Source organism: Phyllobates terribilis, unplaced genomic scaffold (genome assembly GCF_046119375.1).
Source record: "Phyllobates terribilis strain yellow unplaced genomic scaffold, ASM4611937v1 Scaffold_3__8_contigs__length_932513732, whole genome shotgun sequence".
NCBI lineage: Eukaryota > Metazoa > Chordata > Amphibia > Anura > Dendrobatidae > Phyllobates > Phyllobates terribilis.
Genome location: NW_027362763.1, coordinates 3,025,855 through 3,155,876, shown reverse-complemented (window position 1 = coordinate 3,155,876; position 130,022 = coordinate 3,025,855). Strand labels below are relative to the sequence as shown.

The 130,022-nt window shown below is 39.6% G+C and overlaps 65 non-coding genes across 65 annotated transcripts; all 65 read right to left on the bottom strand.

The window, feature by feature from the left end:
- Positions 1-16,136: 16,136 nt before the first annotated feature.
- On the bottom strand, positions 16,137-16,208 carry TRNAG-CCC (transfer RNA glycine (anticodon CCC)). The gene has a single exon. It is a non-coding gene; the product is annotated as a tRNA-Gly (tRNA).
- Positions 16,209-20,403: 4,195 nt separating this feature from the next.
- Positions 20,404-20,475, bottom strand: TRNAG-UCC (transfer RNA glycine (anticodon UCC)). The gene has a single exon. It is a non-coding gene; the product is annotated as a tRNA-Gly (tRNA).
- A 2,938-nt stretch (positions 20,476-23,413) lies between these two features.
- TRNAG-CCC (transfer RNA glycine (anticodon CCC)) lies at positions 23,414-23,485 on the bottom strand. Its single transcript has one exon. It is a non-coding gene; the product is annotated as a tRNA-Gly (tRNA).
- Positions 23,486-26,085: 2,600 nt separating this feature from the next.
- TRNAG-CCC (transfer RNA glycine (anticodon CCC)) lies at positions 26,086-26,157 on the bottom strand. Its single transcript has one exon. It is a non-coding gene; the product is annotated as a tRNA-Gly (tRNA).
- Positions 26,158-27,337: 1,180 nt separating this feature from the next.
- On the bottom strand, positions 27,338-27,409 carry TRNAG-CCC (transfer RNA glycine (anticodon CCC)). The gene has a single exon. It is a non-coding gene; the product is annotated as a tRNA-Gly (tRNA).
- Positions 27,410-31,432: 4,023 nt separating this feature from the next.
- TRNAG-UCC (transfer RNA glycine (anticodon UCC)) lies at positions 31,433-31,504 on the bottom strand. Its single transcript has one exon. It is a non-coding gene; the product is annotated as a tRNA-Gly (tRNA).
- Positions 31,505-32,852: 1,348 nt separating this feature from the next.
- TRNAG-UCC (transfer RNA glycine (anticodon UCC)) lies at positions 32,853-32,924 on the bottom strand. Its single transcript has one exon. It is a non-coding gene; the product is annotated as a tRNA-Gly (tRNA).
- A 1,347-nt stretch (positions 32,925-34,271) lies between these two features.
- Positions 34,272-34,343, bottom strand: TRNAG-UCC (transfer RNA glycine (anticodon UCC)). Its single transcript has one exon. It is a non-coding gene; the product is annotated as a tRNA-Gly (tRNA).
- Positions 34,344-34,439: 96 nt separating this feature from the next.
- On the bottom strand, positions 34,440-34,511 carry TRNAG-CCC (transfer RNA glycine (anticodon CCC)). Its single transcript has one exon. It is a non-coding gene; the product is annotated as a tRNA-Gly (tRNA).
- A 4,038-nt stretch (positions 34,512-38,549) lies between these two features.
- On the bottom strand, positions 38,550-38,621 carry TRNAG-UCC (transfer RNA glycine (anticodon UCC)). The gene has a single exon. It is a non-coding gene; the product is annotated as a tRNA-Gly (tRNA).
- A 1,517-nt stretch (positions 38,622-40,138) lies between these two features.
- On the bottom strand, positions 40,139-40,210 carry TRNAG-CCC (transfer RNA glycine (anticodon CCC)). Its single transcript has one exon. It is a non-coding gene; the product is annotated as a tRNA-Gly (tRNA).
- Positions 40,211-63,581: 23,371 nt separating this feature from the next.
- TRNAG-CCC (transfer RNA glycine (anticodon CCC)) lies at positions 63,582-63,653 on the bottom strand. Its single transcript has one exon. It is a non-coding gene; the product is annotated as a tRNA-Gly (tRNA).
- Positions 63,654-65,004: 1,351 nt separating this feature from the next.
- On the bottom strand, positions 65,005-65,076 carry TRNAS-ACU (transfer RNA serine (anticodon ACU)). The gene has a single exon. It is a non-coding gene; the product is annotated as a tRNA-Ser (tRNA).
- A 1,349-nt stretch (positions 65,077-66,425) lies between these two features.
- On the bottom strand, positions 66,426-66,497 carry TRNAG-CCC (transfer RNA glycine (anticodon CCC)). The gene has a single exon. It is a non-coding gene; the product is annotated as a tRNA-Gly (tRNA).
- A 1,183-nt stretch (positions 66,498-67,680) lies between these two features.
- On the bottom strand, positions 67,681-67,752 carry TRNAG-UCC (transfer RNA glycine (anticodon UCC)). The gene has a single exon. It is a non-coding gene; the product is annotated as a tRNA-Gly (tRNA).
- Positions 67,753-69,103: 1,351 nt separating this feature from the next.
- Positions 69,104-69,175, bottom strand: TRNAG-UCC (transfer RNA glycine (anticodon UCC)). The gene has a single exon. It is a non-coding gene; the product is annotated as a tRNA-Gly (tRNA).
- Positions 69,176-70,525: 1,350 nt separating this feature from the next.
- Positions 70,526-70,597, bottom strand: TRNAG-UCC (transfer RNA glycine (anticodon UCC)). The gene has a single exon. It is a non-coding gene; the product is annotated as a tRNA-Gly (tRNA).
- Positions 70,598-73,371: 2,774 nt separating this feature from the next.
- On the bottom strand, positions 73,372-73,443 carry TRNAG-UCC (transfer RNA glycine (anticodon UCC)). The gene has a single exon. It is a non-coding gene; the product is annotated as a tRNA-Gly (tRNA).
- Positions 73,444-73,539: 96 nt separating this feature from the next.
- On the bottom strand, positions 73,540-73,611 carry TRNAG-CCC (transfer RNA glycine (anticodon CCC)). Its single transcript has one exon. It is a non-coding gene; the product is annotated as a tRNA-Gly (tRNA).
- A 1,183-nt stretch (positions 73,612-74,794) lies between these two features.
- Positions 74,795-74,866, bottom strand: TRNAG-UCC (transfer RNA glycine (anticodon UCC)). Its single transcript has one exon. It is a non-coding gene; the product is annotated as a tRNA-Gly (tRNA).
- A 1,349-nt stretch (positions 74,867-76,215) lies between these two features.
- TRNAG-UCC (transfer RNA glycine (anticodon UCC)) lies at positions 76,216-76,287 on the bottom strand. The gene has a single exon. It is a non-coding gene; the product is annotated as a tRNA-Gly (tRNA).
- Positions 76,288-76,383: 96 nt separating this feature from the next.
- On the bottom strand, positions 76,384-76,455 carry TRNAG-CCC (transfer RNA glycine (anticodon CCC)). The gene has a single exon. It is a non-coding gene; the product is annotated as a tRNA-Gly (tRNA).
- Positions 76,456-77,806: 1,351 nt separating this feature from the next.
- TRNAG-CCC (transfer RNA glycine (anticodon CCC)) lies at positions 77,807-77,878 on the bottom strand. Its single transcript has one exon. It is a non-coding gene; the product is annotated as a tRNA-Gly (tRNA).
- A 1,351-nt stretch (positions 77,879-79,229) lies between these two features.
- TRNAG-CCC (transfer RNA glycine (anticodon CCC)) lies at positions 79,230-79,301 on the bottom strand. Its single transcript has one exon. It is a non-coding gene; the product is annotated as a tRNA-Gly (tRNA).
- Positions 79,302-80,484: 1,183 nt separating this feature from the next.
- On the bottom strand, positions 80,485-80,556 carry TRNAG-UCC (transfer RNA glycine (anticodon UCC)). The gene has a single exon. It is a non-coding gene; the product is annotated as a tRNA-Gly (tRNA).
- A 96-nt stretch (positions 80,557-80,652) lies between these two features.
- On the bottom strand, positions 80,653-80,724 carry TRNAG-CCC (transfer RNA glycine (anticodon CCC)). Its single transcript has one exon. It is a non-coding gene; the product is annotated as a tRNA-Gly (tRNA).
- An 840-nt stretch (positions 80,725-81,564) lies between these two features.
- TRNAR-UCU (transfer RNA arginine (anticodon UCU)) lies at positions 81,565-81,636 on the bottom strand. The gene has a single exon. It is a non-coding gene; the product is annotated as a tRNA-Arg (tRNA).
- Positions 81,637-81,907: 271 nt separating this feature from the next.
- Positions 81,908-81,979, bottom strand: TRNAG-UCC (transfer RNA glycine (anticodon UCC)). The gene has a single exon. It is a non-coding gene; the product is annotated as a tRNA-Gly (tRNA).
- A 96-nt stretch (positions 81,980-82,075) lies between these two features.
- Positions 82,076-82,147, bottom strand: TRNAG-CCC (transfer RNA glycine (anticodon CCC)). Its single transcript has one exon. It is a non-coding gene; the product is annotated as a tRNA-Gly (tRNA).
- Positions 82,148-83,329: 1,182 nt separating this feature from the next.
- TRNAG-UCC (transfer RNA glycine (anticodon UCC)) lies at positions 83,330-83,401 on the bottom strand. The gene has a single exon. It is a non-coding gene; the product is annotated as a tRNA-Gly (tRNA).
- Positions 83,402-83,497: 96 nt separating this feature from the next.
- Positions 83,498-83,569, bottom strand: TRNAG-CCC (transfer RNA glycine (anticodon CCC)). The gene has a single exon. It is a non-coding gene; the product is annotated as a tRNA-Gly (tRNA).
- Positions 83,570-84,751: 1,182 nt separating this feature from the next.
- TRNAG-UCC (transfer RNA glycine (anticodon UCC)) lies at positions 84,752-84,823 on the bottom strand. The gene has a single exon. It is a non-coding gene; the product is annotated as a tRNA-Gly (tRNA).
- Positions 84,824-84,919: 96 nt separating this feature from the next.
- TRNAG-CCC (transfer RNA glycine (anticodon CCC)) lies at positions 84,920-84,991 on the bottom strand. Its single transcript has one exon. It is a non-coding gene; the product is annotated as a tRNA-Gly (tRNA).
- Positions 84,992-86,144: 1,153 nt separating this feature from the next.
- TRNAG-UCC (transfer RNA glycine (anticodon UCC)) lies at positions 86,145-86,216 on the bottom strand. Its single transcript has one exon. It is a non-coding gene; the product is annotated as a tRNA-Gly (tRNA).
- A 96-nt stretch (positions 86,217-86,312) lies between these two features.
- On the bottom strand, positions 86,313-86,384 carry TRNAG-CCC (transfer RNA glycine (anticodon CCC)). The gene has a single exon. It is a non-coding gene; the product is annotated as a tRNA-Gly (tRNA).
- Positions 86,385-87,736: 1,352 nt separating this feature from the next.
- Positions 87,737-87,808, bottom strand: TRNAG-CCC (transfer RNA glycine (anticodon CCC)). The gene has a single exon. It is a non-coding gene; the product is annotated as a tRNA-Gly (tRNA).
- A 1,183-nt stretch (positions 87,809-88,991) lies between these two features.
- TRNAG-UCC (transfer RNA glycine (anticodon UCC)) lies at positions 88,992-89,063 on the bottom strand. Its single transcript has one exon. It is a non-coding gene; the product is annotated as a tRNA-Gly (tRNA).
- A 96-nt stretch (positions 89,064-89,159) lies between these two features.
- TRNAG-CCC (transfer RNA glycine (anticodon CCC)) lies at positions 89,160-89,231 on the bottom strand. Its single transcript has one exon. It is a non-coding gene; the product is annotated as a tRNA-Gly (tRNA).
- Positions 89,232-90,582: 1,351 nt separating this feature from the next.
- TRNAG-CCC (transfer RNA glycine (anticodon CCC)) lies at positions 90,583-90,654 on the bottom strand. The gene has a single exon. It is a non-coding gene; the product is annotated as a tRNA-Gly (tRNA).
- Positions 90,655-91,494: 840 nt separating this feature from the next.
- Positions 91,495-91,566, bottom strand: TRNAG-UCC (transfer RNA glycine (anticodon UCC)). Its single transcript has one exon. It is a non-coding gene; the product is annotated as a tRNA-Gly (tRNA).
- A 4,194-nt stretch (positions 91,567-95,760) lies between these two features.
- Positions 95,761-95,832, bottom strand: TRNAR-UCU (transfer RNA arginine (anticodon UCU)). Its single transcript has one exon. It is a non-coding gene; the product is annotated as a tRNA-Arg (tRNA).
- Positions 95,833-96,840: 1,008 nt separating this feature from the next.
- Positions 96,841-96,912, bottom strand: TRNAG-UCC (transfer RNA glycine (anticodon UCC)). The gene has a single exon. It is a non-coding gene; the product is annotated as a tRNA-Gly (tRNA).
- A 1,106-nt stretch (positions 96,913-98,018) lies between these two features.
- TRNAA-UGC (transfer RNA alanine (anticodon UGC)) lies at positions 98,019-98,090 on the bottom strand. The gene has a single exon. It is a non-coding gene; the product is annotated as a tRNA-Ala (tRNA).
- Positions 98,091-99,606: 1,516 nt separating this feature from the next.
- Positions 99,607-99,678, bottom strand: TRNAG-CCC (transfer RNA glycine (anticodon CCC)). Its single transcript has one exon. It is a non-coding gene; the product is annotated as a tRNA-Gly (tRNA).
- A 1,348-nt stretch (positions 99,679-101,026) lies between these two features.
- On the bottom strand, positions 101,027-101,098 carry TRNAG-CCC (transfer RNA glycine (anticodon CCC)). Its single transcript has one exon. It is a non-coding gene; the product is annotated as a tRNA-Gly (tRNA).
- A 2,772-nt stretch (positions 101,099-103,870) lies between these two features.
- Positions 103,871-103,942, bottom strand: TRNAR-CCU (transfer RNA arginine (anticodon CCU)). The gene has a single exon. It is a non-coding gene; the product is annotated as a tRNA-Arg (tRNA).
- A 1,349-nt stretch (positions 103,943-105,291) lies between these two features.
- Positions 105,292-105,363, bottom strand: TRNAG-CCC (transfer RNA glycine (anticodon CCC)). The gene has a single exon. It is a non-coding gene; the product is annotated as a tRNA-Gly (tRNA).
- Positions 105,364-106,536: 1,173 nt separating this feature from the next.
- Positions 106,537-106,608, bottom strand: TRNAG-UCC (transfer RNA glycine (anticodon UCC)). Its single transcript has one exon. It is a non-coding gene; the product is annotated as a tRNA-Gly (tRNA).
- A 606-nt stretch (positions 106,609-107,214) lies between these two features.
- On the bottom strand, positions 107,215-107,286 carry TRNAG-CCC (transfer RNA glycine (anticodon CCC)). The gene has a single exon. It is a non-coding gene; the product is annotated as a tRNA-Gly (tRNA).
- Positions 107,287-108,469: 1,183 nt separating this feature from the next.
- Positions 108,470-108,541, bottom strand: TRNAG-UCC (transfer RNA glycine (anticodon UCC)). Its single transcript has one exon. It is a non-coding gene; the product is annotated as a tRNA-Gly (tRNA).
- A 1,518-nt stretch (positions 108,542-110,059) lies between these two features.
- On the bottom strand, positions 110,060-110,131 carry TRNAG-CCC (transfer RNA glycine (anticodon CCC)). The gene has a single exon. It is a non-coding gene; the product is annotated as a tRNA-Gly (tRNA).
- Positions 110,132-111,314: 1,183 nt separating this feature from the next.
- On the bottom strand, positions 111,315-111,386 carry TRNAG-UCC (transfer RNA glycine (anticodon UCC)). The gene has a single exon. It is a non-coding gene; the product is annotated as a tRNA-Gly (tRNA).
- Positions 111,387-111,482: 96 nt separating this feature from the next.
- TRNAG-CCC (transfer RNA glycine (anticodon CCC)) lies at positions 111,483-111,554 on the bottom strand. The gene has a single exon. It is a non-coding gene; the product is annotated as a tRNA-Gly (tRNA).
- A 1,181-nt stretch (positions 111,555-112,735) lies between these two features.
- TRNAG-UCC (transfer RNA glycine (anticodon UCC)) lies at positions 112,736-112,807 on the bottom strand. The gene has a single exon. It is a non-coding gene; the product is annotated as a tRNA-Gly (tRNA).
- A 96-nt stretch (positions 112,808-112,903) lies between these two features.
- TRNAG-CCC (transfer RNA glycine (anticodon CCC)) lies at positions 112,904-112,975 on the bottom strand. Its single transcript has one exon. It is a non-coding gene; the product is annotated as a tRNA-Gly (tRNA).
- Positions 112,976-114,159: 1,184 nt separating this feature from the next.
- Positions 114,160-114,231, bottom strand: TRNAG-UCC (transfer RNA glycine (anticodon UCC)). Its single transcript has one exon. It is a non-coding gene; the product is annotated as a tRNA-Gly (tRNA).
- Positions 114,232-114,327: 96 nt separating this feature from the next.
- Positions 114,328-114,399, bottom strand: TRNAG-CCC (transfer RNA glycine (anticodon CCC)). Its single transcript has one exon. It is a non-coding gene; the product is annotated as a tRNA-Gly (tRNA).
- Positions 114,400-115,238: 839 nt separating this feature from the next.
- On the bottom strand, positions 115,239-115,310 carry TRNAV-UAC (transfer RNA valine (anticodon UAC)). The gene has a single exon. It is a non-coding gene; the product is annotated as a tRNA-Val (tRNA).
- A 271-nt stretch (positions 115,311-115,581) lies between these two features.
- Positions 115,582-115,653, bottom strand: TRNAG-UCC (transfer RNA glycine (anticodon UCC)). Its single transcript has one exon. It is a non-coding gene; the product is annotated as a tRNA-Gly (tRNA).
- A 96-nt stretch (positions 115,654-115,749) lies between these two features.
- TRNAG-CCC (transfer RNA glycine (anticodon CCC)) lies at positions 115,750-115,821 on the bottom strand. The gene has a single exon. It is a non-coding gene; the product is annotated as a tRNA-Gly (tRNA).
- Positions 115,822-116,834: 1,013 nt separating this feature from the next.
- Positions 116,835-116,906, bottom strand: TRNAG-CCC (transfer RNA glycine (anticodon CCC)). The gene has a single exon. It is a non-coding gene; the product is annotated as a tRNA-Gly (tRNA).
- Positions 116,907-118,255: 1,349 nt separating this feature from the next.
- Positions 118,256-118,327, bottom strand: TRNAG-CCC (transfer RNA glycine (anticodon CCC)). Its single transcript has one exon. It is a non-coding gene; the product is annotated as a tRNA-Gly (tRNA).
- Positions 118,328-119,509: 1,182 nt separating this feature from the next.
- TRNAG-UCC (transfer RNA glycine (anticodon UCC)) lies at positions 119,510-119,581 on the bottom strand. The gene has a single exon. It is a non-coding gene; the product is annotated as a tRNA-Gly (tRNA).
- A 96-nt stretch (positions 119,582-119,677) lies between these two features.
- TRNAG-CCC (transfer RNA glycine (anticodon CCC)) lies at positions 119,678-119,749 on the bottom strand. Its single transcript has one exon. It is a non-coding gene; the product is annotated as a tRNA-Gly (tRNA).
- Positions 119,750-121,103: 1,354 nt separating this feature from the next.
- TRNAG-CCC (transfer RNA glycine (anticodon CCC)) lies at positions 121,104-121,175 on the bottom strand. Its single transcript has one exon. It is a non-coding gene; the product is annotated as a tRNA-Gly (tRNA).
- Positions 121,176-130,022: the final 8,847 nt, after the last annotated feature.

The following is a 130,022-nucleotide window of genomic DNA, read 5'->3' as shown; positions in this document are numbered from 1 at the left end:
CCATTGCATACTTAGTCATTTTTTCAATAAGGATGGTGTGAGATACTTTGTCAAATGCTTTGCTGAAGTCAAGATATACTATATCTACAGCATTTCCCTGATCCACCCAGTCAGTGATTCTGTCATAGAAGGAAATTAAGTTAGTCTGACATGACTTGTTAGTTACAAACCCATGCTGACTCTGGTTAATCACTTCATTCTTATCCATGTACTTACATACATGTTGTTTAATAATTTGTTCAAAGATCTTTCCTGGTACAGAAGTCAGACTCACCGGCCTATAGTTCCCTGGGTCCACCTTCTTCCCCTTTTTGAAGATAGGAACAACATTTGCTCTTCTCCAGTCTTCTGGGACTTCTCCTGTTCTCCAAGAATTTTCAAAGATTATGGAGAGTGGTTCTAAAATTTCTTCTACGATCTCCTTCAGTACTCTGGGGTGTAATTCATCTGGACCTGGAGACTTGAACTCATTTATGTTAGCTAAATATTCCCTCACAATCTTTCGGTTTACAGATAACTTGGATTCCTCTATTCCTTTAAAAGGACAGTGAAGATCAGTTGATGTTACATTTTCTTTCTGAGAGAAAACAGATGCAAAATAGGAATTAAAAAGTTCGGCCTTCTCAACATCCTCTCTTACCATTTCTCCATTTTCATCCTGTAAAAATCCTATAGCATCTTTGACTTTTCTTTTACTTTTGACATACCCCCAAAATCCTTTTTTATTGCTTTTGACATCTCTTGCAAGCCTTAATTCATTGTCAGCTTTAGCTAACCTGATACGTGCCCTACAGGATCTGCAGACTGCATTATAATCTTCTTTAGATATGCCTCCCTCTTTCCATTTAATAAACATTTCTTTCTTTCTTTTTAGCATGTGTTTAAGTTCTGTGTTCATCCATCCTGGTTTCCTTAAATGCTTCCCATTCTTCCTACTTTTCGGGATTGTTAACGATTGTGCTTTGAGAATCTCATTTTTAAAAATTTCCCATCCTTCCTGGACATTTTTGTCCTTAAGGACATCCAGCCATTGGATCCCTCCTATTCTCTTTCTGAGTCTCTTAAAATCTGCCTTTCTAAAATCTAACCTTGAAGTTTGAGTCTTCACATGTCTTCCTCCTCTAGTTATCCAAAATTCTATAATAGCATGATCGCTGCCTCCTAGGGTCCCAGCCACCTTTACCTCCTCAACCATTTCCTCCCTGTTTATAAGGATTAGATCCAAAGTAGCAGATCCCCTTGTTTTCTCCCCTACCTTTTGGAAGATAAAGTTGTCAGCAAGAGAGGATAAGAATTTGCTTGACCTGTTAGTTTTACTTGAGAGAGATTCCCAACAAATGTCTGGATAGTTGAAATCTCCCATGACCACTACGTCATATTTTTTGGAGAACTTGGTCATTTGATACATAAAGAGTTCATCCATATCTTCAGCTTGCCCAGGTGGCCTGTAGTAAATGCCTACAATAGTGTCCTTTCCGTTGTTCTCTCCTTGTATTCTTACCCAAACAGTTTCCACAGAACTCCCAGTCTCTGAAGCTTCAATCTCTGTGCAGATATACGCTTTTCTAACATACAATGCAACACCTCCTCCTCGTTTATCAAGTCTGTTTCTTGCAAATAAGTTGTATCCTTTTAGCCTTTTATTCCAATCATGTGTATCGTCCCACCAAGTTTCAGTGATTCCAATGACATCATATTCCTTTTCCTGCATTAGTAGTTCCAATTCTCCTTGTTTGTTGCCCATGCTTTGTGCATTTGTATAAAAACATTTTAGTTTGTGATTGGTTTCTCTTCCTCCCATATTTTTATTATTTAAATTGTTTTGTCTTTGTTCTTCTTTTCCACTTCCAGTAGCAGAGATCTCAATAGTATTTGTCAGCTGTATGGCTTTTTCTGGCCTTTTGCTTCCCTTCCCACATTGTTCTAGTTTAAAGCTCTTCTGATGAGTGTAGCAAGGCGACTTCCAAATACATGTTTTCCAGTCTTCGTAAGGTGCACCCCATCTCTAGCAAGTAGTCCATCGTATAGGTAATTCATTCCGTGATCCAGAAATCCAAATCCTTGTTGACGGCACCATCGACGTAGCCAGTTGTTCACCTGTAGAATCTTATTCCACCTCATTGTTCCATGGCCATCCACTGGGAGGATGGATGAGAAGACCACCTGCGCTCCCAATTCTTTCACTTTCTTGCCTAAGTCTTCAAAGTCACTGCAGATGGTTTCCAGGTCCTTTCTTGCGGTGTCATTTGTCCCCACATGTATTAGCAGGAATGGGTAGTGATCTGTAGGTCTGAAGAGTCTTGATATCCTGTCAGACACATCTTTAATTTTTGCTCCTGGAAGACAGCACATTTCTCTTGAGGTTATGTCTGGTCTGCAGATAGCGGCCTCTGTTCCTCTTAACAGGGAATCCCCCATAACCACCACTCTCCGTTTTTTCTTCACAACATTCTTCGTTCTCCATCCAGGAGTATTCTGAGGGCTTACAAGGTTATTCATTGCTGGCAAAGTCTTATTTTGCTGTATTTCTTCATGGTTCTCCTGCGTGAGAGCCTGGTACTGGTTCCTGAGCAGTATGGGTGCTGACTGCCTCTCGATCCTCCTGCTTCTGTGGGTCACATGCTTCCATTCCTCTGTTTCGTCAGGTGCAGTTCGAATTTCTTCTCTTTCTGAATCATGAAGAGATAATTCTGCTCTGTCTAAGAACTCTTCACCTTCCTTAATGATTTTCAAGGTAGTTAACCTCTCTTCTAGATTTCGCAACTTTTCCTCCAACAGGGACACAAGCTTGCATTTCTGGCATGTGAAATTTGGCTTTTCCACTGGCAAGTCTGTGAACATGTAGCAGGATATGCAGCTCACCAAATGGCTCCTGGACTCTTCCATGTTCTTATTGTTAATGTTCTGAAAACAGTGAAAAAAGCTTAAAAAAAAAAGCTTCAAAATGCGGTTTACTGATGTCCTCTTTTCAGCTCCAACAGCCAAAATCCAGTGTTCTTTGAGCTCTCGGAGACTCTTCACTTACCCCAAAATGCAGTGGGAATATGCAAATTATCTCCTCAGGACTCCTCCCCTGGACTCTCATCAGTTAGATGAGACAGTTGAAAAAAAGCTAAGAAATATTCTCTTCAATTTTTTTCTCATTTTCGTGGTTGCTAAACTCTAAGAAGAAAGAAGAGCCTGAGACTTAACACGAAAAATTAAAACAGACTAAAAGCATCACCAAATGTGAAAAACAATTCATGAGTTGGCTGAGAATCAAACTCTGGTCAACTACTTGGAAAGCAGCTATGCTCACCACTATACCACCAACACTTACAGAAGCCATGCTTTTTCCTCACATTTTCTGCACTAACAATACGAAATTATTAGTAAAAAGTAAGACGTGCCAGGAAAAAAACCCCACATAAGTATTGCATTGACCAGGAATCAATCGCAGGTCAACTGCTTGGAAGGCAGGTTTGCTCACCACTATACCAAAAATGCTTAAGGTACCCAGCATTTTTTTCACATTTTCTGCACTAACCCTACAAAATTGTTAGTAAAAAGTATGACGTGCCTGAAAAAAAAAAACACCGATGTTTTGTATTGGCCGGGAATTGAACCCGGGTGAACTGCTTGGAAGGCAGCTATGCTCACCACTATACCACCAATGCTTACAGGGTCAGCTTTTTTTTTTTACATTTTCTGTACTAACATTACAAAATAGTTGATAAAATGTATGATATGCCAGAAATAAAACTACCTAAGTATTGCATTGGCTGGAAATCGAACCTGGGTCAACTGCTCGGGAAGCAGCTTTGCTCACCACTATACCACCAATACATGAACCCACTTGACTGGTTTAGGATTTTGGCTGTTAAATCTGCTAAAGTTTTACTTAAAAAAGGAGGACTGAATATGTCTTGAAAGAGCCAATTACTAAAAAGTTTAAAAACAAGGCAAAGCATTGTCCAAAACTCAAAGATGAATTCTTGTGAATCAGCTATGTAACTTTTCCACCAATTCTTACATTTCTCTCAATTATTTTCACTTTTTTGCCAATAAGGTAACTAAACTCTTACCAAGAAAGAAAGTACACTATGAGCCTTAGCTCCAACAGATTACAAAGAGACTACAGCAGCACCAAATTCCCCCTAAAGACCTCTGCCATTTTTGGCATTTTAAACACTAACTCTAAAGACAGAGGAGTTTTTGGAATTAGTTATGTAGCTTTTCCACCTCTACCTACAAATTCTCTCAATTACCTTTGCTTTCTGCCCACTAAGGTAGCTAAAGTGTTACCAAGAAAGAAATAAAAGCATAAGCCTTAGCACAGAAAGTGAAAAAGATTCCAAACACCACCAAATGCAAAAAAACAATGAGTTCTTCAAGAATTAAACTATGGCCTATTGTTTTAAAAGCAACTGCACCCACCAGCATAACACCAATGCCAACCCTGACATTGCTTTCATATTGGAGACTAACCCTACAAAGTGTTTAATCAACAACTGAAGAGTAGTGTTGAGCCACCCCCGTAGTGTTCGAGTTCGGTTCGGTTCGTCGAACACCCGTGTGTTCATCGAACTGTTCGTCGAACACCTTCGAACACCGTTAAAACCAATGGCAGGCAAACAAAAACACATAGAAACACATAGAAAACACCTTAAAAGGTGTCCAAAAGCTGACAAACTGCTCAGAAGACATAACTAACACATGGAAAAGTGACAAGTACATATAGTCATGCGAAAATAAAAGAGGTGGAGGAGTAAAAGGAGGGGGAGACACAGATATAGGCATGTCATGCCCTTCTAAAATCCAAAAAGTGAGAAGCCGACACGGCCAGTCCGCTCCTGCCCGTGCCACCTCGTGTCGCCGGGTTTGTGCCAGAGCCGCGGTGAACCCTGACGGCCAGCCCCCCTCTCCCAATACTGGTGCCTGTCCGCTGGTGGGTCGAGCGAGCCCCCCTGTGGTGGAGGCAGCTCTAAGCTTTTTAATTTAAATTGTCTCTCTAATTTGAATGAATACACTTTAAATCCATTTACAAGGATCTATTGGAGGGCAAGTCTCATGCCAGCAGCCGCGTAATTCCAGCTCCAGTAGCGTCCACTAAAGCTGCTGCAGTTCAAAAGCTATTATAAGGATCGAGCTCGGCTGTCCACCGCAAGGCATCCTACTGCCAGTCCCAGCCCCTATGCCTTGGGGTGCATCCTGATGCTCTTCACTGAGTATCCCGTGGTCCCGAAGCATTTCCTTTGAAAAAATTAAGTGTCCAAACTACAGGTGGTGTAGCTTGCTTAACAGCCGGGATAATCCGCTGACTAGCAGACACTGCTACTAGGCACAAAGTATTTCCTGGGCTAGATGCAGTTAAAAATTTGTAATTAGATACTCTCGTTGGATGCTGAGAAAGCATTCCATAGAGTCTCCTGGCACGCCATATATGATTCTCTTAAAAGCTTGGGGTAGGGGTCTAGGGGACCCTTTTATAGCCAAAATCACGGCCCTGTATCACAATACGTCACCTAGGCTGAAGATAAATGGAACTGTAGCACCCTGAGGGCTCGGTTGCTACAGAGGTATTGCACCTCACCCAGAGGTGTGATATCTCACTCTCAGGTAAGGATGGAGTGTGGGTCAGGACCCGACACCTGCATGCATTACACCACATTGCCGTGGGGCAGGGTGACCAATATGCCCCTGAGATGGGCACGACAGTCCCTGTCCCTGGCTGGAGTGGGGGGAGGGAACACTGAGGAAGGGGAACCCTGTAGTGCAGGAGCAGGGAGGAAGCAGTTCCTGGGTGCATTGAGAAGGGAGTATAAAAGGTGAGCACCATCTTAGTTCAGTGCAGAGAAGTCTGAGCAGAAGTGGCAGGGAGCAGGGGCTCTGCATGAGCTCTGCTCCGGAGGCGGGCCTAGTAACAGAGGCCCAGGCCTGGAAGAGGGAGAAGGAAGGAAGAGGAGCGGAGAAGGCTCCAGGAACGAGGAATGAAGGGATCCCAGGGGTGCGGACGGGCGAGTCGCCACCGCACGCCCGAATCCACCTGCGTGGAGGGGTCAGGCCAAAGGGGGAGACTGGTCCCCGAACTAGTGGAGGCAGGAAACTACCCTCAGCTAGAAACCGGAGGCTCTGACATTTTATGTGGCACAGCCCCTCGCTACACCCGCTAGGAAGGCACCACATAGGGTCAGGGAAACTGGCGCCAAGTTTACCAAGAGGAGGCCCGAGGCAGCCGGACAGAAGTGTTGGTAAGAAAGGCCAGACAAAGGACACACAAAGGGGGTCCTGTGAAGCGCTCCAAAGTTTTCTGGGAGTTGTCTGAGCCCCTCACCTGGTGAGCACAGTACGACGTGGGCAGCCGTTACCTGCAGACGTGGTCTGGATAATAAGAACTGTGAGTAAAGGCCCTGAACTGCATCACTGACTCCGTGTCGTTACTGCTGCTGCCCTGCACCATCACCCCCATCCTCCGCATACACTGCCCTGAGGCTCTACTCCTCCCGTGGGGAGTTATGCTACGCTCTGCTGCACCCACAACACCAGCCTCAGCGGTCTGCCCTGTAGCGGCAGTTCACTCTGACCGCAATCCACGGGTGGCGTAGTCGGACATTTAAACATCAAAACCACATAAATAGTTCCGCCACTGGTTTGACCAACCTGAGCCACGGAACCGGGTCGCCGCCACGAAGACTACAACCACCAGCATTCACCAAAAAGGGTCCGGCTTCGGGTGTCCCAAGGCCCAGGGGGTGCATCAGAACATTTTCATCACCTTTCACAATCACCAATGGGACAAGGCAGGGATGTCCTCTGTCCCCTCTCTTATACATCCTAGTGACGGAGCACCTGCTCTCATCAATTCGCCATAACCCCAATATTAGGTGGATTGAGGTGGGAGGCACCGAGTACAAGTGCTCTCTATTTGCTGATGATGTCCTAGTATATATCACTCAATCACATATATCCATCCATGCTGTTATGGCTGAAATAGATCACTTTGTTACATGGTCAAATTTTAAAATCAATGCAGCGAAGTCTGAGGCCCTCGATGTTTCCCTCCCCAAATCCATATAGGATTCCATCCAGTCCAACTTTCCCTTTGCCTGGCCCTCACAGGGTATCAAATACTTAGGAATTCCTATTCATAGAGACCTCTCCCATCTATGTTATCTTAATTTTGGGCCCTTTATTGAACAACTCCATACAGACCACGGTTGGCAAGTTAGAACTGTAAGATTCACTACGTGAACCACTGGTGTTTTGTGGAAAAGCACATGTACACTGTGTTCCAAATTATTATGCAAAAAGTGTTTAGGAGTGATAAGGGAAGAATTTGTTTGTTTGTCAGTTAAACTCATTGATGGTGATGTGTGTCAGGGCTCTTTATATCACTGTAAGCAATTGCAGACACCTGTGCTAATTAGTTTGGCAGGTGTGTCCAATGAAAGGCAAGACTACTTAAGAAGGCTCTCTCACATTATTAAGCAGCCTACATTTTCTGCCAAAATGGGAAAGAAAAAGGATGTGTCGGCTGCTGAGAAGCAACAAATTGTGGAGTGTTTAGGTCAAGGCATGACTACAATCAACATTGTGCGATGATCAGGATGAAGTGTCTTGGCAATCAAGAAGTATGTAGCTGATTCACAGTACACACGTGTGCGTGCTGATAAGGGCAAATTGAGGACTCTTTCCTACAGGCAATTACGTCAGGTTGAAAGAGCAGCGGCAAAAAAGCCTTGTCATAGCAGCAGACAAGCTTTTGAAGCTGCTTGTGCCTCCAACGTCCCCCGAACAACAAGATGCAGGGTCCTTCAGAGGTTTGCAGCTGTGCATACGCCATCCTGTCGACCTCCTCTATCCACTTCACACAAGCAGAAACGGCTCCAGTGGGCCAAACATTACATGAAGACTGATTTCAAAACTGTTTTGTTCACGGATGAGTGCCGTGCAGCGCTCGATGGTCCAGATGGATGGAGTGGAGGATGGCTGGTTGATGGACACCCCACGCAAACACGGCTACAGCGCCAACAAGGAGGAGGTGGAGTAATGTTTTGGGCTAGAATCATAGGGAGAGAGATTGTCGGCCCCTTTAGGATCCCTGAAGGCGCTAAAGATGAACTCCATAATGTATGTGGATTTTCTCAAACAGCACTTCCTGCCATGGTTCAAGAAGAAGAACCGTGTATTTCACAGCAAGATCATTTTTCTGCATGATAATGCACCATCTCATGCTGCACATAAAACATCTGCATCTCTGGCTGATATGGGCATAAAAGGGGACAAACTTATGGTGTGACCCCCATGCTCCCCTGACCTCTACCCCATTCAGAACCTTTGTAGCATCATTAAAAGGAGTGTCTATGATGGCGGGAGGCAGTTCACATCTAAGCAACAGCTCTGGGAGGGTATTCTGTCCTCATGCAAAACAATTGAAGCAGAAACCATCCAAAACCTGACAAATTCAATGGACGAGAGAGTTCAGAAGCTCCTTTCGAACAAGGGGTCCTATGTGAAAATGTAACATCACCTAGAATAAAGTTTTGAGTTGAAAACTGTTTGATTTCAGTTTCTAACAACCTGCTAATGCTTATAATTTCAAAAATGACCATTTTTTTGGTCTTTATTAAAATGAAAAGGTTGATCGAAAAGTGTGGGGGATCTAAGAGTGTGGCAACCCAGTAGTCATGATTACTTCGAATTCTGACAATATGAGGGTCATGCTGCAGGTAGTGCAGCAAGAAGGCACTTATGTGTCTTGCGCATCTCGGAGCCCCAAAATTATTTTCCGGGCTAGATGCAGCTAAAAATTATTATTAATTTTAAATCTGGTGAAGCTTTAGTATAGATGGCCTAATAGGATCAGTGCTGCACACTGCTACAAAGCCCAAATTATTTTCCAGCCAAGATACAGATAAACATGATTAGTAATTTGAAAGCTTAAAACCGTTGGTAGGGTGATTTTAACCAATCATCAAGCTTTTACTCTCCCCAGGATGACACAGGGGTAGAAAAGTCATTTCGGATCCATGATTTGTTCATCTTTATGAACGTGAGTCTGTCTACATTATCAGTGGAGAGCCGCGTGCGCTTATCTGTCAGCACACCACCAGCAGCGCTGAACACACGTTCAGACAGAACGCTGGCTGCGGGGCATGACAAGATCTCCAAGGCGTAAGTGGCTAGCTCCGGCCATTTATCCAGATTGGAAGCCCAAAAATAGCAAGGGTCCAGTGACACAGTCGTGGCTTCAATGTTTACTTGGAGATACTCCTGTACCATCGTCTCTAGGCATTGACTATGTGTCAGACTTCTTGTCTCCTGTGGCCTTGCAAAGGATGGGTTAAAAAAGTGGTGAAATGATTCCGCAAAATTGATGTTACCAGCAGATACTGTGGTTCTGTTACGGTTTGAGTGCTGAACACTTGACGGTCCCACGGTTGGCAAGTTGGAACTGTGAGATTCACTACGTGCACCACTGGTATTTTGTGGAAAAGCACATGTAAGATTCTGCAACAGTCTCTGCTGATACTCCTGCATGCGTGCATCCCTTTCTATGGCAGGAATAATTTCTGCAAATTTACTTTTGTACCGGGGATCTAACAGTGTGGCAACCCAGTAGTCAGGATTATTTCTAATTCTCACAATTCGAGGGTCATGTTGCAGGTAGTGCAGCAAGAAGGCACTCATGTGTGTTGCGCATCCAGGAGCACCAAGTCCCTGTTGTGTTGGTGGCGAGGTAACAATCATGCTTCCTTCCTCTGTCCTCTCCCCCCAACCTCGCACAACAAAAATGTGATCAAGGTCTCCCTCATCTGATGAGTCTTCCATCAGTTCGTCCTCCACTTCTTCCTGGGCTGCTGCACCTTCCTCACTAGTTTGGCTGCTACCATGCGCCCTGGTAAAACCATCTCCCCCACCCTCACATGCCTGCCGCCTTAGTGCTGCCGACCGTCTGGACCTTGCAGATGTTAGCCCTTCCGCATACAACTCCTCCTTCTCTATTTCCTCCACCTCCTCTTGTGCCACCACCTGACTCCGAATTCTGTTTAACATGTGCTCCAGCATGTAAATCACCGGAATAGTCATGCTGATAATGGCATCGTCAGCACTAAACATCTTCGTCGCCATTTCAAAACTGTGCAGAAGGGTGCATAGGTCCCTGATCTGAGACCACTCCTCCAGCGTGATTTGCCCCACCTCTGGAACTCGTTTGCCCAGGCTATACGTCAGAACGTATTGCACCAGGGCTTGTCGGTGCTGCCACAGTCGCTGCAACATGTGCAGAGTTGAATTCCACCGGGTAGGCACATCGCATTTTAGCCAGTGAAGTGGCAGGCCCAACGACTTCTGTAGAGATGTAAGTCGCTGAGCTGCGGGATGCGAACGGCGAAAGTGAGCACACAGCGACCGTGCCCTCTGCAGAAGGCCATCTAGTCTGGGATAGTGGGCTAAAAATTGCTGGACAACCAGGTTCAACACGTGAGCCATACAAGGCACGTGTGTGACATTGCCCCGGCGAAGGGCCGCACCCAGGTTTGCAGCACTGTCGCACACGGCTTTCCCTGGTTTCAGGTCCAGTGGAGACAACCATTCATGAAATTGGTTCTCCAGAGCTGACCACAACTCCTCAGCTGTGTGACTCACATTTCCCAGACATTTCAATGTAAAAACCGCCTGATGACGTTGAGCCTTACTGCCAGCATAGTAAGGAGGTGTGCAGGATCCCTTCTGCGCAGTTAGAAAGCTTGTGGCATGACCAGACAGGCTTTGGGTGCAGGTGGAAGACCGAGAGGAGGTTGAGGAGGCAGAAGCAGTGGAGAAACTTTGACATAAAGAGGATTGACGCACAACTCGTGGGGACGGCAAGACTTGGACAGCAGCCCCTTGTCCTGCTGTCACCATAGTTACCCAGTGCCCAGTCAGCGACATGTAACGCCCCTGTCCATGCCTACTCGTCCAAGTGTCTGTGGTGAAATGCACCCTGTCACACACAGAGTTTCTCAAAGAAGCGGTGATGTTGTGTGCGACATGCTGGTGGAGCGCAGGCACACCTTTCTTTGAGAAGTAGTGCTGACTGGGCATCTGGTACTGGGGCACTGCGACGGACATAAGGTCTCGAAAATCCTCTGTGTCCACCAGGCGGAAAGGCAGCATTTCTGTAGCCAAGAGCTTGCAGATGGTGAAATTCAACCTCTTAGCTTTCTCATGGCTAGGAGGAAATGGTCTTTTACTTGTCCACATCTGAGGGACCGAGGGCTGGCTATTGTGCTTAGACGGGGTTGATAAGGGTGTCCCCGGCAAACTGCCGGTCTGTGAGGAAGATGCAGGCGGACATGTTAGGTTGCCTTGATCCAAAGGTGGTGCTATCGATGTCGGACAGCGCTCAACACCAGCTGGTGTTACCGCCTCCAAAGAAAATGATGACCTGCCAATCACGCTGGCTGTTGCGGGTAAAGAGGTGGCAGGTGTGCGCCCCAAAACAGGTGTGACTGCTGTCACCCCAGTCACAGAGGATGAAGAGGCCGCGGATGCACAAGATATGGCAGACGGTGGTTGGCCCGGCCGGCTAGGCCGCATTGTAGCACACTGAGCTTCCCACTGCAACTTATGCTTCATGTCCATGTGCCGGTTCATGCATGAAGTACTCAAACTATGTATTTTTTGGCCTCTACTTAGCTTTTGCTGACAAATGTTACAGATAACATGAGTTGGGTCATCTTTATCGATCTGAAAAAATGCCCAGGCTATGCAAGGCTTAGCACCCATGCGACCTGAAGAGCCACCACGACTTGTGGTGAGAGGCAGAGTTGTGTTTGAGGATGCAGTTGTTGACGTGCTTCCAGTACTACGTCTCTGTCCAGAAAGGCGCAACCTGACCTCGTCGTCACTAGCATCTTCCTCCACCTCCTCTGCTGACCTCATCTCTTGGCTGACTGTGGGTTGACAGTAAGTGGGATCTCCAACCTCATCATCATCACCCTGTGCGTTATCACACCCGTCGTCCTCAGAGCCAACCTGTTCCTGCCCTGACAAAAAACTAAAGTTGTCGCTCCAATCAGGTATTTGAGTCTTATCATCGTCTTCCTCATTGTCTCCACCAACAGGAGTTACAGTTTGGGAATGAGGGTCTACATTATGGTCAGAACCTTCTGCGTCTGGTCCTGGATCCGACTCATAAAGATTCTGGGCATCAGTGCAGATCATTTCCTCGTCTGGATTCACAGAAGCGCTGGAGTCAACCTCTGATTCCCAGGCTATAGTATGAGTAAACAGCTCTGCAGACTCAACCATCTGTTCTACCTCATACTCAGACGGGCAGCTGGAGATTTGGGAGCTGTGAGGAAGCAAGTGCGATTGGGGTGACACCTTTGAGGACTGGAGTATTTGTGATGTTGAAGTTGATGTGGAGGAGAGCCCACTTAAAGGAGCACTTGATATCCGTTGAAGCACCTGCTGTTTTTGTGCCTCATCTGGAATTTGTAGCAATTGGCGTGGCCGTAAGAAAGGGATCTTATCACATTGTCCGCTAAAAGAAGTAGACATTTTAGTTTGGCTGGAAGATGGTCTTTCTTCTGCAGATGTTACTGTTGCTTTAACACCTACCCCACGGACACAACCTTTTTTCCCCTTCCCAACACGCCTATTCCCCTTTCCACCAGCAGCAGGCCTTTTTCCACTCATTTTGGTGGTTAACTAATTAACAACTCTGGAGTTGTTTGCACAAAAAAACAATGGATGGGAACCGAGCAGAGCTGAGTGGCCAAACTGTGGTATTAGGCCAAAACTATTGGCTGGGTTAGATGCAGAAAAAAATTATATTCAATTTGCAACCTGATGGAGGTCAGTATAGATGGACTAATAGAGAAAGTCCCACACACTGCTAGAAGGCCAAATATTTTTTCAGAGCTAGATGCAGATAAAAATTATTTTTAAATTGCAACCTGATGGAGGTCAGTATAGATGGACTAATAGAGAAAGTCCCACACACAGCTAGAAGCCCAATATTTTTTCAGAGGTAGATGCAGAAAAAAATTATTTTTAATTTGCAACCTGATGGAGGTCAGTATAGATGGACTAATAGAGAAAGTCCCACACACAGCTAGAAGCCCAATATTTTTTCAGAGGTAGATGCAGAAAAAAATATATTCAGTTTGCAACCTGATGGAGGTCTGTATAGATGGATTAATAGAACAAGCCCCCCACACACAGCTAGAAGCCCAATATTTTTTCAGAGGTAGATGCAGAAAAAAATATATTCAGTTTGCAACCTGATGGAGGTCTGTATAGATGGATTAATAGAACAAGTCCCACACACAGCTAGAAGCCCAATATTTTTCAGAGGTAGATGCAGAAAGAAATATATTCAGTTTGAAACCTGATGGAGGTCTGTATAGATGGATTAATAGAACAAGTCCCACACACAGCTAGAAGCCTAATATTTTTTCAGAGGTAGATGCAGAAAAAAATATATTCAGTTTGCAACCTGATGGAGGTCAGTATAGATGGACTAATACAACAAGTCCCACACACAGCTAGAAGCCCAATATTTTTTCAGAGGTAGATGCAGAAAAAAATATATTCAGTTTGCAACCTGATGGAGGTCTGTATAGATGGATTAATAGAACAAGTCCCACACACAGCTAGAAGCCCAATATTTTTCAGAGGTAGATGCAGAAAAAAATATATTCAGTTTGCAACCTGATGGAGGTCTGTATAGATGGATTAATGGAACAAGTCCCACACACAGCTAGAAGCCCAATATTTTTTCAGAGGTAGATGCAGAAAAAAATATATTCAGTTTGCAAACTGATGGAGGTCTGTATAGATGGATTAATAGAACAAGTCCCACACACAGCTAGAAGCCCAATATTTTTTCAGAGGTAGATGCAGAAAAAAATATATTCAGTTTGCAACCTGATGGAGGTCAGTATAGATGGACTAATACAACAAGTACCACAGACAGCTAGAAGCCCAATATTTTTTCAGAGGTAGATGCAGAAAAAAATATATTCAGTTTGCAACCTGATGGAGGTCTGTATAGATGGATTAATAGAACAAGTCCCACACACAGCTAGAAGCCCAATATTTTTTCAGAGGTAGATGCAGAAAAAAATATATTCAGTTTGCAACCTGATGGAGGTCTGTATAGATGGATTAATAGAACAAGTCCCACACACAGCTAGAAGCCCAATATTTTTTCAGAGGTAGATGCAGAAAAAAATATATTCAGTTTGCAACCTGATGGAGGTCTGTATAGATGGATTAATAGAACAAGTCCCACACACAGCTAGAAGCCCAATATTTTTTCAGAGGTAGATGCAGAAAAAAATATATTCAGTTTGCAACCTGATGGAGGTCTGTATAGATGGATTAATAGAACAAGTCCCACACACAGCTAGAAGCCCAATATTTTTTCAGAGGTAGATGAAGAAAAAAATATATGCAGTTTGCAAACTGATGGAGGTCAGTATAGATGGACTAATACAACAAGTCCCACACACAGCTAGAAGCCCAATATTTTTTCAGAGCTAGATGCAGAAAAAAATTATATTCAATTTGCAACCTGATGGAGGTCAGTATAGATGGACTAATAGAATGATGCTATGCCCAAAATATTTTACTTCACTAGGTGCAGTAAAAAAATTGGTATTCTATACACAGGTGGTATATCTTGCAACATAGATAGGCTACTCCACTGACTAACACACTCTGCAATAGGCCAAAAAGGATTAGCTTTGCTAGATTCAGCCAAATGCTGTGAAAAAAACTTGCACAGCACTGGCACAGACCTGCCTGGCAAAAACTGATAAGAACTGATGTAACCTAGTCCTGAAAAGGACTCCAATTACAATTAGTCTTTACTCCCACAATCTATCTATTTAAGAGCACAGACCTGCCTGATAAAAGTCGTAGGAAATGCTGTAACCTAGTCCTTAAAAGGACTGCAATCACAACTATTCCCTACTCCCAAGCTATCTGTAGATTTGTGCGAAAATTGGATTGAAATTAACTGCTGCAGCAGTGAGAAAATGGTGGCGACGGGGAAAATGGCTTGGTCTTATAGGGCAAGGACATGTGACATACACTGCCAATGACACATGCCCTTGCTTGTGTGAAAAAAAGCACTTCGCTCCGTGTGTGCGCTGCTGATGGGCTGACAGATTGCGCCTCCCCACTGCAAATGCGGGAAAGAGAAAAAAAAATGGAGATCTTCATTGTTCCTGCAGAGATCCATCCCCTGCCCCTCCCCCCACCCCGCTGTACACTCAAACTGCGTATTAACATTAATTTTCATCATTACTGAGAAAAAATCCAGTTATGATTTTGGTGCACGAACAGTTATCGAACATAACCTCGAACAGCCGAATTTTTCTCAAATTGTTCGTGTTCGCCGAACGGCTCGAACACCGCCCAAAACAGCTCGAATTTGAGATTGGCGAACAGTTCGAGTAGAACAACGCTCATCTCTACTGAAGAGCAGAAGATCAGTTAGATGAGACAGTTGAAAAAAATCTAAGAAATATTCTCTTCAATTTTTTTCTCATTTTCATGGTTGCTAAACTCTAAGAAGAAAGAAGAGCCTGAGACTTAACACGAAAAATTAAAACAGACTAAAAGCATCACCAAATGTGAAAAACAATTCATGCCTTGGCCAGGAATCGAACCCGGGTCAACTACTTGGAAGGCAGCAATTCTCACCACTATACCACCAACACTTACAGAATCCATGTTTTTTTCTTACATTTTCTGCACTAACAATACGAAATTATTAGTAAAAAGTAAGACGTGCCAGGAAAAAAAAACCCGCATAAGTATTGCATTAACCAGGAATCAATCGCAGGTCAACTGCTTGGAAGGCAGGTTTGCTCACCACTATACCAAAAATGCTTAAGGTACCCAGCATTTTTTTCACATTTTCTGCACTAACCCTTCAAAATTGTTAGTAAAAATTATGACGTGCCTGAAAAAAAAACACACCTATGTTTTGCATTGGCCTGGAATCAAACCCGGGTCAACTGCTTGGAAGGCAGCTATGCTCACCACTATACCACCAATGCTTACAGGATAAGCTTTTTTTTTTACATTTTCTGCACTAACATTACAAAATAGTTTGCAAAATGTATGATATGCCAGAAATAAAACTACATAAGTATTGCATTGGCTGGGAATCGAACCCGGGTCAACTGCTTGGGAAGCAGCTATGCTCACCACTATACCACCAATGCATGAACCAACTTGACTGGTTTGGGATTATGGCTGTTAAACCTGCTAAAGTTTTACTTAAAAAAAGGAGGACTGAATATGTCTTGAAAGAGCCAATTACTAAAAAGTTTAAAAACAAGGCAAAGCATTGTCCAAAACTCAAAGATGAATTCTTGTGAATCAGCTATGGAGCTTTTCCGCCAATTCTTACAATTCTCTCAATTATTTTCACTTTTTTGCCAATAAGGTAACTAAACTCTTACCAAGAAAGAAAGTACACTATGAGCCTTAGCTCAAACAGATTACAAAGAGTCAACAGCAGCACGAAATTCCCCCTAAAGACCTCTGCCATTTTTGGCATTTTTAACACTAACGCTAAAGACAGAGGAGTTTTTGCAATTAGTTATGTAGCTTTTCCACCTCTGCCTACAAATTCTCTCAATTAGCTTTGCTTTTCGCCAACTAAGGTAGCTAAAGTGTTACCAAGAAAGAAATAAAAGCATAAGCCTTAGCACAGAAAGTGAAAAAGAGTCCAAACACCACCAAATGCAAAAAAACAATGAGTTCTTCAAGAATTAAACTATGGCCTATTGTTTTAAAAGCAACTACACCCACCAGCATAACACCAATGAAAACCCTTACATTGCTTAAATATTGGAGACTAACCCTACAAAGTATTTAATCAACAACTGAAGAGCAGAAGATCAGTTAGATGAGACAGTTGAAAAAAATCTAAGAAATATTCTCTTCAATTTTTTTCTCATTTTCGTGGTTGCTAAACTCTAAGAAGAAAGAAGAGCCTGAGACTTAACACGAAAAATCAAAACAGACTAAAAGCATCACCAAATGTGAAAAACATTTCATGAATTGGCTGAGAATCGAACTCTGGTCAACTACTTGGAAGGCAGCGATTCTCACCACTATATCACCAACACTTACAGAAGCCATGTTTTTTTCTTACATTTTCTGCACTAACAATATGAAATTATCAGAAAAAAGTAAGACGTGCCAGGAAAAAAAAACCCACATAAGTATTGCATTGACCAGGAATCAAACGCAGGTCAACTGCTTGGAAGGCAGGTTTGCTCACCACTATACCAAAAATGCTTAAGGTACCCAGCATTTTTTTCACATTTTCTGCACTAACCCTACAAAATTGTTAGTAAAAAGTATGACATGCCTGAAAAAAAAAAACACCGATGTTTTGTATTGCCCGGGAATTGAACACAGGTCAACTGCTTGGAAGGCAGCTATGCTCACCACTATACCACCAATGCTTACAGGGTCAGCTTTTTTTTTTTACATTTTCTGCACTAACATTACAAAATAGTTTGTAAAATGTATGATATGCCAGAAATAAAACTACATAAGTATTGCATTGGCTGGAAATCGAAACCGGGTCAACTGCTTGGGAAGCAGCTATGCTCACCACTATACCACCAATGAATGAACCCACTTGACTGATTTGGGATTTTGGCTGTTAAATCTGCTAAAGTTTTACTTAAAAAAGGAGGACTGAATATGTCTTGAAAGAGCCAATTACTAAAAAGTTTAAAAACAAGGCAAAGCATTGTCCAAAACTCAAAGATGAATTCTTGTGAATCAGCTATGGAGCTTTTCACCAATTCTTACAATTCTCTCAATTATTTTCACTTTTTTGCCAATAAGGTAACTAAACTCTTACCAAGAAAGAAAGTACACTATGAGCCTTAGCTCAAAAAGATTACAAAGAGTCAGCACCAGCACCAAATTACCCCTAAAGACCTCTGCCATTTTTGGCATTTTTAACACTAACTCTAAAGACAGAGGAGTTTTTGGAATCAGTTATGTAGCTTTTCCACCTCTGCCTACAAATTCTCTCAATTAGCTTTGCTTTTTGCCAACTAAGGTAGCTAAAGTGTTACCAAGAAAGAAATAAAAGCATAAGCCTTAGCACAGAAAGTGAAAAAGAGTCCAAACACCACCAAATGCATAAAAACAATGAGTTCTTCAAGAATTAAACTATGGCCTATTGTTTTAAAAGCAACTACACCCACCAGCATAACACCAATGCCAACCCTGACATTGCTTTCATATTGGAGACTAACCCTACAAAGTGTTTAATCAACAACTGAAGAGCAGAAGATCAGTTAGATGAGACAGTTGAAAAAAATCTAAGAAATATTCTCTTCAATTTTTTTCTCATTTTCGTGGTTGCTAAACTCTAAGAAGAAAGAAGAGCATGAGCCTTAACACAAAAAATTAAAACAGACTAAAAGCATCACCAAATGTGAAAAACAATTCATGCGTTGGCCAGGAATCGAACACGGCTTAACTGCTTGGAAGGCAGCTATGCTCACCACTATACCACCAACACTTACAGAAGCCATGTTTTTTTCTTACATTTTCTGCACTAACAATACAAAATTATTAGTAAAAAGTAAGACGTGCCAGGAAAAAAAACCCCACATAAGTATTGCATTGACCAAGAATCAATCGCAGGTCAACTGCTTGGAAGGCAGGTTTGCTCACCACTATACCAAAAATGCTTAAGGTACCCAGCATTTTTTTCACATTTTCTGCACTAACCCTACAAAATTGTTAGTAAAAAGTATGACGTGCCTGAATAAAAAACACACCCATGTTTTGCATTGGCCAGGAATCAAACCCAGGTCAACTGCTTGGAAGGCAGCTATGCTCACCACTATACCACCAATGCTTACAGGATCAGCTTTTTTTTTTTACATTTTCTGCACTAACAATACAAAATAGTTTGTAAAATGTATGATATGCCAGAAATAAAACTACATAAGTATTGCATTGACCGGGAATTGAACCCGGGTCAACTGCTTGGAAGGCAGCTATGCTCACCACTATACCACCAAGGCTTACAAGGTCAGCTTTTTTTTTACATTTTCTGCACTAACATTACAAAATAGTTTGTAAAATTTATGATAAGCCAGAAATAAAACTACATAAGTATTGCATTGGCCAGGAATCAAACCCGAGTCAACTGCTTGGGAAGCAGCTATGCTCACCACTATACCACCAATGCATGAACCAACTTGACTGGTTTGGGATTATGGCTGTTAAAACTGCTAAAGTTTTACTTAAAAAAAGGAGGACTGAATATGTCTTGAAAGAGCCAATTACTAAAAAGTTTAAAAACAAGGCAAAGCATTGTCCAAAACTCAAAGATGAATTCTTGTGAATCAGCTATGGAGCTTTTCCACCAATTCTTACAATTCTCTCAATTATTTTCACTTTTTTGCCAATAAGGTAACTAAACTCTTACCAAGAAAGAAAGTACACTATGAGCCTTAGCTCAAAAATATTACAAAGAGTCAGCACCAGCACCAAATTACCCCTAAAGACCTCTGCCATTTTTGGCATTTTTAACACTAACTCTAAAGACAGAGGAGTTTTTGGAATCAGTTATGTAGCTTTTCCACCTCTGCCTACAAATTCTCTCAATTAGCTTTGCTTTTTGCCAACTAAGGTAGCTAAAGTGTTACCAAGAAAGAAATAAAAGCATAAGCCTTAGCACAGAAAGTGAAAAAGAGTCCAAACACCACCAAATGCAAAAAAAACAATGAGTTCTTCAAGAATTAAACTATGGCCTATTGTTTTAAAAGCAACTACACCCACCAGCATAACACCAATGCCAACCCTGACATTGCTTTCATATTGGAGACTAACCCTACAAAGTGTTTAATCAACAACTGAAGAGCAGAAGATCAGTTAGATGAGACAGTTGGAAAAAAAGCTAAGAAATATTCTCTTCAATTTTTTTCTCATTTTCGTGGTTGCTAAACTCTAAGAAGAAAGAAGAGCCTGAGACTTAACACGAAAAATTCAAACAGTCTAAAAGCATCACCAAATGTGAAAAACAATTCATGCGTTGGCTGAGAATCGAACTCGGGTCAAATACTTGGAAGGCAGCGTTTCTCACCACTATACCACCAACACTTACAGAAGCCATGTTTTTTTCTTACATTTTCTGCACTAACAATACGAAATTATTAGTAAAAAGTAAGACGTGCCAGGAAAAAAAAACCCACATAAGTATTGCATTGACAAGGAATCAATCGCAGGTCAACTGCTTGGAAGGCAGGTTTGCTCACCACTATACCAAAAATGCTTAAGGTACCCAGCATTTTTTTCACATTTTCTGCACTAACCCTACAAAATTGTTAGTAAAAAGTATGATGTGCCTGAAAAAAAAAAACACCGATGTTTTGTATTGGCCGGGAATTGAACCCGGGTCAACTGCTTGGAAGGCAGCTATGCTCACCACTATACCACCAATGCTTACAAGGTCAGCTTTTTTTTTTACATTTTCTGCACTAACATTACAAAATAGTTTGTAAAATGTATGATATGCCAGAAATAAAACTACATAAGTATTGCATTGGCTGGAAATAGAACCCGGGTCAACTGCTTGGGAAGCAGCTATGCTCACCACTATACCACCAATGCATGAACCCACTTGACTGGTTTGTGATTTTGGCTGTTAAATCTGCTAAAGTTTTACTTAAAAAAGGAGGACTGAATATGTCTTGAAAGAGCCAATTACTAAAAAGTTTAAAAACAAGGCAAAGCATTGTCCAAAACTCAAAGATGAATTCTTGTGAATCAGCTATGGAGCTTTCCCGCCAATTCTTACAATTCTCTCAATTATTTTCACTTTTTTGCCAATAAGGTAACTAAACTCTTACCAAGAAAGAAAGTACACTATGAGCCTTAGCTCAAACAGATTACAAAGAGTCAACAGCAACACCAAATTCCCCCTAAAGACCTCTGCCATTTTTGGCATTTTTAACACTAACTCTAAAGACAGAGGAGTTTTTGGAATTAGTTATGTAGCTTTTCCACCTCTGCCTACAAATTCTCTCAATTAGCTTTGCTTTCTGCCCACTAAGGTAGCTAAAGTGTTACCAAGAAAGAAATAAAAGCATAAGCCTTAGCACAGAAAGTGAAAAAGATTCCAAACACCACCAAATGCAAAAAAACAATGAGTTCTTCAAGAATTAAACTATGGCCTATTGTTTTAAAAGCAACTACACCCACCAGCATAACACCAATGTCAACCCTGACATTGCTTTCGTATTGGAGACTAACCCTACAAAGTGTTTAATCAACAACTGAAGAGCAGAAGATCAGTTAGATGAGACAGTTGAAAAAAATCTAAGAAATATTCTCTTCAATTTTTTTCTCATTTTCGTGGTTGCTAAACTCTAAGAAGAAAGAAGAGCATGAGCCTTAACACGAAAAATTAAAACAGACTAAAAGCATCACCAAATGTGAAAAACAATTCATGCTTTGGCCAGGAATCGAACCCAGGTCAACTGCTTGGAAGGCAGCTATGCTCACGACTATACCACCAACACTTACAGAAGCAATGTTTTTTTCTTACATTTTCTGCACTAACAATACGAAATTATTAGTAAAAAGTAAGACGTGCTAGGAAAAAAAAACCCACATAAGTATTGCATTGACAAGGAATCAATCTCAGGTCAACTGCTTGGAAGGCAGGTTTGCTCACCACTATACCAAAAATGCTTAAGGTACCCAGCATTTTTTTCACATTTTCTGCACTAACCCTACAAAATTGTTAGTAAAAAGTATGATGTGCCTGAAAAAAAACCACACCCATGTTTTGCATTGGCCAGGAATCGAACCCAGATCAACTGCTTGGAAGGCAGCTATGCTCACCACTATACCACCAATGCTTACAAGGTCAGCTTTTTTTTTTACATTTTCTGCACTAACATTACAAAATAGTTTGTAAAATGTATGATATGCCAGAAATAAAACTACATAAGTATTGCATTGGCTGGAAATAGAACCCGGGTCAACTGCTTGGGAAGCAGCTATGCTCACCACTATACCACCAATGCATGAACCCACTTGACTGGTTTGTGATTTTGGCTGTTAAATCTGCTAAAGTTTTACTTAAAAAAGGAGGACTGAATATGTCTTGAAAGAGCCAATTACTAAAAAGTTTAAAAACAAGGCAAAGCATTGTCCAAAACTCAAAGATGAATTCTTCTGAATCAGCTAAGTAGCTTTTCCACCAATTCTTACATTTCTCTCAATTATTTTCACTTTTTTGCCAATAAGGTAACTAAACTCTTACCAAGAAAGAAAGTACACTATGAGCCTTAGCTCAAACAGATTACAAAGAGTCAACAGCAACACCAAATTCCCCCTAAAGACCTCTGCCATTTTTGGCATTTTTAACACTAACTCTAAAGACAGAGGAGTTTTTGGAATTAGTTATGTAGCTTTTCCACCTCTGCCTACAAATTCTATCAATTAGCTTTGCTTTCTGCCCACTAAGGTAGCTAAAGTGTTACCAAGAAAGAAATAAAAGCATAAGCCTTAGCACAGAAAGTGAAAAAGATTCCAAACACCACCAAATGCAAAAAAACAATGAGTTCTTCAAGAATTAAACTATGGCCTATTGTTTTAAAAGCAACTACACCCACCAGCATAACACCAATGTCAACCCTGACATTGCTTTCGTATTGGAGACTAACCCTACAAAGTGTTTAATCAACAACTGAAGAGCAGAAGATCAGTTAGATGAGACAGTTGAAAAAAATCTAAGAAATATTCTCTTCAATTTTTTTCTCATTTTCGTGGTTGCTAAACTCTAAGAAGAAAGAAGAGCATGAACCTTAACACGAAAAATTAAAACAGACTAAAAGCATCACCAAATGTGAAAAACAATTCATGCTTTGGCCAGGAATCAAACCCAGGTCAACTGCTTGGAAGGCAGCTATGCTCACGACTATACCACCAACACTTACAGAAGCAATGTTTTTTTCTTACATTTTCTGCACTAACAATACAAAATTATTAGTAAAAAGTAAGACGTGCCAGGAAAAAAAACCCCACATAAGTATTGCATTGACCAGGAATCAATCTCAGGTCAACTGCTTGGAAGGCAGGTTTGCTCACCACTATACCAAAAATGCTTAAGGTACCCAGCATTTTTTTCACATTTTCTGCACTAACCCTACAAAATTGTTAGTAAAAAGTATGACGTGCCTGAAAAAAAACCACACCCATGTTTTCCATTGGCCAGGAATCGAACCCAGGTCAACTGCTTGGAAGGCAGCTATGCTCACCACTATACCACCAATGCTTACAGGATCAGCTTTTTTTTTTACATTTTCTGCACTAACATTACAAAATAGTATGTAAAATGTATGATATGCCAGAAATAAAACTACATAAGTATTGCATTGGCCGGGAATCGAACCCGGGTCAACTGCTTGGGAAGCAGCTATGCTCACCACTATACCACCAATGCATGAACCAACTTTACTGGTTTGGGATTATGGCTGTTAAATCTCCTAAAGTTTTACTTAAAAAAAGGAGGACTGAATATGTCTTGAAAGAGCCAATTACTAAAAAGTTTAAAAACAAGGCAAAGCATTGTCCAAAACTCAAAGATGAATTCTTGTGAATCAGCTATGGAGCTTTTATACCAATTCTTACAATTCTCTCAATTATTTTCACTTTTTTGCCAATAAGGTAACTAAACTCTTACAAAGAAAGAAAGTACACTATGAGCCTTAGCTCAAAATGATTACAAAGAGTCAGCACCAGCACCAAATTACCCCTAAAGACCTCTGCAATTTTTGGTATTTTTAACACTAACTCTAAAGACAGAGGAGTTTTTGGAATCAGTTATGTAGCTTTTCCACCTCTGCCTACAAATTCTCTCAATTAGCTTTGCTTTTTGCCAACTAAGGTAGCTAAAGTGTTACCAAGAAAGAAATAAAAGCATAAGCCTTAGCACAGAAAGTGAAAAAGAGTCCAAACACCACCAAATGCAAAAAAACAATGAGTTAATCAAGAATTAAACTATGGCCTATTGTTTTAAAAGCAACTACACCCACCAGCATAACACCAATGTCAACCCTGACATTGCTTTCATTTTGGAGACTAACCCTACAAAGTGTTTAATCAACAACTGAAGAGCAGAAGATCAGTTAGATGAGACAGTTGAAAAAAAGCTAAGAAATATTCTCTTCAATTTTTTTCTCATTTTCGTGGTTGCTAAACTCTAAGAAGAAAGAAGAGCCTGAGACTTAACACAAAAAATTAAAACAGACTAAAAGCATCACCAAATGTGAAAAACAATTCATGCGTTGGCTGAGAATCGAACTCGGGTCAACTACTTGGAAGGCAGCGATTCTCACCACTATACCACCAACACTTACAGAAGCCATGTTTTTTTCTTACATTTTCTGCACTAACAATACGAAATTATTAGTAAAAAGTAAGACGTGCCAGGAAAAAAACCCCCACATAAGTATTGCATTAACCAGGAATCAATTGCAGGTCAACTGCTTGGAAGGCAGGTTTGCTCACCACTATACCAAAAATGCTTAAGGTACCCAGCATTTTTTTCACATTTTCTGCACTAACCGTACAAAATTGTTAGTAAAAAGTATGACGTGCCTGAAAAAAAAAAACACCAATGTTTTGTATTGGCCGGGAATTGAACCCTGGTCAATTGCTTGGAAGGCAGCTATGCTCACCACTATACCACCAATGCTTACAAGGTAAGCTTTTTTTTACATTTTCTGCACTAACATTACAAAATAGTTTGTAAAATGTATGATATGCCAGAAATAAAACTACATAAGTATTGTATTGGCTGGAAATAGAACCCGGGTCAGCTGCTTGGGAAGCAGCTATGCTCACCACTTTATCACCAATGCATGAACCCACTTGACTGGTTTGGGATTTTGGCTGTTAAATCTGCTAAAGTTTTACTTAAAAAAGGAGGACTGAATATGTCTTGAAAGAGCCAATTACTCAAAAGTTTAAAAACAAGGCAAAGCATTGTCCAAAACTCAAAGATGAATTCTTGTGAATCAGCTATGGAGCTTTTCCACCAATTCTTACATTTCTCTCAATTATTTTCACTTTTTTGCCAATAAGGTAACTAAACTCTTACCAAGAAAGAAAGTACACCATGAGCCTTAGCTCAAACAGATTACAAAGAGCCAACAGCAGCACCAAATTCCCCCTAAAGACCTCTGCCATTTTTGGCATTTTTAACACTAACTCTAAAGACAGAGGAGTTTTTGGAATCAGTTATGTAGCTTTTCCACCTCTGCCTACAAATTCTCTCAATTAGCTTTGCTTTCTGCCCACTAAGGTAGCTAAAGTGTTACCAAGAAAGAAATAAAAGCATAAGCCTTAGCACAGAAAGTGAAAAAGATTCCAAACACCACCAAATGCAAAAAAAACAATGAGTTCTTCAAGAATTAAACTATGGCCTATTGTTTTAAAAGAAACTACACCCACCAGCATAACACCAATGCCAACCCTGACATTGCTTTCGTATTGGAGACTAACCCTACAAAGTATTTAATCAACAACTGAAGAGCAGAAGATCAGTTAGATGAGACAGTTGAAAAAAATCTAAGAAATATTCTCTTCAATTTTTTTCTCATTTTCGTGGTTGCTAAACTCTAAGAAGAAAGAAGAGCATGAGCCTTAACACGAAATATTAAAACAGACTAAAATCATCACCAAATGTGAAAAACAATTCACGCGTTGGCCAGGAATCGAACCCGGGTCAACTGCTTGGAAGGCAGCTATGCTCACGACTATACCACCAACACTTACAGAAGCCATGTTTTTTTCTTACATTTTCTGCACTAACAATACAAAATTATTAGTAAAAAGTAAGACGTGCCAGGAAAAAAAAACCCACATAAGTATTGCATTGACCAGGAATCAATCTCAGGTCAACTGCTTGGAAGGCAGCTATGCTCACCACTATACCACCAATGCTTACAGGATCAGCTTTTTTTTTTACATTTTCTGCACTAACATTACAAAATAGTTTGTAAAATGTATGATATGCCAGAAATAAAACTACATAAGTATTGCATTGGCCAGGAATCGAACCCGGGTCAACTGCTTGGGAAGCAGCTATGCTCACCACTATACCACCAATGCATGAACCCACTTGACTGGTTTTGGATTATGGCTGTTAAATCTGCTAAAGTTTTACTTAAAAAAAGGAGGACTGAATATGTCTTGAAAGAGCCAATTACTAAAAAATTTAAAAACAAGGCAAAGCATTGTCCAAAACTCAAAGATGAAATCTTGTGAATCAGCTATGGAGCTTTTCCACCAATTCTTACAATTCTCTCAATTATTTTCACTTTTTTGCCAATAAGGTAACTAAACTCTTACCAAGAAAGAAAGTAAACTATGAGCCTTAGCTCAAAATGATTACAAAGAGTCAGCACCAGCACCAAATTACCCAAAAAGACCTCTGCCATTTTTGGCATTTTTAACACTAACTCTAAAGACAGAGGAGATTTTGGAATCAGTTATGTAGCTTTTCCACCTCTGCCTACAAATTCTCTCAATTAGCTTTGCTTTTTGCCAACTAAGCTAGCTAAAGTGTTACCAAGAAAGAAATAAAAACATAAGCTTTAGCACAGAAAGTGAAAAAGAGTCCAAACACCACCAAATGCAAAAAAACAATGAGTTCTTCAAGAATTAAACTATGGCCTATTGTTTTAAAAGCAACTACACCCACCAGCATAACACCAATGCCAACCCTGACATTGCTTTCGTATTGGAAACTAACCCTACAAAGTGTTTAATCAACAACTGAAGAGCAGAAGATCAGTTAGATGAGACAGTTGAAAAAAAGCTAAGAAATATTCTCTTCAATTTTTTTCTCATTTTCGTGGTTGCTAAACTCTAAGAAGAAAGAAGAGCATGAGCCTTAACACGAAATATTAAAACAGACTAAAATTATCACCAAATGTGAAAAACAATTCACGCGTTGGCCAGGAATTGAACCCGGGTCAACTGCTTGGAAGGCAGCTATGCTCACGACTATACCACCAACACTTACAGAAGCCATGTTTTTTTCTTACATTTTCTGCACTAACAATACAAAATTATTAGTAAAAAGTAAGACGTGCCAGGAAAAAAAAACCCACATAAGTATTGCATTGACCAGGAATCAATCTCAGGTCAACTGCTTGGAAGGCAGCTATGCTCACCACTATACCACCAATGATTACAGGATCAGCTTTTTTTTTTACATTTTCTGCACTAACATTACAAAATAGTTTGTAAAATGTATGATATGCCAGAAATAAAACTACATCAGTATTGCATTGGCCAGGAATCGAACCCGGGTCAACTGCTTGGGAAGCAGCTATGCTCACCACTATACCACCAATGCATGAACCCACTTGATTGGTTTGGGATTATGGCTGTTAAATCTTCTAAAGTTTTACTTAAAAAAAGGAGGACTGAATATGTCTTGAAAGAGCCAATTACTAAAAAGTTTAAAAACAAGGCAAAGCATTGTCCAAAACTCAAAGATGAAATCTTGTGAATCAGCTATGGAGCTTTTCCACCAATTCTTACAATTCTCTCAATTATTTTCACTTTTTTGCCAATAAGGTAACTAAACTCTTACCAAGAAAGAAAGTAAACTATGAGCCTTAGCTCAAAATGATTACAAAGAGTCAGCACCAGCACCAAATTACCCCTAAAGACCTCTGCCATTTTTGGCATTTTTAACACTAACTCTAAAGACAGAGGAGATTTTGGATTCAGTTATGTAGCTTTTCCACCTCTGCCTACAAATTCTCTCAATTAGCTTTGCTTTTTGCCAACTAAGGTAGCTAAAGTGTTACCAAGAAAGAAATAAAAACATAAGCCTTAAGGCCCCGTCACACATAACGAGATCGCTAGCGAGATCGCTAATGAGTCACGATTTTGGTGACGCAATAGCGATCTCTCTAGCCATCTCGTTATGTCTGACAGGTAAAAACGATCAGGCCCCTGTTGTGAGATCGCTGATCATTACAAAGCTTCCTGGACCATTCCTGGGTCGTTGCGCTCCCGCTGGGCAGTGTGCATCGCTGTATTTGACACCTTGTCAACGACCTCGCTAGCGATTCAGAACTGAGACACATTGAGGTGCATAAATTGGACTTTTCTGCGTTCATCGTCCCTGATTGGTGGTCGCTACTGCGTCCTTGTTTTTTCAGATCCTACCAGCGTTCTCCGGCTGTGACTCCACTTTGAACAAATCAGACATCTTTAGCGAAGTAGGTATTGTTTGGGGTCTCAAATGAGTTTCCATTTTTAATTCATTTATAGGACATCTACCAATTATCTGCTATCATTGCTCTTCAGGGAGGGAGGGAGGGCTTGGCTTCTATCTGTATATATATGCTTTTGCATGGGCAGATATTTTAGGGGTCTCATGCACACACACCCACACAGCACGTTTTCTGACACGCTGTCGTGGCCAACCGCTTCAGAGTTTTTCATATGCCAATTAACATGAAGCTTAAATCAATAGACTGTTCTTTTGGCCTGTTGCACGCTTCAAAACTTTCTTCGTCGACGTGATGCAATTACGTACTGTCCGCCTGGCTTTGTGGACTCTGTGGACCGAGCCAATGGGGAAGTGGAGCTCGGTGAATAGCGTGCAAACGATCCTGCAATTGCAGGCCTTCAACCAGTGGGACATGGCAGAAACACCCATGATGCGAAGACCTGCCGCGACAACTGCTGCCAGTATTTTAACGGTCCTGGTGCCCCGTCACACATAACGAGATCGCTAACGAGATCGCTATTGAAGCCAAGCCCTCCCTCCCTGAAGAGCAATGATAGCAGATAATTGGTAGATGTCCTATAAATGAATTAAAAATGGAAACTCATTTGAGACCCCAAACAATACCTACCTCGCTAAAGATGTCTGATTTGTTCAAAGTGGAGTCACAGCCGGAGAACGTTGGTGGGATCTGAAAAAACAAGGACGCAGTAGCGACCACCAATCAGGGACGATGAACGCAGAAAAGTCCAATTTATGCACCTCAATGTGTCTCAGTTCTGAATCGCTAGCGAGGTCGTTGACAAGGTGTCAAATACAGCGATGCACACTGCCCAGCGGGAGCGCAACGACCCAGGAATGGTCCAGGAAGCTTTGTAACGATCAGCGATCTCACAGCAGGGGCCTGATCGTTGCTACCTGTCAGACATAACGAGATCGCTAGCGAGATCGCTATTGCGTCACCAAAATCGTGACTCATTAGCGATCTCGCTAGCGATCTCGTTATGTGTGACGGGGCCTTTAGCACAGAAAGTGAAAAAGAGTCCAAACACCACCAAATGCAAAAAAACAATGAGTTCTTCAAGAATTAAACTATGGCCTATTGTTTTAAAAGCAACTACACCCACCAGCATAACACCAATGCCAACCCTGACATTGCTTTCGTATTGGAAACTAACCCTACAAAGTGTTTAATCAACAACTGAAGAGCAGAAGATCAGTTAGATGAGACAGTTGAAAAGAAGCTAAGAAATATTCTCTTCAATTTTTTTCTCATTTTCGTGGTTGCTAAACTCTAAGAAGAAAGAAGAGCATGAGCCTTAACAGGAAATATTAAAACAGACTAAAATCATCACCAAATGTGAAAAACAATTCACGCGTTGGCCAGGAATCGAACCCGGGTCAACTGCTTGGAAGGCAGCTATGCTCACCACTATACCACCAACACTTACAGAAGCCATGTATTTTTCTTACATTTTCTGCACTAACAATACCAAATTATTAGTAAAAGGTAAGACGTGCCAGGAAAAAAAACCCCACATAAGTATTGCATTGACCAGGAATCAATCGCAGGTCAACTGCTTGGAAGGCAGGTTTGCTCACCACTATACCAAAAATGCTTAAGGTACCCAGCATTTTTTTCACATTTTCTGCACTAACCCTACAAAATTGTTAGTAAAAATTATGACGTGCCTGAAAAAAAGCCACACCCATGTTTTGCATTGGCCAGGAATCAAACCCGGGTCAACTGCTTGGAAGGCAGCTATGCTCACCACTATACCACCAATGCTTACGGGATCAACTTTTTTTTTACATTTTCTGCACTAACATTACAAAATAGTTTGTATAATGTATGATAAGCCAGAAATAAAACTACATAAGTATTGCATTGGCCGGAATCAAACCCAGGTCAACTGCTTGGGAAGCAGCTATGCTCACCACTATACCACCAATGCATGAACCAAATTGACTGGTTTGGGATTATGGCTGTTAAATCTGCTAAAGTTTTACTTAAAAAAAGGAGGACTGAATATGTCTTGAAAGAGCCAATTACTAAAAAGTTTAAAAACAAGGCAAAGCATTGTCCAAAACTCAAAGATGAATTCTTGTGAATCAGCTATGTAGCTTTTCCACCAATTCTTACATTTCTCTCAATTATTTTCAATTTTGTCAATAAGGTAACTAAACTCTTACCAAGAAAGAAAGTAAACTATGAGCCTTAGCTCAAACAGATTACAAAGAGTCAACAGCAGCACCAAATTACCCCTAAAGACCTCTGCCATTTTTGGCATTTTTAACACTAACTCTAAAGACAGAGGAGTTTTTGGAATCAGTTATGTAGCTTTTCCACCTCTGCCTACAAATTCTCTCAATTAGCATTGCTTTTTGCCAACTAAGGTAGCTAAAGTGTTACCAAGAAAGAAATAAAAACATAAGCCTTAGCACAGAAAGTGAAAAAGAGTCCAAACACCACCAAATGCAAAAAAACAATGAGTTCTTCAAGAAATAAACTATGGCCTCTTGTTTTAAATGGAACTACACCCGCCAGAATAACACCAATGCCAACCCTGACATTGCTTTCGTATTGGAGACTAACCCTGCAAAGTATTTAATCAACAACTGAAGAGCAGAAGATCAGTTAGATGAGACAGTTGAAAAAAATCTAAGAAATATTCTCTTCAATTTTTTTCTCATTTTCGTGGTTGCTAAACTCTAAGAAGAAAGAAGAGCATGAGCCTTAACACGAAAAATTAAAACAGACTAAAAGCATCACCAAATGTGAAAAACAATTCATGTGTTGGCTGGGAATCAAACCCGGGTCAACTGCTTGGAAGGCAGCTATGCTCACCACTATACCACCAACACTTACAGAAGCCATGTTTTTTTCTTACATTTTCTGCCCTAACAATACAAAATTATTAGTAAAAAGTAAGACGTGCCAGGAAAAAAAAACCCACATAAGTATTGCATTGACCAGGAATCAATCGCAGGTCAACTGCTTGGAAGGCAGGTTTGCTCACCACTATACCAAAAATGCTTAAGGTACCCAGCATTTTTTTCACATTTTCTGCACTAACCCTACAAAATTGTTAGTAAAAATTATGACGTGCCTGAAAAAAAGCCACACCCATGTTTTGCATTGGCCAGGAATCGAACCCGGGTCAACTGCTTGGAAGGCAGCTATGCTCACCACTATACCACCAATGCTTACGGGATCAACTTTTTTTTTACATTTTCTGCACTAACATTACAAAATAGTTTGTATAATGTATGATAAGGCAGAAATAAAACTACATAAGTATTGCATTGGCCGGAATCAAACCAAGGTCAACTGCTTGGGAAGCAGCTATGCTCACCACTATACCACCAATGCATGAACCAAATTGACTGGTTTGGGATTATGGCTGTTAAATCTGCTAAAGTTTTACTTAAAAAAAGGAGGACTGAATATGTCTTGAAAGAGCCAATTACTAAAAAGTTTAAAAACAAGGCAAAGCATTGTCCAAAACTCAAAGATGAATTCTTGTGAATCAGCTATGTAGCTTTTCCACCAATTCTTACATTTCTCTCAATTATTTTCACTTTTTTGCCAATAAGGTAACTAAACTCTTACCAAGAAAGAAAGTACACTATGAGCCTTAGCTCAAACAGATTACAAAGAGTCAACAGCAGCACCAAATTCCCCCTAAAGACCTCTGCCATTTTTGGCATTTTTAACACTAACTCTAAAGTCAGAGGAGTTTTTGGAATCAGTTATGTAGCTTTTCCACCTCTGCCTACAAATTCACTCAATTAGCTTTGCTTTATGCCCACTAAGGTAGCTAAAGTGTTACCAAGAAAGAAATAAAAGCATAAGCCTTAGCACAGAAAGTGAAAAAGATTCCAAACACCACCAAATGCAAAAAAACAATGAGTTCTTCAAGAATTAAACTATGGCCTATTGTTTTAAAAGCAACTACACCCACCAGCATAACACAAATGTCAACCCTGACATTGCTTTCGTATTGGAGACTAACCCTACAAAGTATTTAATCAGCAACTGAAGAGCAGAAGATCAGTTAGATGAGACAGTTGAAAAAAATCTAAGAAATATTCTCTTCAATTTTTTTCTCATTTTCGTGGTTGCTAAACTCTAAGAAGAAAGAAGAGCATGAGCCTTAACACGAAAAATTAAAACAGACTAAAAGCATCACCAAATGTGAAAAACAATTCATGTGTTGGCCAGGAATCAAACCCGGGTCAACTGCTTGGAAGGCAGCTATGCTCACCACTATACCACCAACACTTACAGAAGCCATGTTTTTTTCTTACATTTTCTGCCCTAACAATACAAAATTATTAGTAAAAAGTAAGACGTGCCAGGAAAAAAAAACCCACATAAGTATTGCATTGACCAGGAATCAATCGCAGGTCAACTGCTTGGAAGGCAGGTTTGCTCACCACTATACCAAAAATGCTTAAGGTACCCAGCATTTTTTTCACATTTTCTGCACTAACCCTACAAAATTGTTAGTAAAAATTATGACGTGCCTGAAAAAAAGCCACACCCATGTTTTGCATTGGCCAGGAATCGAACCCGGGTCAACTGCTTGGAAGGCAGCTATGCTCACCACTATACCACCAATGCTTACGGGATCAATTTTTTTTTACATTTTCTGCACTAACATTACAAAATAGTTTGTATAATGTATGATAAGGCAGAAATAAAACTACATAAGTATTGCATTGGCCGGAATCAAACCAAGGTCAACTGCTTGAGAAGCAGCTATGCTCACCACTATACCACCAATGCATGAACCAAATTGACTGGTTTGGGATTATGGCTGTTAAATCTGCTAAAGTTTTACTTAAAAAAAGGAGGACTGAATATGTCTTGAAAGAGCCAATTACTAAAAAGTTTAAAAACAAGGCAAAGCATTGTCCAAAACTCAAAGATGAATTCTTGTGAATCAGCTATGTAGCTTTTCCACCAATTCTTACATTTCTCTCAATTATTTTCACTTTTTTGCCAATAAGGTAACTAAACTCTTACCAAGAAAGAAAGTACACTATGAGCCTTAGCTCAAACAGATTACAAAGAGTCAACAGCAGCACCAAATTCCCCCTAAAGACCTCTGCCATTTTTGGCATTTTTAACACTAACTCTAAAGTCAGAGGAGTTTTTGGAATCAGTTATGTAGCTTTTCCACCTCTGCCTACAAATTCACTCAATTAGCTTTGCTTTATGCCCACTAAGGTAGCTAAAGTGTTACCAAGAAAGAAATAAAAGCATAAGCCTTAGCACAGAAAGTGAAAAAGATTCCAAACACCACCAAATGCAAAAAAACAATGAGTTCTTCAAGAATTAAACTATGGCCTATTGTTTTAAAAGCAACTACACCCACCAGCATAACACAAATGTCAACCCTGACATTGCTTTCGTATTGGAGACTAACCCTACAAAGTATTTAATCAGCAACTGAAGAGCAGAAGATCAGTTAGATGAGACAGTTGAAAAAAATCTAAGAAATATTCTCTTCAATTTTTTTCTCATTTTCGTGGTTGCTAAACTCTAAGAAGAAAGAAGAGCATGAGCCTTAACACGAAAAATTAAAACAGACTAAAAGCATCACCAAATGTGAAAAACAATTCATGTGTTGGCCAGGAATCAAACCCGGGTCAACTGCTTGGAAGGCAGCTATGCTCACCACTATACCACCAACACTTACAGAACCCATGTTTTTTTCTTACATTTTCTGCACTAACAATACAAAATTATTAGTAAAAAGTAAGACGTGCCAGGAAAAAAAAACCCACATAAGTATTGCATTGACCAGGAATCAATCGCAGGTCAACTGCTTGGAAGGCAGGTTTGCTCACCACTATACCAAAAATGCTTAAGGTACCCAGCATTTTTTTCACATTTTCTGCACTAACCCTACAAAATTGTTAGTAAAAAGTATGACGTGCCTGAAAAAAAAACACACCCATGTTTTGCATTGGCCAGGAATCGAACCCGGGCCAACTGCTTGGAAGGCAGCTATGCTCACCACTATACCACCAATGCTTACAGGATCAGCTTTTTTTTTTACATTTTCTGCACTAACATTACAAAATAGTTTGTAAAATGTATGATATGCCAGAAATAAAACTACATCAGTTTTGCATTGGCCAGGAATCGAACCCGGGTCAACTGCTTGGGAAGCAGTTATGCGCACCACTATACCACCAATGCATAAACCAACTTGACTGGTTTGGGATTATGGCTGTTAAATCTGCTAAAGTTTTACTTAAAAAAAGGAGGACTGAATATGTCTTGAAAGAGCCAATTACTAAAAAGTTTAAAAACAAGGCAAAGCATTGTCCAAAACTCAAAGATGAAATCTTGTGAATCAGCTATGGAGCTTTTCCACCAATTCTTACAATTCTCTCATTTATTTTCACTTTTTTGCCAATAAGGTAACTAAACTCTTACCAAGAAAGAAAGTAAACTATGAGCCTTAGCTCAAAATGATTACAAAGTGTCAGCACCAGCACCAAATTACCCCTAAAGACCTCTGCCATTTTTGGCATTTTTAACACTAACTCTAAAGACAGAGGAGTTTTTGGAATCAGTTATGTAGCTTTTCCACCTCTGCCTACAAATTCTCTCAATTAGCTTTGCTTTTTGCCAACTAAGGTAGCTAAAGTGTTACCAAGAAAGAAATAAAAACATAAGCCTTAGCACAGAAAGTGAAAAAGAGTCCAAACACCACCAAATGCAAAAAAACAATGAGTTCTTCAAGAATTAAACTATGGCCTATTGTTTTAAAAGCAACTACACCCACCAGCATAACACCAATGCCAACCCTGACATTGCTTTCATATTGGAGACTAACCCTACAAAGTGTTTAATCAACAACTGAAGAGCAGAAGATCAGTTAGATGAGACAGTTGAAAAAAAGCTAAGAAATATTCTCTTCAATTTTTTTCTCATTTTCGTGGTTGCTAAACTCTAAGAAGAAAGAAGAGCCTGAGACTTAACACGAAAAATTAAAACAGTCTAAAAGCATCACCAAATGTGAAAAACAATTCATGCGTTGGCTGAGAATCGAACTCAGGTCAACTACTTGGAAGGCAGCGATTCTTACCACTATACCACCAACACTTACAGAAGCCATATTTTTTTCTTACATTTTCTGCACTAACAATACGAAATTATTAGTAAAAAGTAAGACGTGCCAGGAAAAAAAACCCCACATAAGTATTGCATTGACCAGGAATCAATCGCAGGTCAACTGCTTGGAAGGCAGGTTTGCTCACCACTATACCAAAAATGCTTAAGGTACCCAGCATTTTTTTCACATTTTCTGCACTAACCCTACAAAATTGTTAGTAAAAAGTATGACGTGCCTGAAAAAAAAAAACACGGATGTTTTGTATTGGCCGGGAATTGAACCCAGGTCAACTGCTTGGAAGGCAGATATGCTCACCACTATACCACCAATGCTTACAAGGTCAGCTTTTTTTTTTACATTTTCTGCACTAACATTACAAAATAGTTTGTAAAATGTATGATATGCCAGAAATAAAACTACATAAGTATTGCATTGGCTGGAAATAGAACCCGGGTCAACTGCTTGGGAAGCAGCTATGCTCACCACTATACCACCAATGCATGAACCCACTTGACTGGTTTGGGATTTTGGCTGTTAAATCTGCTAAAGTTTTACTTAAAAAAGGAGGACTGAATATGTCTTGAAAGAGCCAATTACTAAAAAGTTTAAAAACAAGGCAAAGCATTGTCCAAAACTTAAAGATGAATTCTTGTGAATCAGCTATGTAGCTTTTCCACCAATTCTTACATTTCTCTCAATTATTTTCACTTTTTTGCCAATAAGGTAACTAAACTCTTACAAAGAAAGAAAGTACACTATGAGCCTTAGCTCAAACAGATTACAAAGAGTCAACAGCAGCACCAAATTCCCCCTAAAGACCTCTGCCATTTTTGGCATTTTTAACACTAACTCTAAAGACAGAGGAGTTTTTGGAATCAGTTATGTAGCTTTTCCACCTCTGCCTACAAATTCTCTCAATTAGCTTTGCTTTCTGCCCACTAAGGTAGCTAAAGTGTTACCAAGAAAGAAATAAAAGCATAAGCCTTAGCACAGAAAGTGAAAAAGATTCCAAACACCACCAAATGCAAAAAAACAATGAGTTCTTCAAGAATTAAACTATGGCCTATTGTTTTAAAAGCAACTACACCGACCAGCATAACACCAATGTCAACCCTGACATTGCTTTCGTATTGGAGACTAACCCTACAAAGTGTTTAATCAACAACTGAAGAGCAGAAGATCAGTTAGATGAGACAGTTGAAAAAAAGCTAAGAAATATTCTCTTCAATTTTTTTCTCTTCAATTTTTTTCTCATTTTCGTGGTTGGTAAACTCTAAGAAGAAAGAAGAGCCTGAGACTTAACACGAAAAATTAAAACAGACTAAAAACATCACCAAATGTGAAAAACAATTCATGCGTTGGCTGAGAATCGAACTCAGGTCAACTACTTGGAAGGCAGCGATTCTCACCACTATACCACCAACACTTACAGAAGCCATGTATTTTTCTTACATTTTCTGCACTAACAATACCAAATTATTAGTAAAAAGTAAGACGTGCCAGGAAAAAAAAACCCACATAAGTATTGCATTGACCAGGAATCAATCGCAGGTCAACTGCTTGGAAGGCAGGTTTGCTCACCACTATACCAAAAATGCTTAAGGTACCCAGCATTTTTTTCACATTTTCTGCACTAACCCTACAAAATTGTTAGTAAAAATTATGACGTGCCTGAAAAAAAGCCACACCCATGTTTTGCATTGGCCAGGAATCAAACCCGGGTCAACTGCTTGGAAGGCAGCTATGCTCACCACTATACCACCAATGCTTACGGGATCAACTTTTTTTTTACATTTTCTGCACTAACATTACAAAATAGTTTGTATAATGTATGATAAGCCAGAAATAAAACTACATAAGTATTGCATTGGCCGGAATCAAACCCAGGTCAACTGCTTGGGAAGCAGCTATGCTCACCACTATACCACCAATGTATGAAACAAATTGACTGGTTTGGGATTATGGCTGTTAAATCTGCTAAAGTTTTACTTAAAAAAAGGAGGACTGAATATGTCTTGAAAGAGCCAATTACTAAAAAGTTTAAAAACAAGGCAAAGCATTGTCCAAAACTCAAAGATGAATTCTTGTGAATCAGCTATGTAGCTTTTCCACCAATTCTTACATTTCTCTCAATTATTTTCACTTTTTTGCCAATAAGGTAACTAAACTCTTACCAAGAAAGAAAGTAAACTATGAGCCTTAGCTCAAACAGATTACAAAGAGTCAACAGCAGCACCAAATTCCCCCTAAAGACCTCTGCCATTTTTGGCATTTTTAACACTAACTCTAAAGACAGAGGAGTTTTTGGAATCAGTTATGTAGCTTTTCCACCTCTGCCTACAAATTCTCTCAATTAGCTTTGCTTTTTGCCAACTAAGGTAGCTAAAGTGTTACCAAGAAAGAAATAAAAACATAAGCCTTAGCACAGAAAGTGAAAAAGAGTCCAAACACCACCAAATGCAAAAAAACAATGAGTTCTTCAAGAAATAAACTATGGCCTCTTGTTTTAAATGGAACTACAGCCGCCAGAATAACACCAATGCCAACCCTGACATTGCTTTCGTATTGGAGACTAACCCTGCAAAGTATTTAATCAACAACTGAAGAGCAGAAGATCAGTTAGATGAGACAGTTGAAAAAAATCTAAGAAATATTCTCTTCAATTTTTTTCTCATTTTCGTGGTTGCTAAACTCTAAGAAGAAAGAAGAGCATGAGCCTTAACACGAAAAATTAAAACAGACTAAAAGCATCACCAAATGTGAAAAACAATTCATGCGTTGGCTGGGAATCAAACCCGGGTCAACTGCTTGGAAGGCAGCTATGCTCACCACTATACCACCAACACTTACAGAAGCCATGTTTTTTTCTTACATTTTCTGCACTAACAATACAAAATTATTAGTAAAAAGTAAGACGTGCCAGGAAAAAAAAACCCACATAAGTATTGCATTGACCAGGAATCAATCGCAGGTCAACTGCTTGGAAGGCAGGTTTGCTCACCACTATACCAAAAATGCTTAAGGTACCCAGCATTTTTTTCACATTTTCTGCACTAACCCTACAAAATTGTTAGTAAAAATTATGACGTGCCTGAAAAAAAGCCACACCCATGTTTTGCATTGGCCAGGAATCGAACCCGGGTCAACTGCTTGGAAGGCAGCTATGCTCACCACTATACCACCAATGCTTACAAGGTCAGCTTTTTTTTTTACATTTTCTGCACTAACATTACAAAATAGTTTGTATAATGTATGATAAGGCAGAAATAAAACTACATAAGTATTGCATTGGCCGGAATCAAACCCAGGTCAACTGCTTGGGAAGCAGCTATGCTCACCACTATACCACCAATGCATGAACCAAATTGACTGGTTTGGGATTATGGCTGTTAAATCTGCTAAAGTTTTACTTAAAAAAAGGAGGACTGAATATGTCTTGAAAGAGCCAATTACTAAAAAGTTTAAAAACAAGGCAAAGCATTGTCCAAAACTCAAAGATGAATTCTTGTGAATCAGCTATGTAGCTTTTCCACCAATTCTTACATTTCTCTCAATTATTTTCACTTTTTTGCCAATAAGGTAACTAAACTCTTACCAAGAAAGAAAGTACACTATGAGCCTTAGCTCAAACAGATTACAAAGAGTCAACAGCAGCACCAAATTCCCCCTAAAGACCTCTGCCATTTTTGGCATTTTTAACACTAACTCTAAAGTCAGAGGAGTTTTTGGAATCAGTTATGTAGCTTTTCCACCTCTGCCTACAAATTCACTCAATTAGCTTTGCTTTATGCCCACTAAGGTAGCTAAAGTGTTACCAAGAAAGAAATAAAAGCATAAGCCTTAGCACAGAAAGTGAAAAAGATTCCAAACACCACCAAATGCAAAAAAACAATGAGTTCTTCAAGAATTAAACTATGGCCTATTGTTTTAAAAGCAACTACACCCACCAGCATAACACCAATGTCAACCCTGACATTGCTTTCGTATTGGAGACTAACCCTACAAAGTATTTAATCAGCAACTGAAGAGCAGAAGATCAGTTAGATGAGACAGTTGAAAAAAATCTAAGAAATATTCTCTTCAATTTTTTTCTCATTTTCGTGGTTGCTAAACTCTAAGAAGAAAGAAGAGCATGAGCCTTAACACGAAAAATTAAAACAGACTAAAAGCATCACCAAATGTGAAAAACAATTCATGTGTTGGCCAGGAATCAAACCCGGGTCAACTGCTTGGAAGGCAGCTATGCTCACCACTATACCACCAACACTTACAGAACCCATGTTTTTTTCTTACATTTTCTGCACTAACAATACAAAATTATTAGTAAAAAGTAAGACGTGCCAGGAAAAAAAAACCCACATAAGTATTGCATTGACCAGGAATCAATCGCAGGTCAACTGCTTGGAAGGCAGGTTTGCTCACCACTATACCAAAAATGCTTAAGGTACCCAGCATTTTTTTCACATTTTCTGCACTAACCCTACAAAATTGTTAGTAAAAAGTATGACGTGCCTGAAAAAAAAACACACCCATGTTTTGCATTGGCCAGGAATCGAACCCCGGCCAAATGCTTGGAAGGCAGCTATGCTCACCACTATACCACCAATGCTTACAGGATCAGCTTTTTTTTTTACATTTTCTGCACTAACATTACAAAATAGTTTGTAAAATGTATGATATGCCAGAAATAAAACTACGTAAGTATTGCATTGGCCGGGAATCGAACCCAGGTCAACTGCTTGGGAAGCAGCTATGCTCACCACTATACCACCAATGCATGAACCCACTTGTCTGGTTTGGGATTTTGGCTGTTAAATCTGCTAAAGTTTTACTTAAAAAAGGAGGACTGAATATGTCTTGAAAGAGCCAATTACTAAAAAGTTTAAAAACAAGGCAAAGCATTGTCCAAAACTCAAAGATGAATTCTTGTGAATCAACTATGTAGCTTTTCCACCAATTCTTACATTTCTCTCAATTGTTTTAACTTTTTTGCCAATAAGGTAACTAAACTCTTACCAAGAAAGAAAGTACACTATGAGCCTTAGCTCTAAAGGATTACAAAGAGTCAGCACCAAATTCCCCCTAAAGACCTCTGCCATTTTTGGCATTTTTAACACTAACTCTAAAGACAGAGGAGTTTTTGGAATCAGTTATGTAGCTTTTCCACCTCTGCCTACAAATTCTCTTAATTAGCTTTGCTTTTTGCCAACTAAGGTAGCTAAAGTGTTACCAAGAAAGAAATAAAAGCATAAGCCTTAGCACAGAAAGTGAAAAAGAGTCCAAACACCACCAAATGCAAAAAAACAATGAGTTCTTCAAGAATTAAACTATGGCCTATTGTTTTAAAAGCAACTACACCCACCAGCATAACACCAATGCCAACCCTGATATTGCTTTCATATTGGAGACTAACCCTACAAAGTGTTTAATCAACAACTGAAGAACAGAAGATCAGTTAGATGAGACAGTTGAAAAAAAGCTAAGAAATATTCTCTTCAATTTTTTTCTCATTTTCGTGGTTGCTAAACTCTAAGAAGAAAGAAGAGCCAGAGACTTAAAACGAAAAATTAAAACAGACTAAAAGCATCGCCAAATGTGAAAAACAATTCATGCGTTGGCTGAGAATCGAAATCGGGTCAACTACTTTTAAGGCAGCGATTCTCACCACTATACCACCAACACTTACAGAAGCCATGTTTTTTTCTTATATTTTCTGCACTAACAATACGAAATTATTAGTAAAACGTAAGACGTGCCAGTTAAAAAAAACCCACATAAGTATTGCATTGACCAGGAATCAATCGCAGGTCAACTGCTTGGAAGGCAAGTTTGCTCACCACTATACCAAAAATGCTTAAGGTACCCAGCATTTTTTTCACATTTTCTGCACTAACCCTACAAAATTGTTAGTAAAAAGTATGACGTGCCTGAAAAAAAAAAACACCGATGTTTTGTATTGGCCGGGAATTGAACCCGGTTCAACTGCTTGGAAGGCAGCTATGCTCACCACTATACCACCAATGCTTACAGGGTCAGCTTTTTTTTTTACATTTTCTGCACTAACATTACAAAATAGTCTGTAAAATGTATGATATGCCAGAAATAAAACTACATAAGTATTGCATTGGCTGGAAATCGAACCTGGGTCAACTGCTTGGGAAGCAGCTATGCTCACCACTATACCATCACTGCATGAACCCACTTGACTGGTTTGGGATTTTGGCTGTTAAATCTGCTAAAGTTTTACTTAAAAAAGGAGGACTGAATATGTCTTGAAAGAGCCAATTACTAAAAAGTTTAAAAACAAGGCAAAGCTTTGTCCAAAACTCAAAGATGAATTCTTGTGAATCAGCTATGTAGCTTTTACACCAATTCTTACATTTCTCTCAATTATTTTCACTTTTTTGCCTATAAGGTAACTAAACTCTTACCAAGAAAGAAAGTACACTATGAGCCTTAGCTCAAACAGATTACAAAGATTCAACAGCAGCACCAAATTCCCCCTAAAGACCTCTGCCATTTTTGGCATTTTTAACACTAACTCTAAAGACAGAGGAGTTTTTGGAATCAGTTATGTAGCTTTTCCACCTCTGCCTACAAATTCTCTCAATTAGCTTTGCTTTTTGCCAACTAAGGTAGCTAAAGTGTTACCAAGAAAGAAATAAAAGCATAAGCCTTAGCACAGAAAGTGAAAAAGATTCCAAACACCACCAAATGCAAAAAAACAATGAGTTCTTCAAGAATTAAACTATGGCCTATTGTTTTAAAAGCAACTACACCCACCAGCATAACACTAATGCCAACCCTGACATTGACTTCATATTGGAGACTAACCCTACAAAGTGTTTAATCAACAACTGAAGAGCAGAAGATCAGTTAGATGAGACAGTTGAAAAAAATCTAAGAAATATTCTCTTCAATTTTTTTCTCATTTTCGTGGTTGCTAAACTCTAAGAAGAAAGAAGAGCCTGAGACTTAACACGAAAAATTAAAACAGACTAAAAGCATCACCAAATGTGAAAAACAATTCATGCATTGGCTGAGAATCAAACTCGGGTCAACTACTTGGAAGGCAGCGATTCTCACCACTATACCACCAACAATTACAGAAGCCATGTTTTTTTCTTACATTTTCTGCACTAACAATACGAAATTATTAGTAAAAAGTAAGACGTGCCAGGAAAAAAACCCCCACATAAGTTTTACATTGACCAGGAATCAATCGCAGGTCAACTGCTTGGAAGGCAGGTTTGCTCACCACTATACCAAAAATGCTTAAGGTACCCAGCATTTTTTTCACATTTTCTGCACTAACCCTACAAAATTGTTAGTAAAAAGTATGACGTGACTGAAAAAAAAAAACACCGATGTTTTGTATTGGCCGGGAATTGAACCCAGGTAAACTGCTTGGAAGGCAGCTATGCTCACCACTTTACCACCAATGCTTACAGGGTCAGCTTTTGTTTTTACATTTTCTGCACTAACATTACAAAATAGTTTGTAAAATGTATGATATGCCAGAAATAAAATTACATAAGTATTGCATTGGCTGGAAATCGAACCTGGGTCAACTGCTTGGGAAGCAGCTATGCTCACCACTATACCACCAATGCACAAACCAACTTGACTGGTTTGGGATTTTGGCTGTTAAATCTGCTAAAGTTTTACTTAAAAAAAGGATGACTGAATATGCCTTGAAAGAGCCAATTACTAAAAAGTTTAAAAACAAGGCAAAGCATTGTCCAAAACTCAAAGATGAATTCTTGTGAATCAGCTATGTAGCTTTTCCACCAATTCTTACATTTCTCTCAATTGTTTTCACTTTTTTGCCAATAAGGTAACTAAACTCTTACCAAGAAAGAAAGTACACAATGAGCCTTAGCTCTAAAGGATTACAAAGAGTCAGCACCAAATTCCCCCTAAAGACCTCTGCCATTTTTGGCATTTTTAACACTAACTCTAAAGACAGAGGAGTTTTTGGAATCAGTTATGTAGCTTTTCCACCTCTGCCTACAAATTCTCTTAATTAGCATTGCTTTTTGCCAACTAAGGTAGCTAAAGTGTTACCAAGAAAGAAATAAAAGCATAAGCCTTAGCACAGAAAGTGAAAAAGAGTCCAAACACCACCAAATGCAAAAAAACAATGAGTTCTTCAAGAATTAAACTATGGCCTATTGTTTTAAAAGCAACTACACCCACCAGCATAACACCAATGCCAACCCTGATATTGCTTTCATATTGGAGACTAACCCTACAAAGTGTTTAATCGACAACTGAAGAACAGAAGATCAGTTAGATGAGACAGTTGAAAAAAAGCTAAGAAATATTCTCTTCAATTTTTTTCTCATTTTCGTGTTTGCTAAACTCTAAGAAGAAAGAAGAGCCAGAGACTTAAAACGAAAAATTAAAACAGACTAAAAGCATCGCCAAATGTGAAAAACAATTCATGCGTTGGCTGAGAATCGAAATCGGGTCAACTACTTTTAAGGCAGCGATTCTCACCACTATACCACCAACACTTACAGAAGCCATGTTTTTTTCTTATATTTTCTGCACTAACAATACGAAATTATTAGTAAAACGTAAGACGTGCCAGTTAAAAAAAACCCACATAAGTATTGCATTGACCAGGAATCAATCGCAGGTCAACTGCTTGGAAGGCAAGTTTGCTCACCACTATACCAAAAATGCTTAAGGTACCCAGCATTTTTTTCACATTTTCTGCACTAACCCTACAAAATTGTTAGTAAAAAGTATGACGTGCCTGAAAAAAAAAAACACCGATGTTTTGTATTGGCCGGGAATTGAACCCGGTTCAACTGCTTGGAAGGCAGCTATGCTCACCACTATACCACCAATGCTTACAGGGTCAGCTTTTTTTTTTACATTTTCTGCACTAACATTACAAAATAGTCTGTAAAATGTATGATATGCCAGAAATAAAACTACATAAGTATTGCATTGGCTGGAAATCGAACCTGGGTCAACTGCTTGGGAAGCAGCTATGCTCACCACTATACCATCACTGCATGAACCCACTTGACTGGTTTGGGATTTTGGCTGTTAAATCTGCTAAAGTTTTACTTAAAAAAGGAGGACTGAATATGTCTTGAAAGAGCCAATTACTAAAAAGTTTAAAAACAAGGCAAAGCTTTGTCCAAAACTCAAAGATGAATTCTTGTGAATCAGCTATGTAGCTTTTACACCAATTCTTACATTTCTCTCAATTATTTTCACTTTTTTGCCTATAAGGTAACTAAACTCTTACCAAGAAAGAAAGTACACTATGAGCCTTAGCTCAAACAGATTACAAAGATTCAACAGCAGCACCAAATTCCCCCTAAAGACCTCTGCCATTTTTGGCATTTTTAACACTAACTCTAAAGACAGAGGAGTTTTTGGAATCAGTTATGTAGCTTTTCCACCTCTGCCTACAAATTCTCTCAATTAGCTTTGCTTTTTGCCAACTAAGGTAGCTAAAGTGTTACCAAGAAAGAAATAAAAGCATAAGCCTTAGCACAGAAAGTGAAAAAGATTCCAAACACCACCAAATGCAAAAAAACAATGAGTTCTTCAAGAATTAAACTATGGCCTATTGTTTTAAAAGCAACTACACCCACCAGCATAACACTAATGCCAACCCTGACATTGACTTCATATTGGAGACTAACCCTACAAAGTGTTTAATCAACAACTGAAGAGCAGAAGATCAGTTAGATGAGACAGTTGAAAAAAATCTAAGAAATATTCTCTTCAATTTTTTTCTCATTTTCGTGGTTGCTAAACTCTAAGAAGAAAGAAGAGCCTGAGACTTAACACGAAAAATTAAAACAGACTAAAAGCATCACCAAATGTGAAAAACAATTCATGCATTGGCTGAGAATCAAACTCGGGTCAACTACTTGGAAGGCAGCGATTCTCACCACTATACCACCAACAATTACAGAAGCCATGTTTTTTTCTTACATTTTCTGCACTAACAATACGAAATTATTAGTAAAAAGTAAGACGTGCCAGGAAAAAAACCCCCACATAAGTTTTACATTGACCAGGAATCAATCGCAGGTCAACTGCTTGGAAGGCAGGTTTGCTCACCACTATACCAAAAATGCTTAAGGTACCCAGCATTTTTTTCACATTTTCTGCACTAACCCTACAAAATTGTTAGTAAAAAGTATGACGTGACTGAAAAAAAAAAACACCGATGTTTTGTATTGGCCGGGAATTGAACCCAGGTAAACTGCTTGGAAGGCAGCTATGCTCACCACTTTACCACCAATGCTTACAGGGTCAGCTTTTGTTTTTACATTTTCTGCACTAACATTACAAAATAGTTTGTAAAATGTATGATATGCCAGAAATAAAATTACATAAGTATTGCATTGGCTGGAAATCGAACCTGGGTCAACTGCTTGGGAAGCAGCTATGCTCACCACTATACCACCAATGCACAAACCAACTTGACTGGTTTGGGATTTTGGCTGTTAAATCTGCTAAAGTTTTACTTAAAAAAAGGATGACTGAATATGCCTTGAAAGAGCCAATTACTAAAAAGTTTAAAAACAAGGCAAAGCATTGTCCAAAACTCAAAGATGAATTCTTGTGAATCAGCTATGTAGCTTTTCCACCAATTCTTACATTTCTCTCAATTGTTTTCACTTTTTTGCCAATAAGGTAACTAAACTCTTACCAAGAAAGAAAGTACACAATGAGCCTTAGCTCTAAAGGATTACAAAGAGTCAGCACCAAATTCCCCCTAAAGACCTCTGCCATTTTTGGCATTTTTAACACTAACTCTAAAGACAGAGGAGTTTTTGGAATCAGTTATGTAGCTTTTCCACCTCTGCCTACAAATTCTCTTAATTAGCATTGCTTTTTGCCAACTAAGGTAGCTAAAGTGTTACCAAGAAAGAAATAAAAGCATAAGCCTTAGCACAGAAAGTGAAAAAGAGTCCAAACACCACCAAATGCAAAAAAACAATGAGTTCTTCAAGAATTAAACTATGGCCTATTGTTTTAAAAGCAACTACACCCACCAGCATAACACCAATGCCAACCCTGATATTGCTTTCATATTGGAGACTAACCCTACAAAGTGTTTAATCGACAACTGAAGAACAGAAGATCAGTTAGATGAGACAGTTGAAAAAAAGCTAAGAAATATTCTCTTCAATTTTTTTCTCATTTTCGTGTTTGCTAAACTCTAAGAAGAAAGAAGAGCCAGAGACTTAAAACGAAAAATTAAAACAGACTAAAAGCATCGCCAAATGTGAAAAACAATTCATGCGTTGGCTGAGAATCGAACTCGGGTCAACTACTTTTAAGGCAGCGATTCTCACCACCAAACCACAGACACTTACAGAAGCCATGTTTTTTTCTTACATTTTCTGCACTAACAATACGAAATTATTAGTAAAACGTAAGACGTGCCAGTTAAAAAAAACCCACATAAGTATTGCATTGACCAGGAATCAATCGCAGGTCAACTGCTTGGAAGGCAAGTTTGCTCACCACTATACCAAAAATGCTTAAGGTACCCAGCATTTTTTTCACATTTTCTGCACTAACCCTACAAAATTGTTAGTAAAAAGTATGACGTGCCTGAAAAAAAAAAACACCGATGTTTTGTATTGGCCGGGAATTGAACCCGGTTCAACTGCTTGGAAGGCAGCTATGCTCACCACTATACCACCAATGCTTACAGGGTCAGCTTTTTTTTTTACATTTTCTGCACTAACATTACAAAATAGTCTGTAAAATGTATGATATGCCAGAAATAAAACTACATAAGTATTGCATTGGCTGGAAATCGAACCCGGGTCAACTGCTTGGGAAGCAGCTATGCTCACCACTATACCATCACTGCATGAACCCACTTGACTGGTTTGGGATTTTGGCTGTTAAATCTGCTAAAGTTTTACTTAAAAAAGGAGGACTGAATATGTCTTGAAAGAGCCAATTACTAAAAAGTTTAAAAACAAGGCAAAGCATTGTCCAAAACTCAAAGATGAATTCTTGTGAATCAGCTATGTAGCTTTTACACCAATTCTTACATTTCTCTCAATTATTTTCACTTTTTTGCCAATAAGGTAACTAAACTCTTACCAAGAAAAAAAGTACACTATGAGCCTTAGCTCAAAAAGATTACAAAAAGTCAGCACTAGCACCAAATTACCCCTAAAGACCTCTGCTATTTTTGGCATTTTTAACACTAATTCTAAAGACAGAGGAGTTTTTGGAATCAGTTATGTAGCTTTTCCACCTCTGCCTACAAATTCTCTCAATTAGCTTTGCTTTTTGCCAACTAAGATAGCTAAAGTGTTACCAAGAAAGAAATAAAAGCATAAGCCTTAGCACAGAAAGTGAAAAAGAGTCCAAACACCACCAAATGCAAAAAAACAATGAGTTCTTCAAGAATTAAACTATGGCCTATTGTTTTAAAAGCAACTACACCCACCAGCATAACACCAATGCCAACCCTGACATTGCTTTCACATTGGAGACTAACCCTACAAAGTGTTTAATCAACAACTGAAGAGTAGAAGATCAGTTAGATGAGACAGTTGAAAAAAAGCTAAGAAATATTCTCTTCAATTTTTTTCTCATTTTCGTGGTTGCTAAACTCTAAGAAGAAAGAAGAGCATGAGCCTTAACACGAAAAATTAAAACAGACTAAAAGCATCACCAAATGTGAAAAGCAATACATGCATTGGCTGAGAATCGAACTCGGGTCAACTAATTGGAAGGCAGCGATTCTCACCACGATACCACCAACACTTACAGAAGCCATGTTTTTTTCTTACATTTTCTGCACTAACAATACGAAATTATTAGTAAAAAGTAAGACGTGCCAGGAAAAAAACCCCCACATAAGTATTGCATTGAACAGGAATCAATCGCAGGTCAACTGCTTGGAAGGCAAGTTTGCTCACCACTATACCAAAAATGCTTAAGGTACCCAGCATTTTTTTCACATTTTCTGCACTAACCCTACAAAATTGTTAGTAAAAAGTATGGCGTGACCGAAAAAAAAAACACCGATGTTTGGTATTGGCCGGGAATTGAACCCAGGTCAACTGCTTGGAAGGCAGCTATGCTCAACACTATACCACCAATGCTTACAGAGTCAGCTTTTTTTTTTTACATTTTCTGCACTAACATTACAAAATAGTTTGTAAAATGTATGATATGCCAGAAATAAAGATACATAAGTATTGCATTGGCTGGAAATCGAACCCGGGTCAACTGCTTGGGAAGCAGCTATGCTCACCACTATACCACCAATGCATGAACCCACTTGACTGGTTTGGGATTTTGGCTGTTAAATCTGCTAAAGTTTTACTTAAAAAAGGAGGACTGAATATGTCTTGAAAGAGCCAATTACTAAAAAGTTTAAAAACAAGGCAAAGCATTGTCCAAAACTCAAAGATGAATTCTTGTGAATCAGCTATGGAGCTTTTTCACCAATTCTTACATTTCTCTCAATTATTATCACTTTTTTGCCAATAAGGTAACTAAACTCTTACCAAGAAAGTACACTATGAGCCTTAGCTCAAACAGATTACAAAGAGTCAACAGCAGCATCAAATTCCCCCTAAAGACCTCTGCCATTTTTGGCATTTTTAACACTAACTCTAAAGACAGAGGAGTTTTTGGAATCAGTTATGTAGCTTTTCCACATCTGCCTACAAATTCTCTCAATTAGCTTTGCTTTCTGAACACTAAAGTAGCTAAAGTGTTACCAAGAAAGAAATAAAAGCATAAGCATTAGCACAGAAAGTGAAAAAGATTCCAAACACCACCAAATGCAAAAAAACAATGAGTTCTTCAAGAATTAAACTATGGCCTATTGTTTTAAAAGCAACTACACCCACCAGCATAACACCAATGCCAACCCTGACATTGCTTTCGTATTGGAGACTAACCCTACAAAGTATTTAATCAACAACTGAAGAGCAGAAGATCAGTTAGATGAGACAGTTGAAAAGAAGCTAAGAAATATTCTCTTCAATATTTTTCTCTTTTTCGTGGTTGCTAAACTCTAAGAAGACAGAAGAGCATGAGCCTTAACACGAAAAATTAAAACAGACTAAAAGCATGACCAAATGTGAAAAACAATTCATGCGTTGGCTGAGAATCCAACTCAGGTCAACTACTTGGAAGGCAGCGATTCTCACCACTATACCACCAACACTTACAGAAGCCATGTTTTTTTCTTACATTTTCTGCACTAACAATACGAAATTATTAGCAAAAAGTTAGACATGCCAGGAAAAAAACCCACATAAGTATTGCATTGACCAGGAATCAATCGCAGGTCAACTGCTTGGAATGCAGGTTTGCTCACCACTATACCAAAAATGCTTAAGTTACCCAGCATTTTTTTCACATTTTCTGCACTAACCCTACAAAATTGTGAGTAAAAAGTATGACGTGCCTGATAAAATAAATCACCGATGTTTAGTATTGGCCAGGAATTGAAACCTGGTCAACTGCTTGGAAGGCAGCTATGCTCACCACAATACCAGCAATGCTTACAGGATCAGCTTTTTTTTTTACATTTTCTGCACTAACATTACAAAATAGTTTGTAAAATGTATGATATGCCAGAAATATAACTACATAAGTATTGCATTGGCTGGAAATTGAACCTGAGTCAACTGCTTGGGAAGCAGCTATGCTCACCACTATACCACCAATACATGAACCCACTTGACTGGTTTGGGATTTTGGCTGTTAAATCTGCTAAAGTTTTACTTAAAAAAGGAGGACTGAATATGTCTTGAAAGAGCCAATTACTAAAAAGTTTAAAAACAAGGCAAAGCATTGTCCAAAACTCAAAGATGAATTCTTGTGAATCAGCTATGGAGCTTTTCCACCAATTCTTACATTTCTCTCAATTATTTTCACTTTTTTGCCAATAAGGTAACTAAACTCTTACCAAGAAAGAAAGTACACTATGAGCCTTAGCTCCAACAGATTACAAAGAGTCTACAGCAGCACCAAATTACCCCTAAAGACCTCTGCCATTTTTGGCATTTTTAACACTAACTCTAAAGACAGAGGAGTTTTTGGAATCAGTTATGTAGCTTTTCCACCTCTGCCTACAAATTCTCTCAATTACCTTTGCTTTCTGCCCACTAAGGTAGCTAAAGTGTTACCAAGAAAGAAATAAAAGCATAAGCCTTAGCACAGAAAGTGAAAAAGATTCCAAACACCACCAAATGCAAAAAAACAATGAGTTCTTCAAGAATTAAACTATGGCCTATTGTTTTAAAAGCAACTACACTCACCAGCATAACACCAATGCCAACCCTGACATTGCTTTCATATTGGAGACTAACCCTACAAAGTGTTTAATCAACAACTGAAGAGTAGTGTTGAGCCACCCCCGTAGTGTTTGAGTTCGGTTCGGTTCGTCGAACACCTTCGAACACCGTTAAAACCAATGGCAGGCAAACAAAAACACATAGAAACATATAGAAAACACCTTCAAAGGTGTCCAAAAGCTGACAAACTGCTCAGAAGACATAACTAACACATGGAAAAGTGACAAGTACATATAGTCATGCGAAAAGAAAAGAGGTGGAGGAGTAAAAGGAGGGGGAGACACAGATATAGGCATGTCATGCCCTTCTAAAATCCAAAAAGTGGGAAGCCGACACGGCCAGTCCGCTCCTGCCCGTGCCACCTCCGTGTCGCCGGGTTTGTGCCAGAGCCGCGGTGAACCCTGATGGCCAGCCCCCCTCTCCCAATACTGGTGCCTGTCCGCTGGTGGGTCGAGCGAGCCCCCCTGTGGTGGAGGCAGCTCTAATCTTTTTAATTTAAATTGTCTCTCTAATTTGAATGAATACACTTTAAATCCATTTACAAGGATCTATTGGAGGGCAAGTCTCATGCCAGCAGCCGCGTAATTCCAGCTCCAGTAGCGACCACTAAAGCTGCTGCAGTTAAAAAGCTTTTATAAGGATCGAGCTCGGCTGTCCACCGCAAGGCATCCTACTGCCAGTCCCAGCCCCTATGCCTTGGGGTGCCTCCTGATGCTCTTCACTGAGTATCCCGTGGTCCCGAAGCATTTCCTTTGAAAAAATTAAGTGTCCAAACTACAGGTGATGTAGCTTGCTTAACAGCCGGGATAATCCGCTGACTAGCAGACACTGCTACTAGGCACAAAGTATTTCCTGGGCTAGATGCAGTTAAAAATTTGTAATTAGATACTCTCGTTGGATGCTGAGAAAGCATTGCATAGAGTCTCCTGGCACGCCATATATGATTCTCTTAAAAAGCTTGGGGTAGGGGTCTAGGGGACCCTTTTATAGCCAAAATCACGGCCCTGTATCACAATACGTCACCTAGGCTGAAGATAAATGGAACTGTAGCACCCTGAGGGCTCGGTTGCTACAGAGGTATTGCACCTCACCCAGAGGTGTGATATCTCACTCTCAGGTAAGGATGGAGTGTGGATCAGGACCCGACACCTGCATGCATTACACCACATTGCCGTGGGGCAGGGCGACCAATATGCCCCTGAGATGGGCACGACAGTCCCTGTCCCTGGCTGGAGTGGGGGGAGAGAACACTGAGGAAGGGGAACCCTGTAGTGCAGGAGCAGGGAGGAAGCAGTTCCTGGGTGCATTGAGAAGGGAGTATAAAAGGTGGGCACCATCTTAGTTCAGTGCAGAGAAGTCTGAGCAGAAGTGGCAGGGAGCAGGGGCTCTGCATGAGCTCTGCTCCGGAGGCGGGCCTAGTAACAGAGGCCCAGGCCTGGAAGAGGGAGAAGGAAGGAAGAGGAGCGGAGAAGGCTCCAGGAACGAGGAATGAAGGGATCCCAGGGGTGCGGACGGGCGAGTCACCAACGCACGCCCGAATCCACCTGCGTGGAGGGGTCAGGCCAAAGGGGGAGACCGGTCCCCGAACTAGTGGAGGCAGGAAACGACCCTCAGCTAGAAACCGGAGGCTCTGACATTTTATGTGGCGCAGCCCCTCGCTACACCCGCTAGGAAGGCACCACATAGGGTCAGGGAAACTGGCGCCAAGTTTACCAAGAGGAGGCCCGAGGCAGCCGGACAGAAGTGTTGGTAAGAAAGGCCAGACAAAGGACACACAAAGGGGGTCCTGTGAAGCGCTCCAAAGTTATCTGGGAGTTGTCTGAGCCCCTCACCTGGTGAGCACAGTACGACGTGGGCAGCCGTTACCTGCAGACGTGGTTTGGATAATAAGAACTGTGAGTAAAGGCCCTGAACTGCATCACTGACTCCGTGTCGTTACTGCTGCTGCCCTGCACCATCACCCCCATCCTCCGCATACACTGCCTTGAGGCTATACTCCTCCCGTGGGGAGTTATGCTACGCTCTGCTGCACCCACAACACCAGCCTCAGCGGTCTGCCCTGTAGCGGCAGTTCACTCTGACCGCAATCCACGGGTGGCGTAGTCGGACATTTAAACATCAAAACCACATAAATAGTTCCGCCACTGGTTTGACCACCCTGAGCCACGGAACCGGGTCACCGCCACGAAGACTACAACCACCAGCATCCAGCAAAAAGGGTCCGGCTTCGGGTGTCCCCAAGGCCCAGGGGTGCATCAGAACATTTTCATCACCTTTCACAATCACCAATGGGACAAGGCAGGGATGTCCTCTGTCCCCTCTCTTATACATCCTAGTGACGGAGCACCTGCTCTCATCAATTTGCCATAACCCCAATATTAGGTGGATTGAGGTGGGAGGCACCGAGTACAAGTGCTCTCTATTTGCTGATGATGTCCTAGTATATATCACTCAATCACATATATCCATCCATGCTGTTATGGCTGAAATAGATCACTTTGTTACATGGTCAAATTTTAAAATCAATGCAGCGAAGTCTGAGGCCCTCGATGTCTCCCTCCCCAAATCCATATAGGATTCCATCCAGTCCAACTTTCCCTTTGCCTGGCCCTCACAGGGTATCAAATACTTAGGAATTCCTATTCATAGAGACCTCTCCCATCTATGTTATCTTAATTTTGGGCCTTTAATTGAACAACTCCATACAGACCACGGTTGGCAAGTTAGAACTGTAAGATTCACTACGTGAACCACTGGTGTTTTGTGGAAAAGCACATGTACACTGTGTTCCAAATTATTATGCAAAAAGTGTTTAGGAGTGATAAGGGAAGAATTTGTTTGTTTGTCAGTTAAACTCATTGATGGTGATGTGTGTCAGGGCTCTTTATATCACTGTAAGCAATTGCAGACACCTGTGCTAATTAGTTTGGCAGGTGTGTCCATTGAAAGGCAAGACTACTTAAGAAGGCTCTCTCACATTATTAAGCAGCCTACATTTTCTGCCAAAATGGGAAAGAAAAAGGATGTGTCGGCTGCTGAGAAGCAACAAATTGTGGAGTGTTTAGGTCAAGGCATGACTACAATCAACATTGTGCGATGATCAGGATGAAGTGTCTTGGCAATCAAGAAGTATGTAGCTGATTCACAGTACACACGTGTGCGTGCTGATAAGGGCAAATTGAGGACTCTTTCCTACAGGCAATTACGTCAGGTTGAAAGAGCAGCGGCAAAAAAGCCTTGTCATAGCAGCAGACAAGTTTTTGAAGCTGCTTGTGCCTCCAACGTCCCCCGAACAACAAGATGCAGGGTCCTTCAGAGGTTTGCAGCTGTGCATACGCCATCCTGTCGACCTCCTCTATCCACTTCACACAAGCAGAAACGGCTCCAGTGGGCCAAACATTACATGAAGACTGATTTCAAAACTGTTTTGTTCACGGATGAGTGCCGTGCAGCGCTCGATGGTCCAGATGGATGGAGTGGAGGATGGCTGGTTGATGGACACCCCACGCAAACACGGCTACAGCGCCAACAAGGAGGAGGTGGAGTAATGTTTTGGGCTGGAATCATGGGGAGAGAGATTGTCGGCCCCTTTAGGATCCCTGAAGGCGCTAAAGATGAACTCCATAATGTATGTGGATTTTCTCAAACAGCACTTCCTGCCATGGTTCAAGAAGAAGAACCGTGTATTTCACAGCAAGATCATTTTTCTGCATGATAATGCACCATCTCATGCTGCACATAAAACATCTGCATCTCTGGCTGATATGGGCATAAAAGGGGACAAACTTATGGTGTGACCCCCATGCTCCCCTGACCTCTACCCCATTCAGAACCTTTGTAGCATCATTAAAAGGAGTGTCTATGATGGCGGGAGGCAGTTCACATCTAAGCAACAGCTCTGGGAGGGTATTCTGTCCTCATGCAAAACAATTGAAGCAGAAACCATCCAAAACCTGACAAATTCAATGGACGAGAGAGTTCAGAAGCTCCTTTCGAACAAGGGGTCCTATGTGAAAATGTAACATCACCTAGAATAAAGTTTTGAGTTGAAAACTGTTTGATTTCAGTTTCTAACAACCTGCTAATGCTTATAATTTCAAAAATGACCATTTTTTTGGTCTTTATTAAAATGAAAAGGTTGATCGAAAAGTTTGGGGGATCTAAGAGTGTGGCAACCCAGTAATCATGATTACTTCGAATTCTGACAATATGAGGGTCATGCTGCAGGTAGTGCAGCAAGAAGGCACTTATGTGTCTTGCGCATCTCGGAGCCCCAAAATTATTTTCCGGGCTAGATGCAGCTAAAAATTATTATTAATTTTAAATCTGGTGAAGCTTTAGTATAGATGGCCTAATAGGATCAGTGCTGCACACTGCTACAAAGCCCAAATTATTTTCCAGCCAAGATACAGATAAACATGATTAGTAATTTGAAAGCTTAAAACGGTTGGTAGGGTGATTTTAACCAATCATCAAGCTTTTACTCTCCCCAGGATGACACAGGGGTAGAAAAGTCGTTTCGGATCCATGATTTGTTCATCTTTATGAATGTGAGTCTGTCTACATTATCAGTGGAGAGCCGCGTGCGCTTATCTGTCAGCACACCACCAGCAGCGCTGAACACACGTTCAGACAGAACGCTGGCTGCGGGGCATGACAAGATCTCCAAGGCGTAAGTGGCTAGCTCCGGCCATTTATCCAGATTGGAAGCCCAAAAAGAGCAAGGGTCCAGTGACACAGTCGTGGCTTCAATGTTTACTTGGAGATACTCCTGTACCATCGTCTCTAGGCGTTGACTATGTGTCAGACTTCTTGTCTCCTGTGGCCTTGCAAAGGATAGGCTAAAAAAGTGGTGAAATGATTCCGCAAAATTGATGTTACCAGCAGATACTGTGGTTCTGTTACGGTTTGAGTGCTGAACACTTGACGGTCCCACGGTTGGCAAGTTGGAACTGTGAGATTCACTACGTGCACCACTGGTATTTTGTGGAAAAGCACATGTAAGATTCTGCAACAGTCTCTGCTGATACTCCTGCATGCGTGCATCCCTTTCTATGGCAGGAATAATTTCTGCAAATTTACTTTTGTACCGGGGATCTAACAGTGTGGCAACCCAGTAGTCAGGATTATTTCTAATTCTCACAATTCGAGGGTCATGTTGCAGGTAGTGCAGCAAGAAGGCACTCATGTGTGTTGCGCATCCAGGAGCACCAAGTCCCTGTTGTGTTGGTGGCGAGGTAACAATCATGCTTCCTTCCTCTGTCCTCTCCCCCCAACCTCGCACAACAAAAATGTGATCAAGGTCTCCCTCATCTGATGAGTCTTCCATCAGTTCGTCCTCCACTTCTTCCTGGGCTCCTGCACCTTCCTCACTAGTTTGGCTGCTACCATGCGCCCTGGTAAAACCATCTCCCCCACCCTCACATGCCTGCCGCCTTGGTGCTGCCGACCGTCTGGACCTTGCAGATGTTAGCCCTTCCGCATACAACTCCTCCTCCTCTACTTCCTCCACCTCCTCTTGTGCCACCACCTGACTCCAAATTCTGTTTAACATGTGCTCCAGCATGTAAATCACCGGAATAGTCATGCTGATAATGGCATCGTCAGCACTAAACATCTTCGTCGCCATTTCAAAACTGTGCAGAAGGGTGCATAGGTCCCTGATCTGAGACCACTCCTCCAGCGTGATTTGCCCCACCTCTGGATCTCGTTGGCCCAGGCTATACGTCAGAACGTATTGCACCAGGGCTTGTCGGTGCTGCCACAGTCGCTACAACATGTGCAGAGTTGAATTCCACCGGGTAGGCACATCGCATTTTTGCCGGTGAAGTGGCAGGCCCAACGACTTCTGTAGAGATGTAAGTCGCTGAGCTGTGGGCTGCGAACGGCGAAAGTGAGCACACAGCGACCGTGCCCTCTGCAGAAGGCCATCTAGTCTGGGATAGTGGGCTAAAAATTGCTGGACAACCAGGTTCAACACGTGAGCCATACAAGGCACGTGTGTGACATTGCCCCGGCGAAGGGCCGCACCCAGGTTTGCAGCATTGTCGCACACGGCCTTCCCTGGTTTCAGGTCCAGTGGAGACAACCATTCATGAAATTGGTTCTCCAGAGCTGACCACAACTCCTCAGCTGCGTGACTCACATTTCCCAGACATTTCAATGTAAAAACCGCCCGATGACGTTGAGCCCTACTGCCAGCATAGTAAGGAGGTGTGCAGGATCCCTTCTGCGCAGTTAGAAAGCTTGTGGCATGACCAGACAGATTTTGGGTGCAGGTGGAAGACCGAGAGGAGGTTGAGGAGGCAGAAGCAGTGGAGGAACTTTGACATAAAGAGGATTGACGCACAACTCGTGGGGACGGCAAGACTTGGACAGCAGCCCCTTGTCCTGCTGTCACCATAGTTACCCAGTGCCCAGTCAGCGACATGTAACGCCCCTGTCCATGCCTATTCGTCCAAGTGTCTGTGGTGAAATGCACCCTGTCACACACAGAGTTTCTCAAAGAAGCGGTGATGTTGTGTGCGACATGCTGGTGGAGCGCAGGCACACCTTTCTTTGAGAAGTAGTGCCGACTGGGCATCTGGTACTGGGGCACTGCGACGGACATAAGGTCTCGAAAATCCTCTGTGTCCACCAGGCGGAAAGGCAGCATTTCTGTAGCCAAGAGCTTGCAGATGGTGAAATTCAACCTCTTAGCTTTCTCATGGCTAGGAGGAAATGGTCTTTTACTTGTCCACATCTGAGGGACCGAGGGCTGGCTATTGTGCTTAGACGGGGTTGATAAGGGTGTCCCCGGCAAACTGCCGGTCTGTGAGGAAGATGCAGGCGGATATGTTAGTTTGCCTTGATCCAAAGGTGGTGCTATCGATGTCGGACAGCACTCAACACCAGCTGGTGTTACCACCTCCAAAGAAAATGATGACCTGCCAATCACGCTGGCTGTTGCGGGTAAAGAGGTGGCAGGTGTGCGCCCCAAAACAGGTGTGACTGCTGTCCCCCCAGTCACAGAGGATGAAGAGGCCGCGGATGCACAAGATATGGCAGACGGTGGTTGGCCCGGCCGGCTAGGCCGCATTGTAGCACACTGAGCTTCCCACTGCAACTTATGCTTCATGTCCATGTGCCGGTTCATGCATGAAGTACTCAAACTATGTATTTTTTGGCCTCTACTTAGCTTTTGCTGACAAATGTTACAGATAACACGAGTTGGGTCATCTTTATCGATCTGAAAAAATGCCCAGGCTATGCAAGGCTTAGCACCCATGCGACCTGAAGAGCCACCACGACTTGTGGTGAGAGGCAGAGTTGTGTTTGAGGATGCAGTTGTTGACGTGCTTCCAGTACTACGTCTCTGTCCAGGAAGGCGCAACCTGACCTCGTCGTCACTAGCATCTTCCTCCACCTCCTCTGCTGACCTCATCTCTTGGCTGACTGTGGGTTGACAGTAAGTGGGATCTCCAACCTCATCATCATCACCCTGTGCGTTATCACACCCGTCGTCCTCAGAGCCAACCTGTTCCTGCCCTGACAAAAAACTAAAGTTGTCGCTCCAATCAGGTATTTGAGTCTTATCATCGTCTTCCTCATTGTCTCCACCAACAGGAGTTACAGTTTGGGAATGAGGGTCTACATTATGGTCAGAACCTTCTGCGTCTGGTCCTGTATCCGACTCATAAAGATTCTGGGCATCAGTGCAGATCATTTCCTCGTCTGGATTCACAGAAGCGCTGGAGTCGACCTCTGATTCCCAGGCTATAGTATGAGTAAACAGCTCTGAATACTCAACCATCTGTTCTACCTCATACTCAGACGGGCAGCTGGAGATTTGGGAGCTGTGAGGAAGCACGTGCGATTGGGGTGACACCTTTGAGGACTGGAGTATTTGTGATGTTGAAGTTGATGTGGAGGAGAGCCCACTTAAAGGAGCACTTGATATCCGTTGAAGCACCTGCTGTTTTTGTGCCTCATCTGGAATTTGTAGCAATTGGCGTGGCCGTAAGAAAGGGATCTTATCACATTGTCCGCTAAAAGAAGTAGACATTTTAGTTTGGCTGGAAGATGGTCTTTCTTCTGCAGATGTTACTGTTGCTTTAACACCTACCCCACGGACACAACCTTTTTTCCCCTTCCCAACACGCCTATTACCCTTTCCACCAGCAGCAGGCCTTTTTCCACTCATTTTGGTGGTTAACTAATTAACAACTCTGGAGTTGTTTGCACAAAAAAACAATGGATGGGAACCGAGCAGAGCTGAGTGGCCAAACTGTGGTATTAGGCCAAAACTATTGGCTGGGTTAGATGCAGAAAAAAATTATATTCAATTTGCAACCTGATGGAGGTCAGTATAGATGGACTAATAGAGAAAGTCCCACACACTGCTAGAAGGCCAAATATTTTTTCAGAGCTAGATGCAGATAAAAATTATTTTTAATTTGCAACCTGATGGAGGTCAGTATAGATGGACTAATAGAGAAAGTCCCACACACAGCTAGAAGCCCAATATTTTTTCAGAGGTAGATGCAGAAAAAAAATATTTTTAATTTGCAACCTGATGGAGGTCAGTATAGATGGACTAATAGAGAAAGTCCCACACACAGCTAGAAGCCCAATATTTTTTCAGAGGTAGATGCAGAAAAAAATATATTCAGTTTGCAACCTGATGGAGGTCTGTATAGATGGATTAATAGAACAAGTCCCACACACAGCTAGAAGCCCAATATTTTTTCAGAGGTAGATGCAGAAAAAAATATATTCAGTTTGCAACCTGATGGAGGTCTGTATAGATGGATTAATAGAACAAGTCCCACACACAGCTAGAAGCCCAATATTTTTTCAGAGGTAGATGCAGAAAAAAATATATTCAGTTTGCAACCTGATGGAGGTCTGTATAGATGGATTAATATAACAAGTCCCACACACAGCTAGAAGCCCAATATTTTTTCAGAGGTAGATGCAGAAAAAAATATATTCAGTTTGCAACCTGATGGAGGTCAGTATAGATGGACTAATACAACAAGTCCCACACATAGCTAGAAGCCCAATATTTTTTCAGAGGAAGATGCAGAAAAAAATATATTCAGTTTGCAACCTGATGGAGGTCTGTATAGGTGGATTAACCACACACAGCTAGAAGCCCAATATTTTTTCAGAGGTAGATGCAGAAAAAAATATATTCAGTTTGCAACCTGATGGAGGTCTGTATAGATGGATTAATAGAACAAGTCCCACACACAGCTAGAAGCCCAATATTTTTTCAGAGGTAGATGCAGAAAAAAATATATTCAGTTTGCAACCTGATGGAGGTCAGTATAGATGGACTAATACAACAAGTCCCACACACAGCTAGAAGCCCAATATTTTTTCAGAGGTAGATGCAGAAAAAAATATATTCAGTTTGCAACCTGATGGAGGTCTGTATAGATGGATTAATAGAACAAGTCCCACACACAGCTAGAAGCCCAATATTTTTTCAGAGGTAGATGCAGAAAAAAATATATTCAGTTTGCAACCTGATGGAGGTCTGTATAGATGGATTAATAGAACAAGTCCCACACACAGCTAGAAGCCCAATATTTTTTCAGAGGTAGATGCAGAAAAAAATATATTCAGTTTGCAACCTGATGGAGGTCTGTATAGATGGATTAATAGAACAAGTCCCACACACAGCTAGAAGCCCAATATTTTTTCAGAGGTAGATGCAGAAAAAAATATATTCAGTTTGCAACCTGATGGAGGTCTGTATAGATGGATTAATAGAACAAGTCCCACACACAGCTAGAAGCCCAATATTTTTTCAGAGGTAGATGCAGAAAAAAATATATTCAGTTTGCAACCTGATGGAGGTCAGTATAGATGGACTAATACAACAAGTCCCACACACAGCTAGAAGCCCAATATTTTTTCAGAGGTAGATGCAGAAAAAAATATATTCAGTTTGCAACCTGATGGAGGTCTGAATAGATGGATTAATAGAACAAGTCCCACACACAGCTAGAAGCCCAATATTTTTTCAGAGGTAGATGCAGAAAAAAATATATTCAGTTTGCAACCTGATGGAGGTCTGTATAGATGGATTAATAGAACAAGTCCCACACACAGCTAGAAGCCCAATATTTTTTCAGAGGTAGATGCAGAAAAAAATATATTCAGTTTGCAACCTGATGGAGGTCTGTATAGATGGATTAATAGAACAAGTCCCACACACAGCTAGAAGCCCAATATTTTTTCAGAGGTAGATGCAGAAAAAAATATATTCAGTTTGCAACCTGATGGAGGTCTGTATAGATGGATTAATAGAACAAGTCCCACACACAGCTAGAAGCCCAATATTTTTTCAGAGGTAGATGCAGAAAAAAATATATTCAGTTTGCAACCTGATGGAGGTCTGTATAGATGGATTAATAGAACAAGTCACACACACAGCTAGAAGCCCAATATTTTTTCAGAGGTAGATGCAGAAAAAAATGTATTCAGTTTGCAAACTGATGGAGGTCTGTATAGATGGATAATTAGAACAATCCCACACACTGCTAGAAGCCCAATATTTTTTCAGAGCTAGATGCAGAAAAAAATTATATTCAATTTGCAACCTGATGGAGGTCAGTATAGATGGACTAATAGAATGATGCTATGCCCAAAAGATTTTACTTCACTAGGTGCAGTAAAAAAATTGGTATTCTATACACAGTTGGTATATCTTGCAACACAGATAGGCTACTACACTGACTAACACACTCTGCAATAGGCCAAAAAGGATTAGCTTTGCTAGATTCAGCCAAATGCTGTGAAAAAAACTTGCACAGCACTGGCACAGACCTGCCTGGCAAAAACTGATAGGAACTGATGTAACCTAGTCCTGAAAAGGACTCCAATTACAATTAGTCTTTACTCCCACAATCTATCTATTTAAGAGCACAGACCTGCCTGATAAAAGTCGTAGGAAATGCTGTAACCTAGTCCTTACAAGGACTGCAATCACAACTATTCCCTACTCCCAAGCTATCTGTAGATTTGTGCGAAAATTGGCTTGAAATTAACAAGGTATAGCGCACACAGCAAGAGCGGTGCCGTCTAACACGCAGCTGCAGCAGTGAGAAAATGGTGGCGACGGGGAAAATGGCTTGGTCTTATAGGGCAAGGACATGTGACATACACTGCCAATGACACATGCCCTTGCTTATGTGAAAAAAAGCACTTCGCTCCGTGTGTGCGCTGCTGATAGGCTGACAGATTGCACCTCCCCACTGCAAATGCGGGAAAGAGAAAAAAAAATGGAGATCTTCATTGTTCCTGCAGAGATCCATCCCCTGCCCCTCCCCCCACCCCGCTGTACACTCAAACTGCGCATTAACATTAATTTTCATCATTACTGAGAAAAAATCCAGTTATGATTTTGGTGCACGAACAGTTATCGAACATAACCTCGAACAGCCGAATTTTTCTCAAATTGTTCGTGTTCGCCGAATGGTTCGAACACCGCCCAAAACAGCTCGAATTTGAGATTGGCGAACAGTTCGAGTAGAACAACGCTCATCTCTACTGAATATGTCTTGAAAGAGCCAATTACTGAAAAGTTAAAAACAAGGCAAAGCATTGTCCAAAACTCAAAGATGGATTCTTGTGAATCAGCTATGTAGCATTTCCACCAATTCTTACATTTCTCTCAATTATTTTCACTTTTTTGCCAATAAGGTAACTAAACTCTTACCAAGAAAGAAAGTACACTATGAGCCTTAGCTCAAACAGATTACAAAGAGTCAACAGCAGCACCAAATTCCCCCTAAAGACCTCTGCCATTTTTGGCATTTTTAACACTAACTCTAAAGACAGAGGAGTTTTTGGAATCAGTTATGTAGCTTTTCCACCTCTGCCTACAAATTCTCTCAATTAGCTTTGCTTTCTGCCCACTAAGGTAGCTAAAGTGTTACCAAGAAAGAAATAAAAGCATAAGCCTTAGCACAGAAAGTGAAAAAGATTCCAAACACCACCAAATGCAAAAAAACAATGAGTTCTTCAAGAATTAAACTATGGCCTATTGTTTTAAAAGCAACTACACCCACCAGCATAACACCAATGCCAACCCTGACATTGCTTTCGTATTGGAGACTAACCTTACAAAGTATTTAATCAACAACTGAAGAGCAGAAGATCAGTTAGATGAGACAGTTGAAAAAAATCTAAGAAATATTCTCTTCAATTTTTTTCTCATTTTCGTGGTTGCTAAACTCTAAGAAGAAAGAAGAGCATGAGCCTTAACACGAAAAATTAAAACAGACTAAAAGCATCACCAAATGTGAAAAATAATTCATGCGTTGGCCAGCAATCGAACCCAGGTCAACTGCTTGGAAGGCAGCTATGCTCACCACTATACCACCAACACTTACAGAAGCCATGTTTTTTTCTTACATTTTCTGCACTAACAATACAAAATTATTAGTAAAAAGTAAGACGTGCCAGGAAAAAAAAACCCACATAAGTATTGCATTGACCAGGAATCAATCGCAGGTCAACTGCTTGGAAGGCAGGTTTGCTCACCACTATACCAAAAATGCTTAAGGTACCCACCATTTTTTTCACATTTTCTCCACTAACCCTAAAAAATTGTTAGTAAAAAGTATGACGTGCCTGAAAAAAAAAAACACCTATGTTTTGCATTGGCCAGGAATTGAACCCAGGTCAACTGTTTGGAAGGTAGATATGCTCACCACTATACCACCAATGCTTACAGGGTCAGTTTTTTTTTTACATTTTCTGCACTAACATTACAAAATAGTTTGTAAAATGTATGATATGCCAGAAATAAAACTACATAAGTATTGCATTGGCCAGGAATCGAACCCGGGTCAACAGCTTGGGAAGCAGCTATGCTCACCACTATACCACCAATGCATGAACCAACTTAACTGGTTTGGGATTATGGCTGTTAAATCTGCTAAAGTTTTACTTAAAAAAAGGAGGACTGAATATGTCTTGAAAGAGCCAATTACTAAAAAGTTTAAAAACAAGGCAAAGCATTGTCCAAAACTCAAAGATGAATTCTTGTGAATCAGCTATGGAGCTTTTCCACCAATTCTTACAATTCTCTCAATTATTTTCACTTTTTTGCCAATAAGGTAACTAAACTCTTACCAAGAAAGAAAGTACACTATGAGCCTTAGCTCAAAAAGATTACAAAGAGTCAGCACCAGCACCAAATTACCCCTAAAGACCTCTGCCATTTTTGGCATTTTTAACACTAACTCTAAAGACAGAGGAGTTTTTGGAATCAGTTATGTAGCTTTTCCACCTCTGCCTACAAATTCTATCAATTAGCTTCGCTTTTTGCCAACTAAGGTAGCTAAAGTGTTACCAAGAAGAAATAAAAGCATAAGCCTTAGCACAAAAAGTGAAAAAGAGTCCAAACACCACCAAATGCAAAAAAACAATGAGTTCTTCAAGAATTAAACTATGGCCTATTGTTTTAAAAGCAACTACACCCACCAGCATAACACCAATGCCAACCCTGACATTGCTTTCATATTGGAGACTAACCCTACAAAGTGTTTAATCAACAACTGAAGAACAGAAGATCAGTTAGATGAGACAGTTGAAAAAAATCTAAGAAATATTCTCTTCAATTTTTTTCTCATTTTCGTGGTTGCTAAACTCAAAGAAGAAAGAAGAGCCTGAGACTTAACACGAAAAATTAAAACAGACTAAAAGCATCACCAAATGTGAAAAACAATTCATGCGTTGGCCGGGAATCAAACGCGGGTCAACTACTTGGAAGGCAGCGATTCTCACCACTATACCACCAACACTTACAGAAGCCATGTTTTTTTCTTACATTTTCTGCACTAACAATGCGAAATTATTAGTAAAAAGTAAGACGTGCCAGGAAAAAAAAAACCTCATAAGTATTGCATTGACCAGGAATCAATCGCAGGTCAACTGCTTGGAAGGGAGGTTTGCTCACCACTATACCAAAAATGCTTAAGGTACCGAGCATTTTTTTCACATTTTCTGCACTAACCCTACAAAATTGTTAGTAAAAAGTATGACGTGCCTGAAAAAAAAAAAACACCGATGTTTTGTATTGGCCGAGAATTGAACCCGGGTCAACTGCTTGGAAGGCAGCTATGCTCACCACTATACCACCAATGCTTACAGGGTCAGCTATTTTTTTTTACATTTTCTGCACTAACATTACAAAATAGTTTGTAAAATGTATGATATGCCAGAAATAAAACTACATAAGTATAGCATTGGCCGGGAATCAAACCCGGGTCAACTGGTTAGTAAGCAGCTATGCTCACCACTATACCACCAATGCATGAACCCACTTGACTGGTTTGGGATTTTGGCTGTTAAATCTGCTAAAGTTTTACTTAAAAAAGGAGGACTGAATATGTCTTGAAAGAGCCAATTAATAAAAAGTTTAAAAACAAGGCAAAGCATTGTCCATAACTCAAAGATGAATTCTTGTGAATCAGCTATGGAGCTTTTCCACCAATTCTTACATTTCTCTCAATTATTTTCACTTTTTTGCCAATAAGGTAACTAAACTCTTACCAAGAAAGAAAGTACATTATGAGCCTTAGCTCAAACAGATTACAAAGAGTCAACAGCAGCACCAAATTGCCCCTAAAGACCTCTGCCATTTTTGGCATTTTTAACACTAACTCTAAAGACAGAGGAGTTTTTGGAATCAGTTATGTAGCTTTTCCACCTCTGCCTACAAATTCTCTCAATTAGCTTTGCTTTCTGCCCACTAAGGTAGCTAAAGTGTTACCAAGAAAGAAATAAAAGCATAAGCCTTAGCACAGAAAGTGAAAAAGATTCCAAACACCACCAAATGGAAAAAAACAATGAGTTCTTCAAGAATTAAACTATGGCCTATTGTTTTAAAAGCAACTACACCCACCAGCATAACACCAATGCCAACCCTGACATTGCTTTCGTATTGGAGACTAACCCTACAAAGTATTTAATCAACAACTGAAGAGCAGAAGATCAGTTAGATGAGACAGTTGAAAAAAATCTAAGAAATATTCTCTTCAATTTTTTTCTCATTTTCGTGGTTGCTAAACTCTAAGAAGAAAGAAGAGCATGAGCCTTAACACGAAAAATTAAAACAGACTAAAAGCATCACCAAATGTGAAAAACAATTCATGCATTGGCCAGGAATCGAACCCGGGTCAACAGCTTGGAAGGCAGCTATGCTCACCACTATACCACCAACACTTACAGAAGCCATGTTTTTTTCTTACATTTTCTGCACTAACAATACAAAATTATTAGTAAAAAGTAAGACGTGCCAGGAAAAAAAAACCCACATAAGTATTGCATTGACCAGGAATCAATCGCAGGTCAACTGCTTGGAAGGCAGGTTTGCTCACCACTATACCAAAAATGCTTAAGGTACCCAGCATTTTTTTCACATTTTCTGCACTAACCCTGCAAAATTGTTAGTAAAAATTATGACCTGCCTGAAAAAAAAACACACCTATGTTTTGCATTGGCCAGGAATCGAACCCGGGTCAACTGCTTGGAAGGCAGCTATGCTCACCACTATACCTCCAATGCTTACAGGATCAGCTTTTTTTTTTACATTTTCTGCACTAACATTACAAAATAGTTTGTAAAATGTATGATATGCCAGAAATAAAACTACATAAGTATTGCATTGGCCGGGAATCGAACCCCGGTCAACTGCTTGGGAAGCAGCTATGCTCACCACTATACCACCAATGCATGAACAAACTTGACTGGTTTGGGATTATGGCCGTTAAATCTGCTAAAGTTTTACTTAGAAAAAGGAGGACTGAATATGTCTTGAAAGAGCCAATTACTAAAAAGTTTAAAAACAAGGCAAAGCTTTGTCCAAAACTCAGAGATGAATTCTTGTGAATCAGCTATGGCGCTTTTCCACCAATTCTTACAATTCTCTCAATTAGTTTCACTTTTTTGACAATAAGGTAACTAAACTCTTACCAAGAAAGAAAGTACACTATGAGCCTTAGCTCAAACAGATTACAAAGAGTCAACAGCAGCACCAAATTCCCCCTAAAGACCTCTGCCATTTTTGGCATTTTTAACACTAACTCTAAAGACAGAGGAGTTTTTGGAATCAGTTATGTAGCTTTTCCACCCCTGCCTACAAATTCTCTCAATTAGCTTTGCTTTCTGCCCACTAAGGTAGCTAAAGTGTTACCAAGAAAGAAATAAAAGCATAAGCCTTAGCACAGAAAGTGAAAAAGATTCCAAACACCACCAAATGGAAAAAAACAATGAGTTCTTCAAGAATTAAACTATGGCCTATTGTTTTAAAAGCAACTACACCCACCAGCATAACACCAATGCCAACCCTGACATTGCTTTTGTATTGGGGACTAACCCTACAAAGTATTTAATCAACAACTGAAAAGCAGAAGATCAGTTAGATGAGACAGTTGAAAAATATCTAAGAAATATTCTCTTCAATTTTTTTCTCATTTTCGTGGTTGCTAAACTCTAAGAAGAAAGAAGAGCATGAGCCTTAACACGAAAAATTAAAACAGACTAAAAGCATCACCAAATGTGAAAAACAATTCATGCGTTGGCCAGGAATCGAACCCGGGTCAACAGCTTGGAAGGCAGCTATGCTCACCACTATACCACCAGCACTTACAGAAGCCAGGTTTTTTTCTTACATTTTCTGCACTAACAATACAAAATTATTAGTAAAAAGTAAGACGTGCCAGGAAAAAAAAAACCCACGTAAGTATTGCATTGACCAGGAATCAATTGCAGGTCAACTGCTTGGAAGGCAGGTTTGCTCACCACTATACCAAAAATGCTTATGGTACCCAGCATTTTTTTCACATTTTCTGCACTAACCCTACATAATTGTTAGTAAAAATTATGACGTGCCTGAAAAAAAACCACACCTATGTTTTGCATTGGCCGGGAATCGAACCCGGGTCAACTGCTTGGAAGGCAGCTATGCTCACCACTATACCACCAATACTTACAGGATCAGCTTTTTTTTTTACATTTTCTGCACTAACATTACAAAATAGTTTGTAAAATGTATGATATGCCAGAAATAAAACTACATAAGTATTGCATTGGCCGGGAATAGAATCCGGGTCAACTGCTTGGGAAGCAGCTATGCTCACCACTATACCACCAATGCATGAACCAACTTGACTGGTTTGGGATTATGGCTGTTAAATCTGCTAAAGTTTTACTTAAAAAAAGGAGGACTGAATATGTCTTGAAAGAGCCAATTACTAAAAAGTTTAAAAACAAGGAAAAGCTTTGTCCAAAACTCAAAGATGAATTCTTGTGAATCAGCTATGGAGCTTTTCCACCAATTCTTACAATTCTCTCAATTAGTTTCACTTTTTTGACAATAAGGTAACTAAACTCTTACCAAGAAAGAAAGTACACTATGAGCCTTAGCTCAAACAGATTACAAAGAGTCAACAGCAGCACCAAATTCCCCCTAAAGACCTCTGCCATTTTTGGCAATTTTAACACTAACTCTAAAGACAGAGGAGTTTTTGGAATCAGTTATGTAGCTTTTCCACCTCTGCCTACAAATTCTCTCAATTAGCTGTGCTTTCTGCCCACTAAGGTAGCTAAAGTGTTACCAAGAAAGAAATAAAAGCATAAGCCTTAGCACAGAAAGTGAAAAAGATTCCAAACACCACCAAATGGAAAAAAACAATGAGTTCTTCAAGAATTAAACTATGGCCTATTGTTTTAAAAGCAACTACACCCACCAGCATAACACCAATGCCAACCCTGACATTGCTTTCGTATTGGAGACTAACCCTACAAAGTATTTAATCAACAACTGAAAAGCAGAAGATCAGTTAGATGAGACAGTTGAAAAAAATCTAAGAAATATTCTCTTCAATTTTTTTCTCATTTTCGTGGTTGCTAAACTCTAAGAAGAAAGAAGAGCATGAGCCTTAACACGAAAAATTAAAACAGACTAAAAGCATCACCAAATGTGAAAAACAATTCATGCGTTGGCCAGGAATCGAACCCGGGTCAACAGCTTGGAAGGCAGCTATGCTCACCACTATACCACCAGCACTTACAGAAGCCAGGTTTTTTTCTTACATTTTCTGCACTAACAATACAAAATTATTAGTAAAAAGTAAGACTTGCCAGGAAAAAAAAAACCCACGTAAGTATTGCATTGACCAGGAATCAATTGCAGGTCAACTGCTTGGAAGGCAGGTTTGCTCACCACTATACCAAAAATGCTTATGGTACCCAGCATTTTTTTCACATTTTCTGCACTAACCCTACATAATTGTTAGTAAAAATTATGACGTGCCTGAAAAAAAAACACACCTATGTTTTGCATTGGCCGGGAATCGAACCCGGGTCAACTGCTTGGAAGGCAGCTATGCTCACCACTATACCACCAATGCTTACAGGATCAGCTTTTTTTTTACATTTTCTGCACTAACATTACAAAATAGTTTGTAAAATGTATGATATGCCAGAAATAAAACTACATAAGTATTGCATTGGCCGGGAATAGAATCCGGGTCAACTGCTTGGGAAGCAGCTATGCTCACCACTATACCACCAATGCATGAACCAACTTGACTGGTTTGGGATTATGGCTGTTAAATCTGCTAAAGTTTTACTTAAAAAAAGGAGGACTGAATATGTCTTGAAAGAGCCAATTACTAAAAAGTTTAAAAACAAGGAAAAGCTTTGTCCAAAACTCAAAGATGAATTCTTGTGAATCAGCTATGGAGCTTTTCCACCAATTCTTACAATTCTCTCAATTAGTTTCACTTTTTTGACAATAAGGTAACTAAACTCTTACCAAGAAAGAAAGTACACTATGAGCCTTAGCTCAAACAGATTACAAAGAGTCAACAGCAGCACCAAATTCCCCCTAAAGACCTCTGCCATTTTTGGCAATTTTAACACTAACTCTAAAGACAGAGGAGTTTTTGGAATCAGTTATGTAGCTTTTCCACCTCTGCCTACAAATTCTCTCAATTAGCTTTGCTTTCTGCCCACTAAGGTAGCTAAAGTGTTACCAAGAAAGAAATAAAAGCATAAGCCTTAGCACAGAAAGTGAAAAAGATTCCAAACACCACCAAATGGAAAAAAACAATGAGTTCTTCAAGAATTAAACTATGGCCTATTGTTTTAAAAGCAACTGCACCCACCAGCATAACACCAATGCCAACCCTGACATTGCTTTTGTATTGGAGACTAACCCTACAAAGTATTTAATCAACAACTGAAGAGCAGAAGATCAGTTAGATGAGACAGTTGAAAAAAATCTAAGAAATATTCTCTTCAATTTTTTTCTCATTTTCGTGGTTGCTAAACTCTAAGAAGAAAGAAGAGCATGAGCCTTAACACGAAAAATTAAAACAGACTAAAAGCATCACCAAATGTGAAAAACAATTCATGCGTTGGCCAGGAATCGAACCCGGGTCAACAGCTTGGAAGGCAGCTATGCTCACCACTATACCACCAGCACTTACAGAAGCCATGTTTTTTTCTTACATTTTCTGCACTAACAATACAAAATTATTAGTAAAAAGTAAGACGTGCCAGGAAAAAAAAAACCCACGTAAATATTGCATTGACCAGGAATCAATTGCAGGTCAACTGCTTGGAAGGCAGGTTTGCTCACCACTATACCAAAAATGCTTATGGTACCCAGCATTTTTTTCACATTTTCTGCACTAACCCTACATAATTGTTAGTAAAAATTATGACGTGCCTGAAAAAAAAACACACCCATGTTTTGCATTGGCCGGGAATCGAACCCGGGTCAACTGCTTGGAAGGCAGCTATGCTCACCACTATACCACCAATGCTTACAGGATCAGCTTTTTTTTTACATTTTCTGCACTAACATTACAAAATAGTTTGTAAAATGTATGATATGCCAGAAATAAAACTACATAAGTATTGCATTGGCTATGAATAGAATCCGGGTCAACTGCTTGGGAAGCAGCTATGCTCACCACTATACCACCAATGCATGAACCAACTTGACTGGTTTGGGATTATGGCTGTTAAATCTGCTAAAGTTTTACTTAAAAAAAGGAGGACTGAATATGTCTTGAAAGAGCCAATTACTAAAAAGTTTAAAAACAAGGAAAAGCTTTGTCCAAAACTCAAAGATGAATTCTTGTGAATCAGCTATGGAGCTTTTCCACCAATTCTTACAATTCTCTCAATTAGTTTCACTTTTTTGACAATAAGGTAACTAAACTCTTACCAAGAAAGAAAGTACACTATGAGCCTTAGCTCAAACAGATTACAAAGAGTCAACAGCAGCACCAAATTCCCCCTAAAGACCTCTGCCATTTTTGGCAATTTTAACACTAACTCTAAAGACAGAGGAGTTTTTGGAATCAGTTATGTAGCTTTTCCACCTCTGCCTACAAATTCTCTCAATTAGCTTTGCTTTCTGCCCACTAAGGTAGCTAAAGTGTTACCAAGAAAGAAATAAAAGCATAAGCCTTAGCACAGAAAGTGAAAAAGATTCCAAACACCACCAAATGGAAAAAAACAATGAGTTCTTCAAGAATTAAACTATGGCCTATTGTTTTAAAAGCAACTGCACCCACCAGCATAACACCAATGCCAACCCTGACATTGCTTTCGTATTGGAGACTAACCCTACAAAGTATTTAATCAACAACTGAAGAGCAGAAGATCAGTTAGATGAGACAGTTGAAAAAAATCTAAGAAATATTCTCTTCAATTTTTTTCTCATTTTCGTGGTTGCTAAACTCTAAGAAGAAAGAAGAGCATGAGCCTTAACACGAAAAATTAAAACAGACTAAAAGCATCACCAAATGTGAAAAACAATTCATGCGTTGGCCAGGAATCGAACCCGGGTCAACAGCTTGGAAGGCAGCTATGCTCACCACTATACCACCAGCACTTACAGAAGCCATGTTTTTTTCTTACATTTTCTGCACTAACAATACAAAATTATTAGTAAAAAGTAAGACGTGCCAGGAAAAAAAAAACCCACATAAGTATTGCATTGACCAGGAATCAATCGCAGGTCAACTGCTTGGAAGGCAGGTTTGCTCACCACTATACCAAAAATGCTTAAGGTACCCAGCATTTTTTTCACATTTTCTGCACTAACCCTACAAAATTGTTAGTAAAAATTATGACGTGCCTGAATAAAAAACACACCCATGTTTTGCATTGGCCGGGAATCGAACCCGGGTCAACTGCTTGGAAGGCAGATATGCTCACCACTATACCACCAATGTTTACAGGATCAGCTTTTTTTTTATACATTTTCTGCACTAACATTACAAAATAGTTTGTAAAATGTATGATATGCCAGAAATAAAACTACATAAGTATTGCATTGGCCGGGAATAGAATCAGGGTCAACTGCTTGGGAAGCAGCTATGCTCACCACTATACCACCGATGCATGAACCAACTTGACTGGTTTGGGATTATGGCCGTTAAATCTGCTAAAGTTTTACTTAGAAAAAGGAGGACTGAATATGTCTTGAAAGAGCCAATTACTAAAAAGTTTAAAAACAAGGCAAAGCATTGTCCAAAACTCAAAGATGAATTCTTGTGAATCAGCTATGGAGCTTTTCCACCAATTCTTACAATTCTCTCAATTAGTTTCACTTTTTTGACAATAAGGTAACTAAACTCTTACCAAGAAACAAAGTACACTATGAGCCTTAGCTCAAACAGATTACAAAGAGTCAACAGCAGCACCAAATTCCCCCTAAACACCTCTGCCATTTTTGGCATTTTTAACACTAACTCTAAAGACAGAGGAGTTTTTGGAATCAGTTATGTAGCTTTTCCACCTCTGCCTACAAATTCTCTCAATTAGCTTTGCTTTCTGCCCACTAAGGTAGCTAAAGTGTTACCAAGAAAGAAATAAAAGCATAATCCTTAGCACAGAAAGTGAAAAAGATTCCAAACACCACCAAATGCAAAAAAACAATGAGTTCTTCAAGAATTAAACTATAGCCTATTGTTTTAAAAGCAACTACACCCACCAGCATAACACCAATGCCCACCCTGACATTGCTTTCGTATTGGAGACTAACCCTACAAAGTATTTAATCAACAACTGAAGAGCAGAAGATCAGTTAGATGAGACAGTTGAAAAAAATCTAAGAAATATTCTCTTCAATTTTTTTCTCATTTTCGTGGTTGCTAAACTCTAAGAAGAAAGAAGAGCATGAGCCTTAACACGAAAAATTAAAACAGACTAAAAGCATCACCAAATGTGAAGAACAATTCATGCGTTGGCCAGGAATCGAACCTGGGTCAACAGCTTGGAAGGCAGCTATGCTCACCACTATACCACCAACACTTACAGAAGCCATGTTTTTTTCTTACATTTTCTGCACTAACAATACAAAATTATTAGTAAAAAGTAAGACGTGCCAGGAAAAAAAAAACCCACATAAGTATTGCATTGACCAGGAATCAATCGCAGGTCAACTGCTTGGAAGGCAGGTTTGCTCACCACTATACCAAAAATGCTTAAGGTACCCAGCATTTTTTTCACATTTTCTGCACTAACCCTACAAAATTGTTAGTAAAAATTATGACGTGCCTGAAAAAAAAATACACCCATGTTTTGCATTGGCCGGGAATCGAACCCGGGTCAACTGCTTGGAAGGCAGCTATGCTCACCACTATACCACCAATGCTTACAGGATCAGCTTTTTTTTTTACATTTTCTGCACTAACATTACAAAATAGTTTGTAAAATGTATGATATGCCAGAAATAAAACTACATAAGTATTGCATTGGCTGGGAATCGAACCCGGGTCAACTGCTTGGGAAGCAGCTATGCTCACCACTATACCACCAATGCATGAACCCACTTGACTGGTTTGGGATTATGGCTGTTAAATCTGCTAAAGTTTTACTTAGAAAAAGGAGGACTGAATATGTCTTGAAAGAGCCAATTACTAAAAAGTTTAAAAACAAGGCAAAGCATTGTCCAAAACTCAAAGATGAATTCTTGTTAATCAGCTATGGAGCTTTTCCACCAATTCTTACAATTCTCTCAATTAGTTTCACTTTTTTGACAATAAGGTAACTAAACTCTTACCAAGAAAGAAAGTACACTATGAGCCTTAGCTCAAACAGATTACAAAGAGTCAACAGCAGCACCAAATTCCCCCTAAAGACCTCTGCCATTTTTGGCATTTTTAACACTAACTCTAAAGACAGAGGAGTTTTTGGAATCAGTTATGTAGCTTTTCCACCTCTGCCTACAAATTCTCTCAATTAGCTTTGCTTTCTGCCCACTAAGGTAGCTAAAGTGTTACCAAGAAAGAAATAAAAGCATAAGCCTTAGCACAGAAAGTGAAAAAGATTCCAAACACCACCAAATGGAAAAAAACAATGAGTTCTTCAAGAATTAAACTATGGCCTATTGTTTTAAAAGCAACTGCACCCACCAGCATAACACCAATGCCAACCCTGACATTGCTTTCGTATTGGAGACTAACCCTACAAAGTATTTAATCAACAACTGAAGAGCAGAAGATCAGTTAGATGAGACAGTTGAAAAAAATCTAAGAAATATTCTCTTCAATTTTTTTCTCATTTTCGTGGTTGCTAAACTCTAAGAAGAAAGAAGAGCATGAGCCTTAACACGAAAAATTAAAACAGACTAAAAGCATCACCAAATGTGAAAAACAATTCATGCGTTGGCCAGGAATCGAACCCGGGTCAACAGCTTGGAAGGCAGCTATGCTCACCACTATACCACCAGCACTTACAGAAGCCATGTTTTTTTCTTACATTTTCTGCACTAACAATACAAAATTATTAGTAAAAAGTAAGACGTGCCAGGAAAAAAAAAACCCACGTAAGTATTGCATTGACCAGGAATCAATTGCAGGTCAACTGCTTGGAAGGCAGGTTTGCTCACCACTATACCAAAAATGCTTATGGTACCCAGCATTTTTTTCACATTTTCTGCACTAACCCTACATAATTGTTAGTAAAAATTATGACGTGCCTGAAAAAAAAACACACCCATGTTTTGCATTGGCCGGGAATCGAACCCGGGTCAACTGCTTGGAAGGCAGCTATGCTCACCACTATACCACCAATGCTTACAGGATCAGCTTTTTTTTTACATTTTCTGCACTAACATTACAAAATAGTTTGTAAAATGTATGATATGCCAGAAATAAAACTACATAAGTATTGCATTGGCCAGGAATAGAATCCGGGTCAACTGCTTGGGAAGCAGCTATGCTCACCACTATACCACCAATGCATGAACCAACTTGACTGGTTTGGGATTATGGCTGGTAAATCTGCTAAAGTTTACTTAAGAAAAGGAGGACTGAATAAGTCTTGAAAGAGCAAATTACTAAAAAGTTTAAAAACAAGGCAAAGCATTGTCCAAAACTCAAAGATGAATTCTTGTGAATCAGCTATGGAGCTTTTCCACCAATTCTTACAATTCTCTCAATTATTTTCACTTTTTTGCCAATAAGGTAACTAAACTCTTACCAAGAAAGAAAGTACACTATGAGCCTTAGCTAAAAACGATTACAAAGAGTCAGCACCAGCACCAAATTACCCCTAAAGAACTCTGCCATTTTTGGCATTTTTAACACTAACTCTAAAGACAGAGGAGTTTTTGGAATCAGTTATGTAGCTTTTCCACCTATGCCTACAAATTCTCTCAATTAGCTTTGCTTTTTGCCAACTAAGGTAGCTAAAGTGTTACCAAGAAAGAAATAAAAGCATAAGCCTTAGCACAAAAAGTGAAAAAGAGTCCAAACACCACCAAATGCAAAAAAACAATGAGTTCTTCAAGAATTAAACTATGGCCTATTGTTTTAAAAGCAACTACACCCACCAGCATAACACCAATGCCAACCCTGACATTGCTTTCGTATTGGAGACTAACCCTACAAAGTATTTAATCAACAACTGAAGAGCAGAAGATCAGTTAGATGAAACAGTTGAAAAAAATCTAAGAAATATTCTCTTCAATTTTTTTCTCATTTTTGTGGTTGCTAAACTCTAAGAAGAAAGAAGAGCATGAGCCTTAACACGAAAAATTAAAACAGACTAAAAGCATCACCAAATGTGAAAAACAATTCATGCGTCGGCCAGGAATCGAACCTGGGTCAACAGCTTGGAAGGCAGCTATGCTCACCACTATACCACCAACACTTACAGAAGCCATGTTTTTTTCTTACCTTTTCTGCACTAACAATACAAAATTATTAGTAAAAAGTAAGACGTGCCAGGAAAAAAAAAACCCACATAAGTATTGCATTGACCAGGAATCAATCGCAGGTCAACTGCTTGGAAGGCAGGTTTGCTCACCACTATACCAAAAATGCTTAAGGTACCCAGCATTTTTTTCACATTTTCTGCACTAACCCTACAAAATTGTTAGTAAAAATTATGACGTGCCTGAAAAAAAAACACACCCATGTTTTGCATTGGCCGGGAATCGAACCCGGGTCAACTGCTTGGAAGACAGCTATGCTCATCACTGTACCACCAATGCTTACAGGATCAGCTTTTTTTTTTACATTTTCTGCACTAACATTACAAAATAGTTTGTAAAATGTATGATATGCCAGAAATAAAACTACATAAGTATTGCATTTACCGGGAATCGAACCCGGGTCAACTGCTTGGGAAGCAGCTATGCTCACCACTATACCACCAATGCATGAACCAACTTGACTGGTTTGGGATTATGGCCGTTAAATCTGCTAAAGTTTTACTTAGAAAAAGGAGGACTGAATATGTCTTGAAAGAGCCAATTACTAAAAAGTTTAAAAACAAGGCAAAGCATTGTCCAAAACTCAAAGATGAATTCTTGTGAATCAGCTATGGAGCTTTTCCACCAATTCTTACAATTCTCTCAATTAGTTTCACTTTTTTGACAATAAGGTAACTAAACTCTTACCAAGAAAGAAAGTACACTATGAGCCTTAGCTCAAACAGATTACAAAGAGTCAACAGCAGCACCAAATTCCCCCTAAAGACCTCTGCCATTTTTGGCATTTTTAACACTAACTCTAAAGACAGAGGAGTTTTTGGAATCAGTTATGTAGCTTTTCCACCTCTGCCTACAAATTCTCTCAATTAGCTTTGCTTTCTGCCCACTAAGGTAGCTAAAGTGTTACCAAGAAAGAAATAAAAGCATAAGCCTTAGCACAGAAAGTGAAAAAGATTCCAAACACCACCAAATGCAAAAAAACAATGAGTTCTTCAAGAATTAAACTATAGCCTATTGTTTTAAAAGCAACTACACCCACCAGCATAACACCAATGCCCACCCTGACATTGCTTTCGTATTGGAGACTAACCCTACAAAGTATTTAATCAACAACTGAAGAGCAGAAGATCAGTTAGATGAAACAGTTGAAAAAAATCTAAGAAATATTCTCTTCAATTTTTTTCTCATTTTCGTGGTTGCTAAACTCTAAGAAGAAAGAAGAGCATGAGCCTTAACACGAAAAATTAAAACAGACTAAAAGCATCACCAAATGTGAAAAACAATTCATGCGTTGGCCAGGAATCGAACCTGGGTCAACAGCTTGGAAGGCAGTTATGCTCACCACTATACCACCAACACTTACAGAAGCCATGTTTTTTTCTTACATTTTCTGCACTAACAATACAAAATTATTAGTAAAAAGTAAGACGTGCCAGGAAAAAAAAAACCCACATAAGTATTGCATTGACCAGGAATCAATCGCAGGTCAACTGCTTGGAAGGCAGGTTTGCTCACCACTATACCAAAAATGCTTAAGGTACCCAGCATTTTTTTCACATTTTCTGCACTAACCCTACAAAATTGTTAGTAAAAATTATGACGTGCCTGAAAAAAAAACACACCCATGTTTTGCATTGGCAAGGAATCGAACCCGGGTCAACTGCTTGGAAGGCAGCTATGCTCACCACTATACCACCAATGCTTACAGGATCAGCTTTTTTTTTTACATTTTCTGCACTAACATTACAAAATAGTTTGTAAAATGTATGATATGCCAGAAATAAAACTACATAAGTATTGCATTGGCCGGGAATCGAACCCGGGTCAACTGCTTGGGAAGCAGCTATGCTCACCACTATACCACCAATGCATGAACCAGCTTGACTGGTTTGGGATTATGGCCGTTAAATCTGCTAAAGTTTTACTTAGAAAAAGGAGGACTGAATATGTCTTGAAAGAGCCAATTACTAAAAAGTTTAAAAACAAGGCAAAGCATTGTCCAAAACTCAAAGATGAATTCTTGTGAATCAGCTATGGAGCTTTTCCACCAATTCTTACAATTCTCTCAATTAGTTTCACTTTTTTGACAATAAGGTAACTAAACTCTTACCAAGAAAGAAAGTACACTATGAGCCTTAGCTCAAACAGATTACAAAGAGTCAACAGCAGCACCAAATTCCCCCTAAAGACCTCTGCCATTTTTGGCATTTTTAACACTAACTCTAAAGACAGAGGAGTTTTTGGAATCAGTTATGTAGCTTTTCCACCTCTGCCTACAAATTCTCTCAATTAGCTTTGCTTTCTGCCCACTAAGGTAGCTAAAGTGTTACCAAGAAAGAAATAAAAGCATAAGCCTTAGCACAGAAAGTGAAAAAGATTCCAAACACCACCAAATGCAAAAAAACAATGAGTTCTTCAAGAATTAAACTATAGCCTATTGTTTTAAAAGCAACTACACCCACCAGCATAACACCAATGCCCACCCTGACATTGCTTTCGTATTGGAGACTAACCCTACAAAGTATTTAATCAACAACTGAAGAGCAGAAGATCAGTTAGATGAAACAGTTGAAAAAAATCTAAGAAATATTCTCTTCAATTTTTTTCTCATTTTCGTGGTTGCTAAACTCTAAGAAGAAAGAAGAGCATGAGCCTTAACACGAAAAATTAAAACAGACTAAAAGCATCACCAAATGTGAAAAACAATTCATGCGTTGGCCAGGAATCGAACCTGGGTCAACAGCTTGGAAGGCAGTTATGCTCACCACTATACCACCAACACTTACAGAAGCCATGTTTTTTTCTTACATTTTCTGCACTAACAATACAAAATTATTAGTAAAAAGTAAGACGTGCCAGGAAAAAAAAAACCCACATAAGTATTGCATTGACCAGGAATCAATCGCAGGTCAACTGCTTGGAAGGCAGGTTTGCTCACCACTATACCAAAAATGCTTAAGGTACCCAGCATTTTTTTCACATTTTCTGCACTAACCCTACAAAATTGTTAGTAAAAATTATGACGTGCCTGAAAAAAAAACACACCCATGTTTTGCATTGGCAAGGAATCGAACCCGGGTCAACTGCTTGGAAGGCAGCTATGCTCACCACTATACCACCAATGCTTACAGGATCAGCTTTTTTTTTTACATTTTCTGCACTAACATTACAAAATAGTTTGTAAAATGTATGATATGCCAGAAATAAAACTACATAAGTATTGCATTGGCCGGGAATCGAACCCGGGTCAACTGCTTGGGAAGCAGCTATGCTCACCACTATACCACCAATGCATGAACCAGCTTGACTGGTTTGGGATTATGGCCGTTAAATCTGCTAAAGTTTTACTTAGAAAAAGGAGGACTGAATATGTCTTGAAAGAGCCAATTACTAAAAAGTTTAAAAACAAGGCAAAGCATTGTCCAAAACTCAAAGATGAATTCTTGTGAATCAGCTATGGAGCTTTTCCACCAATTCTTACAATTCTCTCAATTAGTTTCACTTTTTTGACAATAAGGTAACTAAACTCTTACCAAGAAAGAAAGTACACTATGATCCTTAGCTCAAACAGATTACAAAGAGTCAACAGCAGCACCAAATTCCCCCTAAAGACTGCTGCCATTTTTGGCATTTTTAACACTAACTCTAAAGACAGAGGAGTTTTTGGAATCAGTTATGTAGCTTTTCCACCTCTGCCTACAAATTCTCTCAATTAGCTTTGCTTTCTGCCCACTAAGGTACCTAAAGTGTTACCAAGAAAGAAATAAAAGCATAAGCCTTAGCACAGAAAGTGAAAAAGATTCCAAACACCACCAAATGCAAAAAAACAATGAGTTCTTCAAGAATTAAACTATAGCCTATTGTTTTAAAAGCAACTACACCCACCAGCATAACACCAATGCCCACCCTGACATTGCTTTTGTATTGGAGACTAACCCTACAAAGTATTTAACCAACAACTGAAGAGCAGAAGATCAGTTAGATGAAACAGTTGAAAAAAATCTAAGAAATATTCTCTTCAATTTTTTTCTCATTTTCGTGGTTGCTAAACTCTAAGAAGAAAGAAGAGCATGAGCCTTAACACGAAAAATTAAAACAGACTAAAAGCATCACCAAATGTGAAAAACAATTCATGCGTTGGCCAGGAATCGAACCTGGGTCAACAGCTTGGAAGGCAGCTATGCTCACCACTATACCACCAACACTTACAGAAGCCATGTTTTTTTCTTACATTTTCTGCACTAACAATACAAAATTATTAGTAAAAAGTAAGACGTGCCAGGAAAAAAAAAACCCACATAAGTATTGCATTGACCAGGAATCAATCGCAGGTCAACTGCTTGGAAGGCAGGTTTGCTCACCACTATACCAAAAATGCTTAAGGTACCCAGCATTTTTTTCACATTTTCTGCACTAACCCTACAAAATTGTTAGTAAAAATTATGACGTGCCTGAAAAAAAAACACACCCATGTTTTGCATTGGCCGGGAATCGAACCCGGGTCAACTGCTTGGAAGACAGCTATGCTCATCACTGTACCACCAATGCTTACAGGATCAGCTTTTTTTTTTACATTTTCTGCACTAACATTACAAAATAGTTTGTAAAATGTATGATATGCCAGAAATAAAACTACATAAGTATTGCATTGGCCGGGAATCGAACCCAGGTCAACTGCTTGGGAAGCAGCTATGCTCACCACTATACCACCAATGCATGAACCAACTTGACTGGTTTGGGATTATGGCCGTTAAATCTGCTAAAGTTTTACTTAGAAAAAGGAGGACTGAATATGTCTTGAAAGAGCAAATTACTAAAAAGTTTAAAAACAAGGCAAAGCATTGTCCAAAACTCAAAGATGAATTCTTGTGAATCAGCTATGGAGCTTTTCCACCAATTCTTACAATTCTCTCAATTAGTTTCACTTTTTTGACAATAAGGTAACTAAACTCTTACCAAGAAAGAAAGTACACTATGAGCCTTAGCTCAAACAGATTACAAAGAGTCAACAGCAGCACCAAATTCCCCCTAAACACCTCTGCCATTTTTGGCATTTTTAACACTAACTCTAAAGACAGAGGAGTTTTTGGAATCAGTTATGTAGCTTTTCCACCTCTGCCTACAAATTCTCTCAATTAGCTTTGCTTTCTGCCCACTAAGGTAGCTAAAGTGTTACCAAGAAAGAAATAAAAGCATAAGCCTTAGCACAGAAAGTGAAAAAGATTCCAAACACCACCAAATGCAAAAAAACAATGAGTTCTTCAAGAATTAAACTATAGCCTATTGTTTTAAAAGCAACTACACCCACCAGCATAACACCAATGCCCACCCTGACATTGCTTTCGTATTGGAGACTAACCCTACAAAGTATTTAACCAACAACTGAAGAGCAGAAGATCAGTTAGATGAAACAGTTGAAAAAAATCTAAGAAATATTCTCTTCAATTTTTTTCTCATTTTCGTGGTTGCTAAACTCTAAGAAGAAAGAAGAGCATGAGCCTTAACACGAAAAATTAAAACAGACTAAAAGCATCACCAAATGTGAAAAACAATTCATGCGTTGGCCAGGAATCGAACCTGGGTCAACAGCTTAGAAGGCAGCTATGCTCACCACTATACCATCAACACTTACAGAAGCCATGTTTTATTCTTACATTTTCTGCACTAACAATACAAAATTATTAGTAAAAAGTAAGACGTGCCAGGAAAAAAAAAACCCACATAAGTATTGCATTGACCAGGAATCAATCGCAGGTCAACTGCTTGGAAGGCAGGTTTGCTCACCACTATACCAAAAATGCTTAAGGTACCCAGCATTTTTTTCACATTTTCTGCACTAACCCTACAAAATTGTTAGTAAAAATTATGACGTGCCTGAAAAAAAAACACACCCATGTTTTGCATTGGCCGGGAATCGAACCCGGGTCAACTGCTTGGAAGACAGCTATGCTCATCACTGTACCACCAATGCTTACAGGATCAGCTTTTTTTTTTACATTTTCTGCACTAACATTACAAAATAGTTTGTAAAATGTATGATATGCCAGAAATAAAACTACATAAGTATTGCATTGGCCGGGAATCGAACCCGGGTCAACTGCTTGGGAAGCAGCTATGCTCACCACTATACCACCAATGCATGAACCAACTTGACTGGTTTGGGATTATGGCCGTTAAATCTGCTAAAGTTTTACTTAGAAAAAGGAGGACTGAATATGTCTTGAAAGAGCCAATTACTAAAGAGTTTAAAAACAAGGCAAAGCATTGTCCAAAACTCAAAGATGAATTCTTGTGAATCAGCTATGGAGCTTTTCCACCAATTCTTACAATTCTCTCAATTAGTTTCACTTTTTTGACAATAAGGTAACTAAACTCTTACCAAGAAAGAAAGTACACTATGAGCCTTAGCTCAAACAGATTACAAAGAGTCAACAGCAGCACCAAATTCCCCCTAAACACCTCTGCCATTTTTGGCATTTTTAACACTAACTCTAAAGACAGAGGAGTTTTTGGAATCGGTTATGTAGCTTTTCCACCTCTGCCTACAAATTCTCTCAATTAGCTTTGCTTTCTGCCCACTAAGGTAGCTAAAGTGTTACCAAGAAAGAAATAAAAGCATAAGCCTTAGCACAGAAAGTGAAAAAGATTCCAAACACCACCAAATGGAAAAAAAACATGAGTTCTTCAAGAATTAAACTATGGCCTATTGTTTTAAAAGCAACTACACCCACCAGCATAACACCAATGCCAACCCTGACATTGCTTTCGTATTGGAGACTAACCCTACAAAGTATTTAATCAACAACTGAAGAGCAGAAGATCAGTTAGATGAGACAGTTGAAAAAAATCGAAGAAATATTCTCTTCAATATTTTTCTCATTTTCGTGGTTGCTAAACTCTAAGAAGAAAGAAGAGCATGAGCCTTAACACGAAAAATTAAAACAGACTAAAAGCATCACCAAATGTGAAAAACAATTCATGCGTTGGCCAGGAATCGAACCTGGGTGAACAGCTTGGAAGGCAGCTATGCTCACCACTATACCACCAACACTTACAGAAGCCATTTTTTTTCTTACATTTTCTGCACTAACAATACAAAATTATTAGTAAAAAGTAAGACGTGCCAGGAAAAAAAAAACCCACATAAGTATTGCATTGACCAGGAATCAATCGCAGGTCAACTGCTTGGAAGGCAGGTTTGCTCACCACTATACCAAAAATGCTTAAGGTACCCAGCATTTTTTTCACATTTTCTGCACTAACCCTACAAAATTGTTAGTAAAAATTATGACGTGCCTGAATAAAAAACACACCCATGTTTTGCATTGGCTGGGAATCGAACCCGGGTCAACTGCTTGGAAGGCAGCTATGCTCACCACTATACCACCAATGCTTACAGGATCAGCTTTTTTTTTTACATTTTCTGCACTAACATTACAAAATAGTTTGTAAAATGTATGATATGCCAGAAATAAAACTACATAAGTATTGCATTGGCCGGGTATCGAACCCGGGTCAACTGCTTGGGAAGCAGCTATGCTCACCACTATACCACCAATGCATGAACCAGCTTGACTGGTTTGGGATTATGGCCGTTAAATCTGCTAAAGTTTTACTTAGAAAAAGAAGGACTGAATATGTCTTGAAAGAGCCAATTACTAAAAAGTTTAAAAACAAGGCAAAGCATTGTCCAAAACTCAAAGATGAATTCTTGTGAATCAGCTATGGAGCTTTTCCACCAATTCTTACAATTCTCTCAATTAGTTTCACTTTTTTGCAATAAGGTAACTAAACTCTTACCAAGAAAGAAAGTACACTATGAGCCTTAGCTCAAAACAGATTACAAAGAGTCAACAGCAGCACCAAATTCCCCCTAAACACCTCTGCCATTTTTGGCATTTTTAACACTAACACTAAAGACAGAGGAGTTTTTGGAATCGGTTATGTAGCTTTTCCACCTCTGCCTACAAATTCTCTCAATTAGCTTTGCTTTCTGCCCACTAAGGTAGCTAAAGTGTTACCAAGAAAGAAATAAAAGCATAAGCCTTAGCACAGAAAGTGAAAAAGATTCCAAACACCACCAAATGGAAAAAAAACATGAGTTCTTCAAGAATTAAACTATGGCCTATTGTTTTAAAAGCAACTACACCCACCAGCATAACACCAATGCCAACCCTGACATTGCTTTCGTATTGGAGACTAACCCTACAAAGTATTTAATCAACAACTGAAGAGCAGAAGATCAGTTAGATGAGACAGTTGAAAAAAATCGAAGAAATATTCTCTTCAATATTTTTCTCATTTTCGTGGTTGCTAAACTCTAAGAAGAAAGAAGAGCATGAGCCTTAAAACGAAAAATTAAAACAGACTAAAAGCATCACCAAATGTGAAAAACAATTCATGCGTTGGCCAGGAATCGAACCTGGGTGAACAGCTTGGAAGGCAGCTATGCTCACCACTATACCACCAACACTTACAGAAGCCATTTTTTTTCTTACATTTTCTGCACTAACAATACAAAATTATTAGTAAAAAGTAAGACGTGCCAGGAAAAAAAAAACCCACATAAGTATTGCATTGACCAGGAATCAATCGCAGGTCAACTGCTTGGAAGGCAGGTTTGCTCACCACTATACCAAAAATGCTTAAGGTACCCAGCATTTTTTTCACATTTTCTGCACTAACCCTACAAAATTGTTAGTGAAAATTATGACGTGCCTGAATAAAAAACACACCCATGTTTTGCATTGGCCGGGAATCGAACCCGGGTCAACTGCTTGGAAGGCAGCTATGCTCACCACTATACCACCAATGCTTACAGGATCAGCTTTTTTTTTTACATTTTCTGCACTAACATTACAAAATAGTTTGTAAAATGTATGATATGCCAGAAATAAAACTACATAAGTATTGCATTGGCCGGGAATCGAACCCGGGTCAACTGCTTGGGAAGCAGCTATGCTCACCACTATACCACCAATGCATGAACCAGCTTGACTGGTTTGGGATTATGGCCGTTAAATCTGCTAAAGTTTTACTTAGAAAAAGGAGGACTGAATATGTCTTGAAAGAGCCAATTACTAAAAAGTTTAAAAACAAGGCAAAGCATTGTCCAAAACTCAAAGATGAATTCTTGTGAATCAGCTATGGAGTTTTTCCACCAATTCTTACAATTCTCTCAATTAGTTTCACTTTTTTGACAATAAGGTAACTAAACTCTTACCAAGAAAGAAAGTAAACTATGAGCCTTAACTCAAACAGATTACAAAGAGTCAACAGCAGCACCAAATTCCCCCTAAAGACCGCTGCCATTTTTGGCATTTTTGGAATCAGTTATGTAGCTTTTCCACCTCTGCCTACAAATTCTCTCAATTAGCTTTGCTTTCTGCCCACTAAGGTACCTAAAGTGTTACCAAGAAAGAAATAAAAGCATAAGCCTTAGCACAGAAAGTGAAAAAGATTCCAAACACCACCAAATGCAAAAAAACAATGAGTTCTTCAAGAATTAAACTATAGCCTATTGTTTTAAAAGCAACTACACCCACCAGCATAACACCAATGCCCACCCTGACATTGCTTTCGTATTGGAGACTAACCCTACAAAGTATTTAACCAACAACTGAAGAGCAGAAGATCAGTTAGATGAAACAGTTGAAAAAAATCTAAGAAATATTCTCTTCAATTTTTTTCTCATTTTTGTGGTTGCTAAACTCTAAGAAGAAAGAAGAGCATGAGCCTTAACACGAAAAATTAAAACAGACTAAAAGCATCACCAAATGTGAAAAACAATTCATGCGTCGGCCAGGAATCGAACCTGGGTCAACAGCTTGGAAGGCAGCTATGCTCACCACTATACCACCAACACTTACAGAAGCCATGTTTTTTTCTTACCTTTTCTGCACTAACAATACAAAATTATTAGTAAAAAGTAAGACGTGCCAGGAAAAAAAAAACCCACATAAGTATTGCATTGACCAGGAATCAATCGCAGGTCAACTGCTTGGAAGGCAGGTTTGCTCACCACTATACCAAAAATGCTTAAGGTACCCAGCATTTTTTTCACATTTTCTGCACTAACCCTACAAAATTGTTAGTAAAAATTATGACGTGCCTGAAAAAAAAACACACCCATGTTTTGCATTGGCCGGGAATCGAACCCGGGTCAACTGCTTGGAAGACAGCTATGCTCATCACTGTACCACCAATGCTTACAGGGTCAGCTTTTTTTTTTACATTTTCTGCACTAACATTACAAAATAGTTTGTAAAATGTATGATATGCCAGAAATAAAACTACATAAGTATTGCATTGGCCGGGAATCGAACCCGGGTCAACTGCTTGGGAAGCAGCTATGCTCACCACTATACCACCAATGCATGAACCAACTTGACTGGTTTGGGATTATGGCCGTTAAATCTGCTAAAGTTTTACTTAGAAAAAGGAGGACTGAATATGTCTTGAAAGAGCCAATTACTAAAAAGTTTAAAAACAAGGCAAAGCATTGTCCAAAACTCAAAGATGAATTCTTGTGAATCAGCTATGGAGCTTTTCCACCAATTCTTACAATTCTCTCAATTAGTTTCACTTTTTTGACAATAAGGTAACTAAACTCTTACCAAGAAAGAAAGTACACTATGAGCCTTAGCTCAAACAGATTACAAAGAGTCAACAGCAGCACCAAATTCCCCCTAAAGACCTCTGCCATTTTTGGCATTTTTAACACTAACTCTAAAGACAGAGGAGTTTTTGGAATCAGTTATGTAGCTTTTCCACCTCTGCCTACAAATTCTCTCAATTAGCTTTGCTTTCTGCCCACTAAGGTAGCTAAAGTGTTACCAAGAAAGAAATAAAAGCATAAGCCTTAGCACAGAAAGTGAAAAAGATTCCAAACACCACCAAATGCAAAAAAAACAATGAGTTCTTCAAGAATTAAACTATAGCCTATTGTTTTAAAAGCAACTACACCCACCAGCATAACACCAATGCCCACCCTGAAATTGCTTTCGTATTGGAGACTAACCCTACAAAGTATTTAATCAACAACTGAAGAGCAGAAGATCAGTTAGATGAAACAGTTGAAAAAAATCTAAGAAATATTCTCTTCAATTTTTTTCTCATTTTCGTGGTTGCTAAACTCTAAGAAGAAAGAAGAGCATGAGCCTTAACACGAAAAATTAAAACAGACTAAAAGCATCACCAAATGTGAAAAACAATTCATGCGTTGGCCAGGAATCAAACCTGGGTCAACAGCTTGGAAGGCAGTTATGCTCACCACTATACCACCAACACTTACAGAAGCCATGTTTTTTTCTTACATTTTCTGCACTAACAATACAAAATTATTAGTAAAAAGTAAGACGTGCCAGGAAAAAAAAAACCCACATAAGTATTGCATTGACCAGGAATCAATCGCAGGTCAACTGCTTGGAAGGCAGGTTTGCTCACCACTATACCAAAAATGCTTAAGGTACCCAGCATTTTTTTCACATTTTCTGCACTAACCCTACAAAATTGTTAGTAAAAATTATGACGTGCCTGAAAAAAAAACACACCCATGTTTTGCATTGGCAAGGAATCGAACCCGGGTCAACTGCTTGGAAGGCAGCTATGCTCACCACTATACCACCAATGCTTACAGGACCAGCTTTTTTTTTTACATTTTCTGCACTAACATTACAAAATAGTTTGTAAAATGTATGATATGCCAGAAATAAAACTACATAAGTATTGCATTGGCCGGGAATCGAACCCGGGTCAACTGCTTGGGAAGCAGCTATGCTCACCACTATACCACCAATGCATGAACCAGCTTGACTGGTTTGGGATTATGGCCGTTAAATCTGCTAAAGTTTTACTTAGAAAAAGGAGGACTGAATATGTCTTGAAAGAGCCAATTACTAAAAAGTTTAAAAACAAGGCAAAGCATTGTCCAAAACTCAAAGATGAATTCTTGTGAATCAGCTATGGAGCTTTTCCACCAATTCTTACAATTCTCTCAATTAGTTTCACTTTTTTGACAATAAGGTAACTAAACTCTTACCAAGAAAGAAAGTACACTATGAGCCTTAGCTCAAACAGATTACAAAGAGTCAACAGCAGCACCAAATTCCCCCTAAAGACCGCTGCCATTTTTGGCATTTTTAACACTAACTCTAAAGACAGAGGAGTTTTTGGAATCAGTTATGTAGCTTTTCCACCTCTGCCTACAAATTCTCTCAATTAGCTTTGCTTTCTGCCCACTAAGGTACCTAAAGTGTTACCAAGAAAGAAATAAAAGCATAAGCCTTAGCACAGAAAGTGAAAAAGATTCCAAACACCACCAAATGCAAAAAAACAATGAGTTCTTCAAGAATTAAACTATAGCCTATTGTTTTAAAAGCAACTACACCCACCAGCATAACACCAATGCCCACCCTGACATTGCTTTCGTATTGGAGACTAACCCTACAAAGTATTTAACCAACAACTGAAGAGCAGAAGATCAGTTAGATGAAACAGTTGAAAAAAATCTAAGAAATATTCTCTTCAATTTTTTTCTCATTTTCGTGGTTGCTAAACTCTAAGAAGAAAGAAGAGCATGAGCCTTAACACGAAAAATTAAAACAGACTAAAAGCATCACCAAATGTGAAAAACAATTCATGCGTTGGCCAGGAATCGAACCTGGGTCAACAGCTTGGAAGGCAGCTATGCTCACCACTATACCACCAACACTTACAGAAGCCATGTTTTTTTCTTACATTTTCTGCACTAACAATACAAAATTATTAGTAAAAAGTAAGACGTGCCAGGAAAAAAAAAACCCACATAAGTATTGCATTGACCAGGAATCAATCGCAGGTCAACTGCTTGGAAGGCAGGTTTGCTCACCACTATACCAAAAATGCTTAAGGTACCCAGCATTTTTTTCACATTTTCTGCACTAACCCTACAAAATTGTTAGTAAAAATTATGACGTGCCTGAAAAAAAAACACACCCATGTTTTGCATTGGCCGGGAATCGAACCCGGGTCAACTGCTTGGAAGACAGCTATGCTCATCACTGTACCACCAATGCTTACAGGATCAGCTTTTTTTTTTACATTTTCTGCACTAACATTACAAAATAGTTTGTAAAATGTATGATATGCCAGAAATAAAACTACATAAGTATTGCATTGGCCGGGAATCGAACCCGGGTCAACTGCTTGGGAAGCAGCTATGCTCACCACTATACCAGCAATGCATGAACCAACTTGACTGGTTTGGGATTATGGCCGTTAAATCTGCTAAAGTTTTACTTAGAAAAAGGAGGACTGAATATGTCTTGAAAGAGCAAATTACTAAAAAGTTTAAAAACAAGGCAAAGCATTGTCCAAAACTCAAAGATGAATTCTTGTGAATCAGCTATGGAGCTTTTCCACCAATTCTTACAATTCTCTCAATTAGTTTCACTTTTTTGACAATAAGGTAACTAAACTCTTACCAAGAAAGAAAGTACACTATGAGCCTTAGCTCAAACAGATTACAAAGAGTCAACAGCAGCACCAAATTCCCCCTAAACACCTCTGCCATTTTTGGCATTTTTAACACTAACTCTAAAGACAGAGGAGTTTTTGGAATCAGTTATGTAGCTTTTCCACCTCTGCCTACAAATTCTCTCAATTAGCTTTGCTTTCTGCCCACTAAGGTAGCTAAAGTGTTACCAAGAAAGAAATAAAAGCATAAGCCTTAGCACAGAAAGTGAAAAAGATTCCAAACACCACCAAATGCAAAAAAACAATGAGTTCTTCAAGAATTAAACTATAGCCTATTGTTTTAAAAGCAACTACACCCACCAGCATAACACCAATGCCCACCCTGACATTGCTTTCGTATTGGAGACTAACCCTACAAAGTATTTAACCAACAACTGAAGAGCAGAAGATCAGTTAGATGAAACAGTTGAAAAAAATCTAAGAAATATTCTCTTCAATTTTTTTCTCATTTTCGTGGTTGCTAAACTCTAAGAAGAAAGAAGAGCATGAGCCTTAACACGAAAAATTAAAACAGACTAAAAGCATCACCAAATGTGAAAAACAATTCATGCGTTGGCCAGGAATCGAACCTGGGTAAACAGCTTAGAAGGCAGCTATGCTCACCACTATACCATCAACACTTACAGAAGCCATGTTTTTTTCTTACATTTTCTGCACTAACAATACAAAATTATTAGTAAAAAGTAAGACGTGCCAGGAAAAAAAAAACCCACATAAGTATTGCATTGACCAGGAATCAATCGCAGGTCAACTGCTTGGAAGGCAGGTTTGCTCACCACTATACCAAAAATGCTTAAGGTACCCAGCATTTTTTTCACATTTTCTGCACTAACCCTACAAAATTGTTAGTAAAAATTATGACGTGCCTGAAAAAAAAACACACCCATGTTTTGCATTGGCCGGGAATCGAACCCGGGTCAAGTGCTTGGAAGACAGCTATGCTCATCACTGTACCACCAATGCTTACAGGATCAGCTTTTTTTTTTACATTTTCTGCACTAACATTACAAAATAGTTTGTAAAATGTATGATATGCCAGAAATAAAACTACATAAGTATTGCATTGGCCGGGAATCGAACCCGGGTCAACTGCTTGGGAAGCAGCTATGCTCACCACTATACCACCAATGCATGAACCAACTTGACTGGTTTGGGATTATGGCCGTTAAATCTGCTAAAGTTTTACTTAGAAAAAGGAGGACTGAATATGTCTTGAAAGAGCAAATTACTAAAAAGTTTAAAAACAAGGCAAAGCATTGTCCAAAACTCAAAGATGAATTCTTGTGAATCAGCTATGGAGCTTTTCCACCAATTCTTACAATTCTCTCAATTAGTTTCACTTTTTTGACAATAAGGTAACTAAACTCTTACCAAGAAAGAAAGTACACTATGAGCCTTAGCTCAAACAGATTACAAAGAGTCAACAGCAGCACCAAATTCCCCCTAAACACCTCTGCCATTTTTGGCATTTTTAACACTAACTCTAAAGACAGAGGAGTTTTTGGAATCGGTTATGTAGCTTTTCCACCTCTGCCTACAAATTCTCTCAATTAGCTTTGCTTTCTGCCCACTAAGGTAGCTAAAGTGTTACCAAGAAAGAAATAAAAGCATAAGCCTTAGCACAGAAAGTGAAAAAGATTCCAAACACCACCAAATGGAAAAAAAACATGAGTTCTTCAAGAATTAAACTATGGCCTATTGTTTTAAAAGCAACTACACCCACCAGCATAACACCAATGCCAACCCTGACATTGCTTTCGTATTGGAGACTAACCCTACAAAGTATTTAATCAACAACTGAAGAGCAGAAGATCAGTTAGATGAGACAGTTGAAAAAAATCGAAGAAATATTCTCTTCAATATTTTTCTCATTTTCGTGGTTGCTAAACTCTAAGAAGAAAGAAGAGCATGAGCCTTAACATGAAAAATTTAAACAGACTAAACGCATCACCAAATGTGAAAAACAATTCATGCATTGGCTGGGAATCGAACCCAGGTCAACTGCTTGGAAGGCAGCTATGCTCACCACTATACCACCAACACTTACAGAAGCCATGTTTTTTTCTTACATTTTCTGCACTAACATTACAAAATTATTAGTAAAAAGTAAGACGTGCCAGGAAAAAAAAACCCACATAAGTATTGCATTGGCCAGGAATCAAACCCGAGTCAACTGCTTGGGAAGCAGCTATGCTCACCACTATACCACCAATGCACGAACCAACTTGACTGGTTTGGGATTATGGCTGTTAAATCTGCTAAAGTTTTACTTAAAAAAGGAGGACTGAATATGTCTTGAAAGAGCCAATTACTAAAAAGTTTAAAAACAATGCAAAGCATTGTCCAAAACTCAAAGATGAATTCTTGTGAATCAGCTATGGAGCTTTTCCACCAATTCTTACAATTCTCTCAATTTTTTTCACTTTTTTGCCAATAAGGTAACTAAACTCTTACCAAGAAAGAATGTACACTATGAGCCTTAGCTCAAAAAGATTACAAAGAGTCAGCACCAGCACCAAATTCCCCCTAAAGACCTCTGCCATTTTTGGCATTTTTAAAACTAACTCTAAAGACAGAGGAGTTTTTGGAATCAGTTATGTAGCTTTTCCACCTCTGCCTACAAATTTTCTCAATTAGCTTTGCTTTTTGCCAACTAAGGTAGCTAAAGTGTTACCAAGAAAGAAATAAAAGCATAAGCCTTAGCACAGAAAGTGAAAAAGAGTCCAAACACCACCAAATGCAAAAAAACAATGAGTTCTTCAAGAATTAAACTATGGCCTATTGTTTTAAAAGCAACTACACCCACCAGCATAACACCAATGCCAACCCTGACATTGCTTTCATATTGGAGACTAACCCTAGAAAGTGCTTAAACAACAACTGAAGAGCAGAAGATCAGTTAGATGAAACAGTTGAAAAAAAGCTAAGAAATATTCTCTTCAATTATTTTCTCATTTTCGTGGTTGCTAAACTCTAAGAAGAAAGAAGAGCCTGAGACTTAACACGAAAAATTAAAACAGACTAAAAGCTTCACCAAATGTGAAAAACAATTCATGCGTTGGCTGAGAATCAAACTCGGGTCAACTACTTGAAAGGCAGCGATTCTCACCACTATACCACCAACACTTACAGAAGCCATGTTTTTTTCTTACATTTTCTGCACTAACAATACAAAATTATTAGTAAAAAGTAAGACGTGCCAGGAAAAAAAAACCCACATAAGTATTGCATTGACCAGGAATCAATCGCAGGTCAACTGCTTGGAAGGCAAGTTTGCCCACCACTATACCAAAAATGCTTAAGGTACCCAGCATTTTTTTCACATTTTCTGTACTAACCCTACAAAATTGTTAGTAAAAAGTATGACGTACCTGAAAAAAAAAAACACCGATGTTTTGTATTGGCCGGGAAATGAACCCGGATTAACTGCTTGGAAGGCAGCTATGCTCACCACTATACCACCAATGCTTAAAGGGTCAGCTTTTTTTTTACATTTTCTGCACTAACATTGCAAAATAGTTTGTAAAATGTATGGTATGCCAGAAATAAAACTACATAAGTATTGCATTGGCCGGGAATCGAACACGAGTCAACTGCTTGGGAAGCAGCTATGCTCACCACTATACCACCAATGCATGAACCAACTTGACTGGTTTGGGATTATGGCTGTTAAATGTGCTAAAGTTTTACTTAAAAAAATGAGGACTGAATATGTCTTGAAAGAGCCAATTACTAAAAAGTTTAAAAACAAGGCAAAGCATTGTCCAAAACTCAAAGATGAATTCTTGTGAATCAGCTATGGAGCTTTTCCACCAATTCTTACAATTCTCTCAATTATTTTCACTTTTTTGCCAATAAGGTAACTAAACTCTTACCAAGAAAGAAAGTACACTATGAGCCTTAGCTCAAAAAGATTACAAAGAGTCAGAACCAGCACCAAATTACCCCTAAAGACCTCTGTCATTTTTGGCATTTTTAACACTAACTCTAAAGACAGAAGAGTTTTTGGAATCAGTTAAGTAGCTTTTCCACCTCTGCCTACAAATTCTATCAATTAGTTTGCTTTTTGCCAACTAAGGTAGCTAAAGTGTTACCAAGAAAGAAATAAAAGCATAAGCCTTAGCACAGAAAGTGAAAAAGAGTCCAAACACCACCAAATGCAAAAAACAATGAGTTCTTCAAGAATTAAACTATGGCCTATTGTTTTAAAAGCAACTACACCCACCAGCATAACACCAATGCCAACCCTGACATTGCTTTCATATTGGAGACTAACCCTACAAAGTGTTTAATCAACAACTGAAGAGCAGAAGATCAGTTAGATGAGACAGTTGAAAAAAAGCTAAGAAATATTCTCTTCAATTTTTTTCTCATTTTCGTGGTTGCTAAACTCTAAGAAGAAAGAAGAGCCTGAGACTTAACACGAAAAATTAAAACAGGCTAAAAGCATCACCAAATGTGAAAAACTATTCATGCGTTGGCTGAGAATCAAACTCGGGTAAACTACTTGGAAGGCAGCGATGCTCACCACTATACCACCAACACTTACAGAAGCCGTGTTTTTTTCTTACATTTTCTGCACTAATAATACGAAATTATTAGTAAAAAGTAAGACGTGCCAGGAAAAAAAACCCCACATAAGTATTGCATTGACCAGGAATTAATCGCAGGTCAACTGCTTGGAAGGCAGGTTTGCTCACCACTATACCAAAAATGCTTAAGGTACCCAGCATTTTTTTCACATTTTCTGCACTAACCCTACAAAATTGTTAGTAAAAAGTATGGCGTGACCGAAAAAAAAAAACACCGATGCTGGGTGTTGGCTGGGAATTGAACCCGAGTCAACTGCTTGGAAAGCAGCTATGCTCACCACTATACCACCAATGCTTACAAGGACAGCTTTTTTTTTTACATTTTCTGCACTAACATTACAAAATAAATTGTAAAATGTATGATATGCCAGAAATAAAACTACATAAGTATTGCTTTGGCTGGAAATCGAACCCGGGTCAACTGCTTGGGAAGCAGCTATGCTCACCACAATACCACCAATGCATGAACCCACTTGACTGGTTTGGGATTTTGGCTGAAAAATCTGCTAAAGTTTTACTTAAAAAAGGAGGACTGACTATGTCTTGAAAGAGCCAATTACTAAAAAGTTTAAAAACAAGGCAAAGCATTGTCCAAAACTCAAAGATGAATTCTTGTGAATCAGCTATGTAGCTTTTCAACCAATTCTTACATTTCTCTTAATTATTTTCACTTTTTTGCCAATAAGGTAACTAAACTCTTACAAAGAAAGAAAGTACACTATGAGCCTTAGCTCAAAAAGATTACAAAGAGTCAGCACCAGCAACAAATTACCCCTAAAGACCTCTGCCATTTTTGGCATTTTTAACACTGACTCTAAAGACAGTGGAGTTTTTGGAATCAGTTATGTAGCTTTTCCACCTCTGCCTACAAATTCTCTCAATTAGCTTTGCTTTTTGCCAACTAAGGTAGCTAAAGTGTTACCAAGAAAGAAATAAAAGCATAAGCCTTAGCACAGAAAGTGAAAAAGAGTCCAAACACCACCAAATGCAAAAAAACAATGAGTTCTTCAAGAATTAAACTATGGCCTATTGTTTTAAAAGCAACTACACCCACCAGCATAACACCAATGCCAACCCTGACATTGCTTTCATATTGGAGACTAACCCTACAAAGTGTTTAATCAACAACTGAAGAGCAGAAGATCAGTTAGATGAGACAGTTGAAAAAAATCTAAGAAATATTCTCTTCAATTTTTTTCTCATTTTCGTGGTTGCTAAACTCTAAGAAAAAAGAAGAGCATGAGCCTTTACACGAAAAATTAAAACAGACTAAAAGCATCACCAAATGTGAAAAACAGTTCATGAGTTGTCCAGGAATTGAACCTGGGTCAACTGCTTGGAAGGCAGCTATGCTCACCACTATAAGACCAACACTTACAGACGCCATGTTTTTTTCTTACATTTTCTGCACTAACAATAAAAAATTATTAGTAAAAAGTAAGACGTGCCAGGAAAAAAAAACCCACATAAGTATTGCATTGACCAGGAATCAATCGCAGGTCAACTGCTTGGAAGGCAGGTTTGCTCACCACTATACCAAAAATGATTAAGGTACCCAGCATTTTTTTCACATTTTCTGCACTAACCCTACAAAATTGTTAGTAAAAATTATGACGTGCCTGAAAAAAAAAAAACACCCATGTTTTGCATTGGCCAGGAATCGAACCCAGGTCAACTGCTCAGAAGACAGCTATGCTCACCACTATACCACCAATGCTTACAGGGTCAGTTTTTTTTTTTTACATTTTCTGAACTAACATTACAAAATAGTTTGTAAAATGTATGATATGCCAGAAATAAAACTACATAAGTAATGCATTGGCTGGAAATCGAACCTGGGTAAACTGCTTGGGAAGCAGCTATGCTCACCACTATACCACCAATGCATGAACCCACTTGACTGGTTTGGGATTTAGGCTGTTAAATCTGCTAAAGTTTTACTTAAAAAAGGAGGACTGAATATGTCTTGAAAGAGCCAATTACTAAAAAGTTTAAAAACAAGGCAAAGCATTGTCCAAAACTTAAAGTTGAATTCTTGTGAATCAGCTATGTAGCTTTTCCACCAATTCTTACATTTCTCTCAATTATTTTCACTTTTTTGCCAATAAGGTAACTAAACTCTTACCAAGAAAGAAAGTACACTATGAGCCTTAGCTCAAACAGATTACAAAGAGTCAACAGCAGCACCAAATTCCCCCTAAAGACCTCTGCCATTTTTGGCATTTTTAACACTAACTCTAAAGACAGAGAAGTTTTTGGAATCAGTTATGTAGCTTTACCACCTCTGCCTACAAATTCTCTCAATTAGCTTTGCTTTCTGCCCACTAAGGTAGCTAAAGTGTTATCAAGAAAGAAATAAAAGCATAAGCCTTAGCACAGAAAGTGAAAAACATTCCAAACACCACCAAATGCAAAAAAACAATGAGTTCTTCAAGAATTAAACTATGGCCTATTGTTTTAAAAGCAACTACACCCACTAGCATGACACCAATGCCAACCCTGACATTGCTTTCGTATTGGAGACTAACCCTACAAAGTATTTAATCAACAACTGAAGAGCAGAAGATCAGTTAGATGAGACAGATGAAAAAAATCTAAGAAATATTCTCTTCAATTTTTTTCTCATTTTCGTGGTTGCTAAACTCTAAGAAGAAAGAAGAGCATGAGCCTTAACACGAAAAATTAAAACAGACTAAAAGCATCACCAAATGTGAATAACAATTCATGTGTTGGCCGGGAATCGAACCCGGGTCAACTGCTTGGAAGGCAGCTATGCTCACCACTATACCACCAACACTTACAGAAGCCATGTTTTTTTCTTACATTTTCTGCACTAACAATAAAAAATTATTAGTAAAAAGTAAGACGTGCCAGGAAAAAAAACCACACATAAGTATTGCATTGACCAGGAATTAATCGCAGGTCAACTGCTTGGAGGGCAGGCTTGCTCACCACTATACCAAAAATGCTTAAGGTACCCAGCATTTTTTTCACATTTTCTGCACTAACCCTACAAAATTGTTAGTAAAAAGTATGGCGTGACCTCTGCCATTTTTGGCATTTTTAACACTAACTCTAAAGACAGAGGAGTTTTTGGAATCAGTTATGTAGCTTTTCCACCTCTGCCTACAAATTCTCTCAATTAGCTTTGCTTTCTGCCAACTAAGGTAGCTAAAGTGTTACCAAGAAAGAAATAAAAGCATAAGCCTTAGCACAGAAAGTGAAAAAGAGTCCAAACACCACCAAATGCAAAAAAACAATGAGTTCTTCAAGAATTAAACTATGGCCTATTGTTTTAAAAGCAACTACACCCACCAGCATAACACCAATGCTAACCCTGACATTGCTTTCATATTGGAGACTAACCCTACAAAGTGTTTAATCAACAACTGAAGAGCAGAAGATCAGTTAGATGAGACAGTTGAAAAAAAGCTAAGAAATATTCTCTTCAATTTTTTTCTCATTTTTGTGGTTGCTAAACTCTAAGAAGAAAGAAGAGCATGAGCCTTAACACGAAAAATTAAAACAGACTAAAAGCATCACCAAATGTGAAAAACAATTCATGTGTTGGCTGAGAATCAAACTCGGGTCAACTACTTGGAAGGCAGCGATTCCCACCACTATACCACCAACACTAACAGAAGCCACGTTTTTTTCTTACATTTTCTGCACTAACAATACGAAATTATTAGTAAAAAGTAAGACGTGCCAGGAAAAAAAACCCACATAAGTATTGCATTGACCAAGAATCAATCGCAGGTCAACTGCTTGGAAGGCAGGTTTGCTCACCACTATACCAAAAATGCTTAAGGTACCCAGCATTTTTTTCACATTTTCTGCACTAAACCTACAAAATTGTTAGTAAAAAGTATGACGTGCCTGAAAAAAAAAAAAACGATGTTTTGTATTGGCCGGGAATTGAACCCGGGTCAACTGCTTGCAAGACAGCTATGCTCACCACTATACCACCAATGCTTACAGGGTCAGCTTTTTTTTTTACATTTTCTGCACTAACATTACAAAATAGTTTGTAAAATGTATGATATGCCAGAAATAAAACTACATAAGTATTGCATTGGCTGGAAATCGAACCCGGGTCAACTGCTTGGGAAGCAGCTATGCTCACCACTATACCACCAATGCACGAACCCACTTGACTGGTTTGGGATTTTGGCTGTTAAATCTGCTAAAGTTTTACTTAAAAAATAAGGACTGAATATGTCTTGAAAGAGCCAATTACTAAAAAGTTTAAAAACAAGGCAAAGCATTGTCCAAAACTCAAAGTTGAATTCTTGTGAATCAGCTATGTAGCTTTTCCACCAATTCTTACATTTCTCTCAATTATTTTCACTTTTTTGCCAATAAGGTAACTAAACTCTTACCAAGAAAGAAAGTACACTATGAGCCTTAGCTCAAACAGATTACAAAGAGTCAACAGCAGCACCAAATTCCCCCTAAAGACCTCTGCCATTTTTGGCATTTTTAACACTAACTCTAAAGACAGAGGAGTTTTTGGAATCAGTTATGTAGCTTTTCCACCTCTGCCTACAAATTCTCTCAATTAGCTTTGCTTTCTGCCCACTAAGGTAGCTAAAGTGTTACCAAGAAAGAAATAAAAGCATAAGCCTTAGCACAGAAAGTGAAAAAGATTCCAAACATCACCAAATGCAAAAAAACAATGAGTTCTTCAAGAATTAAACTATGGCCTATTGTTTTAAAAGCAACTACACCCACCAGCATGACACCAATGCCAACCCTGACATTGCTTTCGTATTGGAGACTAACCCTACAAAGTATTTAATCAACAACTGAAGAGCAGAAGATCAGTTAGATGAGACAGATGAAAAAAATCTAAGAAATATTCTCTTCAATTTTTTTCTCATTTTCGTGGTTGCTAAACTCTAAGAAGAAAGAAGAGCATGAACCTTAACACGAAAAATTAAAACAGACTAAAAGCATCACCAAATGTGAATAACAATTCATGTGTTGGCCGGGAATCGAACCCGGGTCAACTGCTTGGACGGCAGATATGCTCACCACTATACCACCAACACTTACAGAGGCCATGTTTTTTTCTTACATTTTCTGCACTAACAATACAAAATTATTAGTAAAAAGTAAGACTTGCCAGGAAAAAAAACCCCACATAAGTATTGCATTGACCAGGAATTAATCGCAGGTCAACTGCTTGGAAGGCAGGTTTGCTCACCACTATACCAAAAATGCTTAAGGTACCCAGCAGTTTTTTCACATTTTCTGCACTAACCCTACAAAATTGTTAGTAAAAATTATGACGTGCCTGAAAAAAAAACACACCCATATTTTGCATTGGCCAGGAAGCGAACCCTGGTCAACTGCTTGGAAGGCAGCTATGCTCACCACTATACCACCAATGCTTACAGGATCAGCTTTTTTTTTACATTTTCTGCACTAACATTACAAAATAGTTTGTAAAATGTATGATATGCCAGAAATAAAACTACATAAGTATTGCATTGGCCGGGAATCGAACCCAGGTCAACTGCTTGGGAAGCAGCTATGCTCACCACTATACTACCAATGCAAGAACCAACTTGACTGGTTTGGGATTATGGCTGTTAAATCTGCTAAAGTTTTACTTAAAAAATAAGGACTGAATATGTCTTGAAAGAGCCAATTACTAAAAAGTTTAAAAACAAGGCAAAGCATTGTCCAAAACTCAAAGTTGAATTCTTGTGAATCAGCTATGTAGCTTTTCCACCAATTCTTACATTTCTCTCAATTATTTTCACTTTTTTGCCAATAAGGTAACTAAACTCTTACCAAGAAAGAAAGTACACTATGAGCCTTAGCTCAAACAGATTACAAAGAGTCAACAGCAGCACCAAATTCCCCCTAAAGACCTCTGCCATTTTTGGCATTTTTAACACTAACTCTAAAGACAGAGGAGTTTTTGGAATCAGTTATGTAGCTTTTCCACCTCTGCCTACAAATTCTCTCAATTAGCTTTGCTTTCTGCCCACTAAGGTAGCTAAAGTGTTACCAAGAAAGAAATAAAAGCATAAGCCTTAGCACAGAAAGTGAAAAAGATTCCAAACATCACCAAATGCAAAAAAACAATGAGTTCTTCAAGAATTAAACTATGGCCTATTGTTTTAAAAGCAACTACACCCACCAGCATGACACCAATGCCAACCCTGACATTGCTTTCGTATTGGAGACTAACCCTACAAAGTATTTAATCAACAACTGAAGAGCAGAAGATCAGTTAGATGAGACAGATGAAAAAAATCTAAGAAATATTCTCTTCAATTTTTTTCTCATTTTCGTGGTTGCTAAACTCTAAGAAGAAAGAAGAGCATGAACCTTAACACGAAAAATTAAAACAGACTAAAAGCATCACCAAATGTGAATAACAATTCATGTGTTGGCCGGGAATCGAACCCGGGTCAACTGCTTGGACGGCAGATATGCTCACCACTATACCACCAACACTTACAGAGGCCATGTTTTTTTCTTACATTTTCTGCACTAACAATACAAAATTATTAGTAAAAAGTAAGACTTGCCAGGAAAAAAAACCCCACATAAGTATTGCATTGACCAGGAATTAATCGCAGGTCAACTGCTTGGAAGGCAGGTTTGCTCACCACTATACCAAAAATGCTTAAGGTACCCAGCAGTTTTTTCACATTTTCTGCACTAACCCTACAAAATTGTTAGTAAAAATTATGACGTGCCTGAAAAAAAAACACACCCATATTTTGCATTGGCCAGGAAGCGAACCCTGGTCAACTGCTTGGAAGGCAGCTATGCTCACCACTATACCACCAATGCTTACAGGATCAGCTTTTTTTTTACATTTTCTGCACTAACATTACAAAATAGTTTGTAAAATGTATGATATGCCAGAAATAAAACTACATAAGTATTGCATTGGCCGGGAATCGAACCCAGGTCAACTGCTTGGGAAGCAGCTATGCTCACCACTATACTACCAATGCAAGAACCAACTTGACTGGTTTGGGATTATGGCTGTTAAATCTGCTAAAGTTTTACTTAAAAAAAGGAGGACTGAATATGTCTTGAAAGAGCCAATTACTAAAAAGTTTAAAAACAAGGCAAAGCATTGTCCAAAACTCAAAGATGATTTCTTGTGAATCAGCTATGGAGCTTTTCCACCAATTCTTACAATTCTCTCAATTATTTTCACTTTTTTGCCAATAAGGTAACTAAACTCTTACCAAGAAAGAAAGTACACTATGAGCCTTAGCTCAAAAAGATTACAAAGAGTCAGCACCAGCAACAAATTCCCCCTAAAGACCTCTGCCATTTTTGGCATTTTTAACACTAACTCTAAAGACAGAGGAGTTTTTGGAATCAGTTATGTAGCTTTTCCACCTCTGCCTACAAATTCTCTCGATTAGCTTTGCTTTTTGCCAACTAAGGAAGCTAAATTGTTAACAAGAAAGATATAAAAGCATAAGCCTTAGCACAGAAAGTGAAAAAGAGTCCAAACACCACCAAATGCAAAAAAACAATGAGTTCTTCAAGAATTAAACTATGGCCTATTGTTTTAAAAGCAACTACACCCACCAGCATAACACCAATGCCAACCCTGACATTGCTTTCATATTGGAGACTAACCCTACAAAGTGTTTAATCAACAACTGAAGAGCAGAAGATCAGTTAGATGAGACAGTTGAAAAAAAGCTAAGAAATATTCTCTTCAATTTTTTTCTCATTTTCGTGGTTGCTAAACTCTAAGAAGAAAGAAGAGCCTGAGACTTAACACGAAAAATTAAAACAGACTAAAAACATCACCAAATGTGAAAAACAATTCATGCGTTGGCTGAGAATCGAACTCGGGTGAACTACTTGGAAAGCAGCGATTCTCACCACTATACCACCAGCACTTACAGAAACCATGTTTTTTTCTTACATTTTCTGCACTAACAATACGAAATTATTAGTAAAAAGTAAGACGTGCCAGGAAAAAAAAACCCACATAAGTATTGCATTGACCAGGAATCAATCGCAGGTCAACTGCTTGGAAGGCAGGTTTGCTCACCACTATACCAAAAATGCTTAACGTACCCAGCATTTTTTTCACATTTTCTGCACTAACCCTACAAATTTGTTAGTAAAAAGTATGGCGTGACCGAAAAAAGAAAACACCAATGTTTGGTATTGGCCGGGAATTGAACCCGAGTCAACTGCTTGGAAGGCAGCTATGCTCACCACTATACCATCAATGCTTACAGGGTCAGCTTTTTTTTTTACATTTTCTGCACTAACATTACAAAATAGTTTGTAAAATGTATGATATGCCAGAAATAAAGCTACAAAAGTATTGCATTGGCTGGAAATCGAACCCGGGTCAACTGCTTGGGAAGCAGCTATGCTCACCACTATACCACCAATGCATGAACCCACTTGACTGGTTTGGGATTTTGGCTGTTAAATCTGCTAAAGTTTTACTTAAAAAAGGAGGACTGAATATGTCTTGAAAGAGCCAATTACTAAAAAGTTTAAAAACAAGGCAAAGCATTGTCCAAAACTCAAAGATGAATTCTTGTGAATCAGCTATGTAGCTTTTCCACCAATTCTTACATTTCTCTCAATTATTTTCACTTTTTTGCCAATAAGGTAACTAAACTCTTACCAAGAAAGAAAGTACACTATGAGCCTTAGCTCAAACAGATTACAAAGAGTCAACAGCAGCACCAAATTTCCCCTAAAGACCTCTGCCATTTTTGGCAGTTTTAACACTAACTCTAAAGACAGAGGAGTTTTTGGAATCAGTTATGTAGCTTTTCCACCTCTGCCTACAAATTCTCTCAATTAGCTTTGCTTTTTGCCAACTAAGGTAGCTAAAGTGTTACCAAGAAAGAAATAAAAGCATAAGCCTTAGCACAGAAAGTGAAAAAGAGTCCAAACACCACCAAATGCAAAAAAAACAATGAGTTCTTCAAGAATTAAACTATGGCCTATTGTTTTAAAAGCAACTACACCCACCAGCATAACACCAATGCCAACCCTGACATTGCTTTCTTATTGGAGACTAACCCTACAAAGTGTTTAATCAACAACTGAAGAGCAGAAGATCAGTTAGATGAGACAGTTGAAAAAAAGCTAAGAAATATTCTCTTCAATTTTTTTCTCATTTTCGTGGTTGCTAAACTCTAAGAATAAAGAAGAGCATGAGCCTTAACACAAAAAATTAAAACAGACTAAAAGCATCACCAAATGTGAAAAACAATTCATGCGTTGGCAGGGAATCGAACCCGAGTCAACTGCTTGGAAGGCAGCTATGCTCACCACTATACCACCAACACTTACAGAAGCCATGTTTTTTTCTTACATTTTCTGCACTAACAATACGAAATTATTAGTAAAAAGTAAGACGTGCCAGGAAAAAAACCCCCACATAAGTATTGCATTGACCAGGAATCAATCGCAGGTCAACTGCTTGGAAGGCAGGTTTGCTCACCAATATACCAAAAATGCTTAAGGTACCCAGGATTTTTTTCACATTTTCTGCACTAACCCTACAAAATTGTTAGTAAAAAGTATGACGTGCCTGAAAAAAAAACACACCCATGTTTTGCATTGGCCAGGAATTGAACCTGTGTCAACAGCTTGGAAGGCAGCTATGCTCACCTCTATACCACCAATGCTTACAGGATCAGATTTTTTTTATACATTTTCTGCACTAACATTACAAAATAGTTTGTAAAATGTATGATATGCCAGAAATAAAACTACATGAGTATTGCATTGGCCGGGAATCGAACCCGGGTCAACTGCTTAGGAAGCAGCTATACTCACCACTATACCACCAATGCATGAACCCACTTGACTGGTTTGGGATTTTGTCTGTTAAATCTGCTAAAGTTTTACTTAAAAAAGGAGGACTGAAAATGTTTTGAAAGAGCCAATTACTAAAAAGTTTAAAAACAAGGCAAAGCATTGTCCAGAACTCAAAGATGAATTCTTGTGAATCAGCTATGTAGCTTTTACACCAATTCTTACATTTCTCTCAATTATTTTCACTTTTTTGCCAATAAGGTAACTAAACTCTTACCAAGAAAGAAAGTACACTATGAGCCTTAGCTCAAACAGATTACAAAGAGTCAACAGCAGCACCAAATTCCCCCTAAAGACCTCTGCCATTTTTGGCATTTTTAACACTAACTCTATAGACAGAGGAGTTTTTGGAATCAGTTATGTAGCTTTTCCACCTCTGCCTACAAATTCTCTCAATTAGCTTTGCTTTCTGCCCACTAAGGTAGCTAAAGTGTTACCAAGAAAGAAATAAAAGCATAAGCCTTAGCACAGAAAGTGAAAAAGATTCCAAACACCACCAAATGCAAAAAAACAATGAGTTCTTCAAGAATTAAACTATGGCCTATTGTTTTAAAAGCAACTACACCCACCAGCATAACACCAATGCCAACCCTGACATTGCTTTCATATTGGAGACTAACCCTACAAAGTGTTTAATCAACAACTGAAGAGCAGAAGATCAGTTAGATGAGACAGTTGAAAAAAATCTAAGAAATATTCTCTTCAATTTTTTTCTCATTTTCGTGGTTGCTAAACTCTAAGAAGAAAGAAAAGCATGAGCCTTAACACGAAAAATTAAAACAGACTAAAAGCATCACCAAATGTGAAAAACAATTCATGCGTTGGCCGGGAAACGAACCCGGGTCAACTGCTTGGAGGTCAGCTATGCTCACCACTATACCACCAACACTTACAGAAACCATGTTTTTTTCTTACATTTTCTGCACTAACAATACAAAATTATTAGTAAAAAGTAAGACGTGCCAGGAAAAAAAACCCCACATAAGTATTGCCTTGACCAGGAATCAATCGCAGGTCAACTGCTTGGAAGGCAGGTTTGCTCACCACTATACCAAAAATGCTTAAGGTACCCAGCATTTTTTTCACATTTTCTGCACTAACCCTACAAAATTGTTAGTAAAAATTATAACGTGCCTGAAAAAAAAGCACACCTATGTTTTGCATTGGCCAGGAATCAAACCCGGGTCAACTGCTTGGAAGGCAGCTATGCTCACCACTATACCACCAATGCATACCGGATCAGCTTTTTTTTTTACATTTTCTGCACTAACATTACAAAATAGTTTGTAAAATGTATGATATGCCAGAAATAAAACTACATAAGTATTGCATTGGCCGGGAATCGAACCCGGGTCAACTGCTTGGGAAGCAGCTATGCTAACCACTATACCACCAATGCATGAACCCACTTGACTGGTTTGGGATTTTGGCTGTTAAATCTGCTAAAGTTTTACTTAAAAAAGGAGGACTGAATATGTCTTGAAAGAGCCAATTACTAAAAAGTTTAAAAACAAGGCAAAGCATTGTCCAAAACTCAAAGATGAATTCTTGTGAATCAGCTATGGAGCTTTTCCACCAATTCTTACAATTCTCTCAATTATTTTCACTTTTTTGCATATAAGGTAACTAAACTCTTACCAAGAAAGAAAGTACACTATGAGCCTTAGCTCAAAAAGATTACAAAGAGTCAGCACCAGCACCAAATTACCCCTAAAGACCTCTGCCATTTTTAACACTAACTCTAAAGACAGAGGAGTTTTTGGAATCAGTTATGTAGCTTTTCCACCTCTGCCTACAAATTCTCTCAATTAGCTTTGCTTTCTGCCCACTAAGGTAGCTAAAGTGATACCAAGAAAGAAATAAAAGCATAAGCCTTAGCACAGAAAGTGAAAAAGATTCCAAACACCACCAAATGCAAAAAAACAATGAGTTCTTCAAGAATTAAACTATGGTCTATTGTTTTAAAAGCAACTACACCCACCAGCATAACACCAATGCCAACCCTGACATTGCTTTCGTATTGGAGACTAACCCTACAAAGTATTTAATCAACAACTGAAAAGCAGAAGATCAGTTAGATGAGACAGTTGAAAAAAATCTAAGAAATATTCTCTTCAATTTTTTTCTCATTTTCGTGGTTGCTAAACTCTAAGAAAAAAGAAGAGCATGAGCCTTAACACGAAAAATTAAAACAGACTAAAAGCATCACCAAATGTGAAAAACAATTCATGCGTTGGCCAGGAATCGAACCCGGGTCAACAGCTTGAAAGGCAGCTATGCTCACCACTATAACACCAGCACTTACAGAAGCCATGTTTTTTTCTTACATTTTCTGCACTAACAATACGAAATTATTAGTAAAAAGTAAGACGTGCCAGGAAAAAAAAAACCCACGTAAGTATTGCATTGACCAGGAATCAATTGCAGGTCAACTGCTTGGAAGGCAGGTTTGCTCACCACTATACCAAAAATGCTTATGGTACCCAGCATTTTTTTCACATTTTCTGCACGAACCCTACATAATTGTTAGTAAAAATTATGACGTGCCTGAAAAAAAAACACACCCATGTTTTGCATTGGCCGGGAATCGAACTCGGGTCAACTGCTTGGAAGGCAGCTATGCTCACCACTATACCACCAATGCTTACAGGATCAGCTTTTTTTTTTACATTTTCTGCACTATCATTACAAAATAGTTTGTAAAATGTATGATATGCCAGAAATAAAACTACATAAGGATTGCATTGGCCGGGAATAGAACCCGGGTCAACTGCTTGGGAAGCAGCTATGCTCACCACTATACCACCAACACTTACAGAATCCATGTTTTTTTCTTACATTTTCTGCACTAACAATACAAAATTATTAGTAAAAAGTAAGACGTGCCAGGACAAAAAAACCCACATAAGTATTGCATTAACCAGGAATCAATCGCAGGTCAACTGCTTGGAAGGCAGGTTTGCTCACCACTATACCAAAAATGCTTAAGGTACCCAGCATTTTTTTCACATTTTCTGCACTAACCCTGCAAAATTGTTAGTAAAAATTATGACGTGCCTGAAAAAAAAACACACCTATGTTTTGCATTGGCCAGGAATCGAACCCGGTTCAACTGCTTGGAAGGCAGCTATGCTCACCACTATACCACCAATGCTTACAGGATCAGCTTTTTTTTTTACATTTTCTGCACTAACATTACAAAATAGTTTGTAAAATGTATGATATGCCAGAAATAAAACTACATAAGTATTGCATTGGCCGGGAATCGAACCCGGGTCAACTGCTTGGGAAGCAGCTATGCTCACCACTATACCACCAATGCATGAACCAATTTGACTGGTTTGGGATTATGGCCGTTAAATCTGCTAAAGTTTTACTTAGAAAAAGGAGGACTGAATAAGTCTTGAAAGAGCCAATTACTAAAAAGTTTAAAAACAAGGCAAAGCATTGTCCAAAACTCAGAGATGAATTCTTGTGAATCAGCTATGGAGCTTTTCCACCAATTCTTACAATTCTCTCAATTAGTTTCACTTTTTTGACAATAAGGTAACTAAACTCTTACCAAGAAAGAAAGTACACTATGAGCCTTAGCTCAAACAGATTACAAACAGTCAGCACCAGCACCAAATTCCCCCTAAAGAACTCTGCCATTTTTGGCATTTTTAACACTAACTCTAAAGACAGAGGAGTTTTTGGAATCAGTTATGTAGCTTTTCCACCTATGCCTACAAATTCTCTCAATTAGCTTTGCTTTTTGCCAACTAAGGTAGCTAAAGTGTTACCAAGAAAGAAATAAAAGCATAAGCCTTAGCACAAAAAGTGAAAAAGAGTCCAAACACCACCAAATGCAAAAAAACAATGAGTTCTTCAAGAATTAAACTATGGCCTATTGTTTTAAAAGCAACTACACCCACCAGCATAACACCAATGCCAACCCTGACATTGCTTTCATATTGGAGACTAACCCTACAAAGTGTTTAATCAACAACTGAAGAACAGAAGATCAGTTAGATGAGACAGTTGAAAAAAATCTAAGAAATATTCTCTTCAATTTTTTTCTCATTTTCGTGGTTGCTAAACTCAAAGAAGAAAGAAGAGCCTGAGACTTAACACGAAAAATTAAAACAGACTAAAAGCATCACCAAATGTGAAAAACAATTCATGCGTTGGCCGGGAATCAAACGTGGGTCAACTACTTGGAAGGCAGCAATTCTCACCACTATACCACCAACACTTACAGAAGCCATGTTTTTTTCTTACATTTTCTGCACTAACAATGCGAAATTATTAGTAAAAAGTAAGACGTGCCAGGAAAAAAAAAAACACATAAGTATTGCATTGACCAGGAATCAATCGCAGGTCAACTGCTTGGAAGGCAGGTTTGCTCACCACTATACCAAAAATGCTTAAGGTACCGAGCATTTTTTTCACATTTTCTGCACTAACCCTACAAAATTGTTAGTAAAAAGTTTGACGTGCCTGAAAAAAAAAAAACACCGATGTTTTGTATTGGCCGGGAATTGAACCCGGGTCAACTGCTTGGAAGGCAGCTATGCTCACCACTATACCACCAATGCTTACAGGGTCAGCTTTTTTTTTTTACATTTTCTGCACTAACATTACAAAATAGTTTGTAAAATGTATGATATGCCAGAAATAAAACTACATAAGTATTGCATTGGCCGGGAATCAAACCCAGGTCAACTGGTTAGGAAGCAGTTATGCTCACCACTATACCACCAATGCATGAACCCACTTGACTGGTTTGGGATTTTGGCTGTTAAATCTGCTAAAGTTTTACTTAAAAAAGGAGGACTGAATATGTCTTGAAAGAGCCAATTACTAAAAAGTTTAAAAACAAGGCAAAGCATTGTCCAAAACTCAAAGATGAATTCTTGTGAATCAGCTATGGAGCTTTTCCACCAATTCTTACATTTCTCTCAATTATTTTCACTTTTTTGCCAATAAGGTAACTAAACTCTTACCAAGAAAGAAAGTACACTATGAGCCTTAGCTCAAACAGATTACAAAGAGTCAACAGCAGCACCAAATTCCCCCTAAAGACCTCTGCCATTTTTGGCATTTTTAACACTAACTCTAAAGACAGAGGAGTTTTTGGAATCAGTTATGTAGCTTTTCCACCTCTGCCTACAAATTCTCTCAATTAGCTTTGCTTTCTGCCCACTAAGGTAGCTAAAGTGTTACCAAGAAAGAAATAAAAGCATAAGCCTTAGCACAGAAAGTGAAAAAGATTCCAAACACCACCAAATGGAAAAAAACAATGAGTTCTTCAAGAATTAAACTATGGCCTATTGTTTTAAAAGCAACTACACCCACCAGCATAACACCAATGCCAACCCTGACATTGCTTTCGTATTGGAGACTAACCCTACAAAGTATTTAATCAACAACTGAAGAGCAGAAGATCAGTTAGATGAGACAGTTGAAAAAAATCTAAGAAATATTCTCTTCAATTTTTTTCTCATTTTCGTGGTTGCTAAACTCTAAGAAGAAAGAAGAGCATGAGCCTTAACACGAAAAATTAAAACAGACTAAAAGCATCACCAAATGTGAATAACAATTCATGCATTGGCCAGGAATCGAACCCGGGTCAACAGCTTGGAAGGCAGCTATGCTCACCACTATACCACCAACACTTACAGAAGCCATGTTTTTTTCTTACATTTTCTGCACTAACAATACAAAATTATTAGTAAAAAGTAAGACGTGCCAGGACAAAAAAACCCACATAAGTATTGCATTGACCAGGAATCAATCGCAGGTCAACTGCTTGGAAGGCAGGTTTGCTCACCACTATACCAAAAATGCTTAAGGTACCCAGCATTTTTTTCACATTTTCTGCACTAACCCTACAAAATTGTTAGTAAAAATTATGACGTGCCTGAAAAAAAAACACACCCATGTTTTGCATTGGCCAAGAATCGAACCCGGGTCAACTGCTTGGAAGGCAGCTATGCTCACCACTATACCACCAATGCTTACAGGATCAGCTTTTTTTTTTACATTTTCTGCACTAACATTACAAAATAGTTTGTAAAATGTATGATATGCCTGAAATCAAACTACATAAGTATTGCATTGGCCGGGAATCGAACCTGGGTCAACTGCTTGGGAAGCAGCTATGCTCACCACTATACCACCAATGCAGGAACCAACGTGACTGGTTTGGGATTATGGCCGTTAAATCTGCTAAAGTTTTACTTAGAAAAAGGAGGACTAAATATGTCTTGAAAGAGCCAATTACTAAAAAGTTTAAAAACAAGGCAAAGCATTGTCCAAAACTCAAAGATGAATTCTTGTGAATCATCTATGGAGCTTTTCCACCAATTCTTACAATTCTCTCAATTAGTTTCACTTTTTTGACAATAAGGTAACTAAACTCTTACCAAGAAAGAAAGTACACTATGAGCCTTAGCTCAAACAGATTACAAAGAGTGAACAGCAGCACCAAATTCCCCCTAAAGACCTCTGCCATTTTTGGCATTTTTAACACTAACTCTAAAGACAGAGGAGTTTTTGGAATCAGTTATGTAGCTTTTCCACCTTTGCCTACAAATTCTCTCAATTAGCTTTGCTTTCTGCCCACTAAGGTAGCTAAAGTGTTACCAAGAAAGAAATAAAAGCATAAGCCTTAGCACAGAAAGTGAAAAAGATTCCAAACACCACCAAATGGAAAAAAACAATGAGTTCTTCAAGAATTAAACTATGGCCTATTGTTTTAAAAGCAACTACACCCACCAGCATAACACCAATGCCAACCCTGACATTGCTTTCGTATTGGAGACTAACCCTACAAAGTATTTAATCAACAACTGAAAAGCAGAAGATCAGTTAGATGAGACAGTTGAAAAAAATCTAAGAAATATTCTCTTCAATTTTTTTCTCATTTTCGTGGTTGCTAAACTCTAAGAAGAAAGAAGAGCATGAGCCTTAACACGAAAAATTAAAACAGACTAAAAGCATCACCAAATGTGAAAAACAATTCAGGCGTTGGCCAGGAATCGAACCCGGGCCAACAGCTTGGAAGGCAGCTATGCTCACCACTATACCACCAACACTTACAGAAGCCATGTTTTTTTCTTACATTTTCTGCACTAACAATACAAAATTATTAGTAAAAAGTAAGACATGCCAGGAAAAAAAAAACCCACATAAGTATTGCATTGACCAGGAATCAATTGCAGGTCAACTGCTTGGAAGGCAGGTTTGCTCACCACTATACCAAAAATGCTTAAGGTACCCAGCATTTTTTTCACATTTTCTGCACTAACCCTACAAAATTGTTAGTTAAAATTATGACGTGCCTGAAAAAAAAACACACCCATGTTTTGCATTGGCCGGGAATCGAACCCGGGTCAACTGCTTGGAAGGCAGCTATGCTCACCACTATACCACCAATGCTTACAGGATCAGCTTTTTTTTTTACATTTTCTGCACTATCATTACAAAATAGTTTGTAAAATGTATGATATGCCAGAAATAAAACTACATAAGTATTGCATTGGCCGGGAATAGAACCCGGGTCAACTGCTTGGGAAGCAGCTATGCTCACCACTATACCACCAATGCATGAACCAACTTGACTGGTTTGGGATTATGGCCGTTAAATCTGCTAAAGTTTTACTTAGAAAAAGGAGGACTGAATATGTCTTGAAAGAGCCAATTACTAAAAAGTTTAAAAACAAGGCAAAGCATTGTCCAAAACTCAAAGATGAATTCTTGTGAATCAGCTATGTAGCTTTTCCACCAATTCTTACAATTCTCTCAATTATTTTCACTTTTTTGCAATAAGGTAACTAAACTCTTACCAAGAAAGAAAGTACACTATGAGCCTTAGCTCAAACAGATTACAAAGAGTCAAAAGCAGCACCAAATTCCCCCTAAAGACCTCTGCCATTTTTGGCATTTTTAACACTAACTCTAAAGACAGAGGAGTTTTTGGAATCAGTTATGTAGCTTTTCCACCTCTGCCTACAAATTCTCTCAATTAGCTTTGCTTTCTGCCCACTAAGGTAGCTAAAGTGTTACCAAGAAAGAAATAAAAGCATAAGCCTTAGCACAGAAAGTGAAAAAGATTCCAAACACCACCAAATGCAAAAAAACAATGAGTTCTTCAAGAATTAAACTATGGCATATTGTTTTAAAAGCAACTACACCCACCAGCATAACACCAATGCCAACCCTCACATTGCTTTCGTATTGGAGACTAACCCTACAAAGTATTTAATCAACAACTGAAGAGCAGAAGATCAGTTAGATGAGACAGTTGAAAAAAATCTAAGAAATATTCTCTTCAATTTTTTTCTCATTTTCGTGGTTGCTAAACTCTAAGAAGAAAGAAGAGCATGAGCCTTAACACGAAAAATTAAAACAGACTAAAAGCATCACCAAATGTGAAAAACAATTCATGCGTTGGCCAGGAATTGAACCCGGGTCAACTGTTTGGAAGGCAGCTATGCTCACCACTATACCAACAACACTTACAGAAGCCATGTTTTTTTCTTACATTTTCTGCACTAACAATACAAAATTATTAGTAAAAAGTAAGACGTGCCAGGAAAAAAAAAACCCACATAAGTATTGCATTGACCAGGAATCAATCGCAGGTCAACTGCTTGGAAGGCAGGTTTGCTCACCACTATACCAAAAATGCTTAAGGTACCCAGCATTTTTTTCACATTTTCTGCACTAACCCTACAAAATTGTTAGTAAAAATTATGACGTGCCTGAAAAAAAACACACCCATGTTTTGCATTGGCCGGGAATCGAACCCGGGTCAACTGCTTGGAAGGCAGCTATGCTCACCACTATACCACCAATGCTTACAGGATCAGCTTTTTTTTTTACATTTTCTGCACTAACATTACAAAATAGTTTGTAAAATGTATGATATGCCAGAAATAAAACTACATAAGTATTGCATTGGCCGGGAATCGAACCCGGGTCAAATGCTTGGGAAGCAGCTATGCTCACCACTATACCACCAATGCATGAACCAACTTGACTGGTTTGGGATTATGGCCGTTAAATCTGCTAAAGTTTTACTTAGAAAAAGGAGGACTGAATATGTCTTGAAAGAGCCAATTACTAAAAAGTTTAAAAACAAGGCAAAGCATTGTCCAAAACTCAAAGATGAATTCTTGTGAATCAGCTATGGAGCTTTTCCACCAATTCTTACAATTCTCTCAATTAGTTTCACTTTTTTGACAATAAGGTAACTAACCTCTTACCAAGAAAGAAAGTACACTATGAGCCTTAGCTCAAACAGATTACAAAGAGTCAACAGCAGCACCAAATTCCCCCTAAAGACCTCTGCCATTTTTGGCATTTTTAACACTAACTCTAAAGACAGAGGAGTTTTTGGAATCAGTTATGTAGCTTTTCCACCTCTGCCTACAAATTCTCTCAATTAGCTTTGCTTTCTGCCCACTAAGGTAGCTAAAGTGTTACCAAGAAAGAAATAAAAGCATAAGCCTTAGCACAGAAAGTGAAAAAGATTCCAAACACCACCAAATGCAAAAAAACAATGAGTTCTTCAAGAATTAAACTATAGCCTATTGTTTTAAAAGCAACTACACCCACCAGCATAACACCAATGCCCACCCTGACATTGCTTTCGTATTGGAGACTAACCCTACAAAGTATTTAATCAACAACTGAAGAGCAGAAGATCAGTTAGATGAGACAGTTGAAAAAAATCTAAGAAATATTCTCTTCAATTTTTTTCTCATTTTCGTGCTTGCTAAACTCTAAGAAGAAAGAAGAGCATGAGCCTTAACACGAAAAATTAAAACAGACTAAAAGCATCACCAAATGTGAAAAACAATTCATGCGTTGGCCAGGAATCGAACCTGGGTCAACAGCTTGGAAGGCAGCTATGCTCACCACTATACCACCAGCACTTACAGAATCCATGTTTTTTTCTTACATTTTCTGCACTAACAATACAAAATTATTAGTAAAAAGTAAGACGTGCCAGGAAAAAAAAAACCCACATAAGTATTGCATTGACCAGGAATCAATCGCAGGTCAACTGCTTGGAAGGCAGGTTTGCTCACCACTATACCAAAAATGCTTAAGGTACCCAGCATTTTTTTCACATTTTCTGCACTAACCCTACAAAAATTGTTAGTAAAAATTATGACGTGCCTGAAAAAAAAACACACCCATGTTTTGCATTGGCCGGGAATCGAACCCGGGTCAACTGCTTGGAAGGCAGCTATGCTCACCACTATACCACCAATGCTTACAGGATCAGCTTTTTTTTTTACATTTTCTGCACTAACATTACAAAATAGTTTGTAAAATGTATGATATGCCAGAAATAAAACTACATAAGTATTGCATTGGCCGGGAATCGAACCTGGGTCAACTGCTTGGGAAGCAGCTATGCTCACCACTATACCACCAATGCATGAACCAACTTGACTGGTTTGGGATTATGGCCGTTAAATCTGCTAAAGTTTTACTTAGAAAAAGGAGGACTGAATATGTCTTGAAAGAGCCAATTACTAAAAAGTTTAAAAACAAGGCAAAGCATTGTCCAAAACTCAAAGATGAATTCTTGTGAATCAGCTATGGAGATTTTCCACCAATTCTTACAATTCTCTTAATTAGTTTCACTTTTTTGCAATAAGGTAACTAAACTCTTACCAAGAAAGAAAGTACACTATGAGCCTTAGCTCAAACAGATTACAAAGAGTCAACAGCAGCACCAAATTCCCCCTAAAGACCTCTGCCATTTTTGGCATTTTTAACACTAACTCTAAAGACAGAGGAGTTTTTGGAATCAGTTATGTAGCTTTTCCACCTCTGCCTACAAATTCTCTCAATTAGCTTTGCTTTCTGCCCACTAAGGTACCTAAAGTGTTACCAAGAAAGAAATAAAAGCATAAGCCTTAGCACAGAAAGTGAAAAAGATTCCAAACACCACCAAATGCAAAAAAACAATGAGTTCTTCAAGAATTAAACTATGGCCTATTGTTTTAAAAGCAACTACACCCACCAGCATAACACCAATGCCAACCCTCACATTGCTTTCGTATTGGAGACTAACCCTACAAAGTATTTAATCAACAACTGAAGAGCAGAAGATCAGTTAGATGAGACAGTTGAAAAAAATCTAAGAAATATTCTCTTCAATTTTTTTCTCATTTTCGTGGTTGCTAAACTCTAAGAAGAAAGAAGAGCATGAGCCTTAACACGAAAAATTAAAACAGACTAAAAGCATCACCAAATGTGAAAAACAATTCATGCGTTGGCCAGGAATTGAACCTGGGTCAACAGCTTGTAAGGCAGCTATGCTCACCACTATACCACCAACACTTACAGAAGCCATGTTTTTTTCTTACATTTTCTGCACTAACAATACAAAATTATTAGTAAAAAGTAAGACGTGCCAGGAAAAAAAAAACCCACATAAGTATTGCATTGACCAGGAATCAATCGCAGGTCAACTGCTTGGAAGGCAGGTTTGCTCACCACTATACCAAAAATGCTTAAGGTACCCAGCATTTTTTTCACATTTTCTGCACTAACCCTACAAAATTGTTAGTAAAAATTATGACGTGCCTGAAAAAAAAACACACCCATGTTTTGCATTGGCCGGCAATCGAACCCGGGTCAACTGCTTGGAAGGCAGCTATGCTCACCACTATACCACCAATGCTTACAGGATCAGCTTTTTTTTTTACATTTTCTGCACTAACATTACAAAATAGTTTGTAAAATGTATGATATGCCAGAAATAAAACTACATAAGTATTGCATTGGCCGGGAATCGAACCCGGGTCAACTGCTTGGGAAGCAGCTATGCTCTCCACTATACCACCAATGCATGAACCAACTTGAGTGGTTTGGGATTATGGCTGTTAAATCTGCTAAAGTTTTACTTAGAAAAAGGAGGACTGAATATGTCTTGAAAGAGCCAATTACTAAAAAGTTTAAAAACAAGGAAAAGTTTTGTCCAAAACTCAAAGATGAATTCTTGTGAATCAGCTATGGAGCTTTTCCACCAATTCTTACAATTCTCTCAATTATTTTCACTTTTTTGCAATAAGGTAACTAAACTCTTACCAAGAAAGAAAGTACACTATGAGCCTTAGCTCAAACAGATTACAAAGAGTCAAAAGCAGCACCAAATTCCCCCTCAAGACCTCTGCCATTTTTGGCATTTTTAACACTAACTCTAAAGACAGAGGAGTTTTTGGAATCAATTATGTAGCTTTTCCACCTCTGCCTACAAATTCTCTCAATTAGCTTTGCTTTCTGCCCACTAAGGTAGCTAAAGTGTTACCAAGAAAGAAATAAAAGCATAAGCCTTAGCACAGAAAGTGAAAAAGAGTCCAAACACCACCAAATGCAAAAAAACAATGAGTTCTTCAAGAATTAAACTATGGCCTATTGTTTTAAAAGCAACTACACCCACCAGCATAACACCAATGCCAACCCTGACATTGCTTTCGTATTGGAGACTAACCCTACAAAGTATTTAATCAACAACTGAAGAGCAGAAGATCAGTTAGATGAGACAGTTGAAAAAAATCTAAGAAATATTCTCTTCAATTTTTTTCTCATTTTCGTGGTTGCTAAACTCTAAGAAGAAAGAAGAGCATGAGCCTTAACACGAAAAATTAAAACAGACTAAAAGCATCACCAAATGTGAAAAACAATTCATGCGTTGGCCAGGAATTGAACTCGGGTCAACTGCTTGGAAGGCAGCTATGCTCACCACTATACCACCAACACTTACAGAAGCCATATTTTATTCTTACATTTTCTGCACTAACAATACAAAATTATTAGTAAAAAGTAAGACGTGCCAGGAAAAAATAAAAACTACATAAGTATTGCATTGGCCGGGAATCGAACCTGGGTCAACTGCTTGGGAAGCAGCTATGCTCACCACTATACCACCAATGCATGAACCAACTTGACTGGTTTGGGATTATGGCCGTTAAATCTGCTAAAGTTTTACTTAGAAAAAGGAGGACTGAATATGTCTTGAAAGAGCCAATTACTAAAAAGTTTAAAAACAAGGCAAAGCATTGTCCAAAACTCAAAGATGAATTCTTGTGAATCAGCTATGGAGCTTTTCCACCAATTCTTACAATTCTCTCAATTAGTTTCACTTTTTTGACAATAAGGTAACTAAACTCTTACCAAGAAAGAAAGTACACTATGAGCCTTAGCTCAAACAGATTACAAAGAGTCAACAGCAGCACCAAATTCCCCCTAAAGACCTCTGCCATTTTTGGCATTTTTAACACTAACTCTAAAGACTGAGGAGTTTTTGGAATCAGTTATGTAGCTTTTCCACCTCTGCCTACAAATTCTCTCAATTAGCTTTGCTTTCTGCCCACTAAGGTAGCTAAAGTGTTACCAAGAAAGAAATAAAAGCATAAGCCTTAGCACAGAAAGTGAAAAAGATTCCAAACACCACCAAATGCAAAAAAACAATGAGTTCTTCAAGAATTAAACTATGGCCTATTGTTTTAAAAGCAACTACACCCACCAGCATAACACCAATGCCAACCCTGACATTGCTTTCGTATTGGAGACTAACCCTACAAAGTATTTAATCAACAACTGAAGAGCAGAAGATCAGTTAGATGAGACAGTTGAAAAAAATCTAAGAAATATTCTCTTCAATTTTTTTCTCATTTTCGTGGTTGCTAAACTCTAAGAAGAAAGAAGAGCATGAGCCTTAACACGAAAAATTAAAACAGACTAAAAGCATCACCAAATGTGAAAAACAATTCATGCATTGGCCGGGAATCAAACCCGGGTCAACAGCTTGGAAGGCAGCTATTCTCACCACTATACCACCAACACTTACAGAAGCCATGTTTTCTTCTTACATTTTCTGCACTAACAATGCAAAATTATTAGTAAAAAGTAAGACGTGCCAGGAAAAAAAAACCCACATAAGTATTGCATTGACCAGGAATCAATCGCAGGTCAACTGCTTGGAAGGCAGGTTTGCTCACCACTATACCAAAAATGCTTAAGGTACCCAGCATTTTTTTCACATTTTCTGCACTAACCCTACAAAATTGTTAGTAAAAATTATGACGTGCCTGAAAAAAAAACACACCCATGTTTTGCATTGGACGGGAATCGAACCCAGGTCAACTGCTTGGAAGGCAGCTATGCTCACCACTATACCACCAATGCTTACAGGATCAGCTTTTTTTTTACATTTTCTGCACTAACATTACAAAATAGTTTGTAAAATGTATGATATGCCAGAAATAAAACTACATAAGTATTGCATTGGCCGGGAATCAAACCCTGGTCAACTGCTTGGGAAGCAGCTATGCTCACCACTATACCACCAATGCATGAACCAACTTGACTGGTTTGGGATTATGGCCGTTAAATCTGCTAAAGTTTTACTTAGAAAAAGGAGGACTGAATATGTCTTGAAAGAGCCAATTACTAAAAAGTTTAAAAACAAGGCAAAGCATTGTCCAAAACTCAAAGATGAATTCTTGTGAATCAGCTATGGAGCTTTTCCACCAATTCTTACAATTCTCTCAATTATTTTCACTTTTTTGACAATAAGGTAACTAAACTCTTACCAAGAAAGAAAGTACACTATGAGCCTTAGCTCAAAATATTACAAAGAGTCAGCACCAGCACCAAATTCCCCCTAAAGACCTCTGCCATTTTTGGCATTTTTAACACTAACTCTAAAGACAGAGGAGTTTTTGGAATCAGTTATGTAGCTTTTCCACCTCTGCCTACAAATTCTCTCAATTAGCTTTGCTTTCTGCCCAGTAAGGTAGCTAAAGTGTTACCAAGAAAGAAATAAAAGCATAAGCCTTAGCACAGAAAGTGAAAAAGATTCCAAACACCACCAAATGGAAAAAAACAATGAGTTCTTCAAGAATTAAACTATGGCCTATTGTTTTAAAAGCAACTACACCCACCAGCATAACACCAATGCCAACCCTGACATTGCTTTCGTATTGGAGACTAACCCTACAAAGTATTTCATCAACAACTGAAGAGCAGAAGATCAGTTAGATGAGACAGTTGAAAAAAATCTAAGAAATATTCTCTTCAATTTTTTTCTCATTTTCGTGGTTGCTAAACTCTAAGAAGAAAGAAGAGCATGAGCCTTAACACGATAAATTAAAACAGACTAAAAGCATCACCAAATGTGAAAAACAATTCATGCATTGGCCGGGAATCAAACCCGGGTGAACAGCTTGGAAGGCAGCTATTCTAACCACTATACCACCAACACTTACAGAAGCCATGTTTTCTTCTTACATTTTCTGCACTAACAATACAAAATTATTAGTAAAAAGTAAGACGTGCCAGGAAAAAAAAAACCCACATAAGTATTACATTGACCAGGAATCAATCGCAGGTCAACTGCTTGGAAGGCAGGTTTGTTCACCACTATACCAAAAATTCTTAAGGTACCCAGCATTTTTTTCACATTTTCTGCACTAACCCTACAAAATTGTTAGTAAAAATTATGACGTGCCTGAAAAAAAACCACACCCATGTTTTGCATTGGCCGGGAATCAAACCCGGGTCAACTGCTTGGAAGGCAGCTATGCTCACCACTATACCACCAATGCTTACAGGATCAGCTTTTTTTTTTACATTTTCTGCACTAACATTACAAAATAGTTTGTAAAATGTATGATATGCCAGAAATAAAACTACATAAGTATTGCATTGGCGGGGAATCGAACCCGGGTCAACTGCTTGGGAAGCAGCTATGCTCACCACTATACCACCAATGCATGAACCAACTTGACTGGTTTGGGATTATGGCCGTTAAATCTGCTAAAGTTTTACTTAGAAAAAGGAGGACTGAATATGTCTTGAAAGAGCCAATTACTAAAAAGTTTAAAAACAAGGCAAAGCATTGTCCAAAACTCAAAGATGAATTCTTGTGAATCAGCTATGGAGCTTTTCCACCAATTCTTACAATTCTCTCAATTAGTTTCACTTTTTTGACAATAGGGTAACTAAACTCTTACCAAGAAAGAAAGTAAACTATGAGCCTTAGCTCAAACAGATTACAAAGAGTCAACAGCAGCACCAAATTCCCCCTAAAGACCTCTGCCATTTTTGGCATTTTTAACACTAACTCTAAAGACAGAGGAGTTTTTGGAATCAGTTATGTAGCTTTTCCACCTCTGCCTACAAATTCTCTCAATTAGCTTTGCTTTCTGCCCACTAAGGTAGCTAAAGTGTTACCAAGAAAGAAATAAAAGCATAAGCCTTAGCACAGAAAGTGAAAAAGAGTCCAAACACCACCAAATGGAAAAAAACAATGAGTTCTTCAAGAATTAAACTATGGCCTATTGTTTTAAAAGCAACTACACCCACCAGCATAACACCAATGCCAACCCTCACATTGCTTTCGTATTGGAGACTAACCCTACAAAGTATTTCATCAACAACTGAAGAGCAGAAGATCAGTTAGATGAGACAGTTGAAAAAAATCTAAGAAATATTCTCTTCAATTTTTTTCTCATTTTCGTGGTTGCTAAACTCTAAGAAGAAAGAAGAGCATGAGCCTTAACACGAAAAATTAAAACAGACTAAAAGCATCACCAAATGTGAAAAACAAATCATGCGTTGGCCAGGAATCGAACCCGGGTCAACAGCTTGGAAGGCAGCTATGCTCACCACTATACCACCAACACTTAAAGAAGCCATGTTTTTTTCTTACATTTTCTGCACTAACAATACAAAATTATTAGTAAAAAGTAAGACATGCCAGGAAAAAAAAACCCACATAAGTATTGCATTGACCAGGAATCAATCGCAGGTCAACTGCTTGGGAAGCAGCTATGCTCACCACTATACCACCAACACTTAAAGAAGCCATGTTTTTTTCTTACATTTTCTGCACTAACAATACAAAATTATTAGTAAAAAGTAAGACATGCCAGGAAAAAAAAACCCACATAAGTATTGCATTGACCAGGAATCAATCGCAGGTCAACTGCTTGGAAGGCAGGTTTGCTCACCACTATACCAAAAATGCTTAAGGTACTCAGCATTTTTTTCACATTTTCTGCACTAACCCTACAAAATTGTTAGTAAAAATTATGACGTGCCTGAAAAAAAAAAACACCGGTGTTTTGTATTGGCCGGGAATCGAACCCAGGTCAACTGCTTGGGAGGCAGCTATGCTCACTACTATACCACCAATGCTTACAGGGTCAGCTTTTTTTTTTACATTTTCTGCACTAACATTACAAAATAGTTTGTAAAATGTATGATATGCCAGAAATAAAACTACATAAGTATTGCATTGGCCGCGAATCGAACCCGGGTCAACTGCTTGGGAAGTAGCTATGCTCACCACTATACCACCAATGCATGAACCAACTTGACTGGTTTGGGATTATGGCTGTTAAATCTGCTAAACTTTTACTTAAAAAAGTAGGACTGAATATGTCTTGAAAGAGCCAATTACTAAAAAGTTTAAAAACAAGGCAAAGCATTGTCCAAAACTCAAAGATGAATTCTTGTGAATCAGCTATGGAGCTTTTCCACCAATTCTTACAATTCTCTCAATTATTTTCACTTTTTTGCCAATAAGGTAACTAAACTCTTACCAAGAAAGAAAGTACACTATGAGCCTTAGCTCAAAAAGACTACAAAGGGTCAGCACCAGCACCAAATTACCCCTAAAGACCTCTGCCATTTTTGGCATTTTTAACACTAACTCTAAAGACAGAGGAGTTTTTGGAATCAGTTATGTAGCTTTTCCACCTCTGCCTACAAATTCTCTCAATTAGCTTTGCTTTTTGCCAACTAAGGTAGCTAAAGTGTTACCAAGAAAGAAATAAAAGCATAAGCCTTAGCACAGAAAGTGAAAAAGAGTCCAAACACCACCAAATGCAAAAAAACAATGAGTTCTTCAAGAATTAAACTATGGCCTATTGTTTTAAAAGCAACTACACCCACCAGCATAACACCAATGCCAACCCTGACATTGCTTTCATATTGGAGACTAACCCTACAAAGTGTTTAATCAACAACTGAAGAGTAGTGTTGAGCCACCCCCGTAGTGTTCGAGTTCGGTTCGGTTCGTCGAACACCCGTGTGTTCGCCGAACTGTTCGTCGAACACCTTTGAACACCATTAAAACCAATGGCAGGCAAACAAAAACACATAGAAACACATAGAAAACACCTTCAAAGGTGTCCAAAAGCTGACAAACTGCTCAGAAGACATAACAAACACATGGAAAAGTGACAAGTACATATAGTCATGCGAAAATACAAGAGGTGGAGGAGTAAAAGGAGGGGGAGACACAGATATAGGCATGTCATGCCCTTCTAAAATCCAAAAAGTGAGAAGCCGACACGGCCAGTCCGCTCCTGCCCGTGCCACCTCCGTGTCGCCGGGTTTGTGCCAGAGCCGCGGTGAACCCTGATGGCCAGCCCCCCTCTCCCAATACTGGTGCCTGTCTGCTGGTGGGTCGAGCGAGCCCCCCTGTGGTGGAGGCAGCTCTAAGCTTTTTAATTTAAATTGTCTCTCTAATTTGAATGAATACACTTTAAATCCATTTACCAGGATCTATTGGAGGGCAAGTCTCATGCCAGCAGCCGCGTAATTCCAGCTCCAGTAGCGTCCACTAAAGCTGCTGCAGTTAAAAAGCTTTTATAAGGATCGAGCTCGGCTGTCCACCGCAAGGCATCCTACTGCCAGTCCCAGCCCCTATGCCTTGGGGTGCCTCCTGATGCTCTTCACTGAGTATCCCGTGGTCCCGAAGCATTTCCTTTGAAAAAATTAAGTGTCCAAACTACAGGTGGTGTAGCTTGCTTAACAGCCGGGATAATCCGCTGACTAGCAGACACTGCTACTAGGCACAAAGTATTTCCTGGGCTAGATGCAGTTAAAAATTTGTAATTAGATACTCTCGTTGGATGCTGAGAAAGCATTCCATAGAGTCTCCTGGCACGCCATATATGATTCTCTTAAAAAGCTTGGGGTAGGGGTCTAGGGGACCCTTTTATAGTCAAAATCACGGCCCTGTATCACAATACGTCACCTAGGCTGAAGATAAATGGAACTGTAGCACCCTGAGGGCTCGGTTGCTACAGAGGTATTGCACCTCACCCAGAGGTGTGATATCTCACTCTCAGGTAAGGATGGAGTGTGGATCAGGACCCGACACCTGCATGCATTACACCATAATGCCGTGGGGCAGGGCGACCAATATGCCCCTGAGATGGGCACGACAGTCCCTGTCCCTGGCTGGAGTGGGGGGAGGGAACACTGAGGAAGGGGAACCCTGTAGTGCAGGAGCAGGGAGGAAGCAGTTCCTGGGTGCATTGAGAAGGGAGTATAAAAGGTGGGCACCATCTTGGTTCAGTGCAGAGAAGTCTGAGCAGAAGTGGCAGGGAGCAGGGGCTCTGCATGAGCTCTGCTCTGGAGGCGGGCCTAGTAACAGAGGCCCAGGCCTGGAAGAGGGAGAAGGAAGGAGGAGGAGCGGAGAAGGCTCCAGGAACGAGGAATGAAGGGATCCCAGTGGTGCGGACGGGCGAGTCGCCACCGCACGCCCGAATCCACCTGCGTGGAGGGGTCAGGCCAAAGGGGGAGACCGGTCCCCGAGCTAGTGGAGGCAGGAAATGACCCTCAGCTAGAAACCGGAGGCTCTGACATTTTATGTGGCGCAGCCCCTCGCTACACCCGCTAGGAAGGCACCACATAGGGTCAGGGAAACTGGCGCCAAGTTTACCAAGAGGAGGCCCGAGGCAGCCGGACAGAAGTGTTGGTAAGAAAGGCCAGACAAAGGACACACAAAGGGGGTCCTGTGAAGCGCTCCAAAGTTATCTCGGAGTTGTCTGAGCCCCTCACCTGGTGAGCACAGTACGACGTGGGCAGCCGTTACCTGCAGACGTGGTCTGGATAATAAGAACTGTGAGTAAAGGCCCTGAACTGCATCACTGACTCCGTGTCGTTACTGCTGCTGCCCTGCACCATCACCCCCATCCTCCGCATACACTGCCCTGAGGCTACACTCCTCCCGTGGGGAGTTATGCTACGCTCTGATGCACCCACAACACCAGCCTCAGCAGTCTGCCCTGTAGCGGCAGTTCACTCTGACCGCAATCCACGGGTGGCGTAGTCGGACATTTAAACATCAAAACCACATAAATAGTTCCGCCACTGGTTTGACCACCCTGAGCCACGGAACCGGGTCGCCGCCACGAAGACTACAACCACCAGCATCCACCAAAAAGGGTCCGGCTTCGGGTGTCCCAAGGCCCAGGGGGTGCATCAGAACATTTTCATCACCTTTCACAATCACCAATGGGACAAGGCAGGGATGTCCTCTGTCCCCTCTCTTATACATCCTAGTGACGGAGCACCTGCTCTCATCAATTCGCCATAACCCCAATATTAGGTGGATTGAGGTGGGAGGCACCGAGTACAAGTGCTCTCTATTTGCTGATGATGTCCTAGTATATATCACTCAATCACATATATCCATCCATGCTGTTATGGCTGAAATAGATCACTTTGTTACATGGTCAAATTTTAAAATCAATGCAGCGAAGTCTGAGGCCCTCGATGTCTCCCTCCCCAAATCCATATAGGATTCCATCCAGTCCAACTTTCCCTTTGCCTGGCCCTCACAGGGTATCAAATACTTAGGAATTCCTATTCATAGAGACCTCTCCCATCTATGTTATCTTAATTTTGGGCCCTTTATTGAACAACTCCATACAGACCACGGTTGGCAAGTTAGAACTGTAAGATTCACTACGTGAACCACTGGTGTTTTGTGGAAAAGCACATGTACACTGTGTTCCAAATTATTATGCAAAAAGTGTTTAGGAGTGATAAGGGAAGAATTTGTTTGTTTGTCAGTTAAACTCATTGATGGTGATGCGTGTCAGGGCTCTTTATATCACTGTAAGCAATTGCAGACACCTGTGCTAATTAGTTTGGCAGGTGTGTCCAATGAAAGGCAAGACTACTTAAGAAGGCTCTCTCACATTATTAAGCAGCCTACATTTTCTGCCAAAATGGGAAAGAAAAAGGATGTGTCGGCTGCTGAGAAGCAACAAATTGTGGAGTGTTTAGGTCAAGGCATGACTACAATCAACATTGTGCGATGATCAGGATGAAGTGTCTTGGCAATCAAGAAGTATGTAGCTGATTTACAGTACACACGTGTGCGTGCTGATAAGGGCAAATTGAGGACTCTTTCCTACAGGCAATTACGTCAGGTTGAAAGAGCAGCGGCAAAAAAGCCTTGTCATAGCAGCAGACAAGTTTTTGAAGCTGCTTGTGCCTCCAACGTCCCCAGAACAACAAGATGCAGGGTCCTTCAGAGGTTTGCAGCTGTGCATACGCCATCCTGTCGACCTCCTCTATCCACTTCACACAAGCAGAAACGGCTCCAGTGGGCCAAACATTACATGAAGACTGATTTCAAAACTGTTTTGTTCACGGATGAGTGCCGTGCAGCGCTCGATGGTCCAGATGGATGGAGTGGAGGATGGCTGGTTGATGGACACCCCACGCAAACACGGCTACAGCGCCAACAAGGAGGAGGTGGAGTAATGTTTTGGGCTGGAATCATGGGGAGAGAGATTGTCGGCCCCTTTAGGATCCCTGAAGGCGCTAAAGATGAACTCCATAATGTATGTGGATTTTTCTCAAACAGCACTTCCTGCCATGGTTCAAGAAGAAGAACCGTGTATTTCACAGCAAGATCATTTTTCTGCATGATAATGCACCATCTCATGCTGCACATAAAACATCTGCATCTCTGGCTGATATGGGCATAAAAGGGGACAAACTTATGGTGTGACCCCCATGCTCCCCTGACCTCTACCCCATTCAGAACCTTTGGAGCATCATTAAAAGGAGTGTCTATGATGGCGGGAGGCAGTTCACATCTAAGCAACAGCTCTGGGAGGGTATTCTGTCCTCATGCAAAACAATTGAAGCAGAAACCATCCAAAACCTGACAAATTCAATGGACGAGAGAGTTCAGAAGCTCCTTTCGAACAAGGGGTCCTATGTGAAAATGTAACATCACCTAGAATAAAGTTTTGAGTTGAAAACTGTTTGATTTCAGTTTCTAACAACCTGCTAATGCTTATAATTTCAAAAATGACCATTTTTTTGGTCTTTATTAAAATGAAAAGGTTGATCGAAAAGTTTGGGGGATCTAAGACTGTGGCAACCCAGTAGTCATGATTACTTCGAATTCTGACAATATGAGGGTCATGCTGCAGGTAGTGCAGCAAGAAGGCACTTATGTGTCTTGCGCATCTCGGAGCCCCAAAATTATTTTCCGGGCTAGATGCAGCTAAAAATTATTATTAATTTTAAATCTGGTGAAGCTTTAGTATAGATGGCCTAATAGGATCAGTGCTGCACACTGCTACAAAGCCCAAATTATTTTCCAGCCAAGATACAGATAAACATGATTAGTAATTTGAAAGCTTAAAACGGTTGGTAGGGTGATTTTAACCAATCATCAAGCTTTTACTCTCCCCAGGATGACACAGGGGTAGAAAAGTCGTTTCGGATCCATGATTTGTTCATCTTTATGAACGTGAGTCTGTCTACATTATCAGTGGAGAGCCGCGTGCACTTATCTGTCAGCACACCACCAGCAGCGCTGAACACACGTTCAGACAGAACGCTGGCTGCGGGGCATGACAAGATCTCCAAGGCGTAAGTGGCTAGCTCCGGCCATTTATCCAGATTGGAAGCCCAAAAAGAGCAAGGGTCCAGTGACACAGTCGTGGCTTCAATGTTTACTTGGAGATACTCCTGTACCATCGTCTCTAGGCGTTGACTATGTGTCAGACTTCTTGTCTCCTGTGGCCTTGCAAAGGATGGGCTAAAAAAGTGGTGAAATGATTCCGCAAAATTGATGTTACCAGCAGATACTGTGGTTCTGTTACGGTTTGAGTGCTGAACACTTGACGGTCCCACGGTTGGCAAGTTGGAACTGTGAGATTCACTATGTGCACCACTGGTATTTTGTGGAAAAGCACATGTAAGATTCTGCAACAGTCTCTGCTGATACTCCTGCATGCGTGCATCCCTTTCTATGGCAGGAATAATTTCTGCAAATTTACTTTTGTACCGGGGATCTAACAGTGTGGCAACCCAGTAGTCAGGATTATTTCTAATTCTCACAATTCGAGGGTCATGTTGCAGGTAGTGCAGCAAGAAGGCACTCATGTGTGTTGCGCATCCAGGAGCACCAAGTCCCTGTTGTGTTGGTGGCGAGGTAACAATCATGCTTCCTTCCTCTGTCCTCTCCCCCCAACCTCGCACAACAAAAATGTGATCAAGGTCTCCCTCATCTGATGAGTCTTCCATCAGTTCGTTCTCCACTTCTTCCTGGGCTCCTGCACCTTCCTCACTAGTTTGGCTGCTACCATGCGCCCTGGTAAAACCATCTCCCCCACCCTCACATGCCTGCCGCCTCGGTGCTGCCGACCGTCTGGACCTTGCAGATGTTAGCCCTTCCGCATACAACTCCTCCTCCTCTACTTCCTCCACCTCCTCTTTTGCCACCACCTGTCTCCGAATTCTGTTTAACATGTGCTCCAGCATGTAAATCACCGGAATAGTCATGCTGATAATGGCATCGTCAGCACTAAACATCTTCGTCGCCATTTCAAAACTGTGCAGAAGGGTGCATAGGTCCCTGATCTGAGACCACTCCTCCAGCGTGATTTGCCCCACCTCTGGATCTCGTTGGCCCAGGCTATACGTCAGAACGTATTGCACCAGGGCTTGTCGGTGCTGCCACAGTCGCTGCAACATGTGCAGAGTTGAATTCCACCGGGTAGGCACATCGCATTTTAGCCGGTGAAGTGGCAGGCCCAACGACTTCTGTAGAGATGTAAGTCGCTGAGCTGCGGGATGCGAATGGCGGAAGTGAGCACACAGCGACCGTGCCCTCTGCAGAAGGCCATCTAGTCTGGGATAGTGGGCTAAAAATTGCTGGACAACCAGGTTCAACACGTGAGCCATACAAGGCACGTGTGTGACATTGCCCCGGCGAAGGGCCGCACCCAGGTTTGCAGCATTGTCGCACACAGCCTTCCCTGGTTTCAGGTCCAGTGGAGACAACCATTCATGAAATTGGTTCTCCAGAGCTGACCACAACTCCTCAGCTGTGTGACTCACATTTCCCAGACATTTCAATGTAAAAACCGCCTGATGACGTTGAGCCCTACTGCCAGCATAGTAAGGAGGTGTGCAGGATCCCTTCTGCGCAGTTAGAAAGCTTGTGGCATGACCAGACAGGCTTTGGGTGCAGGTGGAAGACCGAGAGGAGGTTGAGGAGGCAGAAGCAGTGGAGGAACTTTGACATAAAGAGGATTGACGCACAACTCGTGGGGACGGCAAGACTTGGACAGCAGCCCCTTGTCCTGCTGTCACCATAGTTACCCAGTGCCCAGTCAGCGACATGTAACGCCCCTGTCCATGCCTACTCGTCCAAGTGTCTGTGGTGAAATGCACCCTGTCACACACAGAGTTTCTCAAAGAAGCGGTGATGTTGTGTGCGACATGCTGGTGGAGCGCAGGCACACCTTTCTTTGAGAAGTAGTGCCGACTGGGCATCTGGTATTGGGGCACTGCGACGGACATAAGGTCTCGAAAATCCTCTGTGTCCACCAGGCGGAAAGGCAGCATTTCTGTAGCCAAGAGCTTGCAGATGGTGAAATTCAACCTCTTAGCTTTCTCATGGCTAGGAGGAAATGGTCTTTTACTTGTCCACATCTGAGGGACCGAGGGCTGGCTATTGTGCTTAGACGGGGTTGATAAGGGTGTCCCCGGCAAACTGCCGGTCTGTGAGGAAGATGCAGGCGGACATGTTAGGTTGCCTTGATACAAAGGTGGTGCTATCGATGTCGGACAGCGCTCAACACCAGCTGGTGTTACCACCTCCAAAGAAAATGATGACCTGCCAATCACGCTGGCTGTTGCGGGTAAAGAGGTGGCAGGTGTGCGCCCCAAAATAGGTGTGACTGCTGTCCCCCCAGTCACAGAGGATGAAGAGGCCGCGGATGCACAAGATATGGCAGACGGTGGTTGGCCCGGCCGGCTAGGCCGCATTGTAGCACACTGAGCTTCCCACTGCAACTTATGCTTCATGTCCATGTGCCGGTTCATGCATGAAGTACTCAAACTATGTATTTTTTGGCCTCTACTTAGCTTTTGCTGACAAATGTTACAGATAACACGAGTTGGGTCATCTTTATCGATCTGAAAAAATGCCCAGGGTATGCAAGGCTTAGCACCCATGCGACCTGAAGAGCCACCACGACTTGTGGTGAGAGGCAGAGTTGTGTTTGAGGATGCAGTTGTTGACGTGCTTCCAGTACTACGTCTCTGTCCAGGAAGGCGCAACCTGACCTCGTCGTCACTAGCATCTTCCTCCACCTCCTCTGCTGACCTCATCTCTTGGCTGACTGTGGGTTGACAGTAAGTGGGATCTCCAACCTCATCATCATCACCCTGTGCGTTATCACACCCGTCGTCCTCAGAGCCAACCTGTTCCTGCCCTGACAAAAAACTAAAGTTGTCGCTCCAATCAGGTATTTGAGTCTTATCATCGTCTTCCTCATTGTCTCCACCAACAGGAGTTACAGTTTGGGAATGAGGGTCTACATTATGGTCAGAACCTTCTGCGTCTGGTCCTGGATCCGACTCATAAAGATTCTGGGCATCAGTGCAGATCATTTCCTCGTCTGGATTCACAGAAGCGCTGGAGTCGACCTCTGATTCCCAGGCTATAGTATGAGTAAACAGCTCTGCAGACTCAACCATCTGTTCTACCTCATACTCAGACGGGCAGCTGGAGATTTGGGAGCTGTGAGGAAGCAAGTGCGATTGGGGTGACACCTTTGAGGACTGGAGTATTTGTGATGTTGAAGTTGATGTGGAGGAGAGCCCACTTAAAGGAGCAATTGATATCCGTTGAAGCACCTGCTGTTTTTGTGCCTCATCTGGAATTTGTAGCAATTGACGTGGCCGTAAGAAAGGGATCTTATCACA